Source organism: Ovis aries, chromosome 4 (assembly GCF_016772045.2).
Source record: "Ovis aries strain OAR_USU_Benz2616 breed Rambouillet chromosome 4, ARS-UI_Ramb_v3.0, whole genome shotgun sequence".
NCBI classification, from domain to species: Eukaryota; Metazoa; Chordata; class Mammalia; order Artiodactyla; family Bovidae; genus Ovis; species Ovis aries.
In genome coordinates, this window is record NC_056057.1 from 81,673,262 (window position 1) to 81,795,157 (window position 121,896).

At 42.8% G+C, this 121,896-nt stretch overlaps 1 long non-coding RNA gene across 1 annotated transcript; it reads right to left on the reverse strand.

Moving 5' to 3' along the window:
- Positions 1–39,441: 39,441 nt before the first annotated feature.
- Positions 39,442–115,793, reverse strand: LOC114114534 (uncharacterized). The gene is made up of 5 exons (XR_003589189.3): positions 110,726–115,793; positions 99,184–99,257; positions 83,046–83,165; positions 56,095–56,200; positions 39,442–49,810 (listed from the first exon to the last, which is right to left on the reverse strand). It is a non-coding gene; the product is annotated as an uncharacterized LOC114114534 (long non-coding RNA).
- Positions 115,794–121,896: the final 6,103 nt, after the last annotated feature.

A 121,896-nucleotide genomic window follows, 5' to 3' on the forward strand; every position in this document is an offset into this window, starting at 1 on the left:
CAAATGAGTAGTTAAAGGAAAGAAGCTGGTGAAGATGCAGTAAATCAAAGAAAGTGGAGGCAACTAAAGATAAGCTCAGTGAACACATGGTGTGTAAATAGTTGTCCCTGGAGTGCTTGTCTTTGATGGACATCAAGGAGTACAGAAGTTTCCTAGTTGGGTTTAGGTGGCAAAAGACTCAGTTCTACACAGCAGAGTGCTTGATGGGCACTCAAACTGAACCTGTTTGCCATTTATCTTTGTGGACTATTTATATGGGAAACTTGACAGTGGGGACTTCCCTGGTGATCCAGTGGTTAAGAATCTGCTTTCCAATGCAGGGGACATGGGTTCCATCCCTCGTCCAGGAAGATCCCACATGCCATGGGGCATCTAAGCCCATGAACCAAAACTACTGAGCCCGTGCAGTGTAGAGCTTGTGCTTCGAAACAAGAGAAACCACCCCAGTGAGAAGCCCACATATGCTCCACTCTCTTAACCACAAGATAAAGCCTGCACACAGCAACAAAGACTCGATGCTGTCAAAAATGAATACATAAATTGACTAAATTAAAAAGCTATTAAAAATCAGAGACTTGAGAGTGAAGAGTAAAATAAATTAAAAAAATAACTATTAGAGATAAGAATATTTTCTCCATACAGCATCTTTGAATGTACCTGGAGAAAGACTATGAGATAGAATGTCTCCATGCAGTCACATCTTATAGATGATGACAGAAATAAGAGACATAGAGTTCTAGAATGACTGTACTTTTTCTCAGTGTGTGTTCGTTTCCCCACTGAACAAATGATTTGCACTGTCTGTAAGGTGCTGGGCTCTCTGAGAGTGAGGAGAGATTGGTGGAGTTGTGAGGAAGAAGGACAACAGGAATGCAGAGGGAAGGGTGTGAGCCTTCTGACGTGAGCGTGGAAGACAGCTCCAGAGGGTGCAAAACTGAGCTGCGCTTGAAAACATGGGATTCGTTTACACAGGAAGGAATTGGTAGAGAAATGACAGGGGGGAAAGCAACCAGATAAAAAGGGGCTAGAAATAAAAATTTGAAGGGAGGGGTAATACAAGGAAGATTTTAGAGTGTCCAGAATATGTTCTATGCTGAGTGCATCCTGGGCATTTATTCACTGAATGGTCTCTTAATCACATGTGGTATCAATCAGTAGAAGACTCAGCAGACAGTATGCTCCTATCTTCATACTTTAAGACCTTAAGGAAAAATAAATGACATTTTTAGGAAACAGAGGTTATGAGAGTCATGGCCCAAAAGAGTTTCCTCATTACACATCTATTTGATCCTAGGTAAAAAGCCTGAATCACTGGTTCATCACAAGGCTGTTCTTCCATCCCCGGACAGGAAGAGTAGACCAGACCTCCCAACCTCAAAGGACTGCTGTGATTAATAGAGCAAAATATATGATAAAATTAAGTGCAAAACCTAGGAGCCCAGCCTGTACTCAGAACACAGGAATTGTGGATTGTGGATAGTAAGTGTTAGTCACCCTGTCATGTCCGACTCTTTGTGACCCCATGAACTGTAGCCTGACAAGCTTCTCTGTCCATGGATTTCTCCAGGAGTGGATTGCCACTTCCTTCTCCAGTGGACAGTAAAGGAGTGTTTTGAACTTTGTTGGTGCATCTGGTTTACCTGGAGGCTTCTTAAAACAGGTTGCAGGCCAACATCCAGAGTTTCTGATTGAAGAGGTCTGGAGAGGGCCAGGGCATTGGCATCCTTGGGTGATGCTGCTGGTTCAAGGACCCTCAGTGGACCAATCTGCCTTTCTATGTTATGTGACGTGACACACACACTCTGAGCCTTTTTTTCCTCCTGCCAGGGACCTCTCAGCAACTTCAGACTCAGAGTGATAGACTTGATAAACTCATCCAGGGAAAAGTTTTAGACAAGCTATTAATTTACTACCTGTTCCTTAATATATGAGCTTCCCTGGTGGCTCAGATGGTAGAGAATCTGCCTGCAGTGCAAGAGACCCAAGTTCGATTCCTGGGTTGGGAATATCCCCTGGAGAAGGAAATGGCAACCCACTCCAGTATTCTCGCCTGGAAAATCCCGTAGACAGAGGAGCTTAGCAGGCTCCAGACCTTGGGGTCACAACAGCAGGACTTAGCGACTAAGCGACCGCCACCAGAATTGGACACTTTCACACTTTCTTTCCTTACTATAAATGAGGAAAATCCAATGGAATTTAGAAATTATTTCAGACACTTTAGGTCATGAGGGGGAAAAGATTTGGAGGAAGAAAGGGTTGAAAATGCTTTTGAAATTATACCCCTCCTATAGGTGAGGTGACTTTGGACGTCTGAGGATTTCTTGACTAATAAGATGAAGTTAGACTTCTACATAGCAAAAAGGTCACTGCCGCCAAATGGGCCATGAACAGTGCAGAATTCAAGTTCTTTTTTCATCTGTTCTCCTTTCTCCCTCCCCACCCTATTACCTAAGACAGTGCTTCCCTGAGCACCCAGAAACAGCTTCGACTGACATGTTTGCAATAGACAAAATATCAGATATTATGACATTCAACCCAGGATGGACAAGCTGTCACTCATGGTAGGTCAAACACATTCCTCAAACTCGGAGCCTTCCTCTTGAAGATTTCAAGAACAGAAAACCCTAACCCCAGTCTGCCACTCGAGGATCATGAGATTGCCTAGAGGAGGTTTAAAAAAGAAGCAGAGAGTTTTCTGGGAAACCACTAGTATTCCAGCAAAAGCCACAGCATAGTGAGAATTTCTGAGTAAAACTGGGAAATACCAGTTATGGAAAGAAAAATGACAGTATGTTGACCATGAAAAGTGAAACTGAAAGCTGCTCAGTCGTGTCCAACTCTTTGTGACCCTATCGACTATACAGTCCATGGAATTCTCCAGGCCAGAATAGTGGAGTGGGTAGCAGTTCCCTTCTCCAGAGGATCTTTCCAACCCAGGGATTGAATCCAGGTCTCCAACACGGCAGGCGGATTCTTTACCAGCTGAGCCATCAGGGAAGCCCGTGTGTGCTGACCATATATGTAAACAATTTCCTGCCCCCACCCAACCTTCATTAGTCTTGTAGCTTAGTTGGTAAAGAGTCAGTTCTGTTCCTGGGTGGGGAAAATCTCCTGGAGAACAGACAGGCTCTTCACTCAGTATTCTTGGGCTTTCATGGTGGCTCAGTTGGTAAAGAATCTACCTGCAGTGCGGGACCCCTGGGTTCAATCCCTAGATTTGGAAAATCCCCTGGAGGAGGGCATGACAACCCATTCCAGTATCCTTGCTTGGAGAATCTCCACGGACAGAGGAGCCTGAGGGGACTACAGTCCATAGGATCACAAAGAGTCTGACTGAGTGACTTTTCACTTCACTCCACTTCTTCACCCAAGCTTCATCTCCAGTGGAAAATATGCATATCTGTGTGGGGCAGTGTCTCCTTGTGAACACTGGTCAGGAGCCAAGGCAGTTAGGAGAGCCCCACAGAAACAGTAGAAACACAGCTTCAACACATCGCTGGTTTTAGCATCTGGAGTGAATGATGCACCAATCCTTTCTCTCAAGTAGAACAGTTGCGAGGAACTGTCTGCAAGGTACATGCATGTCGTTGCTTGCTAGCAAGAGACCTTCCACATTTCCTCCACCGTCCTCATTTCCAATGGATCCTGACCTGTGCTCATAGATCTCATTTCCAACGGGTCCTCACTGATGTGTGTTTATGAATATTAGGTAAAGGAACCAGTATTTATTGAGCACATTCTATGTACTAGACTTTGTCTTAGGTACCTTACACATAGTGATTTCTTATTCAATTCTCACTCCAGCCTTGTAAGGAAATGTGTGTCCGATGCTCATACATGAAGAAACAGAGGCTTAACCAAGGTCCAGCCACCTGCTTAACATTAATGATGTCATAGATAGGATTCAGTCCCGGACCTGCTATAGAAAAATGGCATCCAATCATTGCTTTCAGCCAAAGCCTCGATTTTCCACTTGTTTCTTAAAATTGTGATTAAAATACACATAACATAAAATTTACCATCTCTACCATGTTTAAGCGTCCAGTGGTATTAAATACATTCACATGGTTGGCAATCAATCTCCAGAACTATTTCATCTTGCAAAACTACAACTTTCCTCCCATAAACAACTCCCCATTCTCCTTCCTTGACCCCCTGGCATCCACCATTCTACTCTTTATCTCTGTGATTTTTGGCTACTCTAGGAACTTTTTATAAGTGAAATCACATAATCATTGTCTTTTGTGACAGGCTTATTCTACTTAGTATAACGTCCGCAAATTTCATCCACATGTTAACATGTATCAGGATTTCTTTCCTTCTTAATGCTGAATGATGTTCTATCGTATGTACATATTACATTGCATTTATCAATTCATCTATCAATGGGCATTCATGTTTCTTCCTTCTTTTGATTATCATGAATAAAGCTATTGTAAACATTTACACGGGCTTCCCTGGTGCCTCAGAGGTTGAAGCGTTTACAAGCAAAAAGCTCTTCCAGATCCAGATCTAAATGTTTTTGGGATATATACCCAAAAGTGGAATTTCTGGATCATTTGATGATTCTGTCTTTAATTTTTTTAAGGAACTGAAGTACTGTTTCTCATAGAAGCTCCAACATTTCACATTCTCATAATGTGCAGAAGTTTCCAGTTTACCCATGTCTTTGACAATGCTTGCTATTTTCTAATGGCATGAGGTGTTGTCTTGTTGTGGTTTTGATTTGCATTTCCCTAATAAGTAGTGATGCTAAACGTCTTTTCACATTCTTTGTATTATAAATCAGGTTATGTGTTTTTTTGTTGTTTCATTGCAGAAGTTATTTATATTAATATATTCTGGATATCAATCCCTTATCAAATACATGATTTGGAAATATTTTCTCTCATTCCACAGGCTATTTTCACCTGTTGATTGTGTCTTTGGTGCACAGAAATTTTTAATTTTGATGTTTTTACCTATGTAGTCCATTTAACCAATTTTTTCTTCCTATTGTGCTTTTAAAGTTGTATCCAAGAAATCATTGTCAAATCCAATGTCAAACAGCTCTTCCCCTATATTTTATGGCTTTAGGTCTTATGTTTAAGTCTTTGATCCATTTTTCAGTTAATTTTTACATATGGTGTAAAGGGTCCTGCTTCATTCTTTTTCATGTGCCCATCCAATTTTCCCAGCACAAGTTGTTGAAATACCCGTCCTTTCCCTATTGGATGATCTTGGCATTCATATAGAAAGTTATCTGATGTATATGCAAGGGTTTATTTCTAGGGTCTCTATTCTATTCCACTGGTCAACATGTCTATCTTTATTCCAGTACCACACTATTTTGATCACTGTAACTTTGTAATACATTTTGAAGTCAGGAAGTGTGAGACCTCCAATTTTGTTCGAGGTCAAGATTGCTTTGTCTATCAAAAGACCTGTTTTGAAGAGATAATAATAATGACTGTTAAAAGCACAGAAAAGAAACAGAGTTCTTAAACATATAAACTTTTGAGGCTGCTTAGGAACAATGAATATAGATGTCGGAACAGTTTTCCATGCTTTATATGAATTAAAAATTGGGGGAATTCCTCAGAGTTAGGACTCCAAGCTTCCCCTGCAGGGGGCATGGGTTTGAGCCCTCTTTCATAAGTCAGGCCAACTGATTGTGGAATTTGCCCTGTATTGTGCCCTGTCTTATCCCCACCCTCCTAGTCATTAAGGGTCCTGACTGAATCTCCTGTTAGTTGAGCTTCTCTGGATAGAAAGTTATACTATCTTCCCAGCCTCAAAATCAAGAGTCCAAGAGCAGTAGTAGCAAAGGAGAACAGTAGTGGACAGAATGAGATTTATGAAAGCTCCAAAGACGGTTGAAGTCATGCAAAAAAGTGTGTTCCCTCTCAAGTTTTCAGTTTAGTGGCAAAGAGTTAAAGTCTGGCAGAACAAAAACACCAAATTCTGTAGGAAATAGCTCTTTCTGTCCAAGGCATTGTGGCTGGATATATCAAGAGGAGATGGAAACCATTTTTCCTTCCTTGAAAAGAAAAATACAGTCAACAAGAAATATGAGAAAAGACAATATTGTTAGTGTATTGGAAGAGAGTGATGAGAGGTCCATGGGAGTCTGGAGACCAGTCGTAATGCCAGAGCTGAGGAAACATGAGCAAAAAGACAAGAACACCAGTGATGAGAATAAAAGAAACCCAGGTGGTGACTACAGAGATGTTTTCAGGGTCCCAAAGCTAGCCCTAAGGACTGTCGTGAGGCACCAGCAGGCTTCCGGAGGCAGTCTGAGGCGAATGGTGGGGGAGGAACAGAGTCCTTCTCCCCTCACTGCTCTCTGTAGCTCATATACCCCGTGAAGCTCTCTCCTTCTCTAGTATTTCCTGGTCATCATCACTGTGGTCTCTCCTTCCAAAATGTCCTTGTTTTCTAAATGAGCCTTCTCTGTCCAACCCCAGCTCCCCATATCTCATTCGTATATGCTAAGTCGCTTCAGTCATGTCCGACTCTTTCACTCTTGCAACCTCATGGACTGTAGCCCACCAGGTTCCTCTGTCCATGGGGTTCTCCTGGCAAAAACACTGGAGCGGGTCACCACTTCCTCCTCCAGGGGATCATCTCCCAACCCAGGGATCGAACCGGAGTCTCATGTCTCTTATGTCTCCTGTGTTGGCAGACTGGTTCTTTACCACTAGCACCAGCTGAGAAGCCCTGTACCTCAACCCTTAACAAAGCCTAGAGTGTGTGCAAAACATAACGTATAAACACACACACCACACACACACAGGACCCTCCTCTTTTCCTGCCTTGAGCCTGGGTCTCACAAGCACCTGCCCTACAGCTGTCCCTCACTTAGAGGATGCTGAGAGACTGGCTGTCAACGGCAAACACTCGGTAGAGAGGTGGCCTCATGATGCCTTCACTTGGACAAGCCTGAGAGGTGCTGGAGGCTTTGAATTAGAATAGGAGTCTTTGGCAGAGAAAGAGTTGCCCACAGAGAAGTGAGCAAAACAATAGAAGTAAAACAAAATTAAAAAACATATGCAAAAGAAAGCATGCTTTGTATTTCCCTGGCTCTTCCTTACATGGGCCCCATGTGCTATGTAGGTTAATTCTGATTATCTGCACTGCAAGGCAAATGCTACCATCTTCAGTTTGTTGAGGATGAAACTGAAGAGAAGAGAGAGGAGAGACTCCTATAAGCTCTCTTTTATGGAAACTCTGAAGTTGGGTCTAAGCAGTGGAGATCCGACCTCCCCTGATTAATCTGTTCTCCTTCTGTGGAAAGAACCAGCTTTGGGGGAGCTCAGTCTGGTTAATGTTGCACAGTCACATTGCACAGTGCTCTGCCACTGTTGAGAGAGGCGACTCCTCACCCTCCTCTTTCTGAAACCTTCACTGATCACAGAAGGGGTGGGTCCACACCGAGTGAGTGAAATGTGCCAGCTTGGTCTGTTCAGAGTGGTGTCCTTCATATCCCAGGTTTGAATAGGCATGAGGGTGTACCCTGAGGGGTCCGAGAAAAAAGCCTCACCCAGGCTTCTGGCCAAGATGTCATTTTTGAAGGCTAACTTCTCAGGGTTTGCTGAGACCCTGAAGCATGGTAGAGAGAAAGGAAGAGAAAGGGAAAAGCAACATCCAGGAGGCATCAAAGGGAAGTCTGCAGAGAGTCTCTCTCCAACACACACACACACACACACACACACACACACACACACACACACACACCACACACAGTCCTGCAGCATCCTTCTGCTTGCACTCCAGACCAACAGAAGAGGAGGCAGGGATGGAAGAGGGATGCCTCTCTTTCCTCCTGTCCCAGCAACGGGCAGGCATCCTAGTGACCTGGGCTGTTTAATTCCCAAAGTCTTCTTCCAGCCCTTCCCTGGGCCCCTAGTTCAGGATTTCTCGGGAAGAAAAATGCAAGGATAAGGAGAACTGCCAACCTCCTTTGCAGAGTGTGTGTGTCTTAGGAGATCGTCCTTTTCTTTTCCTGTGTTCTGAGTGACCCGACAACACTCTTTCATAGCAACTGCACTTTTATGTGGATTAAGAATTAAATGTTGAAAACACAACAGAAAAAGGAATCTTACTGCAGTTTCCAATATCTGGCCTGCCAAGAACCAGCAGCTTCAGGGAAGCTAAATCGATTACTTAAGAAGTTTCCATCTTTTCAGCTTTTCTCAAGAAAAGTTGGAGAGAGACTCCAACCTACCTTTCCAAAAATAAAAAAAGTGCACACACGGCAGTGAACTGATAACGAAGGCATTTCCACCAATTACGCGTTGGATGGGAGGGCCTGGCTAGGGATTTGCCAAGAACACTGAAGCTGACTCCAGAAAGTTTCCTGGGATTGCAGTAGAAATAGCCAATTTGATTAGTGAACTTTTCCAGGTTGGTTGGAGTTTGCACAGTTCTCCTGTCAGTAAACTCAATTTTCTGGACTTCAACACTTTGAAGCAACAACAACAAAAAAAGACCTAAGGTTGTGGACTTCATTTTCTTCTTTCTAGAATCTTATTGAAAATGTGTACTGTGTCATTTTTATTTACTTACATTTTTCTTTGCCTGTGCTGGATGTCCATTGCAGCACAGGTTTCTCTAGTTGTGACACGTGGGCTTAGTTGCCCCGAGGCATATGGTATTTTAGTTCCCGGACCAGGGTTTGAACCCACTTCCCCTGCATTGGAAGGCAGATTCTTAACCACTGGGCCACCAGGGAAGTCCCTGTATAGCGTCATTTTTAAAAAGCTTTGTTCAACTTAATGCAATTCACCTAATGTTTATTGAATGTCAAAGTGTTCCTGGTTTGTTGGCTGCCTGATGTGAAAATTCAGAAATTCAGTGCAGATTCAGGAGCTTGCAATTGAGAGGGGAAAACAAGCTTCAAATAGAGACCTGTGGATGTATGAAATTCATGCTTCAAGGAAGGGGTTATCTATGTGGGAAAAAATGAGTCTGCTTCTGAGGGTCAGGATTGACTGGAGAAGAAGGATAAAGATGAAAGCCCATGGCTGGCAAGAAGAAGGCTCTTAGCAAAAAGACTTCCTTTGTGCTCCCAGTTTTACATACTTCACTTCAATTCATCCATATATTTACTGGTGGGCTTCAGGTCTTGCAGAATGAGTCTTCCTATATTACGAGTGAGGAAACTGAGGCAACAAGAGTCAAAGTTACTTGTCCAATATGACAAAATGGTAAACCATGGCTTGGTCAGGCACCCAAATCACAGTCTGTGATTTAGATCCAAATGGAGGCCAATGGGCTTTGGTCAGGGTTGAGAGTAATGACTGCCAAAGAACTGATGCTTTTGAACTGTGGTGTTGGAGAAGACTCTTGGGAGTCCCTTGGACTGCAAGGAGATCAAATCAGTCAATCCTAAAGGAAATCAGTCCTGAATATTCATTAGAAGGACTGATGCTGAAGCTGAAACTCCAATACTTTGGCCACCTGATGTGAAGAGCTGACTCATTAGAAAAGCTCCTGATGCTGGGAAAGATTGAAGGTGGGAGGATAAGGGGATGACAGAGGATGAGATAGTTGGATGGCATCATTGACTCGATGGACATGAGTGTGAGCAACCTCTGGGAGTTGGTGATGGATAGGGAGGCCTGGCATGCTACAGTCCACGGGGATGCAAAGAGTCGGACACAGCAGCAATTGAACGGAAGTGGGAACAATGAATTATGCTCTGAATGTGTCAAGCTCTAGGTACATGCGGGAGTAGATTAGCCAGAAATAAGCTCTGGGATTAGAAGAGAGGTAGGGATAAAAACTGGGGGCCTGGGAACATTGGTGACAGTTGGGGTATGTGCAGGGCAGGCATGTGGTGAGAAAAGCAGCTGAAGATAGAACTCTAGGGTAACAGGAAGAGTCAGAGGATGGACAGGGAAAGTGGGGGAGCGGCTGAAACAGTCAAAAGAGAGGCAAAGCCATGGACACCAAGACAAAGGAGAGTCTTAAGGAATGAGCAGGGCCAGTAAATGCCATGAATGCTGCTGAGAGCTTACACCAGAGAAGAGCAGCCATTCAACCTGGCAACTGCAAGTTTGTCGGCTACTTAATTTTTTAAATAAGTTTTAAAAAATGTTTCTTTATTATTTATTTCTTTATTTGACTGTGTCAGGTCTTAGCTGTGGCCTGTGTGATCTAGTTCTCTGACCAGGGATTGAACCTGCATCCCCTGCATTGCGAGTATGGTGTCTTAGGCACTGGACCACCAGGGAAATCCCAAAGACTTTAGAGGCAGGACTTTCAGTAGATTACCAAGGGAAGGAAGATGACAGGTGAGGGCCTGGCAAGAAGGAAAGTGGGGACAAGAAAGCAGCACTCATCCAGAAAGCCAACTGTGAAAGCAGGGAGAGAGTTACCGGTCCTTGAACTTTTAAGGGATCCAAGAAAGGAAGGCTCTGGTTTATCTGTGAGTCTGTTTCAAAGGAGAGGATTTGTAAGAAAGTTGGCATGCAGAAGGGAGGATATCAGCAAAGAAAAGGTTCTGGGATAAGGTAGAGGCAGAAGGTTTGAGAAGGAACAGAACCCCAAAGAGAATGCCATAGAAGTCAGACTTAGATATGAGATGATGCAAGCAACTGCAAAGGGGCACTCGGGGGCATGGGAGCAGCCCTGCTTTTTGTCCTTAACTTCCTCTGTGAAGCAGGTGTTGGGAGTCTGTAAAGAGTCTTATAGGATCCACGAGGCATGAAGCTACAGAACAAGATGGAAAACCAGCAGAAGGGGATTTACAGGAGTGAAGAAATGTAGGAGGCTGTCAGAGGTAGAGGGACCTAGGAAGAATAACATCTGTTGTCCTGATAGCAGTGGGGAAGACAGCGGATGCCAACACAGAGAAGTCAGTTCAGTATGGGATGTGCCGGTCAGTATGGGATGCTCCCAATGAAAATATCAAGTAATTAAGTATATTTTACATTATACCTAGTGTCCTCTGTGGATGAAGACAGGACTATACATGCTAAGAAAAGAAAACATTTAAGTAGACAATTTTTTCAAACACTTTCTATGTGCCCCAAACCATGCTAGTAGTTATGCATGTACATATATGTACTCAGTTGTGAGCACAGTCGTGTCTAACTCTGAGACCCTAAGGACTATAGCCCACCAGGCTTCTCTGTCCATGGGAATTCTCCAGGCAAGAATACTGGAGTCAGTTGCCATGCCCTACTCCAGGGTATCTTCCCGACCTAGGGATTGAACCCTCATCTCCTGTATCTCCTGCGTTGGAGGCAAATTTTTACCTGCTGAGCCCTCAGGGAAACCCATCTATGTATATATGGGCTATTTTCATTTTCTCAGTATGAATTGTTGTTGGTGTTACCTCCAATTTACAAATGAAGAAACTGAGGATTAGTTAAGAAACTTGTCTAAGATCATCAAACTAGTTTGTCAGAACCAGATTTAGAATGCAGGTCTGTCTGTCTTATTACAGCATCCTCTTAAATATGTTTTTCCTGGTGTAGAGAGATTTCTGACATAAATTGTCCCCAAAGCTTTGATATTTATGAAAACTTTCTAGAAAGGGGCCTTGCTGTGATTACCCTTCTGCTGAGATGGACAGGAGCTCTTCCTCCATCACTTGTCCATTCATCCACTCACTCATTCATCCACTCATTCCACAGACATGAATTTTTTTGAGCATTACAATGAGCCTGGCAGCAGGCAAGTCAGCAAAGATCCCCGTGTGAAGGAGACCTGACTCCTCCCTAAAGGATCTTTTAGCCCCAGAACAAACAGGCACTGACAAGACCTGTACTACTCTGTGCAAGGCAGTGCAAGGGAACAACATGCAGACACCCAGGGGCACCAAGGGCCAAGGTTTGCTCTTCCTGATGGTCATAAAAGATTCGAAAAGGAAGGAGCTGGATCTAGGAGGTGAATGGGAATTGTGTGGGCTCCCCATGGGGCTGGGGCCGAGAGCAGGGCAGGTGGGGCAGACCTGGAGGCAAGGCTCAAGGCCATGAGCAGTGCAGCATGTGGAACTACAAAAAGCCCAGGTGGCTAGAGTGAGTTCTGGAGTATCAAGAGGTTGCCTCCTTCCTGATTTTTAATATACCAGGATGCACCTGCACAATTATTTGAGGGATATATTTATCTATACCAACTATTTAAAAATCATCTAGCTTCCAATTTAAAAATCCACAAAATTGCTGTTTTGATCAGTGGTTATTTTTTCCTGAGACATGAAAATAAAAAATATCCATTGGTATATCTTACAAATCATCTGTCATATGCATAACAAAGTGTGAACCCCCTTTGAGAGCATAGAAGTGAGAGTCCAGATTGGGGAGTCTTAAACTCTCAGGGCTCAGACAGCATTTGGAGAAGAATGGGAACTAGGGAACTTCTCTAGGTAGCCCTGTGGGCACTGGCTTACATCCTCACTTGTGGTATTTTATGTGTTATCTAAAAAAAGAGGCAGGGGTACGAAGCACTTCCCAGACCTCTCAGTGGTTAAGACTGCCTTCCAATGGGGAGTGCTGGTTCAGTCCCTGATTGGGGAACTAAGATCCCACGTGCCTTACAGCCAAGAAACCAAAACATAAAACAGAAGCAATATTGTAACAAATTCAGTAGAGAATTTAAAAAATGGTCCACATCAGAAAAAAAAAAAAAATTAAAAACAAAAAGAAAGGAGAGGGCAGAGGTTCCTGGATGAGAGGACAGGGTGCCCTGCTATAGGTGTAGTCGGGATGCAATGTGAATGATCTTGTTCAATCGTAACAGAATAAAGGTGAATCCACCTGCTATTTGTCTTATTTGAATCCCAGGAGGCCATCTGGTTGCACTCAGAGGTATCATTTCAGAAATCTTGTCATCTTAGCTACAGGAAAACAGCAGCCATAAAGGTCCAGGCCAAATGCAAAATCAACCTTGGCCTGTGTCTATGAGGACTTCAGCCCTCTGCTGGCTGAAGCAAAGACTGAGTCAACCCAGCAGGGAGCTAGTGGCGAAAAAAAAAAGAAGCAAGTCACCAAGGTGCAGAGACAGGGCCACTGCCCCTAGGCAGAAGCCGGGAGGCAGGGACTTAGCTGGCCAGAGATGAGAGGTCGGGAGGGGGCTGCTGCCACTATCAACCAGGAGCAGAGCCCTGCTATTCAGACTCCCAGCTCCGCTGCTGAGCCTAGAGCCTCATTAAGTGATGCCTTCAGCATCCCCAGAGAGAGAGCCAGACAACAAGTGATATTTGTCTTCCACTGGCAGAACAAGTCCATTCACGGGCCACTCTGCCCCCCTTAAAAGGCAGGAAGAAGGACAGATGGAAGGAAGGAGGAAGAAAGAAAAGCAGCATAGAAGCATGGACGGACAGGCAGAAGAATGTGGCTGCTGCTTTAAATGTGGCACTCTTGAAGTTCCAAACATGGTAACCAAGAGCCCCTGCTACATGCGGAGTGAATGGAAAAGGTCAGCGAGTCCAGGGGCCCAATTACCCTCCTCCTGGTGCACAGGAAGGCCCAATTAATCCTCATTAGCTCAAATTCGGCGGGGCTCTAAGCACTCCTTCTGGCCAGCTCCACCTCAGGTTGTGGTCCTGGGTCCAAACGCCCCACTGTGAACCTTGTTTTCTCACAAAGTACACATTTGGCTTTAAAACTCTTGCTGGTTTGACCCCCAAAAAAAAAAAAAAGAGCCCATAGCCCAGAGGTAATGAACTTTTCTTTCTAAATCTGTCTCATTTCTCTCTAAAATAAGAATTCTCTCAACTGCACAGATGTGGCATGAATTGAGTTACGCCACACTCCCCTCTCCCTTGCATACGTTTACATACTCAGTCTCCTGAGTACAAATAATCTAACTGTGAGCGAGAAGTTTGACCAAGTCAACGTAGCTGAATTTAAATGCTTTAAGCAAAATGAATAGTATCACTAAATTGCCTACGCCTCCTGTGTTCTATTGGTTTAACACCTACAGTAAGAAGTTGGCAGTTATTAAGCCAAGCAAACAATTTAGTACTAACATCCTTTTGCTGGAAGGGACAAGGAAAGCATTGACAGGTCCAGACCTCTGTGGAGATGGACTTGTCTTGTGACAACTTCATCCTTTCATTTGGGATCATTCCCTGTCCTCCTGCCAGTTTTCTGTTGCCTTATCTCTTATCGCCAAACCCCACTTTCACCCCTACCCAATCTGTTTTGTCTTCCTCAAATCTTGTTCTCAGGTGGGGAGCAGCTCACCCACACAGGCCCACCTTACGCCCATCATAAGTCACAGTTTCCTCAGGTGTGATCCAGGACCATCTGCCACTGAAACACGCTATGCTCCTTAACAGTTCAAATCCTGGGTTCCACCCACTGAATAGTAATTTCCAGGAGGGGGAAATTGAAATAAGTATTTTAAATATTCCCCAGGTTATTTCTATAGCATATACACACAGACACACAGGCATACACTCACAATCACTAAGATATAGTATTTGGCCTCCCAGGGCTACAGAAGTTTGTAAACCATTGAAGACGTGGATGTTCAAGGACAACACTCTCAGAGTTGATCTCAGCTGGGAGACATGTCTGGATAATATAAACATACCTGGATAATAGAGATCCTGCTGTGTACATGAGCTTCTCACGTCCGGTTTTCCACAAAAGACCAACAGAGGAGTGAAGAAGTTCAAGTGGCCATACGTCATCACACAAAGGCCAGAAAAGGCAGCTTGTGTGCTAAGGGTGGGAGGTGGAAGGGACACTGGCAAGGGAGATGTCACAGGAAGGGTGGGGGTGGGGGGGAGGTTTGTCCTTGTTGATCTGATTTCCTACCATTCCTGAACATGTAGTAATAAGATGTCCCCACAGTGGTGGGACTAATGGAGCCTGAAGGTTGAGCATTGGAATGTCCAAACCTTTGGACCCTCCTACTTTCCTTTGCCCCTTGTGCAATAAACCATGTAAAATAGGAACTCAAACCTAGGGCTTCCTCCTTTCCCCACCTCCATTCAGATACATTCACTCCAGGAGCCTGGAGATGAAGGCCTGAGTCATTTAGAAATTAGGTTCTTCATGAAACAAATCAGTCTTCTGTGGCTTAACCAGATTCTTTTCTTCGTTCGATGATACAGCTGCAGGTAGGCACTGCCACATTTTCAAAGTCCAAGGCTCCTTGTCTTTCCGACCTGCCTTCTTTAGACTGCAGCACCTTCTTTATGGTGATCACACCCTCACCTCCCCTCTGTTTTCCAGGCAAAAAGAGGAAAGTGGATGACTTACGGAGGAAAAGTGACACTTGCATCAGGAAAACTGCACTTTCCCTGAATCCCTGGGAATTTCTGCTTCTTACTGATGAGAACTGCCTGCAATTGCTATCTCGGTTGCAAGGGAATGTGATAAAGTTAGCTTTTATTTTAAAAATCTGGAATGCTGTCTCCTTGAACAACATTGGGATGCTTTCATAAGGAAGGGTAGGTAAGCAGCAGTGTGTCCCTCGGGCCTAGAGACGTGGCTTATCTAGGGAAAATGATTCTCCTGGGATGTGTACTTACTTGTCCTCATGGCTGTGACCTGAGTGGCAGGGTATTAAACTCCTTTCCTCTTTACTTAGTCTTCCAGCTTTTAACAGGTGCCTCAGTCTTCTCTAGTCTAATCTTAGGTTCACTGAGTTTGTTCTTTTGTTGGAAACCTACTTGGTATCAGGCTTAAGGCCTCATCCTGTGGGCATGATGGACTGAAGCTGACTTCCGTTCTCATGGAGCTTACATTGCAACAGAGGGAGGGAGACACAAGGTCAGGAGTGAACACAGAGAGAGTGGCACCATGGCAAGGGAAGTAAGTGATGCGGTGAGTACACACTACATCTCAGGGCATCCAGCCCGTGGGAGTGAGGGAGCTGCTCAGAGAGTAGTATAGAGGGTGATGGAGACAAGAGGCTGGATTATCCTAGGTGGGCTAGCCAGCATCTTCTAAAGGATGTGGGGGGGTGAATATTGGCCTTCTGGGAAATTTTTAAGTTCAGAACATCTGAAATAGAGCCTGTAAAAACAAGGGCAGGCAATCAGGGGAGAGGTAGTTAAGGATCAGATCATGATGACCTTGTCAGGGCAGCCCAGGGATCTGATGAAGGGCTTGAAGCAGAAGTCGCAGATGGTCACAGAAGGTCACACTGAAATCACTCTCAATTCTGATAGCCAGTCTGGGGAGGACTGCTATCATTGCCTTTAATCAGTCAGTTCAGATAACTCCATTCTAAATGGTTTTCCTCTTATTTAGTAAAGCAACTGGGTAGAGAACAGCCTACTTTATTTTTCAGTCTTTTATGGAAGGTCCATGTAGACACAGCTTCTAAAATTTGTGAATCAGACAGACTAGGTCACACTGCTAGTGTGCCCACTGGCCTGTGACATCTAAGGCCACATCACTGAGCCATCAAGACTTAGCATAAACTGTTGGCATAGAACCTACTATTGCACTAAGCAGCCTCTCCTGCAAGACATCTCTACAGCACTCTCCCACTCCTCCTTCCTGTCCCCTCACCCCCAACTCCCAAGCCCCTCCCTCAAATCAATAAGCAACTAGCTACTTCAGGCCAATGAAGACTTACCTTGGAATTAACCCAGCTTCTCTTTTCATCATAAATGCAGGGCCCAAACAGAAAAGCTGGTGTGATACTCAGAAGTTATAATGTGTAATTTATCTAGGGTGGAAATTGGGGTGGCATTGAAAACCCTCAGGTACTGAATGAAAATTCAAGCAGAAGAGCATCTGGAAACCTACTTTTCTGAATTTCTCAGCAGGAGAAAAAATGAAGGGAGAGAAAAACAAATATTGTATATTAACACTTATATGTGGAATCTGTACAAAATGGTACAGGTGAACCTATGTGCAAAAAGGAAACAGAGACACAGACGTAGAGACAAACGTATGGAAACCCCGGGGGGAAGGGAAGGCAGGACGAACTGGGAGATCGGGACTGACATACATATGTTACTAACACTCCTTCTCAGGAGCGTCAATAAGTCCTGCAGAATCTGGAGGTAAGCTCTCCCCTCTGACTTGGGGCTCTTCTGACTAACACATGACTGGAAAGTCTCAAGGAGACATGATCCCATTGTCTGCGCAAACACGTAGCACTATCCTCCTAAGTATAACATTTTGAGTGAGGTGACTCATGCTCACGTCAGAGTCTTCAGATGACTGGCTTTTCAGGTCATCACACAGCATGTAGGCCGGCTGGCTGAGGAGTCCTCACGAGGGCTCCCAAGTCTCTGGGGACACCGGGGGAGGAGAGGAGGAGGAAAAGCTGATGGAACCAGGCTGCAAACAGTCAGAAAAGTGAACTCTTTGATCCATCATCTGAGAGACATGCCAAAAAAATGTGATTTGTGATGTCACTGCATCCTCTAAACATAGCTCTTCTCTGGGGACATATTAAACAGAATACAGGCTAACCCTACTGAGGACTGAACATTCAGCACTTCAATTAGTCCACAAGACAGGCATGAGTGATAACCCAATTTTATAGGTGAGGAGATCTGGGCGTACAGGAGGTGAAGCCATATTCCTAAAACACCTACCTGGGCTCAGAAAGGTGAAGAACATCTCCAAGTTTCCAACCTGGGCTCAGAGAAGTGAAGGGACAGGTCTGAGGTGCCCACCTGGACTCCCAGAAGTGAAGGGACAGTCTCCAGCACCAGCCAGAGCCTGCTGTAGGTGCTTGTCTCCAGAGTTGGAGTTCAACTGAGTGGACTAGATACACTGATTTTCAAATTAGTAACCCAGAGTGGCTAGGGATGACTAATTCTCCAAGGGGTCATTTAGTGTTCAGTGGAAATAGGAAATCCTAATGCTTTTCTTTTCCTGGAGGCCTGTCCCAGACCTCCTCTGCCTCCTTCACTGCATGCTAGTTCCCGCCACACATCCAGACTCTCAGCCTCAGAAGAACTAAAGCATATCTCCTTTCTCTTGGCTTCTAGATCCACTGAAACGTGGGCACCCCCACAATGAATCTAAGGACAGGAGGTAGGGTTCGGGCACTGGAGGCCCCACCTGACCACCTTGCAGCCTGTGCTTGTAACCATCCACCAAAGGCTTCCTGAGTGTGGGATTCTACACTAAGCATTTTTCATACAGGATCCTGTCTAATCCCAAAAGCCTTAAGATGAAGAGCCCAACATTACTCCCATTTTGCAGCTGTGCAAAGTGAGGCTTACAGAGGTGAATTGCCTTGCATGGGGCAGGAGTTGTGGCAGCACTGAGACGACAGCTGCTCTGTTCCAGACTCTTGAGCTGTGCCTGATATGATGCTATCTATCTACTCAGCATAAGCAGACCAAGGAGGAATTACAGTCTTTCGTATCACAGACTCTCTGTCATCTTCAAGCGTGCATGCTAAGTCACTTCAGTCATGTCCAACTCTTTGTTACCCTATGGACTATAGCCCACCAGGCTCCTCTGTCCATGGGGGTACTTCAGGCCAGAATACTGGAGTGGGTTGCCATGCCCTCCTCCAGGGGATCTTCCCAACCCAGGGACCGAACCCAGGTCTCCCGCATTGCAGGCAGATTGTTTACCAAATGAGCTCCCAGGGAAGCCCCTGTGGTCTTCACGTGGCATTAAAAAAAAATCAAATATGTCCCTGTTATGTCTATTTTCTTCTACTGTTTTCCCAGTAAAGCTTGAGTCTTCACCACTGGAGACAACTGGTTTATATTCCCCAGGAGCCTAGTGACATGTCATGAGTGAGTGTGCTATTGCCTCCTAACCACAGAGCACAGTATGTATAAAATGCACGGACAAACTTCCTGTATATTTGTCCCCTCCATTCCAGGCATGCTTCTTATGCCACAGAATGTTATGCATATCCAGGAATTAACGAGTCTACAGAAGGGAATTCCCCCTCCCCCAGTATAATATAAGCTTCAAACCTAGTCAACCACAAGGCACGGTTAACATTTTTCTGCTCACAAACATGACGGAGCCACCAGGAACAGGAGCAACCACAGCGCTGGGCCCATCCTCAGCCCTGCCTTGGGAGAGGTCTTCCTTCCAGAACTGGTTCCTCCACTCATGGAGCTGAGAGCTATCCTTTCCTCCTTTCCCTGGGATTCTTGCCTTAAAACTCCCTGAGAAGTCTATGGAACTTAGGTAACAGCTCAGTATGAGGCCTGGAGATTTTAGGACCCAGCCTTTAAGGTCCTAGGTGGAGGGCCTGAACTTCTTTTTCCAGAACTGCCATTCCAAAAGTAGATGTCTCCGTTAATTATCTGTCTGGGTTTTAGAAATACTATTGATCTTTTATTTTTAAACACATTTTTTAAGTATATAACCTAAGAATCAGATAATTAGTATCTGTGAAAGCCAGCATTAGGCAGGTGACTTTGACATGGATATGTAAGACTCTCTGCCGTGTACAACCAGACTGTGTTTACCTAAATACACCCCAAATGATCACTTCTGAAGTAACATACATTCATTTCTTATTCCACTTTTCCTTTATATTCTTGTCATTAGTTTCACTGACAATAAATAGAATTTGTATGTCAAAATCAAGTTGAATGTGACCTTTGGCATCAGACACTAAAGTTTCCCAGAGTTCCTTGGCTGAAGGGCAACTCCACTTTGGACATTTTTTAGTGCTGCAGAGATGGATCCACAAGACCAAAGCTGTAAACCCGAGGCAGCCAGGGCAGATGCCTGCAGAGGCCTGGCAAGTAATATAAATGGGAGATACCATGTGCACGTTGGGAGCAGTGCTGACCAGGAGAGATACGAAGGTCTTTCAACAAGGGCTGACGCCACTGTCGGTGCCACAAGCAGGACCGGCTACATGATATGGAGGGCCCAGGGGCTGATGAAAAGGCAAGGCCTTTGTCAAGGAAGCACCAATGGAGCATGAAACCAAGCACGGGGTCCTTCTGAGTGTGCAACAGTGTATGGCCATGTGCGTCCCGGGGCCCATGAAACCAGCCCCGGGCAGGAGAGGATGTCAGGCCAAGTTGACAATAGCAGCTTAGAGACCGGAGCGTGCTCACTTCTTGAGGCCTTTAAACGAGAGCAAGGCCCAGCAGGGATGTTGTGGGAGGTGGCTTGTCCTGCTGAGGGGTCAAGGTTCAAGGACCTCACTTTCTGCTTCCTTTCCTGGGGTCCACCCCTCCACCGTCTCCACCTGCTTCCAGACTTACAGATTCAAACCTGTTCAGAGCTCCTGAGCTCAGCTGCACCTGAGTCCCTGATAACCTGGCCCAGAGCTTTTCCAAAAGCTGCAAGCACATAGATCGACTCATGGTAGACACCTAACACATCTTCGTTTCTCACCCTTGCATTCTTTTTTTTAATATAATTTATTTATTTTAATTGGAGGCTAATTACAAGAAACAGAATGGATGTCTTCCATCTCCAACTATATTATTAAATTTTGTCACCTTCTTTTATAACTAATTTTATTTAATTTTTTCTTTATGTTATAATTTATTACTTATTTTTCATTTTTAACTTTTTGTATCCTGATTCTATTTTAAACATGCAAAATAATTAATTACATTTCAAGTAGATTGTACAGACATCCAAGTATACCTAAGATTTAATGAATATTAGCATTTAACTTTGGCTTCCCCACTGGTTCAGCAGTGAAGAATCTACCTGCAATGCAGGAGCTGCAGGAGACATGGTTTTGACTCCTGGGTGTAGAAGATCCCCTGGAGCAGGGCATGGCAACCCATTCCAGTATTCTTACCTGGAGAATCTCATGGACAGAGGAGCCTGGTGGGTTATGGTCCATCGCGTCGAAAAGCGTCAGACACGACTGAAGCAATTTAGCAAACACACACGCAGTATTTAACATATTCCTTTCAGATCCTTTTTTCATTTACAGAAAGAAATCTGGCAGATATGTTTGAAATGCTGCATATACTTCTTTCTCTTTCACACAGAATTCACCAGTCTTGAAGTTTTTATAACTTCCTGATCCATTATTTCATGCTGTGACACTTAAGTAAATATGTAGTATTATTTGTTTTTTCTTTTAAATTTACCAAAATTATGTAATACACTTGCAACTTGTCTTTTTATTCCCTCAACATAGATCTATGTTGATATCATTGATCAAGGAATATTCACTTTAACTGCTGTTTAGTAAGCTACTTCTTCCCTGGTGGCTCAACGGTAAAGCGTCTGTCTACAATGCGGGAGACCCAGGTTCGATCCCTGGGTTGGGAAGATCCCCTGGAGAAGGAAATGGCAATCCACTCCAGTACTATTGCCTGGAAAATCCCATGGACAGAAGAGCCTGGTAGGCTACAGCCCATGGGGTTGCAAAGAGTCGGACATGACTGAGCGACTTCACTTCATATTAAATTTAGTTAGAAAAAATAAATAAATAAATAAATTTAGTTAGGAGCTTCCCCAGTGGTTCTGCCTGCAATGCAGGAGATGCAGGAGATACAGGTTTGATCTCTGGGTCAGGAAGATCCCCTGGAGGCAAAGGCAACCCACTCCAGTTTTCTTGCCAGGAAAATCCCATGGACAGAAGAGCCGGGCCAGCTACAGTCCATGGGGTTACAAGAATCAGACAAGACTGAGCAACTAAGCCAGCATGCACACAAGCCCCTATAAGAAGGATAATTTGTTCATGCCTCATGTATGAGTCTTTCTGTTTCTCTCTGATCTTCTGTTGTTGTAAACAGGGTGAAGCGAAGGTCTTGCTCTCTGGGTCCTGTGGAAGCAAGTACATTTCTCAAGGATCTGTACCTGGTTATAGAGTCTGAGAGTGTGCAAGTTGGGATCAGCTTGGTGATATCCAACCCGGGGCTGTTCCAATTTACACCCCTCAGTAGATCTGAGAGTCCCCAAACCCCACATCCTCATCTGCACTGATTATGATGAGACTATTTTTGCCCAACTGGTGGGTGTGAAGAAACCTTTCATTGCTGACTGAATCTCCATTTCCCTGTCACTGTTGGGACCAATGTGTATTTCCATATGTTTATTGGTCACTAGGGTTTTCTCCTCTGGTCACCACTTATTTATATCCTTAGACATTTTCTTAAAAAGTACATTGATTTTTTTTTCTTTTATTACTGTGAGGAAGTAATATTCTGAATATGGATTCTTTGTTGGTTGCAAATATCTTTTCCTGGACTGTGATTTGCTTTTTCACTTTGAATTGCCTTGTGTTATACAAAAGATTTTAATTTTAATGTCACTAAATTTATCGTTCTTTGTTTTTACCATTTGTGGTTTATGTGTCTTGTTTAAGGAATTCTTTTCTAATTCAAATTTATAAAGATAAAGAATATTTATAAAGAATATAATGTATTCCTTTTTAAAACTTAACTTTATAATTTTATATGGATTATTAAGTCTTTATCTATAAGCATGTATTTTCTCAAAACGTGTGGTAAAGTACACACAATAGAAAATTTAACATCTCTCCAATATATTCTTTGAAATATTAAAAAATTTTGCTCTCCATATTTGTATCTTTAAAAATCCTTCTGGAATGTAATTTTCTGTATTGCAGAAATAGATAATACTTCTACTTGGTAAGATGTAGTATTTCTGAGGTCCTATTTTTAACATTTATTTTTCAAAATGGAGTTATCTCAGGATTATCTATTTAACAGCACATTCTGTCTTCACTTACTTGTAAGGCTACTTCATACATCAAGTGCACACCTCTGTATGTTGTCTTTCATTGGTCAACTTGTGTTTCTTCACTAATACCTTGTTGTTTTAATTGTCATAACTTGATCATAATTATTGATAGCAAATAAGGCAAGTCCATCTTTGTATTGTTAGGATACTTTGGGCTGCACTGACACTGGCCAAAGAAATGGAGTTTTATAAAATACCATATAATAATGGGGCTTTCCTGATAGCTCAGTTAATAAAGAATCTGCCTGCACAATGATGACCCTGTATGCAAGACAGCAAAAGAGACACAAATGTGTATAGCGGACTTTTGGACTCAGAGGGAGAGGGAGAGGGTGGGATGATTTGGGAGAATGGCATTGAAGCATGTATACTATCATGTAAGAATCGAATCGCCAGTCTATGTCCGATGCAGGATACAGCATGCTTGGGGCTGGTGCATGGGGATGACCCAGAGAGATGTTATGGGGAGGGAGGTGGGAGGGGAATTCATGTTTGGGAAGGCATATACACCCGCGGTGGATTCATGTCAATGTACGGCGAAACCAATACAGTATTGTAAAGTAAAATAAAGTGAAAAAAAAAAAAAAAAGAATCTGCCTGCAATGCAGGAGACCCCAGTTTGATTCCTGAGTCAGGAAAATCCGCTGGAGAAGGGATAGGCTACCCACCAGTATTCTTGGGCTTCCCTTGTGGCTCAGCTGGTAAAGAATCCACCTGCAATGTGGGAGACCTGGATTCAATCCCTGGGTTGGGAAGATTCCCTGGAGAAGGGAATGGCTACCCAGTCCAGTATTCTGGCTTGGAGAATTCCATGGACTGTATAGTCCATGGAGTCACAAAGAGTCAGACACGACTGAGCAAGTTTCATTTGAGGAGATTTCTCAGGTGGCTCAGTGGTAAAGAATCCACCTGCCAACCAGGAAATGTGGGTTTGATCCCTGGGTCAGGAAGATCCCCTGGAGAAGGAAATGGCAACTCACTCCAGTATTCTTGCCTGGGAAATCCCATGGACAGAGCAGCCTAGTGAACTAGAGTCCACGGGATCACAAAGAGTCAGAAACAACTTAGTGGCTAAACAAGAGCAACAAATATAATTAATGCACCTGAAGTCTAGTGCTACTTCCAGCCATGACTTTCTCATGAAGTCCTGTTCAAAGACAGGGTAGGGGGTGGAGGCTTAAAAGGCATCCCTTGATTTTCATTAGAAAAAAAAAATTATCCTTTCCCAGGAGCCCTAATAAGGATTGGTTTTTACATGCCATTGCTCAGCTCTAGGTGATGCTGAGAGTCATCCACCATTGCCTGGCAAAGGGAAATAGGACTGCAAGAATTGGCATATTACTGTGGACTTGTCCATCTCTCCTTGTAATTCTGTTGCCCTTTTTGACTGCATATATCTTGAGACTATGCCATTAGATGTTTAAAGATTCAGGATGGTTATCTTCCTGGCAGATTTTTCCTTTTAGTGTGATACAACAATATATTTTACATTTTCTCTTAATGTTTTTCCCTTAATAATTCATTGTTGTCTTAAGGAATATTTTACCTAACATTAATACTAATATGCTGGTTTCTTTTGATTAATGTTTTCCTATATCTCTTTTCTCATCTCCCTACTTTCAGCTCTTCTACTTTACATTTCATATATTTCTCTCATATATATCAGAGAGGATGGGCTATGTCATACTGCGATAATAAATAGTTCTAACATTTCAATAGCTTAAAACAAGGAAGATTTCTCTCTCTCTTTCAAGCTGCAAGTCTCTCAAGGCAGCTTGGGGAGCTCTGTTCCAGTTTGTCCTTACCCTGTGGTTTAGAGCAATCACTCTCTGCAGCAGAAGGGGGAAAGTTGATAGATCTTGCCCTGAATGTGAAGGTTTCCAACCCTGTGTGGCACGCATTACTCCAGCTTATGAGTTACCAGTCATAACCAACGGCTACCTCTCATTCTTAGGGGGCAGGCAGGTGAAGTCCACTTTAGATTTACATTATATCTGGAATTCTGGAATCAATCTCTCTATATTTACATATGTATGTACATAATGTATATGTTTCTATTGGGTTGGCCAAAAACTTCATTTGGGTGTTTCCATAAGATGTTATGGAAAAATTAGAATGAACTTTATGGCCAATCCAATGTAAATCAATAAAAAATAAATATAAAAAAGAAATATTTAGTGAACAGCATTAATAAGTATCATAACTAGTATTAGAATCGTTAAAATAAAATTCAATGTGAGAGGCTGTATGCATTGATAAGTTTATTTATATTGATACTATGAATGCTAGTATATGGGCTAATTTGTGTTTTCTATTTATTTCCCTTGCCTTTATATTTTTCTTGTACATTTCCTTTCCTCTCATCTATTGGAATAAAAAAAACTGCATATTCTATTTCATTTTCACAAATTCATCTTAAAATTTTAGTAAGTATATTTAATGCAGCAAATTCATATTTTTACTTTTGTCCCAAACATTATAAGGAACTCAAAATACAGTAGTTGTATGGAGCATCTCCCATTCTCTATGGTGTTATTTTCTAGCATTTTAGTTCTATCTGGCTTTCAAATCTCTCTCAAAATAGTTTAAAAAATATTTTTAATAGTCAATACTCTTCGATTTTCCTCTTGTATTAACAATCATTGCTCACCACAGCTTTTTGTATCTACTCCTCCTTCTAAGGTTAACTTTCTTCTAATTTGACCACACACTTAGGTAGTTACCTCATCAAACATGTTAAAGAAATAACTCCCACTCACTGTTTGTCTGAAAATGTCATTTTTGTTTATTAGGGTATATTTGCTTTACAATACTGTTTTAGTTTCACAGAAACCATAAACAAGACAAAAGACAAGCCTCAGAATGGGAGAAAATATTTGGGAATGAAGCAACTGACAAGGGATTAACCTCCAAAATATGCTAATAGCTCATGTAGTGCTATATATATATATAAAGTAAAACTCAATCAAAAAAAGAAAAAATGGGTGGAAGACCTAAACAGTCATTTCTCCAAGAAAGACATACAGAGAGGCAAGAGGTACATTAAAAGATGCTCAACATCACCAGCTATTAGAGAAATAAAAATATCTTTGCTTTGCCTTTTCTCTTGAACAGAAGTTTAGCTACTTGTAGAATCCCATCCTGACAGCTGTTTGCAACAAAAAGTGATCCAGGACTTTGAAGATATTATCCCATGGTCTTCAGATCTTTATTTTTGGTAAGAAGAAGTTCATTTTCAGTTGAATTATCATTTTTTTATTTAAAATATCTTTTTTTATTTCCTAGATAATATTAATAACACCTTGATGCTTTGGAACTGTGGTGTTGGAGAAGACTCTTGAGAGTCCCTTGGACTGCAAGGAGATCCAACCAGTCCATTCTCAAGGAGATCAGCCCTGGGATTTCTTTGGAAGGAATGATGCTAAAGCTGAAACTCCAGTACTTTGGGCACCTCATGCGAAGAGTTGACTCATTGGAGAAGACTCTGATGCTGGGAGGGATTGGGGGCAGGAGGAGAAAGGGATGACAGAGGATGAGATGGCTGGATGGCATCACTGACTCGATGGACGTGAGTCTGAGTGAACTCTGGGAGTTGGTGATGGACAGGGAGGCCTGGCGTGCTGCGATTCATGGGGTTGCAAAGAGTCGGACACGACTGAGCGACTGAACTGAACTGCACTCCACTGTCATGTCTCTAAGTGAGGATTCTGTTTTAATCTATGGGCTTCCCTGTTAGCTCAGATGGTAAAGAACATTCCTGCAATAAGGGAGACCTGGGTTCAATCCCTGGGTAGGCAAGATACCCTAGGGAAGGGAACTGCAACCCATGCCACTATTCTTGCCTGAAGAATCCCATGCACAGAGGAGCCCAGCAGGCTACCCTGTCCATGGGGTCTTACCATGTCCATGGGGTCTCAAAGAGTTGAACACAACTAAGTGACTAATATATACGAAGGATCAGTGGGATTCCTACCTCTGAGAATTGACATGCATAACCAATTCTGGAAAATTCTCTGCCATTATGCTTTTAACATTGCCTCTTTTCACTCTACTTTTCCTTTCTGAAATTTTACTCTGATGCATTTTAGACTGCCTAAATCTATCGTGCTTCTTGATTAAATTCTCTTTTACCTTTCAGGTAATTCCAGGTGCTACACTGCAGGTAATTTCCCAGATGTTATATTTTTGTTTATTGATTCTCCCTTCTACCATGCTTCAGTTCACTTCAGTTCAATCGCTCAGTCGTGTCCGACTCTTTGCGACCCCATGAGTTGCAGCACACCAGGCCTCCCTGTCCATCACCAGTTCCCGGAGTTCACTCAAACTCACATCCATCGAGTCAGTGATGCCATCCAGCCATCTCATCCTCTGTCAGCCCCTTCTCCTCCTGTCCCCAATCCCTCCCAGCATCAGAGTCTTTTCCAATGAGTCAACTCTTCGCATGAGTTGCTTAGTGTGATCTTTATCCTTTGAATTTTTAATTACAATTTTTTAATTTGTAAAAAGAAACTAAGTTTAGGTATTTTGTTTAATTAAATTATTCTATTACACAGCATCACATCTTCCATCATGTTTTATATTTCTTTTAAGTAAAATACCTAATGATCATGGATAATCTTGCTTTCTAGCATCTTTCAGATTGCTCTATCACTTCTAGTTCTTGGAGGGAATGGAGACATTGATGTACATTATTAACTGTGCCTGTTGACTTTCCTGTGGTGAATAATTATTTATCATATGTACAATGCTTTTCTTGCAAGAACATCTTAACATTTTTCAGGTTGGCTTTTTTTTTTTTTTTTTTTTTTTTGCCAAATGGTGATTTCTCACATAGAAGGTTACTCATTGTTCAATTCTAGTTATATGTAAACCAAAACTATCACAGACTCATCGTCAACTACAAACAAATGAACATGTTGGATAAACTATAACAACAGCACAGTTTTAAAAACCTATCTGAAAGGAAAGAAAAAAGGGTCTCTCTTTTATTCTCTGTAAGTCCCTTTAGCTCTGAATCCTTAATGGTTTTGTTTTTCCAAAATACCCAAGCATTTTACCTGTGTGAGAGCTGTGTTCGTGTTAATTTCTGAGCTGAGATTCTGCACTAACTAGAAGTGTTAATTTGACTGTCACTGCCCATGTGGCAGGCTGGAGGCTTATTTGTTTCTTTTTCTGCTCTTCCCTGAGCCCTGGGCAGAGCAAGCGTAGTGCCACTTTTCAAGTTGGTCCTGGTGGCTTATCTATGAAAGTCTTTCACAGAGTGAGTAACCTTCTATGGTTCAATGCTAGTCTCAGTTCAAGCACCATGCCTCATGGGGTCAAACTCCACATTTCCTCTCTACATGTGAGCATCAGTACTTCTCCCCAAGAATTGTAGGAAACCTTCCTAAATCTAATTACCACCCTCAGATCAGGCTGCCTCTATGGTAACTCTAGGACTTCTCTTTTCAGTTTTGGCAGCTAGAGATTCCTTTTATTTATTTATTCCCTTTGGTAGGTTTTAGAAACTGCTATGTTGTTATAAATAGTAATAGTGTTAGTCGCTCAGTTGTGTCTGACTCTTTGCAACCCCATGGACTGTAGCCCACCAGGCTCCTCTATCCATGGAATTCTCCAGGCAAGAATACTGGAGTGGGTGGCCATTCCCTTCTCCAGGGGATCTTCCTGACCCAGGGATCCTGGGTTGAGTCTCCTGCATTGCAGGCAGATTCTTTATCCTCTGAGCCACCAGGATTATCTGGAAGTCTTATGTTGCGGCAAAAGGTGCACTAGTTAAGTGCTCCACATTACTAGAACCACCTGGTGTTCTATTTTCTATGTAAGAAATCACCATTCAGGAAAAAAAAAAATCAACCTATCTTTACATTTATAGAAGTTTATTAAAACATTAGATTTTTGTAATGAGTAAAACCTGGAATACATATGTGAGTGTGTCAGGTGGCATCCTCCCCTCTAGGTAAGAGAAGTGCTCTCCAGCACATCAATCACTGTTTACTTTTTTGTGTGTCTTAGTCCATGGCCACATTGTTTTAAATCTGTGTTTCGATAACGAAACTCTTCAAAATTAACATATGGAACCACACTTTTGCTAAACTATTTACTTCTCATTTCTTGTTTCCAGGTTTAGTTTAATATTATCCTTCACTTCAGCTACCATACTTTGTAGAAAACGCGTTCTCTTGCAGAGCCAAAGAAATGTAAAACAAAAATGACACACACACATGTCCCAAAAGTATCCATCTGTTCATTCACCCTTCTGGAATTTAGGAATTTTTTCATATACTAGTATGGAGACTTTTCCCCTTTAAGACTCATATCTTTGATATCATGTGGGACCTGGTAAATCCATAATATATCCTGAGATAAGTTCCAGGGAGTAAGATAACATTTGCTATTTACAATTCATTCAATCCCCTTGACAATTGAGTGTTATTTTCCCTCTAAGAGAAACGTAACATGAATGAGGATGAAAATTAAGTGCTGGGAGTTGGCAAAATAGGACCTTTACGTTGGTGAATATTGAACACAGGGAGAGCGACAAGTGACAGCCAGCTAGGAATTATATTTCATGGGAAGGTACTTTATAGCCAAATATAGACAGAGGGGATTGCTGCTCATTGAAATCCTATTTTCAAATATTTCTTAAGATGGTTAAGAGATGTGTTTGTTTTCCTATAGCCAAAGACCTCCCAAACCCCATAGCACTTGTATTCCTTGCACAGTTCAAGACCAGAACATTTCCCAACTATACCCCCTCAGCCAGAAGCTGAGGCTGTGAGGTCACATCTTTCTCAGAAGAAAAATATGACAGAATAGCACTGAAAGGTGTACATTACCATACATAAAATAGATGACCAGTGCAAGTTTGATGCACGAAGTGGGGCATCCAAAGCCAGGGCTCTGGGACAAGGGAGGTGGGTTCAAGATTAGGGGGACACATATATTCCTGTGGTCAATTCATGTTGATGTATACGGCAAAAACCAACACAATGTTGTAATTATCCTCCAATCAAAATAAATAAATTCATCTTTAAAAAATTTAAAGAAAGAAAAGTATGAGACTAGAAATTTTGATCTGCTGAATTTGTTTCCCCACCCTAAGTATAGGTGATTTATCCAAGATGTACAAATAATGGTGCATTTTTGGTTCTCTATCGTAATCCTAAGAACTACAAAAACAACATTAAGGCAGCTTCTAATATATGAACAGGTTGTATTTCTAAAATGCGTTCATAAATATAGAAGCGAGAATGAAGGAAAATGCCAGCTCAAAAACTAGGTAACAATTTAGTCCTTTGACAGTCACATGATAAATCAGCCCACAAAGGATCAGTCAGCAGAGCAAAGTCACCTTAAGATGGCAGAACTTGGAACTTCCCTGGTGGCCCAATAGCTAAGACTGCATGCTCCCAGTGCAGAGGGCCTAAGTTCAATCCCTGGTCAAGGAAGTAGATCCCACATGCCACAACTAACAGATCCTGCATGCTGCAACCAACTAGTAATAAAAACTTTTTAAAGATGGCAAAACTTGAAGGTTCTAATGTTCTATGACAAGTGTATGCATGAATGAAATGTAAATTATTATGATTTGGCAATTTATTGATTGTTTTCATCATAATCTAAGCCTTGATCCAGCAGCCTTATAAGTTGTTCTAAATAGATTCTTAACTTACACAAAGGGATCATATCAGTGTTGCTTATAGAGAAAAGTAAGAAGTAACCAATGTTTTGAGGTTTTTTGTTTGTTTGTTTGTTTTTTTAATGGCCATGCAGTGAGGCATGCAGGATCTTAGTTCCTTGACCAGGGATTGAACCCACAACCTCTGCATTGGAAGCACAGAGTCTTAACCACTGAATAACCAGGGAAGTTCACCAAAATAACCAAAATTCTTCAGTTACTGAATTGTTAATACTTGCTAACAATTATTTGTAATTGTTAATAATTTCAAAATCATGTTATGATATAGTTCACACAATCCAGGGAAATTCATCAGTTAGCATCTTTGTTTTTTACCACTTCTTTCAACTTTATCAGGCAGGGTGAATTCTCCAGATGGAAACTTAGGGAGCCCCATGTTTTGCTTTGCTTTAACCATTTTAGCAGGCTTCCCAGGTGGCACTAACGGTAAAGAACCCACCTGCAAACGCGGGAGGCATATAAGAGATGCCTCAATCCCTAGGTTCAATCCCTAGGTTGAGAAAGTCCCCCGGAGGAGGGTGTGGTAACCCTCTCCAGTATTCTTGCTTGGGGAATCTCACGGACAGAGGAGCCTGGCAGGCTACAGTCCATGGGGTTGTGAAGAGTCAGACACGACTGAAGCGACTTAGCACACAAGCACACATTCATTTTAGCACTTAATTCTCAAATCTTAGAACCCGGTTTTAAGATAAAGCTTCTCTAACTCAGACCCTTCGCAGGCACAGTGTCTGGAAGGGTTACTGATTCCTCCTCGTTCTCTACTCTGTTCCCTCACTGTTCCCCCATTGTCCTGCCTTGTGAACTGTGGTTTCTGACCTGATCAGGCTTCTTGGGGGTGAGGTAGAAGGCAGCGGGGCAGGAAAATTTTGACTGGTTTTGTAATGAGAGGAGCCTTGATCTTGAAGTTTGTTTGGAGGCCGAAGCTCTCTTTCTCTGGCTAGCCCTCTGCTGACCTCTCCCAAGCCCCCTACTTCACTGGCCTCATTTGAATGCATCTCCCAAGACTTTGTCGTGTATTCCTGCCAACCAGTCACCCTCCTCACAGCAGCCCATCAGACAGGGACTCTGTAAGTCCCCGGGCCCCCAGGAAATCCTCTCAGGCTGCATTTAAGATGGTCTGACCAGCTCTCCCTAACTGTGAGCCACCTCTGGTCCATAAGAAATATGTGCCTTCCTCTGCTCTGAGGGCAGGCAGTCTCAGCCTAGGGCACCTAGCCCAGCTCCACTTTGAAGTTTTATAAGCACAAGTCAGACATCAGCCTATTGTATCTCTCTGACGGAGGAGAACACATAGCACATCAATTCTGAGTGGTCCTTGAAGCTTTGCTCTTCTAACCAAGCACTTGATGTGGAATGGAAAGCACCCAGTCCCCATACTGAGATGGGAATTCTCACTGCTCTGCTCAGTAAAGTCTTTCTTTCGTTTTTTAATCTTTACTGATTTCTTTGGCTGCATCCGTCTTGGTTGTGGCACATGTGATCTTCATTGCAGCTTGCAGGATCTCTCGGTGCCGCTCACGGGCTTCTCTAGCTGAGGCATGTGGACTCAGGATTCTAGCTGTCACTCTCAGGCTTAGTTGCCCTGCAGTGCGTGGCCTCCTAGTTCCCTGACCAGGGATCGAATCCTGGTCCCCTGCATTGGAAGGTGGATTCTTAACCACTGGACCCCCAGGGAAGTCCCAGCGAAGTTTTTCTAAAGTTTTTCTGTCTTAATTCTTGTCTTTTTATGATGTGAGGGAGGGGCCTAAGAACTATGAGACTCAGTTTTTTAGCATTTCCTTTGGAATCCCCACCATGTGGAATGTCTTAGTTTCCCTTCCCTGACTTCGCCATGCACTGCATCTCTGTATCTCAGTGGAAATTTCACGCCACACCTGGGGATGTGAATGGTCCTTATCCAATAACTCCAGCCCTCTCGATAATGTCTGTATAGAAGTTTTGGGGAAGACTATAGAAAAGGAATTCCCAAAGTTAAGTTTGTGAGCAAATTCTTTAGACAACTGAATGCTTTGTTGGGGGATGGTGAGGTGGGGAGTGAAGAATATGATTTCTGCTTGTGAGAGGGAGAAAGCAAACACAGATTGGAAATAGGGGAGAAAGTGCATGGCTGACTAACATAGCTTAAAGACCAAGATCTCTAAGGAAAAATACGTCTAATATTCAAGTGTAATGGCCTTCACATCCTGAACTTGAAGTCGGCTACGCATCAAAAACTCCTTGTTTGGATGATTTGTTGTTACTATCCAATCAAGGAAAGAGCCTTATTTCCACATTTGGATCTATGGCCAAAGCAAAATAAAGGAACAGCTGTAAGCTGAAGAGTAGAGAATGGAATTCAGAAGAAGCAGGAAGTTAGAGTCACAGGTGATCATTAGAATGTGAGATCCTGGGAAGTTGCCAAAATCCCAAGAAAAGCAATGAAATGAAGGACCAAGGCATCTTATCTAGATAATAAAGAGCAGAGAGACCCAGTTGACATCTGGCTTATGCATGCAAGTATACATATTAAAATGTCTGGAAGATGTTAACCGTGGTTATTACAGAATGGTGGGATTATAAAAGATCATTATTTTCTTCTTCATTTTCCCCCACTAATATATGTTTTTTAGATTCTTCTACCATGTTTTTGTAATTAGAAAAAAAGCAAATTGGAGTTTAAAGGGCAAAGCAAAGAAAAGAAAAAATATGAATCAGAACCAGGTGAGTCAAGGCGACAGGAATCCATGGGCCCTACACTGGCGAGTCCATCCTCAATGTAATGACCTGTAGGCCATTACACTTTTAAATGGAAAACAGTATATTTCTATTTTGTTTGATATGTGCATTCCTTTCTGAGATTAGGTAACCGGCATCCACCCTGATCAAATAATAAAAAATGAAAACAATAATTTTCAAAAATGTATTTCCCTTAAGAGCCAAGAAAGCTAAGGAACAAACATCAAACTGTAGTGACTTCAGTAAGGAAAATGTTCCCTTATGGGGCCACTGGATAGCAAAACACCACCTTTCCTAAGACATATCTTGGTGGGTATTGGGAAGGTGGGAATATTTTGGCCCCTAAGAACAACACTAGGCATCGTGATGGGGCTTATCCTCAGGTTCCATCCTGTTAACTGTTCTTTGATTTTCACAGAATCTTCCTCAAATGTCTAGCATTTCCTCAGTGGTACAGTGGCAGTGGGGGAGGGTGATTGCTTAGAAGGCAGGTCTTCCGATGATCATTGCAGCTGGTAGCCAAGGCTGTAGGTGCTAATGGATGGAGTTGTTTGCAAAGCTACTGTCACTTGTCAATGAGAGTGATTACCAAGAAACCACACTTGGAGAGAAGAGGTACATCTTGCCCAGTGTGAGGAAAGCCCATACCCTCCACCTCTATCAGAAATATAGATTTTGGAGGGGACATACCAGTGCCCTGACTCCTTCCAGAAAAGAGTTGTGGGTCAGACAAGTAGGGCATGCTAATAGATGGAGAGAAAAAGAAAGGGAAGAGAGAGAGAGGGCAGGAGGAGAACAGTGAAGAGCTGTCACCAGTTCAGTCTAATAATTTAAAAAAAAAAAAAAGTGGATAGAAGTGACACCAGATAACACAGTGGTACAAGCTTGGGCTCTATAGCCTGATTGTTTGAATCTAAGTCATGACCTCACAACTTACTGACCAAGAACATGTTTCTTAATCATCCTTATATGTGAAGTAAGGATCACTGGGAGCCTGTCTCAGAGGTTATTGTGAACATTAAATAAACTTTCTTGGGTAAAGTGCTTACCACACAATAAATGATTGATAGATGTCAGCTCTAAGGGCAGGTATTAAGGCTTGTGGCTGGGCTGTCAAGGCCCCCACCCCTTTATCCTAATTCCTAACTGACTTTCCTTCCTAGGGCCCCCCTTATTAACAACCAGGCACCAGTCTTCCTACCTCTTGTCTGAGATTGGAGTTCTTGATTTAATGAAAGTCATCAGAATTTGCCTGTTTCATCAACACTAAGCTGCCAGATCACCCAGACATTTTGCCCTGGTCTTCACCAGCCAAGAAGAAGGATAATTATGTAGGCTAAGTTTGTCCTTTAATCCACCCAATAAGCTCCCCAAACACGGTTTAGTATTAGCCTATGACTGGAAAAAGACAGCTTCTTTTCCCTTCTTTCTGAATGTGTGAAAGAAGCCAAAGATTATTTAACATCACTTTTGAACATAACATTATCTAAATGCAGTTAAAGAGTCACTAGTTCCATAAGAGGGTAGTGCATAAGAGATAACACAGGGAAAAGGCAAAATGAAAACAAAGCAAATTTTCAGGTCAAAACAGTTTGAGAAATGTTGGATTAAACCAGACGAGATAAATCTATTTATCATGGGAGTTCTCAGACTTTTCTACGGGCCTATGTAGATATGGAGGATTGTATTATGGAATACTGTATTTTCCAAATTAATCTGGGAGAACTTTTCAATAAGAAATCTTTTTTTAATGAGAAATATTTCTGTATTAATATTATTCTGAAGTTCTACTCTACTAACTTTAGGTGAAATTTTTAAATATATTTGATAAACTCTGTACAAAACATTTTGAGATGACATGGAAAAGGGGCAAAATATGATGAAAATAAGTCTCTTTGTAAGTTATTGTTAATAACAGAGTTTGTGATAGGAAAAGTCTAAAAGTAGTGATCCCAGTGAAGACCAGGTAAGAGGTTTCCTGAATCGTGTGTGTGTGTGTACACAAGTGTGTCCAAGGATGTATCTGTGTGTTTTAAAACAGAAATATTAGAGCTTTTAATTTTTTACATTATTTATTGTTTTGGTCCATGGTCTTAGAGGAGCATGAAGCATGGTATTAAGAATTGTTCTTGAGAAATGACCACCTGGAGGTTAGGAAAGGCAGAAGGAACAGGTATAAGTTAAATAAATGAGTTTAATGGAGAGACCAGAGTAATCATTTCTCAGTAGACAAAGTGGTTTTTCATGGCTCTGGCAGGAAAACAGCTATAGTAGGATTTCAGGGCACTTCACTTATAAAAAATTTTAACCTTTCAAAAAGTTTGAAACAGTTTTAGTTTTATAGAAAAGTTGTGAAAGTGGTACAGAGAGTCCCCACGTGCCCCAAGCCCAGATTCCACTATTATTATCATCTTGCACTACTATGACACACTTTTCACAACTAATGAACAAGTATTGATACCTTGTTATTCATCAGAGTCCCTAGTGTACTCAAATTCCCTTCCTTTCTATTTAAAACCCTTTTCCCTTTCCCAGGACACCACATTATATTTACTTACAGGTTTTTTTGGGCTCCTCTGGGTCGTGACAGTTCCTCAGACTTTGTGTCTGATGACTGACTCTGGCAGCTTTGAGGAGTGTCCTCAGGCATTCTGTAGACTATTCCTCAGTGGGGATTGGTGTGATGTTTTTCTCATGAGTAGCTGGGGCTTATGGGTGTGGGGGAGGGAAACCACACAGATAAATATATTCTCATCACATCATATTTTCAAAGCTGTCAAAGAGATGGTGGCAAAGACTGTGTGTTCACCAAAGCCTGTTTCTACTTTTACCTAAGGATATAGCTAGCCCACATTTAATAGTCTCCCTTGCAGTTAGTGAGGCCATTAACCTGAGTTCTAGCTCACAAAATTCCTATTCTGTAACCACAACAAACCTCCCTTGGATTTTCCATATTATTTCCTCATTCCTCACATGCTGGCCTAATGCAAAGACTTGAGTGGAGTAGTCTGAGACCCTGGAAAGTGGCAAAACAACAAGAAGGAAGGATGCTGGGTCTTTGAGTAACCCTGCAGAACACAAACCCAAGTGGGCTCCAGTACATTGAGATGGGTGGGAAGAAAAAGTTAACCTTGTCAAACCATTCAGGTTTGGGGCTTATAAGGAATAGAAGTTAACCCTCCCTGAATGAGAAGGAGACAATCAAGATAAAACTCTCTGCTGATCACAAGACTGAGAAGAATCCATTTTTGAGTAAAGCCCTTTTCCCTTTGTCATTCAGGCCAGGCAGGGTGTTTTCATAAAGAACCAATTTTACGAGCACCCATTCCTTTTAACAACAAGCGCTCCTGGTCTGGAGGACTCCCTAAGACACCAGATCTTTGAAGCCAATCTAACTGGATGCAGACATCGGGCAGAGGAGGGGGTCTTTCCTGAGGACATCCCTCCTGGCACACCCCAACCCCTACTGCCACACAGAGCCTGGGGACCTTTTGTGCCAAGGAAGGAAGCAGGAAAGAGATTTAGGGGGATATGTGTAAACGGATTCTTGAGTTAAAATAGACAAATCTGGTAACAAAGTCTCTGTGACTATGTTTCCCACACGGTGGAGAGTTCACACCAGGTCTGCTGTTGTCTCCGGAGTTCATTGTCTGGAAGGCTCCATCAGGAACTGCCCATGGACAGTCTTGTTACCTCAGCGTGGTTGAATAGAAATGGCTAAATGCCAGTGTCACCTGAAGGATGGGAAACTGAAACATCCATTCATTCCTACCTAGTTCTCCAAAGCTGAGTGATATAAAGAATCACCTGGGGAGAACTTAAAAATCTAGAATTTAGGGCTCTGCTTTCAAAGATTCTGACTCATGAGGTCTGGAGTCAGGCCTGGGAATCTACACTTTAAAAAACACTACAGGCTCTAATGATCAGCAAAGTTTGAAAGTGTCTGGTCACAACCATTTCCAGCAATCTACACTAATTTATTTCACTGCGTCAATCGCTTAAAATCAGCATGTACACCTGCACACACACAGACACACACACACAGACACACACACACACACACACACACACAAGTGTGTACACGCCATCGACCCATGCAAACTAAAAACCCTCCATTCACGCCACTATCAATTAATCGGTCTTCTTTCTGAGACAAGAGCCTATTATTTGAACTCCATCTCGAATTTATAGTCCATCTTTTCACTCCTGACTCCTTCAATGACCATCAGACTGTTGCGGAGAAAAAGTCTTCTCAATGTTTAGGATCCATAGCAGTATCTCCTGCCTGTAATTCTCTCTCCTTCAATTAAAAGGCTCTGCCTGCAATGATACCTTTTTGTTTTTTAAAGCAACAATTCTGGGAATTCCCTGACAGTCCAGTGGTTAGGACTCCATGCTTCTACTGCAGCTGGCCCTGGTTCAACCCCTGGTCGGGCAACAAAGATCCTGCAAACCGTGAGGCCAAAAATGAAAACAATTTTTTTTAATTTTATAAAAGCACAATTCTTAGGTATGTTATTGGGAAATGAATAGATTTCCAGTACACTCCATACAGTGACTAATTGTATATTATACATTTTCATTTGCTTTCCCAATTTCTCCCACCTGCTCTATGGGTCCTGTGAATTCTGTGTCAGACCTCTAATGCATTATGTCTGCCACCTTCCTCCAACTACCAGTAAAATCAATCTAATAAACCAGAAAGGGAATTCAGAAAGGTGAGGAACAGTTTTCTTAGGGAGGCTGTGTGGCTGTGCAACTCTGCCTTATTTCCTTTTCCCTTGTTGAAAAAATCATCTCTTCAGTCATTGGTTCAAACTGATTCCTGGGATGAAGGCCAACTTTGGTAGCTTTTCTCTTCAGAGATCATCGGCTCCAGCCTGGCAGTCACATCTCCAAGTCCTTTCAGTAGCCTGGAAGAACCTGGAACCCACCCTGAGAGGTGGGGATTCTTTTCCAGTCTTCAGATCCATTTTACTAACACATTTAATGGTTTTCCCGTATGGACCTCACATGAGTTAATCGAAAAGTAAAATGTCCTTTCTCACTTCTTAAATTTGACATGAGACTGAGGGGGTGGCAATGAATGAATTAATAAAAATATCTAAATTTGATGTTTCTTTTTTGTTTTCAAGTAGCTACCATACATGATGATCAAACTTTTATTGAGTCACCAGAAGTTCCACCAGAATGTTTACCATTCCAAATCAATCCATTCACCACATCCTCCACCCCACCCCAACACACACACACAAATGTACTCATATTTACCACTTAAGATTTTTTTAAAATAATTAGATTCACATGCAGTTGGAAAAATTCATAGAGCAATCCCATGTACCCTTCATGCAGTTTGCCTCAGTGTCTTCATTTTATGTAACTCAATTTCACTATTAAAACCAGGAAACTGAATTAGCACAATGTTATTATGCACAGTTTAAAAAAAAAAAAAATCTGCTTCTCTAGGCCAAGCCTCCTTCTCAGAAGCCACTGACTTTCACCAAACCAACATCAAGTCACACCAGCCCTCCTGTGTAAGCCCAGGTTAGTGGATTCAGTCAGATGTCTTGGTTTGTCTTTGAGTTGATTTAAAATTTGGTTCCACATATTTTACAGATCAGCGATTTGGATATGGTTTGAGGGGACAATTTATCACTGCCCATCTGGATCACTCCATCTCAACTATGGGGTCTCAAACCTGGCTGTACTTGGCTCAGGTGAGGGGAGCATGAGGGTGGGGTGTGGGGTCTTCTGAAAGCTCCCTTGACCCCACGCAAGTTCACAGCCTCAGCCAAGAAGACTCAGAGAACTGGGAGCTGGACCCCTGAGCTTCTCAGGCACAACTCCCTCTATGATGTGCTCTCTCCTCAGGTTGCCTCCATCATGGCTGCTTCAGGGAAGGTATACTTCTTACCTATCAGCTCAGAGCTCCCAACACATGTGGGAGAGACCAAGAGAGAGAGAGACACTACAGCCTCTTTATGGCCGAGCCTCAGAAGGCACGTAGCCTCAAGTCCACAATATTTTATTTATCAGGGTAGTTACCAAAGGCACAGTTTCAAAGACAGCGGATTTAAACCCCACCTTTTGTGGAAAAGTTGCAAAGTTTGGGAAGAATGTGTGAGACAAGAAATACTGCGGTGAAGATTAGGAAGATAAACCAGTGGATAAAAACTGAAGGAATGGTTCTCTTTTTTTCAAAACTGCTAAAATACATCATGATCAAAATTTTATTAAGTAGCTCTTTAAAATGTTTGCCCTCCTGCATTAGCACACCACCACAGCCACACACACACACACACACACACACACACACTCGTGAAGTCACACATCTACACATGTGTACAGACAGACAAAGTCCAATGATTTCAGAGCAGATGGAGACCAAGAAGCCATGGCAGTGAGTGTGCTCAGTCCAGACAAATGATATTTATATACACATCCAAATTTGAAGAAAAAATTCATTTCTTTAAGTTTCAAACACTGTGATAGATATAAAGCAAAAATAAAAACTTTGATCACCTAGAAGGTTGAGATGGGAGTGGGAGGGAGGTTCAAGAGGGAGGAGACATGTGTATCCTTACAGCTGACTCATGCTGTTGTACAACAGAAACAAACACAATATTGTAAAGCAATTATACTACAATGAAAAATAAATTACAAAAATAAAAACTTGTCTCAAAGTTCTAAAATAATACATGCATATGTACACCTATGCACACATAGACATCACCTTTTTCTTTATAAATTACTGTATTTTTATCTCTGTCCTCAGCCAAAGCATCCTCTCAGAAGTCAAAGTTGAGTAACTGTCCGTGAATCCAGCATAGAGACACTATCATCCCCTGATGGAAGCCCAGACTGGTAGGTTCAGCCAAATTGTTTTTGGTTTGTCTATGAACAGGATTGTGGATCCCAAGAGGAGGAACTGAAATCATCAAACTAATTTCACATCATGTACTAAGAAGAACACAGTACCACATGAAGGAGCTGAGTGATTAGTTTACCAAGCCGTCCGGCCCTATGTAAATGACCTGTGATAAATGGCTGGTCAGCCAAAGGAGCAGAAATCATGCAGTATTTCCGCAGTTTGAAGTGAAATGCCATTTGTGTTTATCATTGTTCTAAAACAGCACAGTCGATTGCGTGGGACAAAACTTTCTGCAATCACAGAAGTGACTTTTAGTTAAAATAAAAATCTCAGTATAAGATTTTATCAGACATTCTTTACTTGGACTACTGATGCTGGCTTGCAGATGGCCTTAGTGTGCTGGCAGCCACGCAATTCATACAGATATATACAAGCTTTCTGAATGTGGAAATACTTAAACAAGGTCAAGTTCTTTTGCCTTTTATTTAGAATTTTTGTCATAGATCCTGAGAGTCCAAAAGTACACCTATAGCTTAATCAGGATATGTTTCCTGATTTTGAATACTTTTGCCTTATTTCATTTTTATTTTAATTTCTCTGGGTATAAGATTAGCGTAATTGAATAGACAATCTTCTTACCTAAAACCTGCATAAATCTCAGCATAACCCTGCCTAGAGAGAATCGAAGTAATCGCAATGTAAATGAGGCATTTGGATAGACTCATGCTTCTTACAAGTAATGATTATCTAATGAATTTATCATCAAAGTCCCTGGATTGATGTCATTTATCATTTTTTAAGTACTTGCTACGTGCAGGTACCATGCTGAGAACATTAGGTTACATGGCCTCTTTGATAATGACAAATTTCAAATAATAACAGCAGCTGTGCATATATTATTATTCCCATTCACAGGTAAGGGATTTGCAGCTCCTGAAGACTGACGAGCTTGACCAGGGCCACAGAGTCATGGAACAGTGTCAAACTGCTGCCCTAAGTCAGGCTAATGCCCTCCCCTTTACAGAGACAGAAAGGCAATAAGGAACTTTTGAGGTGATGGGAAGAAACACACTGGAGTGTGAGCTCAGCAAGTCTGGACCCTCAAGAGGAGTGTAAGTAAACACTTACGAGTGAGGGAAAGTTCACTGGAGCTAACGCGGGAGGGTCCCTAGGCCCTGGAAAGAGGCTGGTTCCGGGAAATTTCCACACTTGAGAAGCTGGGGAATCATTATTTTTCCAGCTGAATGGCAAATAACTACGGTTCTAACTGTCTTGATTTGGCCTCGCCGGTTATTGGTTGACCTGGGGCTGCACTCAAGAAAGAGACCAGAGTGAAGTATGAAGGAAAACAGGGAAAGAACATAAAATATAATTGATGAAAGGAGCTGGGTGTAATGTAGGGAAGAGACAGTAGCTCTGAAGTCACATTGTAAAGAACAAAACTAGCTGATCTGAGGTTGGAAAGAGCAGAAATTCTCCCACCGATGCAATTCCCAGCGACTTGTGTTTGTGTACACAAGCGTACATCTGTGAGTCCGAGTCTCCGTGGTTGGATATATGTGGGTGGGTCTGGAGCAGTTCCCGTAACCTGTCCAAGTTTAATTGGGACAGGGAGGCGGTGGTGGGACCACTTACTTTGCTTCCTGTCCCACAGGATTACAATTCACTCACTTTCCTCACCTCTCATTTTATCTTATCTAGCTTGCTCCAGATCCTCTAACACAGTGCTTTTCAAACTTTAACATGCTTATGAATCACATGGGGAAGATTGTGAAAGCGCAGATTCTTCCTTAGTAACCCCGGGGTGAGGTCTAAGTCTCCATATTTCTCACAAGGCCCTGGGGGTTGTGGGTGCCCCCACGGGGGAACCACACTTTGAGTCATGGGGTTCTAAACCATAAAGTTGTCTTAGCACAGGAAAACAAGGATGGTAACCGTCTCAAGAAAACAGCCTTCTCTCTGTCTTCCCATTCTTGTTGGGTCATTACACACTGTTTTCTGTAGGTTCTAATTTGTGGCGAAGGCAGAGGAAAGGATGGATAGTAGGTACCACAGTCCTAGGCTCTTCCTGAGGCTGCTTTCTCTCCATCCTCCTCTCTCTGTCTGAGCCCATCTGGATGGCTGGCTTTCCTTAATCTCCAGAGGGAATTCCTCCCCAACAGCTGCTTCCTCCTCCTGCATCTCAACCAGTGCTCTTACAGAACAGTTAGACTCTAGAGCTTGGAATGGAGCATGAGAAATCAGCTGAGCCCAACCTTCCACCCTCAGCTGGGGGATGTCTAAACCATCCAAAGAAAGAGAGATGCCTATTTTTCACCCCCAAACCACCATCTTTTTTCTTTTTCCTCTTCTTCTTATCCATTCATATTTTCAAACATCAGCATGCACCTGGTTCATTTGGAGACTCAGTCATCAAGATCACATTTGGATTAATTTGGTTCCAGGTCAAACATTCCAACTTCGCACTTTTATCCCATGATTTCCTAATGCTCTTGAATGACACATCGTTTTATTTTTCCCTTTGTTTTTCTCTTTCAACTAATTTATTTAATGGGTCCAAAATGGGTGATTAGACCATAAAAACATGTGGTATCCTAATTGGATTTTGAAAATGTGTAAACATGGCCCTCCAGTGGCCTTCTATTACCATCTGGACTAAATAGAAACTTCTGACCATTGATTTCAACTCCCCTCCACCTGCCCCACCTCAGTGCCCCTCTCACGTGTTCTTTCTCTCCAGGGTTTCTCTGCTCCAGTGAAGCTGGGCTTCTGATTTTTCAGAACCCATTTCTCAATTTCTGCCTCAAGGCCTCTGTCTGAACATAGATGAGGAGAGAGTTTCTACTTTCCATTCTTGACACCTTTCAGAAGTATTTTCAGATTTCAGCTCAAGATTGGTACCTCTAGAAATATTTCCAAAATTAACCCCATCCACTCATTAGTCCTCTGTGACCTCCTAGTCCACTTCAGTGCATTCTGATTATTTTAGCAAAATGTGTGTTTTCAGTCAGTTCAGTTGCTCCATTGTGTCCAACTCTTTGCAACCCCATGAACCGCAGCATGCCAGGCCTCCCTGTCCATCACCAACTCCTGGAGTTCACCCAAACTCATGTCCATTGAATTGGTGATGCCATCCAACCATCTCATCCTCTGTTGTCCCCTTCTCCTCCTGCCCTCAATCTTTCCCAGCATCAGGGTCTTTTCAAATGAGTCAGCCAAAGTATTGAAGTTTCAGCTTCAACATCAGTCCTTCTAATGAACACCCAGGACTAATCTCCTTTAGGATGGACTGGTTGGATCTCCATGCAGTTCAAGGGACTCTCAAGAGTCTTCTCCAACACGACAGTTCAAAAGCATCAATTCTTCGGCACTCAGCTTTCTTTATAGTCCATCTCTGACATCCATACATGACTACTGGAAAAACCATAGCCTTGACTAGATGGACCTTTGTTGGCAAAGTAATGTCTCTGCTTTTGAATATGCTGTCTAGGTTGGTCATAACTTTCCTTCCAAGGAGTAAACGTCTTTTAATTTCATGGCTGCAATCGCCATCTGCAGTGATTTTGGAGCCCAGAAAAATAAAGTCAGCCACTGTTTCCACTTTTACTCATGTATATTTACATAGCTTTTTGAGTCAGTAACAAAAGCTAACTGCAGGCTTCTTATATGCTGGGTTCTAATCCAGGTATTGGGATCATAGTGAACAAACAGGCAAGATTCTTAATATCAAAGAATTTACCTTCAGTGCAAAGGTGGACAATGAACTGAAAACAAATAAGTAAACGATAATTTCAGATGGTGAGAAGTCCTTGCTATTAGGTGCTATAAGGAGATCAGACAGGAAGTTAGCTTACTTTTGATTTGAACTCTCTGAACTTAAAAAAAAAAAAGCCTTTCACATACTGAGCAAACACTTGCAGACTCACTTTAGTTAGATATACACATTAAAGTTTGTATGTGAATAAAACATGTTGGACTAGGTCTCAAGGGAGAGTTCTTCATGAGGTTATTCAGGCCTGGGAAATGTCACTAAGAAGACTCACCACTGATTTCATTGGTGAGAATACCATAGTTTTCAGTGTAGCCCAGAGTTTCACAAACTTGAATTTCTCATTAGTTTCCCAAACTTTAATTGGATTTATCTGGGGTACTTGTTAATACTCCAGATGATTCTGCTGCAATTGACCTTCTAGGACCACATAATTAAACACTGTGCTATAACAGTTTAATTGATAACTATCAAGACACTGTCTTGCCTGGAGAATCCCAGGGATGGGGAGCCTGGTGGGCTGCCGTCCTATGGGGTCGCACAGAGTCGGACACGACTGAAGTGACTTAGCAGCAGCAGCAGCAAGATGGACCATCAGCACTGAGATGGACCGATGGATGGGCAGAAGGATGAAGAGTGGATACACAGATGACCCAGAGGTCTTCAGGCTTTAAGTTAGTAGCTGAATTCCCAAAAGGATTCTAAACAAGTGGTGTGCGATACAACATATACTCCATGACTCGATCTTGATCTGTCCCGTGGCTCATTGCCTGTGATCTGGGAAACTGAGCTCAGCTCGGTCTCCTTCCTCTAATTTTCATGAAGAAAATGCTCATTCTTTGAGCCCTACATATAAAAGTTATTTTAAGACTGGTGAAAACGGGCTGTATGAAATATAATCTCTCATTCAATTGTCCCTTACTTACTGCAGAACTTGCATTTTTTTGGAACCGCATTTCCTCTCATAAAAGTAACTTGTAAGTCATGTCCAATTTTGCCAGTATAACAAGATATTTAATACCATTGGAATCAGAGGTATCTTTCTATTTTAACAAGACCCATAAGACGTCATCATACATGAGGACCAGACACTACCCTTTAGGGTGTCTGAGAAGCAGCAAGATGGTCCCGCTGCCATCAAGCACTATCCTACCAGGCCCTCCCTCCCCTGCTAGAGAAGAGAGCTTAGTCAGGGCCATGTGGGAAATTCAGTACCCTGGTACCAGTCTGCTCTCAAGGAGCCGAGAAGAGTGTTTCCTCTTCCAAAACAAAGTGAGGGGGCTCCAGAAGAATCATTTGTAATGACTGGGATACTTGCATTAAAGGGCAGTTGGCATCTCATTCTTTAGTTGGAGGTCTTCTGAACTCCCGAAGCTGTCAGACCCTCCCTAGGACGTTTCCCTAGAGGGGTGAATGCCAGAGTTCTTAGGAGAGCTTGATGCGTGAGCCCTGAGGTGTGGCAAAGCTTGTAGGAATATGCAACCTGTGACCTTCATTCAGTCTAGAAATTTCTGAAGGCATGAGTATCAGCACTTGGAGGGACTATGATAGAAATATCTAGGAAGGGCAGGACGATCTCTAGCCTACCTAGTTTTCTTCCATGCTTGAATGATGTGAAAGAGGACCCTAGCCTTTCACTGGCTCCACCTATGGGAGCCAGATATTAGTGGAGGAGCTGGATGCTGGAGCCAGGGGATTCCTTCAGGAGCCACCAAGTCAGGGTCTGGGATGTGCACGGAGAACTAATGGCAGATGAGGCTGAATTGGGGAGGGTGTGGGAAACTTAAAAATCCCCATAGAACACCTATGGGGAAACACAAGTAGTAGGTGGAATCAGGAAAAATCAGAATAAAGTCCAGCAGTACCTCCCTTCCAGAAACAAGCAGACAGTTAAGGAAGGCTTCTTAAGTCCCCCAGCTCTCCTCCAGGCTCCAAGTAGTGGGGTCTAGAGGAGGAACAGGACAGCATTGATCCAAAGCCAGATCCTGGCCCCGATCCTCTTTCTAAACAGTCAGAGTCACAGCACTAGCTGTAAATTGGATATGCAATTAAGGGTTTAAATTAAGCCACACTAAGTTTTAATTACCAAATGTGACCAGGAAGTTATGGAATACACCCAAGATTTTGTTAAGGGAGGAGAAAATAGTGGCTTCTACATAGCACAATTGAACACAGATTTTAAAAAAAAAATACATACAGCTATTTCAGTTTTCTTTGGCTTTTCAGTTGTAGTTGCTTCAAGACCCCCTTGTCATAGAGTTTTTTATTGAAAGCAATTTTCATGCTCTCTTGGTCAAATAACCCAAGAATGTTAATTTCCCTTTTCTTTTCCTTACTTTTTGCATACTTCTGGGATTGCATAATGTAGTTTCACTCATTGATCACCCCCATATTAAATCTTTCCCTAAAAGTTCAAAGTCAAGTATTTGGCCATTTGCAAGAGAATCTATCTGGCATTGAAGGCTAGGTCTCCAGAGTGAAGGGATTAGATGACATGCCAAAGCATTGCATCTGGTTCTCTGGGTGACGGCCTAAGGCGTGCACACAGCAGGAAGGATGCTTCAGCCAGACTTAAAGCAGCGCAAGAGCCTCCATTCTGAGCACATGCTTGAGTTGACCTCTGTTTATATTTAGTCACTCTTGTATATACTCAGCTTTATTCTGGATTAAGGAGGCCTTCACTTGATGTAAAATACTTTTAGAAAAGCCTTTTTCAATGAGAGCAATCTCTAGTGATCAAACCAGATTGCACAGACGGTAGAATACAGTATGTTATTCTACAAACGGTAGAATAACAGTAAGTCTGGTTAGTGCACAACTCGAGACAGGAGCCTCCCCGCGTTTATTTTTATGTGATGGCTCTTGCACCAAAATCTTTGTTTTATTGTCACCAAAGTTAAAATGGAAAAGTAAATACATTTGAAAATGAAATAATATTTGTTTTTCTGCTCTTTAAGCCTAAATTGGAGAGGGCAGTGGCACCCCCACTCCAGTACTCTTGCCTGGAGAATCCCATGGACAGAGGAGCCCGGTGGGCTGCAGTCCGTGGGGTCACTAGGAGTTGGACACAACTGAGCGATTTCACTTTCACTTTTCACTTTCATGCATTGGAGAAGGAAATGGCAACCCACTCCAGTATTCTTGCCTGGAGAATCCCAGGGATGGAGGAGCCTGGTGGGCCGCCGTCTATGGGATCACACAGAGTCGGACACGACTGAAGCGACTTAGCAGCAGCAAGCCTAAATTATGAATCTCTAAGCCTAATATTTTTCCAGATCAGTAAAATATTTTTTTTCCCAGAAGCTACCTGAGGCCCCTCTTCTTTAAATTTATGGCAACAGTCTAACAAATTCATAAAGACGCAATTTAGAATGGATCCCTTCACCTCAGTGGATGACTATGTAACTTTCAGAAATCATTCCACAATCTTAAAATAGTCATTCTTCAAACAGCCAAGATAATCAATAAATGCCATTCCATGTGATCATTCCTATGACTGCCAAACTATGAAATCTTAATATCTAGGGGAAAAAAAAAAATTAAAGAGCAGGAAAGGTAAATATCCAGGATAAGACCAGAAATTTGGAAGCAGGAGATTTTCAGTAGACTGGTCAGATTCTACATCAGTCAGTTCAGTTCAGCCACTCAGTCATGCCCAACTCTTTGCAACCCCATGAATTACAGCACGCCAGGCCTCCCTGTCCATCACCAACTCCCAGAGTCTACTCAAACTCATGTCCATCGAGTCGGTGATGCCATCCAGCCATCTTATCCTCTGTCGTCCCCTTCTCCTCCTGCCCCGAATCCCTCCCAGCATCACGGTCTTTTCCAATGAGTCAACTCTTCGCATGAGGTGGCCAAAGTATTGGAGTTTCAGCTTCAGCATCAGTCTAAGTCCATTCATATCTAGAAGTCTATTCATTGACTTAAGCCTGGAATCAAAGACCCACTATGATCCCCTTGAGAATCTGAAACCTGAAACAAGCATATTCTTTAAGCACCTTTGTAAAAGTGCTTAATTTTCCATGAGAACTCACTGTCTTGACCTGGCTCCTGGAATTCAAGAAAATGGTGGAAAGTCCAGTCCAATAAGTGAATGACTTTTAGGAACTTCAAACTTTATTGTTTCTGATGGCAACCCAATGCGTTTTCCATTGTAAAAAAAAGTGGGCAGGGTGGAAAGATGAGGTATTTTGCTCTCAAGTAGCTCTTTCTAAGCAGAGAATGAGAGCGTGCAGCCCTCTTTACCCTGGTGAGAGCCTCACATTCTATATCTTGTTGGTTCAGAGCGTCTTTGTTTTGAGTCCAGCCCCTGGTTGAGGGTCAGCTAACGAAAGACAGAATGAGGTTCAAATTCTTTAATTAGTTTTGTCAGTGATTCTCTGTGGTTGGCAATAAAAGAAATACTTTCTGGGAGATCATGTTCTCAAACTGGAACTTTGGATAGGATAAAGCACTTTGAAAGGCCAAGATCATTTTCAGCCCATTGTTCTAGCCGGTCTCTGAACTGGGATTTTTGCTAAAGAGCTTTGGAGCCAAAATTTTTACGTCACCCCCACAATCATGACACCAATAAGAATCTCTCTTTCAGACATTAATGCACAGAGACCTGCCATCTTAGAAGGACTTCGTGATACATTGAGCCAGTTGAGAGAAAAACAGTTTTTTGTTTGGGAATGTTGTGAATGAGCACAGTCTGGGATACAGATTCCCTAAAAGGAATCTGCTCAGAAGTCAAATCCTCCAAAGCAAGAGTGCTCACAGCAAGATGAGATTGGCTCACTGAGGATGCTGATACTCATTTAGAAGTCAATGTTGGAGGAGGAGGAAAAAAGAAAAACTTTCAAAGAAGCATCTTTGGAATGGCCATGCCCTTTCATAGCAGAAATTTCTATTCTCTAAAGTCCATGTAGGTCCTCTACAACTGGCCACATACTTTGATACAAAGGCAATAAATAACCTTAAAACTATGTAACTTCATTGATATGGCCATGTCCTGAGATGGAAATTCTTCATATGGCATAGGATAAAAACAGGATTCCAGTTTTATCTCAAAAATGGGACATTGCAAATTCGGGCAAAACCCACAAAGGAGAAGTGACCATGTCTTTCCGGCTTATGGAGCAGCTGGAGCTTGTCTGAAAGGAACCACACCCGCTGCCTCCTCACTGAGTCATCGCCCGCCTCCCTCCTTAGGGAATACCCGCTTCACTTCCTGACTGGGAGAAGGTTTCATACAGAGGCACCTCTTCTCTGCCCTCTGCTCTGCCCTCTACGTGCAGGCACGGGGCAGGAAAAAGGTGTCCAATTTTAGGGTGATAATTAATTTCATTAATGTCTCTCTTGGGTAGTCTGACTTTCCTCTAGAGATCTCTAGCTAACATTCACATCACACATTCAGTTAAGGGGGAAGTGTTTACTTTCTAAAGGTTACCTCCTTTGAACTTGACTGTCCAGAGGGGAAAAGGTAATTCCTAGACTGGAAAAAAAAAAAAAAAAGGTACCAATGAACTTTGAAAAGAAGTAGAGTCAATAAAGTTACAGATGTGGAAAATAAACTCACAGTTACCAGGGGATATAGAGTGGGAAGAATAAGTTGGGAGAATGGGACAGACATATACACCCTTCAGTATGTAAAATAGATAAATAATAAAAAACTACTGTATAGCACAGGGAACTCTACTCAATACTCTGTAATGGCCTATATGGGAAAAGAATCTAAAAGAATGGCTATGTATACGTGTAACTGATCTACTTTGTGGTACAGCAGAAACTAACACACCATTGTAAATCAACTATACTCCAATAGAAAAAAAGATTTTTTTAAGTAATTCCTTAGGAATATCATTTCTCTGATTTGAGGTGCCAGATGACTCAAAACCATCTTGGGACCATATCATGCTCACCGAATGAGAAATTCAAACATTGAGACAGAAAACAAGATCAGAGAGAACACAGAGAACAAACGCATTTGTTTACCACTTTTGGAGAAAATGTTCATCAATTTCTGTCTCTCCCACTGGAGACATGAGTTTTATGGGGCCATCAAGGCCAAGTCCGCTGATATCACACACATCTTGTCATCTGTAAGTTGTATTCCCAGCTTGCCATATCTTGGGAGCTTTCTTTCCAGTGGAAGACAGCTCAGCCTCTGTACCCTGTTGCCAAATCAAATCCTGGAGACAGAGTTTTGGGTGAAGTAGAAAAGAATTATTATTCGTTTTATTAGTGAAGTGAAGTGAAAGTCACTCATTCGTGTCAGACTCTGCGACTCCACGGACTGTAGCACACCAGGCTCCTCTGCGGAATTTTTCCAGGCAAGAATATTGGAGTGGGTTGCCATTTCCTCCTCCAGGGAACCTTCCAGACCCAGGGATTGAATCCAGGTCTCCTGAATTGCGGGCAGATTCTTTACCATCTGAGCCACCAGGGAACTCCAATAAAATTAACTCTATTTTATTATTAGTTAATATTATTCTTTATAAAAGAATTATTATTATTGCTTTGCCAGGCAAAGAAGGACACAGTAGTCTCCCACTCCCCAAAACTCTTGTCCCAACCCAGTGGAGTCTGGGGAGGAGTTTTATGGCAAGGTTCAAGGTGGGGTTGCTGATAAGACTCGAGTATGTGCAGGGCCTGCCCTCCTTTAATCTCACCTCTGTAACCTTTCATCTTTGGTGGCTCAGAGGATAACGCGTCTGCCTGCAATGCAGGAGACCCAGGTTTGATCCCTGGGTCGGGAAGATCCCCTGGAGAAGGAAATGGCAACCCACTCCAGTACTCTTGCCTGGAGAATCCCATGGACAGAGGAGCCTGGTGGGCTCCAGCCCACAGGGGTCACAAAGAGTTGGACATGATTGAGCGACTTCGCTTGACTTGACTCGCTTGACTCTGTAATCTTCTGGTGAGCTTCTCTGATTCCTCTAGTCTGGCCTCAGGAGTTCTTCTCTGGTGGAGAATGCTGACAGCTTCCATTTGTTCGATTTTTTTCCTTAGTTCCCTAACCAGGGATTGAACCTGTGTCCCCTGCACTGGAAGACAGATTCTTTTTTTTTTTTCCTTCGGCTGAGTCTTCATTGCTTTTTCAAGAGCTTTCTCTAGTTAAGGTGAGCAGGGGCTACCCTTTGTGGTGGTGCTCAGGCTCTAGGCACCCGTATGGGCATCAGGATTTGCAGCTCTCGGGCTTAGTTCCTCTGCAGCATGTGGAATCTTCCTGGACCAGGAACTGAACCCATGTCTCCTGCCTCGGCAGGTGGATTCTTATCCACTGCGCCACTGTGCCACTGGGGAAGTCCCATTTGTTGGGTTTTTAATTCAATAAAAGGGCTTAAAGGTCTTGTTATGAGTAATCCTTGAGGTGGAACCAGGACCCTGCCCCAGGGCTGTACTATTGTTTCTTTGCTACTCCTCCCAGGACTCTGCAGAGTCTTCCCTTCCTGGATTAGCAACTGTTCTAATCCTCCTTTTGGAACTCAGGGAAGGTCATGGAGGCTGAGCAGAAAGGTTCTCCAAGTCCAGGAGCCCCTACTGGGTCCTGCTCAGTTTCAAGATCAAGCACTTGATTTATATTCAGAAGCACATTGAGATGCAAGTGATTTCTTTTCACAAGGGCAATGCACTACACACATAACTTGTGAAATACTCAACTGCGTGGTGACTTTCTGTGTTATTATCTGGCTCTTAATTCAACACAATGGGCAAACATCCCCAGAGGTCAGGGAAGACTAACTTGCAGCTCACTGATGTGCTCTGACAGCTACCCTCTTCCACAGCCTGCCCGCTGGGCATCTCGTTATATCCACAATGGTTACTTTCTGAACCCAGTGGTATTTGTGACTTTGCCCATGATGTCACCCGTTACTGATGTCTGCACATCAGGCCAGCCTCTTGGCTGCAAGAATTACCTCCGTGTGCCCCAGTTCTGCAGCAGGGTTTGAAGTTTTCGCGCTGGGTCTTTTAAATTATTTCTTCTGCCCACCCTGCTTCGGATTGCTCAAAAAAAAAAAAAAAAAAAAAAAAAGAGCAGAGAACAGTAAGCCTGTCTTAAATTTGCCAAAAGACATTGTCTGGGACTTTTCAGAAGCCACATTCAATTTATGAATAAATGAAATGGATCTTCTCGACCAACCATGACAATAAGCACTGGCCTACATATTCAGAGCCTGAAAGAAGTTGAGGCAATGGGCCTAATGAGAAGCAGTCAGCGAATCTAATGAGAATCAGACAGAAGGCCTAATGAGACATTTAACATGCTCTGCCTCTCCCTCCTCTTTTGTTCAGTTTTCATGGGAATCTGTGTTTGGGGAGTTCAGTTGCACTGGCTACAAGCAGATACATATGGTCCTAGTGGGGTGATCCAGGAAACAATAGGAAGGCATGAAGATGGCCAGGGTTGGGGGAGGATGAACTTGGAAAATGTACCCACAGACCATGATAATGTGGCAGGCTGGGAGTTTTCTGGGTTAAAAATTTTTTTTTTTTTTTTACTTATATTTTAATTGTATGTATACCTTTTTCCAGAACATCATAGAGTCATTGAGCTATTGGTGATGATACAGTAAACATGCAGAGATTTCAATCTTATTACATCACTGTTTGGAGGGAAATAGAGATAAGAAAAGCATGCAGGGCTGTTTCTGTGGCTGGCTGTCGCCATTCAGAGAGAAATGACTGGAATGCAGGTACTGCACAAAGGAAGATGCCCAGAATAATCTGCTGATGAGGCAACACTCCTTGGAACACTAGATGTTTTCATTTGTTGACCTTGGAAGGAATTGGCAGCTCCAGAGATGGCTATCAAATGAGAGGCTGGGCGGGACTGAAGGTGGGGGCAGGAGTGCAGGACTTCCTGAGTTACAACTCTGCGGGTCAGTTACCCGTGCTGGCGGCATGTAAAGGAAATAAGGACGCATCCATGCCACTGTTTGAAATGTTGTCTGACCTGTGAATTAAACAGTTTTGGAGTGTAGCTTGGCTTTGAAAGAATAGGCAAGATTTCTGTCTCATTATTTAGCTTGCAAGCCCAAGAAATTTGCATTGGCCCTGTTGCCTGTCTATCCCATAACAGTTTCTGTGGATACACACACTCTGTTTTATTTGCTGGCCCAAATATATGCAACTCCATCCCTCTATCTATCTATTCCTTTACTTACAACAACACTTCTTTTGGTTATCAAGGTAACCACCTGCATCTGGGCCCACCTGCACCTGAAGGTAAGTCAAAGACTTGTTCTTTGGTGGCGCCACCTGGTGACCTCCCATGGAGACACAGTCTCAGCAATCAAACGACAGAATTTAGTATTCTTGCCTGGAGAATCCCAGGGACAGGGGAGCCTGGTAGGGTCGCACAGAGTCGGACACGACTGAAGCGACTTAGCAGCAGCAGCTGCAGCAGAATCAGATTAGTCGGGGTGGGAGGGAGCAGAGCAGCTGGGCACCAGCATTTATATATTTAGGCTCAGAATTCACATATTTCAGCTTTTTAAAAACTACCAAAATTCTATGGAATAGATCATATTCGCTAATGCTGGTTTTCCTATGGGCAGGGGACTGTGCTAGCTGCTTTATACACCATGCCCCGTTTTTCCTGGTAACAGCTTCATGATGTGTGAATTATGTGGTCTTTGGAGTCTAATTCCTTGGATCTGTAATGGACTCCAGCCCCTACTTGCTGTGTGACTTTGAACAATTTACTTAACCTCTCTGTGCCTATAGTAATAGTACATACATCGTAAAGGAAGCACTTGTAAAGTGTTTTTAAAAAGTGTCTGACACATATTAAGCATTCAATATATATCAACTAGTACTATTATTAATAGTAGCAGCCACAGCTACTATTTCAGTGCAACTAAACATTGCTAGACAAAACTCCAGCATCATGACTAATCTCATATATTTCACGTCGATAAATCAGATGGACACTCAGTAGAGCCAGGCCACCTTACATGCATTTCTTTTTCATGTTCATTTTTAAATTTGCCCGAACGACTCCTTCCTACCCGTCTATCCTCATACGTTGACATCATGACCACGCCCACCCTTGGATGATGAACTTGCCTCATTATTGAAAAAGCAATTAGCCAGGAGCTTTTTCATCCCTTCCCAACTGTATCTGCTGACCTACCTATTCTCCACCCTCTGTCTCTGATAAGGGTGAAGACCCCTTTCCCATTAAATGGCAATTGTTCAGATTATACACTTGAATCTCCTGCCCTCTAGTCTCTTCAAAGATTTGGTTCCAGTCTTGCTAAATCGTCACAATTTCCCTTTCTCCTGGATCAGTGCCATCAGCATACAAACTCCCCTCCAGTTAACACCCATTCTCTGCTCCCCATTGTTCTAGGTAGAATGAAGACAGAAACAGCTCATCCTAGTAAGAGCTCTATTTCCACCACAGTCTTCAGCCTGCCTTGGTCAAGGTCACCCAAATGAGGCTAGGCAGCCTCTCTCTCTCCTGGCTTTACTTCTCTGCAGGTTTGAGGCATTTTCCCTGAGTTGCTGGGACACCATGCCTGCTATCTTGCTTCAACTTTCCTTCTACCTGCCTCTCTTGAGGAAACTTTACATGTGAGTGGGCTCACCTGAGAGCTCCGTCTTGGCCTACTTCTACTATCTATAACTTTAACTTAGAAAATTCATTCAGATCCATCACCTTAAATATCATCTGCATACAAGTTTAAAAGAGACCTCCCTGGACTTTTCCTGAAACTCCAGATTCGTGTATCTCCTCTTGACCTGTCGTTCCCATATGGGAATATACTGGGACCTCAAATTGCCACCACAATAATTTTGATACCATTCTCAAATATGGTTCTTGTCCAGTTTTTTTTGTTTTTTTTAATCTGTGTTTTGGTCTTTTTTATTGGTAGGTAGCATAACTGTTGACCAGTTTGTCATGTCAAAAGCATAGGAACCTCTAGGAGGAATTTGGATACCTCTTTTCCTTTCTCAGTCTTGAAAATCTGCTCTGCCTCCATCCTTAGCTCTCTGCATGGACATTTCCCACTGATGATTGCACAACCCCATCATTCCTCATGTGGCCACCAAAATGTGTCTCCTAAACTTTCCTAATCTCACCGCACACGTCTACAATCCACTGGCCGCACAGCAGCTGCAGGCGTGCATGAAAATGTAACTCAGAGCACTTTCACTACTTCCCTCCCCAAATCCATCCAATGGCTTCCTTTCACATTTTAACTTAGCCCAGTTTGCTCACCCTGGCTTTTGAAATACCACGTAGCATAACATCTTTTAAAAAATGATATGAAGTTTTTCCTTAGTTCTGAGAATTCTCCAGTAACTTTCCAATAAACTGCTTTTTTTAAACCTAAGTTAAGCAGAGTTTAAGGTAGTTGCTTACAGTCAAAGGACCATAATTATAATAGCATAGGACTAGAATGGCATTTACTGTCTGGATCTTCATAGGAAAATGTTTGGGATGTGGATAAGTTAAGGACCTATCAACCAGATTGCAAACTCCTTCCATCAGAGACCAGTCATGTGTGTATGTGTGAAGTATAATCAGAAATTCATAGGCACACACAGACATAATGATACTTAAGAATTTGAGCTGCTTTGAATTTGACTTATAATTTCTCCATGAAATCTGCCCTCTCCCAAAATTCAAAAACAAAACAAAACACTCCCATATTGTCCTAGAGAGGAAAAGAACTGTCAAAGTAAAGGCCTTTACTATGAGACCAGAGGACAAGTTCAACTTATCTACAAGGCACAGTGCTTAGGGCTCTTGATACTTTTAGGAGCCACAAAAGTGTTTTACATTTTTTTTTAATCAGAAGAAAAACATAATATAATAATAATGAATACAACTTGTATTATATCCATCTTTATACAAAAGCTTCCCTGACAGCTTCCCTGATGGCTCAGCTGGTAAATAATCCGCCTGCAATGTGGGAGACCTGGGTTCGATCCCTGGGTTGGGAAGATCCCCTGGAGAAGGGAATGGCTACCCACTGCAGTATTCTGGCCTGGAGAACTCCATGGACTGTACAGTTGATGGTGGTCACAAAGAGTCAGACACAACTGAGCAACTTTCACTTCACTTATACGAAAGCAGTCATAAACTGTAATTTTTATCATTTTCTGTGGAGGAAGGGGTCACTGAAAACAAAAATGCTGAAAAGGCCCCCATAAAGGTCTTACTACAGCCCTGGTCCTGGAAGCCTTGCTCTCTGCAGGAAAGACTGGAAAAGGAGGCTTTGGGATTTCTGGTCCCACTTGAATTTCACTGATTGGGGAAGGAAGGCCAAATGAAACCCAAATGGAGTGACATAGGGAAGCAAAAATAGCAGCTTTCCACTACATTTATTTTGCTCTGTTTAACAGACATTTATCTAAAGCTCACTGGATTCAAAGCACTATTCTAATTGCTCTGCAATCACTAAGTCATGCAATCTGCTGTCTCCTGGGTGAATACCAAGTATCAAACACCTTCACTTACCCTCTGCTAGGCTACTTCCTTCTCAGGGTGGATGTTCTTCTAGGACCCAAGGGAATGCAGCACAGAATTCTGAACTTGTAACTGCAACTTAGCAGGCTTGAAGTAGCTGAAAAACAGCAAGGAGAAAAATTTTTAAGTTTAAGCTATAGTGCCAAGGGTTGATATACATGATGTTCATCTTGCTTCAGATAAATGAAAGAAGGCAAGGGAGAAAGCGAGGAAGAAGGAGAAAGAGAAAGAAAGAAAGGAGAAAGGAAGGAGGGGGGGAGGGACAAAGGAAGGGTGAGCTGTGAGCCATGACAGAGTGTCCTGTGTCTTTCAGACAGCACCCTCACTCTTAAAGATGTCTTCCAACCTAACTTGATGAAGGCCAATCTCCAGGCTTTCCCCAAATATGCAGTCAAGTTAAAGGGATGTCACTTCAGCGGGTCACAGCACAATAATGCCTGTCACCCTGCATTCTGCGGAGGGATGCACATAACGTGTTATATTTGCTTTGGGTATATAGTTACATGTGCCAGTGCCCATTAGTGCTTAAATTAACTGTTACAAAATATAAATATGATCCTTCCACAGTGTTTTCCTCTCAATAAATTCCTCACATGGTGAAATTTCAAGTTGGAGCATCAGTTGAAGTTGTGCTAAAGAGAGATCGCCTGAACTTTTGTGAAATCCACAACAGACCAGTTTCGCTCTGACTAAAGAACCTGATGGGAAGAAACTCTCTGTAAACCATCCCATCTCAATTGTGGATACTCAGAAACCCAGGGGGCTTTCTAGAAGATTCTACCCAGATGAACTAAATCAGAATCTTCGGAATTGTACCTGGGTATTGGTTTTTTTAAAAGTTCCATAGGTTATGCTGATACGCAGCCAGAATTTAGAAAAATAAAACACGGATTCCTATCTTGTAAATAAGTTCATTTGTACTTGTTTTTTTGTATTCCATATATAAGTGATATCACATGATACTTGTCTTTCTTCCTCTGATTTGCTTCACTCAGTATGGTGATCTCTAAGTCCAACCATATTGCTGCAAATAACATTATTTAATTTTCTGTGGCTAACTAATATTCCCTTGTGTATGTGTGTGCGTATGTATACCGCATCTTCTTTGTCCCTTCATCTGTCAGTGGGCATTTAGGTTGCTTCCATGTCCTGGCTTTTGTAAATAGTGTTGCAATGAATATTGGGGTGCACATATATTTTTGAATTATGACTGTTTTCAAGTATATGCCCCCAAACAGAAATAGAGTCATAGACATAGAAAACAAACCTAAGGTCACCAAGGGGGAAAAGAGGGAAAAAATAAATTAGGAGGTTGCATTGACATACACTGCTATATATAAAACAGATAGCTAATGAGGACCTACTGTATAGCACAGGGCAAAAAACAAGCAAGAATAAAAAAACCCACTGGTTTCATACCAAGTGAGTACTAGGACTACTAACATTTCCAGATTAGAGTCCCAGCCCTTTGAATCTATGGAGCTGTGACCTCTTCCATGTAGCCCTACATTTCTCCATCTTTATTCTGGTATGATTTTTTAATTTAAGGTGATTATATACTCAGCTCACTAGTCCTAGTTTCAAAGTCTTTCGGGAATTAATTCCTCAATGAAAAGCTTTCTTAGAACTGCAGAAAGGCAACTGTGAGGTGAGGGCTGGATCTCAGGGCAACTAGAGGTCCCCTCAGAGTCAGATCACACACCAAACACCAGCGACAGCATCACCAGAAGACAGTCTGCACCCTTGTCAGGGCAGGAAATAAAACAAGTCGTGGGATCAGTCCCAAGAAAATGGGCCTGAGCAGAAAGTGAGGCTAATCATTTCAGCCCAGTAAAGAATTCTCCAGGACCTGCTGTGTTTTAGATGTTGGGCCAGACGTTGTAGGTACCGTCCCACTGTCTAGGAGCTGAGAGTGTAGGAGGAAATGTCATCAAACAATCTCAAAATTACATGGGAAGTTATGAGCAGAGGGAGAAAGGATATTTGGCCCAAGGTGATGCCTGTGAGTAGACTTCTAGAACATGCAACCTTGTGCAATCCCTGAGAAGTAAATGACGGGAAGCAAGTTAGGCATGTTCAGGAAGTGGACAAAGCAAGGATCAAGGCACATCATGATCCAGGAGAGTCAGTAAACCGTAAACTCTCTGGTGTGATCAAAAATTAGAAAGTTGGGCTGAAAAGGGCAAGGCCAGATGCACACAGTAGACCCACAGTGCGACGTGGGGAATGGGGTTGAGTGGGGCTGGGGTCGAGAATGTGATTATAAGCAGGTGAGCACAGAGCATGCAATGGGCCAGGTAAGAGATGGTGAGAGCAGGACTGGACCAGTGCTTTAGCAGTGAAGGTTGGTGTGAATGAACAGTTAAGTCCAGTCAGCAGGACTGGTTGGATGTGTGGGCTGAGGGGAAAAGTGGGAGAGAGTAAATAAGAAGAGTCAGACACTGGGAGAACATTGCCTTCAGGACATGGATTTTGAAATGGGTGGAGATGGACAGTCTAAGATAAAGGCTCTGAACCACATGAGGGTTAGGGGTGCCAGATTTTAATGGGGTACCAGCCTTGCGGCTCAGGCTGGCACAGCCTTGAGTGGTTCCGCTGAATCGGGCATCTGCACTGAGCAAGGCGGAAAGATTGCGCCTGTCTCCTTCACTTTGGTTCTGCAGTTTACTCATCACCTTGACAGTTGGGATTAGTCTTTTCCTAATTCAATTGTTTTTGTAAATCCCCATTCATCTGATGATTGATTACAGGTGGCTATGAACTAAGAAATGATGGAGCATTGCTTGGCCTCCCTTTGCTCCTTCCCTCAGCAAACCAGAGGCCTGGAAAATCTTGAGGTTGCCTCAGGAAACATAACGCACTTTAAAAGAGGAGCTGAAGGAAGGTAGAACATTTAAATTAGCCTCCAGTGGAAACCCCAACCCACTTGTTATGGTCATTCTTGGCACCAGAGGCCTCCTTTTTGGCTCAAATCCAGAAATACAAAAATGGTATAAAGTTGCAGGACAGAAAGTTGGCATGGACCCTGTGGTGATTTCCTTGTCCACTGACTCCCCTGCCTTGGAATTCTGTCTAGACTTGGCTTCGAGGCACATTCCTTCAGCTTTCAGTAGGCAGAGGTGTCTGACTCTTGCAATGTGTATATGATTTAAAAAGAACGAAGGACAGGCTCTCAACAAACCACTGCATTCTAAAGGTCAAATCTCACTGCTCCAAGTGTGACCGGGAAACGCAAATATATTCCAGATCACACAGCCCACAGGTGCAGCCATGTAGCACTGCAAATTTCATGTGCAGACTGGCGGGGTCCTTTCTCTGAGTCTCCAGATGCACAGGGAATGCTTTATGTACAGGAAGACAGAGGCTATATGGGGACAGCTGGGCTTTGGAGAAAAAAAGTATGGACATGTAGTTAACTCTACCACAAATCCCCATGTTCGAGCCACCAACATAGGAGGGAAAAAAGAAGCAGGCAGGGGATTTCATCCACACATTCATTCCAAAAATGTGCCTGTTTACTATATGTCAGACATTTTCCAAAGATACTTTCCTGCCTGTGGCGAAATTGCTTATACTAGAGAAATTTGTTTCTTGCCACTTAGAAATCACTATGTAATTCAGGGAGTTAGAAGAGCAGCATACCATTTGCTTCTGATTTATGCCATCACCAGGAAAGCGATTTTATGACTTTTTCTTGTACCTAACTAACCTAGTCACTTCTAAACGCCCTGGAGAGAAACACACCCTGAAAAGTGGGTGTCGCAAAGGAAGCAGCCTGCCTGAAGGAGGCTGGGAAATGTTCAACTTAAAGCGTAAGTTCCGCTCCCTGTGCCCGATGAATAATCGCCAGGAGGCTTAGCCATGGAGAGCCACAGGTCTTCAAATTTTCCACGAACAGAAAGTGATGCTTACTGCGATGGTGATGATGATGATGGCTGAACAGGCTAAAGAAAATATTGAAGAAGGTAAGAAGAATGAGGAAAAAGCACAAGACTAATCTAAAATGAGAAAGTGAAGGCAGTGTTCATGGACATTGGTACCAGGGTATCATTCATTCAGGGACATTTATTGGGTATCTATTATTTTCAGGCCATGCTAAGTGGAGGGAATATAATAGGAAACAAAGAAAGCAGACTTTCATGAAACTTTCACTATGATGATGAAAAAGAGAAAACTGAAGAAAACAAAATAAAACATAGAATGCTGAGGGCTGTGATGGAGGAGGAGGTAAGAGAAAGGCAATATGTGTATAGGGTGTTAATTTGCTTATTGAGTGTTGAAGAAAGAAACACCAAAAGATAACATTTTGGCAGATTCCAATGGCTAAAGAGAATAATCTTTCTTTGAGCAAACGGAGCTAGTTCTTTGACTTTCTCATCGTTTCTTTTCCCAGCTGACTGGGTGTGCCCTTCACTTTCAGGATACTCAGTTTCATAGGAACATCTTCTGATGGAGGGACCTGGTGGACTGAAGCACAGGAACACTCACAACCAGTGCCTACCTTCTGCGCCCTCCTCTGGGCCCCTCCCTGATCTGCTCAGCATGGCCCACAGTTTCTGAGCTATTTCTGCTTCTTCCTAATACATCAAGAAACCTATACAGGGCTTGTGCACGAATCTCTTCTAAACAAGGGCATAGAGTTTGTTAATTCAAGTCAAGGAGCTGAAAAGAATAATGGTAGGAAGCTGGCAGGTTTCCAGAGTGGGTGTAACTCTTCAGGAGAATTGGGCCGTGAATACTTTCTTTGTTCTTTTCCCTCCTTACATCGGATTTGGGAGGAGGGGGTGTTTTCATTTTAGTATCAATGATAAGGAGGAAATAGGACTCCATTCTCTTATTCGAATGTGCCTTGTTAAAGCAGGTAGATGTCTTTACCTTTAAGCCAAATGCATACTCACACCATTTGGAGTCTGGCCTTGGCTGTCCCTGACTAACAACCCAACCTTGGCAGCAGTAGTAACTACACCATGTGAAAGAGGTAGGCACAGGACAGATTTCCTGAGAGCTTATGCATCTTTCTCTCTGCTTTGTCCTTCCTTGGGTTTACTTAGATCCCGCCTAATAGGATTTTAGAGTCTAGGACATAATTCTATAGCCCGGCAATTGGGTAGCTGAGCTGCCTTAGAACCCTTGTCTCTATAATCCTTTATAATTTCTTTGTTTTTCTAAGTTCTCGCTTATAGTTTTTTCACTTCATAGTGAGGTTGTTAGAAAGCTTATGCTATTTGATAGTCTCTTTTTTATAGATGAAAACTCTGGTCTCAGGAAAGCTAGGTTGCTAGTTCAAGGACATGAACAGGTCATTTGGAAACTCTGTGTGACATTTAGCTCTTCTGACTCCAAATCTGTTGCTCTTCAATTGGATCTCAAATGTGCAGAATCGTGCGATTGGATTCGGGCCACAGGTGAAACTCTTGCCAATGGGAAACAAGTTACCTTCTTACCTGCCCTCTACCGGGGAGTGATTTGATCTCCCTGAACTCATGAAGGAAACTGCAGATGAAGCTGTTTCCTGTGCAGTGAGACGTGAACATCCAATAATGATGAGAAGTGGCGACACCAAGAGCCTTTCATTCCCCACCTCCCCTCGCCAGAAGCCCTCCACCCAGGCCTTGGCCCTGATTCCACCAGTGCTTTCTGATCCAGCTCAGCTCCAGTGGCAAGGGAGTTTCCAATTAAGCTACACAGGATAAGCAGAGGTGACGGGCCATCTCCTTTGCCTATCATGGTTCGTTCAGCTTTGTCCTCTATGCTGTGAGCAAGCAGAGCACATAGAATACTGAACACATCCAGGAGTGCCATGTCATGGGTAGTAAGGAGGGCTTCTAGGCAGTGAAAGTAAGGGTGATGAGATCCAGCTTCATTTGGGACCTAAAACCTGGCTATCCAAGTGGTCCACAAACCAGCAGATCAACATCACCAGGAGGTAGGGGCTAGGAAGGCCAAAACACAGGCCTCATCTGAGAGCCCTGGAATTTGAATCTGCATTTTAACAATATCCCCAGACTCTGACTCCTCTTTCTGTCCCCTGTCTCCCTCACTTTCTCTCTGTCCCCCTGACTCCTCTTTATTCTTGCTATCTGTTTATCTCACAACACCTACATCTTACAACACTCTTGCTTTGGAATACACTTGTGGAATTCTTGCAACTTATGGGTACCGTCTTTCCCCTGTTGTAGGTAGACAGCACTTTTCTATGTAAAACTGCCAATAAGTGTGACTATGCCTGTGCTGCTGGCTCCAGAGCCAAAGCCCTTCCCACGATAACGGGAACTCTTCCATACAAGGCCTCTCTGGCCCACTCTTTCCTGGGATGCCTCTTCAGAACAGACGAAAAGCAGCTGTTGCCCATCCCATCAGCCCATAGGAGGAAGCCTTTCTCCAGCAGGTCAGGGATTTCCCTCCATGATCACAGAATGACTGAGGGAGCTTCACACTTCACCACTTTACTCCCCATCCAAAGAAAGCAAGGCCCTTTTGATATCTGCTTGTCTTGGTATCCATTATTGCTTATCGGCTCAAATTGTTTCATTCCCTTTATTATACTGATCATATGGCTGAAGGTAGAAACACAGACAGATTTAAACCAACTAAGGCTAAGTGGCTCTTTTCATCCAATCTCAGGACTCAAGAAGTGGAAGTAAACCCTCCAACCTCAGTCCATACTCCAAACCAATCAGATACTGAAGGTGAAGTGAGAATGTATATTGAGGAGGAAACTTAAAATCTAAAAAAATTTAAAACTGTGCTAAACACATACTTACGGATAAGGTCACATATCAATTGGAATAAAAATTTCGGTTGTAAAGCAGGATATTCAGCATTCTTCTGCTTTTTAAAACTATCTATCTATAAAATAAGGGCACATAAAATAATGCTAAGAATGATAAACTTACGGGAGATTTTTATTTTATTCTTAAGAAATAGAGAAATTCTTTTATAGAGAAAAACTCAGTCTTTCACTTTTCTCCAAAAAAAGCATGTGGAATATATATTTAAAGCATATTTTTAAACACATATTTATTTCTTTAGCATCATTATTATCCTCAACATTAGTATCTATATTTTTGGACCTATCTAGTTATATCAGTTCAGTTCAATTCAGTCACTCAGTCGTGTCCGACTCTTTGCAACCCCATGAACTGCAGCATGCAGCCCTCCCTGTCCATCACCAACTCCTGGAGTCCACCCAAACCCATGTCCATTGAGTCAGTGATGCCATCCAACCATCTCATCCTCTGTCATCCCCTTCTCCTCCTGCTCTCAATCTCTCCCAGCATCAGGGTCTTTTCAAATGAGTCAGCTCTTTGTGTCAGGTGGCCAAAGTATTGGAGTTTCAGCTTCAACATCAATCCTAACAATAAACACCCAGGACTGATCTCCTTTAGGATGGACTGGTTGAATCTCCTTGTAGTCCAAGGGACTCTCAAGAATCTTATCCAACACCACAGTTCAAAAGCATCAATTCTTCAGCACTCAGCTTTCTTTACAGTCCAGCTCTCACATCCATACATGACCACTGGAAAAACCATAGCCTTAACTAGACGGACCTTTGTTGACAAAGTAATGTCTCTGCTTTTTAATATGCTATCTAGGTCGGTCATAATATTCCTTCCAAGGTGTAAGCGTTTTTAATTTCATGGCTGCAATCACCATCTGCAGTGATTTTTGAGCCCCCAAAAATAAAGCCTGACACTGTTTCCACTGTTTCCCCATCTATTTCCCATGAAGTGATGGGACCAGATGCCATGATCTTCGTTTTCTGAATGTTGAGCTTGAAGCCAACTTTTTCACTCTCTTCTTTCACTTTCATCAAGAGACTCTTTAGTTCTTCTTCACTTTCTGCCATAAAGGTGGTGTCATCTGCATATCTGAGGTGATTGATATTTCTCCTGGCAATCTTAATTCCAGCTTATGCTTCCTCCAGCCCAGGGTTTCTCATGATGTACTCTGCATAAAAGTTAAATAAGCAGTGTGACAATATACAGCCTTGACGTACTCCTTTTCCTATTTGGAACCAGGCTGTTGTTCCATGTCCAATTCTAACTGTTGCTTCCTGACCTGCATACAAGTTTCTCAAGAGGCAAGTCAGGTGGTCTGGTAGTTATATAGTATGGCATAAAATTAGTTTGGGGGTTGCATAATTTTATTTATTATTTCAAGTTTTTAAAAAATTATTTATTGGAATATAATTGACTTACAAAGTTTCAGCTGTTCAGTAAAGTGAATCAGTTATACATACACGTACATGCACCCTTTTTTAGATTCTTTTCTGATATAGAACATTGCAGAGTGGAGTTCCCTGTGCTATACAGTAGGTCTTCAGTAGTTATCTACTTTGTATATAGCAGTGTATTTATGTCAATCCTAATCTCCTAATTTATCCCTCCCACAGTTACCATAAGTTTGTTTTCTACATCTGTGACTCTATATCTGTTTTGAGACATACGTTCAGAGAAAATCATAATTCAAAAAGATACATGCACCACAATGTTCACTGCAGCACAGTTTACCATAGCCAGGAAGCGATCTAAAGGCCCTTCAACAGAGGAATGAGTAAAGAAGATGCAGTACTTATATAAGGGAATATTACACAGTCGCAAAAAAGAACAAAATTCTTGCTGCTAGGTCCATTTGCAGCAATGTGGATGGACCTAGAGAGTCCATCTGAGAGAAGTATGTTAGACAAAGAAAGGCAAATATCACATCACTTACATGTGGAATATGAAAAACAGGGTGCTGTACAAATACAATTAGTTTTGTTGAAATACCTTTTTGTGATATTATTCTCTCAGTAGCTTATTCTCTTCTATAAAAGATCCCCTCAAGGAAAGCACAACTTCTTTTAGCAAAATGAACCCCTAAACCTGATAACCCTAAAAGGAGAGTCTTCTCAAGGGAAATGGTAATGAGGCAGTAAGTCCCCCTTCCTTTCCCTGGGACTTGCTCTCACTCTAAGCCCAACCATGTGATCCATGGTGCTCTTGGGCTTTTAACACTTCTGATCATGTTCAAACTAAACAACTTCATAAGGTTGCCTCTTTGCATAGCTGAAAACATGTTGGAAATTTTACAAATAAAATAATTTACCAATGAATGAGAAATTATAAGAAAATGAACAAACCCAAGGCACCATGATTCTATTACACATACCAGGCTCTTCAGGGAGTGGAGATGGAGCTCACACAAATTAAACCATCTAGAGAAACAGGGCTGCATCCTGCTCCCTGGATCCACCCCAGCTTTCACCAAGCTTCCTTTTCTGTTTTTTAAGTGTATGATTAAGCTTTCAGTTATAAGAATGGCATCCACATAAGCCCAGGTGATCAACAAAAGTTTTCATTCTATTTTTATTGGCATCTCTGTGGGGATAAGAAAATAAAATGTAAAATCATTATTCCTGCTCTAAGAAGCTTACCATTTCCGGTGGAATATCCAACAAATGCCTGGAATTCATATTGGAGTCCCAAGGAAAAGGTGCAGAAATATTCTCCATTTGTCACTGGGGTCACAGTTGGATGGTCTGTCTCCTGGATCACTGCTTCCTCAAATCATACCTGACCCTTACAAATCAGCTGAAATGGCCTTTCTTCCATGAAGCCTTCTCTGATCTCTTCCTCACAAATCATAGAGTTTCTTTTCTTCTGAACCCCACCAACTCCCCCACCCGTTTCATATATGGCATTTGTCTTAGGAGACATTTCATAATTTATTACTGTGATTCCTCACTGGGTGAAGAATAAGGGGAACACACTCTCTGAAGAGCATAAAATTATAGCAATGAGGATAATAAATGCCCTTTGTTGAGAACTTATAGCCTGGGTAATATAATGAGTCTTTTCACAGTATCTCATTTAGTTATAACATCTATGCTTCAAAGTGATTAGGTAACTTATCAAAATCGTGCAGAGAGAGCATCCCCTGTTTAATTCATATCTGTTTGATTTATTCCAAAGGCCCTGCTTTGAATCACCAATGCCCCTGGCTAGTTTCCAAACCCCTCCCAGGCCTCCTCTCCTTCCACCCCACGAACCTGGACTGTGGCCACCACACCATGTTCACACAATCTTGTCAACCAGTAAGTACCAGGGCTTGGTGGCCGGGGGCTCCCTCCTTCTTAGACACTGAGCTGAAACAACACTGAAGACTACTTTTTGATCCTATTCATCTGCCTCATCCCTCCTGCTGGGTCTGTACCCCTGCAGGAAAGAAACTTTTTCATCTGTCTGCCAACTCCCACATACACATCCCCCTGTGGCGTCTAGAATAATGTCTCATTCCTATTATTTCTGTATGAGCTTTTTGAGTAACATTTTTGAGTTAGGGAAAGAACATAGAATAAACAGATTATGTAAGTGAAAATAATGTAAAGTACAAGTGATAACGTTTACCAAGGAAAGAAAGGCTTCCTGGAGGAGGTGATGTTTTTCATTTCTTTTGGCTGGGAGGACCTTGGCTTAGCATAGATGAAGGTGAAAGGCAGTCTAGTTGGGGAAGATTGCATAATGGTCTGATGTAAAACACTTCTCAGTGTTGATGAGAAATGATGGTGCTGATAGATTTCCTGTGACCATAGAACAGATGAGCAAGAACGTTTAATTCTGGGAATTTCTGTTTTCCATCCCAAGGATTATTCCGTGGGCCATTATTGTTTCAGTGGATGAAGGTACTTGCTAAAAATAGGTTACTAATGTTTTCCTTAGAGTTACAGCACACGTCAGAAGAGACTAATGACCCAACGCTGTACTGTTTTCTTTTCATTTCAGTTAGCCTCAAACAAATAAACCCGATAAATATTATCAGAGTCACATATGCTCATTAAGGGTTGTAGTCAGTGGCTATGTTTGTTTTACTGTGTAATAGATGATGAAACCATGGTGATGAGTGGAGTAAGCTGGGATGGTTTTCATATTTTCCCATCTTAACACTGGAGACTAGCTCATTGTTTTTTTCACTGGCTTCTATTAGAAATAGAACAGCTTACTAAAACACTTATTCATTTTGACGTGTCTTAAAGCAGTCTACATCTTCCCATCTCATTCAATGATACATGATAGATGTTTGAAAGTGGTCCTTAAGTATAGCAATGAATGGGAAATAAGTACTTCGAGGAGGTGAATGGCTAGTGTAAAAGTTTCAATTAACAAATAGTATTCTTTCATATCTTATTAATTATCCATAATGGAGGATTCTGTTGCTAATCATTTTATGGGTCAGAGGATAAAATTTGACACATGTTATATGCAATTTATATTCTAAAAAATCAAGATATACTATACTGACCTACTGTCTTTTTTTTTTTTTTAAGATTTCAGACCTGTAGAAGAAAATAAGCACACTTATTTCCTTCTGAAAATGCTACACATTTTCTTATCAGAGCCTTTTGGCTGTTATACTTTAAGAGAAACTATGAAAGACAATGAGTCTTCTCGTTCTTCCATAAACCCTTACCAAATGGTAAAATCATACCTGTAATCTGGCTTTTAAAGTCTCCTAATCCCCATCTTGTTCTCTTTCATTCTGTCAACAGAATGGTCTTTCTAAAATATAGTCAGCAGTGGGGTGGGGGAGGAGGGAGGTCCAAGGGAGTGGATATATGTATATGTATAGCCATGAAATTAAAAGATGCTTGCTCCTTGGAAGAAAAGCTATGACAAACTTAGCATATTAAAAAGCAGAGACATTACTTTGCCAACAAAGGTCCATATGGTCAAAGCTATGGTTTTTCCAGTAGTCATGTATGGACGTGAGAGTTGGACCATAAAGAAGGCTGAGTGCCAAAGAATTGATGCTTTTGACCTGTGTTATTGGGGAAGACTCTTGAGAGTCCCTTGGACAGCAAAGAGATCAAACCAGTCAATTTTAAAGAAAATCAGTCCTGAATATTCATTGGAAGGACTGATACTGAGGCTGAAGCTCCAATACTTTGGCCACCTGATGCTAAGAACAGACTCACTGGAAAAGACCCTGGTGCTGGTAAAAACTGAAGGCAGGAAGAGAAGGGATTGGCAGAGGACCAGACGGTTGTGTGGCATCACCAACTCAATAGACATGAGTTTGAGCAAGCTCTGGCAGATGGTGAAGGACAGAGAAGCCTGGCATGCTGCAGTCCATGGGGTCACAAAGAGTCAGACATGACTGAGTGACTGAACAATGATATAACTGATTCACCCCATTGTACAGTAAAAACTAATACAACATTGTAAAGCAATTACACTCCAATAAAACACAAATACAGTTTAATCATATCCCTCTCTGGGTGAAAATAGTCAATGGTTTCCTATTAACATAATGCAAACCCCTTTGCAGGACCTGTATGACTATTCACATCATGGCCTCTTTTAGCTCCTTTTAAAATTCTCCTTTCATTCTGTTATTACTCCCCTCCTATATAATTCACTCATCCTGTACTTTGTATGTTCTAAAACATGCTGACTTTTGCCCTTCAGCCTACAAATAACCTCTCACTTAATGTTCAGGGTTAAATTGTTTTAATTACAACCTCACTCAAATGCAACTTCTATGATTTTTTTTTTTTAATTTACCCCCAAACATCTAGCAAGTCCCTTCTCTGTATTCCTCTACTATACTCTCTAGGCATTCAAAACATGACATTTATATCAGCCTGGGCTTCCCTGGTGGCTCCAGTGGTAAAGAACCTGCCTGCCAATGCAGGAGACACAAGAGACATGGGTTCAATCCCTGGGTCGGGAAGATCCCCTGGAGGAGGGCATGGCAACCCATTCCAGTATTCTTGCCTGGAGAATCCCCATGGACAGAGGAGCCTGGCGGGCTATGGTCCATAGGGTTGCAAAGCATCAGACACGGCTGAAGCAACTTAACAAGCAACTTCATTATGTTTTAATGTCTACCTGCTCTCACTCACACCTCCACACCCCTTGGTGAGGAGCTTGTTTTGTAAGTAAGAGCTCAATACAGATATAATTTCTAGCCCCAAGCAGGTGCTTCATAAATGTTCATTTACAGCACAATTGAATGAATCACAAACAACCCCTCATGAAAGAGGAACATACCCAAAGTGGATGCCTTTTAATGCCCTGATGCTAGTTGTAATTTCAAATGGGAGCTCCAAACAAAAGTCAGGAATATGGCTCTGAACAGTGGTCAAGGAGCTTTAGTGTCTAGATAAAACCACATATGCCTGAGATAGCTTCAGGAGTGGTTACTTAAATAAGACTCCCCCCTCACTTTGTCCACATGAAAGTGATGTGAACAAATACACTTTCTCCTTTGAAAAAGCCCTTTTGATTCTCTATAAAATAAAAGATGATTAGCATATCTCCAACCCTACAGCAGAGATTGTATGTTCTGCAGCCACTTCCACAAGGATCCAGGTCTGTGGTTAATTTCCAGACAGATTCCAGGGATCTGATTTGGGAGGGGAGGTACAATCATCCGGGGATGGCTACACAAGACCAAAGAACATGGTGTCATACTTGATGCTGGTTTCGCCAACATCATCCTAATCTTTTCTTCAGTTAAACACTCCGTGCCATTGCAAAATGGCAGCCATCAGAATACAGTTATAAAAACATAGAATGACACAGATGGAAGGAACTCTGTTAATACCCTTTATTAGTCAAATGAGGACGTAATAGCTCCTACAGAACAAGTTCTATTTGCATAACCAACTTGGGATACAAAGAAAATTTTCGGGTGAAAATAATACATAGAGGCAGCAGTGTGTTGGAGTGGACAGGCCACCAGTTCTGGGGTCAGACCATTCTAGGTTCATCCCTCATCACCTGTCTGGCCATAAGAAAGTTACTTAGCCTCTTCAAGGCTCGGTTTTTTCAACTGTATAAAGTGCATGCATGCTCCGTCGTGTCCAACTCTTTGTGAGCTCATGGACTGCTGCCTGCCAGGCTTCTCTGCCCAGTGGAATTTTCCAGGCAAGAATACTGAGTGGGTTGCCATTTCCTATTCCCGGGGATCTTCCGGAACCTAGGGATTGAACCCGCCTCTCTGGCGTCTCCTGCATTGGCAGGCAGTCTTTCCCACTGCACCACCTGGGAAAAAGTAAATCTTGCTAGATTCTTTAGAGGGTTGTGGTAAGGACTAGAGATTCTACAACTGAAGCCTCTAGCTCAGTGCCTGAAAAAAACAGATGTCCTCAATAACTGATGGACTGTTGCAGTGGAAATAGGGGAATATGAATCATATTTGGAGTGGACTTTTGTCATAAAGCTACAAAACATCCAAATCTTCTTAGTATTTTGGAGGAACCATGAGGGAGAGGAGGAAGGCTCACCTTCCAGTATGGAGGTTCTAAGGGAGGGTCCCTCCCTGCTGGGGGAAGGGAGGAGTGGACACAGGACACATGATAGAACTCAGTCAATCAGAACCTCTGCCTGAGGCTCTGAATCTGGAAGTGACCAGTTACAGGGACACCACCCAGCACCCGACCAGGCTCCTGCCCTGCCCACTTTCTGCAGAAGGATCGGTTGCCCAGGCCCCTTTGGTTCCTGCATGTGCTCTGAGTTTGATGTTTCTGGGAGCTCTCTGACCTTTTCCAGCAAATCCTTCACTTGTTTAGGTTAAATCAACTTGATTTCTATTTCTAAATAGTAAGACTTTCATTATCACTATAATTCCAATAACAGCAGACCAATTCTTTCCAATCTATTCACCATCCGCCCTTAACACCCTTTGTGTTACCTCGTTTCCTCAATTATAATCACAGTTTAATTTTCTGTGTTTGTGGAGAAAGCTTAGTCTACAAAAATGAGAGGTTGGGATTGACATATACACACTACTATATGTAAAAGAGATAACTAATAAGGACCTACTGTGTAGCACAGGAACAGCCAGTCATCTAGCGCAGGCTTCACTTTGTGCCAGTAACCAGTGATTTTCCAATGTTTTTAAGTTTGAGCGAAATATATGACAGATGTGTTGGCTCCAGAAACAATAAAAACAGCTCCTTAAATCGCCAAAAAGCAGGGGGTGGGGTGGGGGTGAGGTGAGGGAGGGTAAGAAGGTAACACAATACAGGATAAATCAGGAGGGAGTGGGCAGGACTGTCTGTTATGATTGAGGGTAGCGAGGGGATGATGTGGTCAGTAGCAGTAAACAAGCTGGAGGGGGGGAGGAAGTCTTGGACCACAAGCATCAGCCAAAGCAGAAAACTGTCCTGAACCCCACCCTGAAGGAAAAAGATATACAACTAGAGGAACTCAGGAGGGATAAAATGCTAACAGAAACTCAAAAGGATAATAACATTAAAGCACATACAAATAAATTTAATGAAACAAAGGGAGGGAAATAATGACTCAGTATCCTGTGCTGAGTTCCCCGGTGGCAGTGATTCTCAGCATCCAGGGTACATCAGAATGATCTGAAGCTCTAGTTTAAAATGCAGATCCCTGGGCCTCTTGCCCAATTGGAGCTGCTCTGGTGCTTTTTGAGGGGGCCTGGAATATGCATTTTTTTCTTTTAAAAAAATTGTATTGGGGTATAGCTGCTTTACAATGTTGTGTTAGTTTCTACTGTACAGCAAAATGAATCAGCTATACATACATATGTGTGTGTGTGTGTGTGTGTGTGTGTGTGTGTGTGTGTGTGCACACGCAGGGGTGCTCAATCAAGTCAGACTCTGCAACCCAATGAACTGTAACCCTCCAGGCTCCTCTGTCCACCTAGGTTTCCAGGCAAGAACACTGGAGTGGGTTGCTATTTCCTTCTCCAGGGGATCTTCCTGACCCAGGGATCCAACCTGTGTCTCCTGTCTCTTCCACTGGCCAGTGGATTCTTTACCACTGAGCCACCTGGGGAGTCCATATATATATAAATCCCCTCTTTTTTGGATTTCCTTTCCATTTAGGTCATCACAGAGCATTGCGTTGGGTTCCCTAAGCTATATAGTATGTTCTCATTAGTTATGTCTTTTATACGTAGTATCAACAGTGTATGTATGTCAATCCCAATTCTTTATTTCTGTTTGCAAATGTGCTTCTAATACAGGTAGCATTACTTGCTCCGTTGCAGATGAGCCCAATGAGGCTGCTTAATTTCAACAGGTACAGTGTCACACCATATTGTCCTGTGGGGGGCAAGGCTGGCTCTGTGTCAGTTTCAAAGATCAGGATGGCCACCCACCCATGCCCTCACAGACTGCCACGTGAAGGGGGTTACCCTCCTGATCCACGTAGATGCTGCTTCTGCAGTGGGCTGGGGAGTGAAGCACCAAACCAAAGAGGATTATTCTTGAGCTTTAAGATCTGATGGACTGGGCTTGCTGGGTTTTGAACTTGTTTGGGACCCCTTTGTTCATTCTGATTTCTTCCTTTTGAAGTGGGAATGTCTAGCTTTTTCCTGTCCCACCCTGTATTGTGGATGCACAGAGTTCATCTGGTTTCACAGGTTCGCATGGCAGAATTTTGTGTCAATTTGAGTCGTGCCTGGCATCTCCCCTGTATCTGGTTTAACTGACATTTAGATGAGACTTTGGATATAAGACTTGAAGTTGACACTGGAACAAATTAAGGGGGCTATTGACGCAGAAACAATGTATTTTGCAGGTAAAGGGGGCTATTTTGAGGGGCTGGGACAGAATATCACAGACTGAATGTTTGTGTCCCCCTAAAATTCACATGTTAAAACCTTTACTCCAATGTGATGGTGTTTGGAGATAAGGTCTTTGGTAGGCAGTTAGGGTTATATGAGGTCATGAGGGTAAGGCCCTAATGATGGAATTAGTGCCCTTGTAAGAAGAGATGTCACAGCATGTGTTCTCTCTCTTGCTTTCTCTTTCTTGTGAGCACACAAAGAGAAAGCAGCCACCTATAAGCCAGGAAGAAGACCTTCACCAAACCTGTCCACACTGACACCCTGATCTCAGAACTGTGAGAAATACATTGTTGCTGTTTACCATACATTACTATCTATTTTTTCTTTTTATGAATTTTTTCTCTTTAAAAATTTTTATTGGGGTATAGTTGCTTTACAATGCTGTATTAGTTTCTACTGTACAGCAAAATGAATCAGCTATTTTGATAAGGCTGCCCCAGCAGACTAAGGCACATACCTAGGAAATGATAAGGTTGGAATCTGAACCCAGAAGTCTGATTGGAGGATTTTTCCCTTGACCAACTATACTACACGTTCAATAGCCCTTTTTGCCAAAAGATCTCCAGGAAGCAAGCCTGTTCCTTTCTTAAAGTATATTTCTGTCTCCAACTTTTCACTTATACCAAGGGATAGAGAAAAGTATGACTCAATTAAAGGTTCCAGGTGCCAGAATTTATTCTTCCTTCTGTCTCTAAGTGGCTGGACAGAAATCCCCCACCTTTCCCCACATGACACAGTGTAGACAGGACACCAAGGGAAGGAGCAACTGAATCTCTCACTACAGGACTCGACCATGTCACCAACACCTAGGCTGAAATGAGGTTTCACCAGATGCAGCCTGGCCCCCGAGGGGACCACACGGCTGCTGCGAATCCAGGAGGGTCCACTGATGATGCACATTCAAAGCAGCTCATCAGACCACCGTACTCTGACCTTCTATGGTCTGCTAAGTATGGAGCACTTGGAGAAAACACAAACAACATATTTTTCAGTAAGTTAAAGGATCTGCAGCAGCATTCCTGGTCTTTAGATGAACAGGTACAATAGATCAGGTTCTCAGGTATGTGGAGGCCAGATTTGAATCTTGGTAAGAAGTTGGCATATGGGTTACAAGATGGTGTGACTGGAACCACACTTCTTACAACAAGGAAAAAGGGTCCCAAGAATGTTTACAGGTTGAACATGGGAAATGCTGAGGGGGAAACCAAGAAGGTGCCCATGCAGATGTGGAGTTTAGCATTTTGTGGAGACAGGGGTGAAGGACCATTATGGAAAATGCGTGGCAGGGTGAGGGGCACTGAAGGAGAGGTGTGCGCCAACAGTCAAGAGGCAGGTGTTTATCATGGGGCCAAATCAGGCAGGTAGCGCGGCTTCCAGCAACAAGAGATGTCTGTCACACCATCTTCATGAATGTCAAACTGAGTTGCCTCAGTTTCCTGCTTAAAGCCTTTCAATCCTTGCCTCTACATGAAGACTGAGTGGAAAGCCTCTGCCTGCCGGCCACGTCTGTCTTATGTGTGTTTCAATACCCTCATCTCGTGACTTCTCTCCTTCTCTAGCTTCGTTCCTTCCACACCCTCTCCCGTTTGTTCCTGGAGGGTGTCTACCCTGCCTCACAGCCTTGATATATATATATATATATATATATATATATATATATATATATATATATATATATAAAATTTTCTTTTTTCCAGGCTGGACTGCTCCTCCCCTTGACCTGGCTTAGTCATATCCTTCTGGTCTCACTACAAATACCCCAACCCAAGTCTCACTCCTTGCTTCTCTCAGCACTGCAGCCATAAATTCCTCTGCATGGGTGCATGGTAAGACCACATTGCGTGTCACCCACCTAGACTCTGAGGTCCATGAGCACAGGGACCGCATTTGTCCTGGTGTCTCCCTGATGCCCACAGCACCTTACACATGTCTGGCTCTTAGAAGATGTTCATTGAGAATTTGTTAAGTGAATAAATGAGATGAAAATCTCTGTGGCAAGAACTGAGCTATCCCTGTTTATGCCAGGATTCAGCAATCCCCTGATGCCAGAGTCAAAGGAGCCTGGAGAGTGAGCACGGCCTGGCTTGCCCCGTGGGCAACCCCTCTGTGACACTCCTCTGGCTAGAGGCAAACAGAGAGGTGTTGCTGCCAATCAGAGTCCCAGCATGCATCCACATGCAGTGGAGGGATGCACCTGGGGCCGAGGACCAGCCTGCACGCCATGTGCCAGCCGTGTGCCCTGGCTCAACTGCCTCAGTCTGAACAGGGATGCTTTCTAGTTGGTCTGCCAAGAGCTGGGAGCCTTTGGTAATTCATACAAAGACACAGTAGGGGCCATCCAGAACCTTGTCAATAATGCAAAGGGGTGCAGACCAGCAAGCCAAGGGACAGGGGCAAGGACATGAAAGAACTTGACATGGATGGCTGAGGTTTAAAGGTTAAGTGGCCAGCTCATTAGGCCACAGAGGCAGCCTCTGTATCAAAGAAGTGCATCAGCCAACCCTGAAGCCTCCCACAAAGGCGGGAGTCCGTGGCACTTTGTCGAGATGCACTGGTCACTTTAACATGATCTGGCCCTATGTAACTTAGAGGGAAAAGCATACACCAAGGGAACCAGAGAGACAAGACAAAGGAGAATAACCTTTTCCTAGTTTTTGATCAAAAACAGCATCCCCATTGGGAGGAGTGGCCTCTACGTCTGGTCAGAGTAGCACTTTTATAAATTTGGGTCCTCCTCTGCCCTCCCCTTCAACCCTGAGCATCTTGTTACCATAGCATCCCTTGAGAAACACTGATGCCCTCCTTCCCTCGTATTCCTTTTTCTGTGGGCACAGATAGACCTGGGAGAAACGAACACATTCACCTTGTGTTACAAATTTGCAAAGACTCAAAACAACCTTTAAATCATCTACCCTCAAGGAAAACTAAGAAGATGGAAGCCTTAGCAGGGACATTGCCAGTCTCTCTGATAGTAGAGCTCAGCCTGGTCCCTCCAGCCTCAGAGCTTCATCCCCTGGAAGTCAGATCCATGGCTCCCTTCTGCAGATGTTTCTTGCAATTGTTGTTACTAGTGATGCTGTAACCTGTTCTCTCTCCTCTCACTCCCAGCAGCAGCCAAAGCATCAGCCAGTCAGCCCTTGAAAGAGGAAAGCTGTTCCAGGCGTGAGTCTGCAGCAGGTCGTGTGTGCATCCAGGCCCCCACCTCGCACTCACTCCCTCCTAAGAGGGGCAGGAGGTGGAAACATTGCTAGACTGTCTGTTTCTGAGAGGGATCAACCTGCTGCTGAAAGATTTATCGTCGGAGAATGGTGAGGCAGGAGAAGGCCTTTACTTGAACCAAAATTGGTCATTCAGAGTTCATTCTGTAACCTGATCATTTATTTATATGTTATATACCTTCTCCCAAGGAGAAGAGGATGCACGTGGGACCATGACCTCATTGAATGTGGTGTGGTCGACTGACTATCTTACTGGACAGCCTCTTAGAGACTTCTGTGTGTAGCTCCTTGGAAAGTTGCTTTAACCCTTTGGGTTCTGTGTGAGCTCCAGTGAGCTGGGAGACATGAGGTTTTACCTTCTCTATTCACATATGTTACAAACAATGAGACCTGGCTCTCGGTTCCAGCAGATGCCTGCTCTGTACACACACGTATCTCTCCCCAACCATTCCTAAAAGAGGACATGGCTGGTAAGGAGTGTACTGTTCTAGAAATCAGAACACCTTCTCTGTCCACAAAGCTTTAGGCTTGTCAGAGTGTGATTATGCCATTCCTATCCATGGTTATTTCTAGGATACAACTTACTTCACAGGGAAGGTAACACAGGTCTAAGGAATAATTTGCCCAAAGTCATTGGCCAGAGAGAGGAAGTGCACATGTTTTGGGGTGCTAAGACGAGAGCTCTGTTCTTCAAGGTCCCTAAAACCATCTGAGGAGGATAATGACGGCTGACAGGAGGAAATCTTAGAAGAGTCTGCTTGCTATTCCCATTCAGCCCCTCAAGGTTAGGTAGACCTCCTGGCTTCCTGATTCAACATGACCTTCCTTCTCTGAAAATAGTCATCAATTCATTGCATAACTCCTCACCCCCACCAATGAACTGTTCAAACCTGACCCTCAGCCGATTGGCCTACATTGGGAAGGAGGCCTCATCCTGGATTGGCTATTTAGACTGGAACAAGGTGACACAGACTTGGGCTTCCGTGGAGTTTATTTAAGGCTGAGAAGCGAATGCCCAGAATCTTTGGTTGATGACTCTCAAAAGCCACTCCTATTTCCCTATCTCTCAGTCTTGTCTGGGATTCTCTGAAAGCTCCCTCTTCTTGCTTGAGATGGTGTAGAATACAGGGGAGGTTGGCTCAGTCAACACACTTCCTCCACCAAGTCCTTCCTTGCCTGCCTCTCAGCCTGGTGTCTAAGGCGAGCTGTACACTGGAGTTCTGGCCAAGGAGGTGAAAGCACCACTCCCTGGGCTGGATTATGGGATCCAAAATAAAGAGGCAAAGATGTGCTCTTCCAATTTCTCGCTGACTGGAAACCAGATGTTATGCCTGGAGGGGCTGAAACCATCTGGAAAACATTTTTTTTTAAAGCTACGGAGCTAGAAGATCACTGGATTAGGATATCAGCCCTGTACATCCCACTTTAGACTTTGTTACATATAGAGAAAGGAAAATACAACTATTGGTTCACTACCCTGTGAGTTGGGCATTCTGATATTTGCAGACAGAAGAAGCAGCTTCTTGAGCTTAGAACTAATGGGAACTTGACTTCTTTTAAGCCTGTGAAACAGACTTAAATGATCTGAACATCTCAACTTTGGCATGGAGCCCAAGGAAGCCATCTATATACTTTATATTTAAGAAGGATGGTCCTTGAGTTGCTACTTCTAAATTTTCATTCCTTTACAGACTGGAATTCCATAAAAGTATCCCGATCAGCTTCTTTAGGTTATAAACATATAGAAAACCTTGGGTGAAGAAGGTTATTGCAAGCATAGAAGAAACATGGAATGATCTGGAAAACTGACCAGACGTTATAGTCAAGAGTCATTGGAAAAGACCCTGATACTGGGGAAGATTGAGGGCAAGAGGAGAAAGGAGTGACCGGATGAGATGGCAGGATGACTTCACAGACTCAACAGATGTGAGTTTGAGCAAACTCTGGGAAATAGTGAAGGAAAGGTAAGCCTGGCGTGGTACAGTCCATGGGGTCACAAAGAGTCAGACATGACTGGGCAACTGAACAACAGCAACATTCCATTTACTACTCATTCATTCATTTGTGGATTTATTCATCTTGCAACTAATCTTTTTACTGGCCACAAATAGTCATGCCAGGTGCATGGATTCATGGTAAATATGATTTATTTGCTTTCAGAAAACTTTAATGTAGAGATCTCAAGGCAGATGATTCAGCAAGTGCTGCCCATAAAATGTGATGAGCATTTGGATTGTTGGGATCTGCACACGTTTCATAGAAAGATGGAAAAATACCTCAGCACAGCTAGGAATAAAAAATCCAAGCCCACATCCTCAGCTTTTTTTTTTTTTTTTTTTTTTGGTTCTCCTAGCGTTTGTTTTCTCCCAAGAAGCGATCTGAGAAGACTGGTTTGAAACCAGTCAGGGGGAAATGCCAGTCCTGGAAGGTGACTGGACTCCCTCCTGCCCAGTCATGGTGGCTGCTTCTGGAGTGCTTACACAGCTTTGTCTATCTGCTCTAGTTGCCATAACAAAATACCACAGCCTGTGTGGCTTCAACAACGGAAATGTCTTTTCTCACAGTTCTGAATGCTGGAAGTCCAAGATCAAGGTCCTGCAGGTTAGAGCACTGCTGAGAACTTTGTGATGAACGCTTTTCTGCCGTGGCCTCACATGGTGGAGAGAGAAAAGACTGGTATATCCTCTTCTTCTTATGAAGGCACCAACCTTGTCAGATTAGGGCCCTGCTGTTTGAACTCATTTAAACCTCTGCCACCTCCTCTCAGGCCCTGTTTCCAAATCCAGTCACATTGGGAGCTGGGGCTTTCATGCATGAATACTGGGGGGCTGGGAGACATGAACACTGAGACCATAACAATGACTTAATCTTCCTGCCTGCAGGACACTCGTTACAGATATCACAAAATCAGAAGAAAATTAGGGCCAGTCTTCTTCAAACACGGCTCTTTTTAGGTACTACAGATTTTCCTTCAAACGTCCTAGTAGAAAAGGATGTGCTTCCCTGGTAGGCAGCAAAATTAAACCACCTGGAGGGCACAGCACTCAGGGTCTCCCCCTGCAGAGCACCCAGCTTATCCACATCAAGCGGATCCCACATCTGGCCAATGGGTGTTTCAAAGGATACACGTGGGAAAAATGGAGAGCCACTGGTTGGGGTAAGGGTTGTGGATAAAGGAGAGAGGCTCTCGTGGGATATAAAATGTGCCTGGGGATCTACTTGGGTCTCACACAAGTAAGTAAAAGCCAGGGCTTTTCAGGTGGTTCTCTAACTGAGGTCAGCATCAGAGATTTGCATTCTCGTTTAACAGAAGGGTGTGAGCCCTGTCCGACTCTTTGCGACCCCATCGAATGTAGCCCACCAGACTCCTCTGTCCCTGGGATTTTCCAGGCAAGAATACTGGAGGGGTTTGCCATTTCCTCCTCCAGGGGATCTTCCTGATCTAGGCATTGAACCCATGTCTCTTGCACCGCAGGTGGATTCCTTACTGCTGAGGCATTGGGGCATTGTTTAACAGAAGAGGAAACCCAAAAGAAGTGAATAGACCAAAGTCATAGGAAAAGTCTGTGATAAAAGCAGTTTCAGGGACTTTTCTGGTGGACCAGTGGTTAAGTTTTGGACTGCCAATGCAGGGGACACGGGTTCAATCCGTGGCCTGGGAACTAGGATCCCACATGCCGCAGGGCAACTCAGCCCATGTCCCACAGTCACTGAGTCCATGGGCCACAGCTGCTGAGGCCCACGTGCCCTAGCACCCATGCTCCACAACAAGAGAAGCCACTGCAGTGAGAAGCCCCTGAGCTTCAACCAAAAACAGCCCCTACTTGTTGCAACTTGAGAAAGCCCTCACATAGCAATGAAGACAGCACAGCCATGAATGAATGAACAAATCTATTAAAAAATAAAAAACAGAGCTTCCCAAGCCCCGAACCACTGACTCCTGCCACTACCAGATGCCTGCACAAGTCCTAGTCCAGGAGAGGACTTGATCCAAGAACCAGTCTCCCCTCCTGATTTAAATATCTGATGGTTTAGTCTTGCTTTTAACAGTGTTAGCTACTGCTCAAGGGTCCTCTCCCAGAGTTTCCCAATATATGAAAGACAACACACCTGGAAAAAAAGAGAGCCCTGAGGCTTTCAACATCAAAATTCAGATTGGCATAAGCCAAGAGCCCCCAGGGAAGGATAGTAAAAAAGTAAGAACTGCATATTTCCACATCTGGTTTCAATGAGACTTATGTCAAATAATTTTATTATTTGACGAAAGCAATCCAAAGAAGTATTTTGTTTTTTCAGGATACCTTGAAATGTCATTAAAATTCACCTACAAGCACACAGACACAACGTACCACCTGTCTGTAGTGTGAGATCAAATGAGAAAACAAGGACATGGGCCTCCAGAAAAGGAAGAGACATGACCTGCTGTAGGCTGGGAGGGTGGGTGGGGAGGCCAGCGGGAAGGGGAGGCCATGCTGTTACTTATCTTAGCATTCCTGCTCCCACCAACCTGAGGCAAGCGGTCTCTTTTCAGCTTGACACCAATCAGGAAATGGCTCCGCTAAAATACCCTGTTGGCTCAGATGAGACATATCCCCAGAAAAGCAGAGAACACCACCATGGACCTGTGAGCTAACATGAGAAATGTCATTCTTGAGCCAGCAAAGGAACAACAATAGTCATTTTCTAGAAAATAACGGAGAAAGCAAACCTGCAAGAGGAAGTTTCTAGAAGGTCATCTAGTAACAGGTACAGAATGTCTCAGTCAGTCAGTCAGTTCAGTCGCTCAGTTGTGTCCGACTCTTTGCGACCCCATGAATCACAGCACTCCAGGCCTCCCTGTCCATCACCAACTCCTGGAGTTCACTCAGACTCACGTTCATTGAGTCAGTGATGTCTACGGCAGTATAAACTCTTTGGTTGGGTAACTCCATTCCTTTGAATTTATCCTAAAGATATTTTTCCATTCTTTTTTTTTTTTTTTCTTTTTGGCCATATGGCTTGTGAGATCTTAGTTCTCCAACGAAGGATCGAGCCCGGGGCCTTCAGCAGTGAAAGCGCCGTTATAAACACTTTGCTCCAGAGAATTCCCTCCTAAAGATATTTTCAAATGTATAGGAAAGGATGGCTATTGTTCAGAGATAGTCCTTCATGGTTCTCTTGTATTCCTACACACTTTGTTGGATATGCCAAGAATGCAGCATCATATTTCTTTACCCAGGCCATGTCTCAGAATGGTGCTTAAAGCAAGTGTCCTTGAAAGATGAAGTAATGTCTCCTCCTGGGACAGAGAGGGCTTGCCTACTGCTTACACAGCAGAAGTAGATTCCCAAAGCCTGATATTCCTCAGCTGCAATGCCAACCTACCACATTCACGGCATCCATCTGGGTCCATGGAATTGCTTCTTTTCTTAGCATTCCTGGGGGCCAGTGGAACCAGCGGCATGCTGATGCTTCTGCTGTCTCTGGTGATATAGGTAATAAAGGCCCTTGTCTCTGATCCAGGCGTCTTGTGTCTTCTGCCAGCATCCACAACACAGCAATGGGTTTACTTCTGAGCTGGTAAGTGAGTAAAATCAAGTTCCAAACCTGTCACTTAAGACAGCATTGTTTAGTAAAAGCTATGAAGCTAAATGACCTCCAAGTAGAAAATGATTAGACTAATTATGGTATATATGTACCCAAAGAATGCTGCAGGCATTTTAAATGACTTCAGGGTGCATACTGATTGACATGAAAGTAATATAACAGTATATTTTTGAGTGAAAAGAGCACTTGAGAGCATTTGTTGTTGCTGTTCAGTCACTAAGTCGTGTCCATCTCTTTGTGACCCCATGGACTGCAGCACACCAGGTTCCCCTGTCCTTCACTGTCTCCCGGAGTTTGCTCAGATTCATATCCATTGAGTCAGTGATGCCATCCAACCATCTTATTTTCTGCTGCCCCCTTCTCCTTTTGCCTTCAATCTTTCCCAGCAACAGGTTCTTTTCCAATGAGTCGGCTCTTTGCATCAAGTGGCCAAAGTATTGGAGCTTCAGCTTCAGCATCAGTCCTTCTAATGAGCATTCAGGGTTGATTTCCTTGCAGTCCTAGGGACTATCAAGAGTCTTCTCCAGCACCACAATTTGAAAGCATCAATTCCTCAGCGCATTATGCTAAGTGAAATAATCCAGACAGGGAAAAGCAAATGCTGCATGATATCACCTGTATGTGGGTTTTTAAAAAAGTCAGACTCATAGAAACAGACAGGAGAAAAGTGGTTGCAGGGGCTAGGAGTTTGCAAGAAATAGAGATAGGCTGTTAAGATGAGTTATAGATGAATAAGGTCTGAGGATATCTGGTGGATATCACTGTATCATGTTCTCACACAAAAAAGGAAGTGATGGGTGTGTGCATTAACTAGATGAGGGGAGCCCTTGCACAATGTATACATGATTCAAATCCAATGTACACATTAAATATCTTATAATTTTATATGTCAATTGTACCTCAATAAAGCTGAAATTTAAAACAATGATCTAAAAAAAAAAAAAAAGAAAAATAACAAAAAAAAAAAATAAAATAAAACAATGATCTGCCACCACTATAAGTTGTACCATAATTCATCCACAAAGTCTGAGAGTTAGCCTTCAGTCTCACTGACTCATGTCTGCATGAATCCTTTTTAAATCTCTCGGACGCCCCCCCTTCCAGCTTGTCTCCCTGCTTTGGCCTGACCTTGGTCCCCCTCAGCATCTTTCTGGAGATTGCACTCATCTTTAAACTGGTCTCTGTCTCCCTTCCACATCTCTGAACCCATATATAACTCTGTTGCCACATTATTTTTTTCTTAAAAAAAAAAAAGCCCACAAATCAGAGCATGTCATTCTTTTGCTGCAAAAACTTTAGAGCCTCTCAAATACTGACAAAAGGAAGCATCGTCAGCTCCTGCAGTGTCACCAAGCTTCTGTGATGTTGTCCCCCTCAACCAACCTTCCTGATTTGTTCCTCTTGATTCCTTGCCCTTCTTTATGGAATCCACTACCCTAAACCCATCAGGCAAATGCTTATTTCAAGATTCAGCTCCTCCAGGAAGTGTGTCAGAACTGCTTCCTCAGAGTCCAATGCCATCGTAGGCAAATTCATCAAAATACTTACCATCCTGTGCTTTTATCTGAGACTTTCTCCCTTAGTAGCTTGTGAGTTCTCTGAGGGCAGAAACCACATTTTATATTTGTATTATCCACATCTAGTCTACACTGGGCACAAAAAGAATACCTATACATAAAAGAAAAAAAGTACAGTTAAAACTTCAGTGCCTGAGTTCACTCCTACTGTCAAATCTTTTTTTTTTTTAATTTTTTTTTTTTTTACTTTGTTTTACTTTACAATACTGTATTGGTTTTGCCATACATTGACATGAATCCACCATGGATGTACATGCGTTCCCAAACATGAACCCCCCTCCCACCTCCCTCCCCATAACATCTCTCTGGGTCATCACCATGCACCATGTGCCAAATCGTTTTTAAAAATGATTTTTAAAATTTAATTATCTGGGGCTATGCTGGGTTGTCATTGCTGAGTGGGCTTTTCTCTAATCGCAGTGCTATGCCTTGCCATTGAGGTGACTTCTCTTGTTGCAGAGCATGGGCTCTAGGGCACAGGATCTTCAGTAATTGCAACACCCAGGCTCTGGGGCACAGGCTCAATCGTTGTCATCCACAGGCTTAGTTGCTCAGCAGCATGGGGGATCTTCCCAGATCAGGAATTGAACCTGTGTCTCCTGCATTGGCAAGTGGATTCTTTACCACTGAGCCACCAGGGAAGATCCCACTATCAAATCTTAATTCTGAAAATTTCTAAATTAAGAACCCCACCTGACAGACTCAGTGTGTTGCCATCAATACTTTGTTGCCCAGAAAGGAATGAATCAGGTGATTCTTACCTACAAAGGATCGTGCTCCAGAAATACTTGTTTCTGTCTGACACAGAGCAGTACCCTTCTGCCACCATTGGAGGGAGAAAGCCTTTAAGTCCATATCCCTGGGACAAAAGCCATCGGGAATAACTAACCCTGTAACAGCATAACTATGCTTTGTAACATTATCTTAGGAACAGGGCATACTAAAGTGCTTTAAGCCTTTTCAGTAATTTATTAATGAACACAATCAAAGACAGAAATCAGTGTTAACTCAGGCAAATCAAAGCAGATGAAGAAAATAAAGCATACAAAAATCTTTAGGCAGAATGACTGATCCAATAAGATGTGGACCTGAAACTGGGCAACAGGTTTCTAGATTCTACTGAAGATTTATTACTTGGCATTGGATTCTAAAGGGGCTTCCCTGGTGGCTCAGGCAGTAAAGAATTTGTCTGCAATTCAGGAGACCCAGGTTCGATCCTAAGTAGGGAAGATCCCCTGGAGAATGGAATCTTCTAATGGCAACCTACTCCTGTATTCTTGCCTGGAAAATTCCATGGACAGAGGAGCCTGGTGGGCTACTGTCCATGGAGTCCCAAAGAGTTGGACATGACTGAGTGACTAACACTTTGCACTTTCGTTTATCGCTTTGGGATGATCCCTTATCTGAAGCAGGGCGTTGCATAACAGTGTTTCCCAATAGGTTGTTTTGTGTTTTTTAAGGTTTTTTGTTGCTATGTATTTTTAAATTTTTTAAATTGAAGAATAATTGCTTGATAGAATTTTGTTATTTTCTGCTAAATATCTATATGATCAGCCATAGGTATACGTATGTTAAAGCATTGAGACAGATCCTGTGATAAGACTTGATGAACCATTTCTAGCACAAGGATTTCTGCCAAGAAAGGCTCTGCAACAGCCCAGCACCAGCGGCATTTACAGGGCTTTCTCTTAAGTCAGGAGCAGAACAAGCCATCTTGACACTGGCATTGCCCTTAGCTGGCCTCTCAGCTGTTTAGAGCAGGAAGGAAGACACAACGGGGTGCTGCTGGAAGGGACTGGGTCTCTAGGGGTCACTTAGGACCCAGAGGACCACAAGCAGGCCACTGGAGAGGCTCATGAGGAGGGCTTTAAACTCCCTTAGGCCTTTCAGATATTGGCAGCTCTCAAAGTGGGAATCTTCCCACGCACTGCAGCAGGTCTATGGCAAACAGCCCTCCAAGATGGAGTAGCAGCAACCTTCTTGTTACCTGAGCTTTTGCTTCTGAGAACACTTGCTCATCTTGCTTTGTATTCCTTCATCTTGACTTATCAAGCATTGAATCACACATCCTCTTGCTACATTTAGCCAGCCCAGCCTTTGTCTTATGATCAGCACTACTTTATATCTTCATAAGCCCTGGAGGACTTTATTCTGTTACTTGATGTCTCTTTTGGCCTCAGGATCTGCCCGTCACCTCTGAGGTGGTCTCGTCAAGGTTGGAAACTAATAAGTCTTGACTCCACACTGGGTCAGTTCCTCAGCTACCCTGAGCCAGGACCACCAGCCGGATCACACATATGGAAGTAGCATAGTTACCTGATGGTGACTTACTGCCATCCTGCTTTGACCTCAGCCATGACAACAGCAGGAGGCTGACCTTGAAGCACTTCTCAGCAAACTCAGTTTCATTGTTTGATCCAAAGTCATGAGCAGATAAAGAGGATGGATCAGTTCGTGACCTAGTCTATGAGTATTATAAATGGTTTGTTGTAGAAGGATTTATTTCATAAATGTCAGAGATATCTACCTTATCCTATTTCATTCATTCTAGTTTCAGAGAAATAGGTAAATAAGACTCAAAGATATGGACAGAAAGAAGAATTTGTTCCAGCTCTTATCATGTCCATTGTTCACAGAATAGTGTGTGTTTCACTTGGAAATTTCATTAGGCCATGAAAGAGGGAAAAAAAATGGGTAGGCTATATAGAAGTCTACTGAAATTATTAAAACTGCACCCCACAAATTAGAAGTAAGCATCATATTTATTTTTCTTCATTTGATTTCTGTCTTAGCCTCTATATTAGGGAATAAATAGTTGGGGAGTGATATTTTATAGTTACTTGGTGTATTTCTAGTTGAGAAATCACTGTTATTTCCAGCAATGCTCATCATTTGGGAAAGGATAGTTAAAGTTGCAAAGCCAGAATTTATACATGTATATCTTGACTTCATTTTGATTGAGGGTGGGATTGTATTAATATGAGATTGGGAAGTGGGGAAGAGGTGATTTTATTTTAATTGCATGGGTGTGGGCAGATCTGGTTATCAGTTTCTTATGAGATGCACTCTGCACTCAGGGGTTCTGTGCTTGTCTTAGTCATTCAGTGGAGATTCTGCAGTTCTCTCATTTCTTACTCATGAACTTGGTGGCTTACAATAACACTTTGTGATCCAACCTCAACTTGCTCTTTTCCAGCTGTGACAAGGATAACATCCCCACCTCTGGGAGGCCTGGCAGCACATTTTCCCTGCCAATGAGTCTGTGCTCTGACCTGTGCAGAAGCAGTGGTTACAGGGAAAAAGAGCACAGGACTTGGCAGTAACAGGAGAGATTGCCCAGGGCATGTCCTTTCTTACCCCATTTGGGCAACACATAGATTGTCTGAGTCACTCCTAAGTTGTGTGCTATAGACACTGAGCTTGGAGAAGCAAGTTTTTGGTCATGTCCAGGATCATGGGCTAGTAAACATCAAACTTTCCAAAAGATGGCAGAAGGGAAGAGCTACCAGATCTGCTGGATGCACAAGTTCACCTTTCTGGACTATAGATAAGCAGCTACGATAAACATCTCTAGACTGACTGAAACAGTTTCTAGAATGGTTTCATATATTTTCTCTTCATTGTTTCTTTCAGAAACTCTTTCACCAAACCATGGATCTCTTTCCAACATCAGTTCTTTCTAAAGGGTCTAATCCATCTTTAAGAAGTAGAACTGACAAATTCCTGAAATGAATCAAATCACAAAAGTATTTTTGAATTTGTTTTCTGTGTTTTAATGTATCATATATACATATATATGATACTTTAAAAGAAACACCATATGCAATTCAATTCATAATTAATTCAATAACCAATAAATATGATTTACAGTGTTGTTATTAGAAATTGGGCAATAGTCATGTTGAAGTGAAACAATTTTTACTTTGAAAATTGCTGAACACTGTTCTATTTTTTAATCATTATTGATATGCCTCCATCTCTTTCTCAGAGTAATTGATGAGAGTAGGACTAAAACAAATTTGTGATAGAAAAAGAGAAAGAAAAGAAGGAAAGATGACAAAAGGATGTAAATACACAGGCTTTATGTACTCATACAGCTACACACATAAAAATTAGGCTTTAAGTCCCAAGGTAGCCAAAGCAAAAAACAGGAGGTACAGCTTTATCATCCCATAAGAAGAAAGGCTGGATGAATCACAAGGTGGAATCAAGATTGCCAGGATAAATATCAATATCCTTAGATATGCAGATAATCAACTTATGCTTTACTGATTACACCAAAGCCTTTGACTGTGTAGATCACAACAAAGTGTGGAAAATTCTTAAAAGAGATGGAAATACCAGACCATGTTACCTGCCTCCTGAAAAATCTGTATGCAGGTCAAGAAGCAGTTAGAACCGGACATGGAACAACAGACTGGTTCCAAATTGGGAAAGGAGTACATCAAGGCTATATATTGTCACCTTGCTTATTTAACTTATATGCAGAGTACATCATGTGAAATGCCGGGCTGGATGAAGCACAAGCTGGATCAAGATTGCCAGGAGAAATATCAACATATCTCAGATATGCAGATGATACCACCCTTATGGCAGAAAGTGAAGAGGAACTGAGGAACCTCTTTATGAAAGTGAAAGAGGAGAGTGAAAAAGTTGGCTTAAAACTCAACATTCAGAAAACTAAGATCATGGCATCCAGTCCCACGATTTCATGGTAAATATATGGGGAAACAAAGGAAACAGTAAGAGACTTTATTTTCTTGGGCTCCAAAATCACTACAGATGGTGACTGCAGCCATGAAATTAAAAGACGCTTGCTCCTTGGAAGAAAGGGTATGACCAACTCAGACAGCTTATTAAAAAGCAGAGACAGTACTTTGCCGACAAAGGTCTGTCTAGTCAAAGCTATGATTTTTCCAGTAGTCATGCATGGATGTGAGAGTTGGACCATTAAGAAGGCTGAGTGCCAAAGACTTAATGCTTTTGAACTGTGGAGTTGGAGAAGACTCTTGAGAGTCCCTTGGACTGCAAGGAGATCCAACCAGTCAATCCTAAAGAAAATCAGTCCTGAATATTCATTAGAAGGACTGATGTTGAAGCTGAAACTCCAATACTTTGGCCACCTGATGCAAAGAACTGACTCATTAGAAAAGACCCTGATGCTGGGAAAGATTGAAGGCAGGAGGAGAAGGGGATGACAGAGGATGAGAAGGCTGAATGGCATCAGCGACTCAATGGGCATGAGTTTAAGCAAGCTCTGGAAGATGGTGAAGGACAGAGAAGCCTGGCATGATGCAGTCCATGGGGTTGCAAAGGTTGAACATGACTGAGAGGCTGAACAACAAAGAAGAAAGGTACTGGTTCTACAGGGAAGCCAATGTATTTTTCTTGTATTAGTTTCTCAAGGCAATCCTGCTGGTAGGGTCTCTTCTGGGGAACACTGAGTGATAGGAGCTACAGGGAAAGATGCCACACAGAGTCCCCTTAAAAATCAAGGGCACAGCATGAAAACAAAATCTAATTTAGGACATTTTTTAAACTCAAGTGTGAAGCTTTCTGTCTTCCCAGCTTTAGTGGAAGCACAAATGGAATGCTTACTCTTTAGACACTCTTACTGAGACTAGATCACAGGTAGTTTGCTGTAGCCTTTTCAGTGGGGGCCATGGAGGACCAGCAGTGTGATGAAGTAGTTGAAAGCAGATTCCTGTTCTAGACCACAAAAATTTAACCACCTCAACCAAGCTGCGGGTGGGCAGCTGTTCCACTCCTCATCCATGGACTTTCCCACTCCCCATGAAGTTAGGCCCCAGGGGTAAATATGTACACAACTTCTCACTGGAAGTTATTTCTAGTATACAAAGGATTAAGTATGCACCTTCTGCAATCACAGAAGAGTATATTCTTGGGGCCTATGAGTCGGGATCATCTCTGTGGACTTGCAGAGCCTGAGATTGGGATATCTCTGGGGGACAAAGCATGCTCACCCAGTGCTGCTCACTGTTGATGAGGTTTTACAATGTGAGATTTGTCATGCGGGGTGGCTGGGTCCCAAGCAGAGGAAGACTAGTGCCTATGATAACGGGTGACGTTCTCAACCCCTCTCCAGAATCTGTGTCTCAGAGCCTGCCCTCTCCCTGGTCAGCACACTCAACCTAGAAGTCCCTACAAAGATTGGCTATACATCTGATTTTAGGATACAATACAATGTTTAAAATTGTTTAAATTTTAGCAAGTTTCTTTCTGTTTCCCTTCATTCACTATTCTTTTGACCTAAATGGAACTTTCTTTTTACGCTCAAAGACCTTCCCAACCAAGAATAATCCATATTCATTCAAACATAGTGAGTCAAATCTTTTTCAATTTCTCGATGGTTCACCGATAGGAAGCAAACAGGAAATTTAAAAAGACTTTTCAATATCTTCACAATGAGAAATACTACATAGAATATGAAAACCTTGCTTAGAATTCCTAACACTCCTTGTTCAATTTGTCATTCAATGGGCTGGGAGACATCACTTCAAGGTTGCTCTCAACAAGTCCAGGAAATCTCTCCTGGTGCTACCCAAGATAGGTGAGTAAGTCAGTTTCATGTAACTGTGAACTAAATTTATACTTGACATCTCTTCAAAGGGTCAAAATATTGAACACCATAAAATGCTATTGGGTTTGACCTCGCTTATTTTAAACTGCTAACCTGATGATTTGGAATACCTTCTAGATCACCTGGATACATATGTCCTACCAGAATGAAAAGAACCAGTATACACAAAGGGTCACATAGAACCAGAGGAGCTGTACTAGGCTATCAATATATGCAAGTAATACCTCCCCATACTTATCCTGTAGAGTGCCATTTAACATTATTAAATTTTGTATGTAAATACATTTGGAAAGGAGTGTTCCATTTAATTTAACACAGCCCTTCTTAAGGAGAACAACACAAACAATTTTCCCCAGCACAAATTGGCTCCAGGTAGGCATGAAAGTATATCCTGCTGTTCAGGTTTCTGGAGACATATTCCAGAGACATATCCCTAAAAGTGGAGAAAAAAATTGATGTCAAAAAGTTATCTAATTAGAGCCTAATATTGGAGTAGACCATGGATTACTTGCATTTGGAAAAGTAAAAGTCAATGAGGAACATCTCTGTCTCATAAATCAGAAGCTGATTTGAGAAAGGACACATTTGTGCTCAGTGGTCTGAGCAGCCTGGTGACAGCCTGCACTTGGGCAGCCAACAATATATTCATATATATCTGCTAAAAACATCTCTTACTTCTGGGTGCATAAACCAAAATACTTGAAAATGAAACAAGTGTGATCATACATGTGGAAATCATTCAAATAATTAAGAATTAGGTACAATTTGAAATAGTATAATTTAGAATAAGGAACTTGTGGAAAATTCCAGCAAAGGTGCCATGGAGGCTTAAAGTACAACTCCTTTGCTTGGGTCAGCTTCTTCTTGGCCATTATTAGGAGGGGAGGAAGCTGGAAATACACTTATCTCCAGATGATCCCTCTGGAAATCTGCCTAAAAGAGCGACACATAGATTTGAAAATAAACAGACTGAGGCTGATTAGGGTAGAAAACTTTCCAGGAGCTGATCTGTGGCATTTCTATCTAACAAGCACACTGAACTCTGCCATGTCCCTTATCAAAAGTCAACCTGGAGCCATTGTGTGCTCTGCCCAGGAAGGGCCAAGTCATCCACCTATTTCCCATTGAAGAGCATACTGTTTTCATGACACTGATGATGGACTTTTCAACTTGGAACTCCTCAGCAGCCATGCAAGTTGCTGCCACCCAGGCAAAACCTGCTATTTTCTTGAGTTCGTTTGTTAGTGTTGCTGTGTGCCTGTGTATATCTGTATGCGTGCATATGTGTATGATATGTCTTTGAAGGGGTCCACAAAGTACAGGCTGGGAATTCTTGACGAGGAGCCTATTGAACTGGGTGTCACTCAACTTGAAAGATCTGGAGACACCAACTGTCCACTGGAGGAAAGGGGACAGCAAGCCCCCAACTCAGTTCTATCTTAGGTTCGATTGCATTTGAAGCAAATATAGAAGAGCCAGGGCTTTCTGAGGCCCCCACTGCCTCTTCAGCAATAAAAATGTGGAAATGAAGGTTACCATAGCTGAAGACAAGGCCAAGAAAGGGGATGACCTAACAAGGGAGAAAAGCAAGGGACAGATGACAAGGTTCTGCAGGAATAATGGAGTCCTCAGTGAGGGAGTTCATGGTCAATTTGTAGACAAAAAGCTTAGCCTTTGAAAAAAGTCACCTCAGACTTGGTAAACTTTACTCTAGTTTGAAGCCATTTGAAACTTTTCTTTTGTGGGGCTGGTGGGGGGGGCACTCCACATGGCTTGTTGGATCTCAGTTCACCCCAGGGATTGAACACAGGCCACAGCAGTAAAAGCCTGAAATCCTAACCACTAGTCCACCAGGGAACTTCTGCAATTCAAGATTTTTCAAGTATTTCTAAGTGTTTTTTCACTAGGTAATTGAAAGTGACCTGAGTATGGGGGGTGTGAGGAGAATTCATATTCAGTTACAGTAAACCATGAGATTGCTATTTCCTCGTACCATCTGAGTACACAGTATTTTTCCCTTCTTAAGGAAATATCCCAATCTTCCAAGAATAAACATTCAACTTCAAAAATCCTTAGAGTAAGTTAGTACTTTTTAGATCTGCCAGCTCAGATGACTTGTCATATTGCCGTTGATATACGTATGACTGGTGAATACTCACTCAAATACATATATGTGTTTGTGAACTGATGCATTAAAGCTCTGGAGGAGAAACAATGTGCTAGTATGGTAGGATGAATATATATACACACAGAATGAAATGTAATACTGAAAATTTCCTTCATGAAAAAATAAGGAAATTCCTTGGTGGTCCAGTGGTTAGGACTCTATGCTTCCACTGCAGAGGGTACAGGTTTGATCCCTAGACTTGGAACTAAGATCCCGCAGGCCATGAAGCATTGGCCTCCCAAATTAAAACAAAATGAAAAAGAGAAAATATCTAGAGGCATGAGGAAGATTGGAAGAACAAGTGGAAAAAGACACTCCAAATTTCTTCAAGTTGATGCACCATGTATTTGCAATATTTCTCTTAAAAAAAATTTTTTAGTGCCATTAAAATTCAGTCCTCTGAATTTCCAACATCTCTTAGATTCATGGACACTTGAAACGTATTTGCAGTATCTCTAATGCTTGTGCATTGTGCAAGACTTTCTCTGGTTTCAAACATTATTGTCTGGACCTGGAAGCAAAATGGAGCATCCTTTTGATGGCACTAATTGGATCCTCCTTCCAAATACTGATGCCATAATATACAATGACTGCTGCAAGAATAAATTCATACAGGAACAAAAGACTGACATGAACACAAAATCTACATACCTCAAGTCTCAGCTTCCAAAGAAATAGCCAAGGTCACTATGAGAAGCAACCTTTGAAGAAAGGAGTGCAGATGAGGAGCTATGCCCTTTTGTGGGTAGTTGTTTTTTCCTACCTCATGAATCTAATGGCTTAGAACCTAGTGGTCATCACTATCGATTGGGCAATGGAGCATCAAAGGTCTCTGGGGGAGCAGAGTGATTGCCAGATTTGACACCAAATCTGTTTGTGGAGTACATTCCAGTGTGAGTGACATGAATCATAGACTGAGGGAGAAAGTTATCTGCTAAATGTTGCATTAGTGACCCATCTTGCAACTACCTTGGAAGGCGATCATGGGTGGCAATTTTTTTAAAGATATAGCCACCTGGGTAATTTCCTGTGAAGAAGGAATGGCATGACTATAACAAATAGATCAACTATAAAAATTATTTTCTGTTTGGCATTCAGACTTGTGCAATGTCACAGGACCTCCAAGACATCCATGGGGTTGGTTTGTAGAAGCAAACCAGCCTAAGGGTATGTCTGCAGTTTGCCAAACACAGAACATCAAAACATTAGTCATTTCTTTGCAGTCTTCAAAATGGCAATGGAGGCTTCACTGGCTAGAGGACAAGAGGCTGTCCTGCTGCATACTGGTTAGGCTAAAAGTTCACATTCCTGCTGCTATTCTTTATTCCAGCAAGAATCTTCTGTAGAACATGTTGCTCTACATAAGCAAGAAGACATAGCAGTTATAAACACATGTGCACATACAATCAGAGCCTTAGAATACCTAAAACAAAAACTAACATAATGAAAGGGAAGAATATATCACTCCTCAGTAATGGTTGGAGACTTTGATACAACACTTTCAATAATGGTTAAAACAATTGCAAAGAATAATGAGGATATAGAAGATTTCAAAAGCACTAGAAAGTGACTAGATCTAACACACAGCTCTAGATGTCACTCAACATGAGCAGAACACATATTATACTCGAGAGCATAGAAAATTCTGTAGGATAGACCATGTTAGGCAATAAAAGGAGTCACAGAAAATTTAAAAGGATTGAAATCAAATAAAACATAACATCCTATGCAATGAAATAAAATTAGAAATCAGTAATAGAAATGCATTTGAAAAATATATAAATATGTGGACATAAAATAGCAGCATCTTAAACATTCAATGGGGCAAAGAAGACATCACATGGGAAATTAGAAAATACTTCTGAGATAAATGAAAACAAAAATGTAAAAGTTGTCAAGGATGTAGACAACAGTGTTGGACCAGAGAAAATTGTGGATTTACAGAAGACATTTATGGTCCCAAAGAAGAATCTTGACTGGTCAGTGCTCATGTCTAGGAAAAGGGCAGATTGAGGAGCCTTTGGACTTTTTTCTCAAGCTAGAAATTATAACAAACATTTTCTTCTTCTTTGGATTAAGTGCAAGTGGTAAAGAATCTGCTTGGCAGTGCAGGAGACCCAAGAGATGTGGGTTTGAACCCTGGGTCGAGAAGATCCCCAGAGAAGGAAATGGCAACCCACTCCAGTATTTCTTGCCTGGAAGACTCCATGGGGAAAGGAGCCTGGTGGGCTACAGCCCATGGGGTAGCAGAGAGTCAGACCAAACTGAGCACCAAACTGAGCACGCCCATGTTCATTTTGCTGCAAAGTAAACTACCCATTGTTATCAAAAAGTTGCTAACTCTCTCTTTCTTAAGATTTTTTTAAAATTTTAATATAGACCATATTTAAAGTCTTTATTGAATTTGTTATAATATTGCTTCTTTTTTTTATATTTTGGCCACAAGGCATATGGACTCTTATTTCCCCGACCAGGGATCAAACCTACATCCCCTGCATTGGAAAGTGAAGTTTTAACCACTGGGCCACCAGGGAAGTTCCTCAGCCCTTTTCTTTGGACAATATCAGCAGGTTGAAGGCAAGTGGCATCCATTGTTGAACTTTCTAAGGATTCTCATGATCTTCTTGTCTCGTTCACAGTCACCCTTTGTCCTGCCCACGACATGCTTTCCTCACATGTGAGGCCACATCAAAGAAGAAGCATTTGTCACAGCAGGGGATGTGCCGGGTCCAGACACTTATGAATGAAGAGTGACCAAGACTTCGTTCCTTCCCCTGAAAAAAATAGTCTACCAGCTGAGCAAGACACACACATCATTTCAATGCCAAACCATAAGTTGCTGAACCCTGGAATGCCTAGGAGACTGTAGGGTCACATAGAAGGACCTTTAACCCAGGAGAGGAGTCAAGAGAAGGCAATTGAAAACAAAAGTCAAGCACCAGAGAAGGGGCTCCTAGGCTGAGCTGTATAGCACAAGTAGGGGACATCGTAAGAAAAGCTATGGGAGAAGAGGAAGCAGAAACAAAAGCAACTGGCCAGCAAGGTGTGTTCAAGGGAATCAGAGGTGAACAGAAGGCGCAGAGGCGCTGGTAGAGGAACTGAGGGAGACGAAGTCAAAGACTCAAGGAAAGCCAGACTGTGGAGAGGATTCTGGAAGGACAGAATTTTGTGAGTTTGGTCACAAGGAGTCACTGAGAGGTTTTGCGTGAGGAAGTGAGATGGTCAAATAGATCCTTAGAGCAGGGATCTGGAAAATAAATCTGGGGGTTCAGCTGGTGGTCAAGAACACTGGGACAAGGAGACTTGTCAATCAGTTATTACAGTATTTATGGCTAAGAGGGAATGAAAAGTGATTTAAGAACCCCTAGGGGTGGGGTTATTTATGAGGTAAAATGAATAGGACTTTTTAAGTGATTAAATGGAAAATGGAAGAGACTGAGGACACAAAAGGAACTCCTGGGTGTGTGACTGAGTGTATGATGGCCCAAGAAATAACATAGAAAAGGCAGATGGAAGCTGATTTTGAGGGAAATAAGGTTGTGTTGGAATTTCCAAGGGAGCATCCCAGTGGACATGACTGGTAGCACCCCAGTGGACATGACTGGTAGCACAGGGATATGAGTGTGGGGCTTGAAGGGAGGTCACAGTTACAAAAATAAATGTGTGAGTCATCTATACCTAAGAGGGGGATAAATAAGGGCGTGCAATTCGATGACTCACACAGGAATGAGGAGAGGGGAAAGAAAAATCTCTGGAAAGCCTCCTCAGTGAAGTAGATGGCTCTCCATTCCTCTGAAATCAGAGTGCTCAGGGCCACTTTCCTCCCATCACCAGTTTTAGTGGGACTCTTTCATCTATTCAGAACTCTCCAAGCACCAGATCTTTCTGACAATGCAAACATATTTTTGCATCAATGGTGCAAGAGATTAAAAGCATTAACCCTCCTTGTGAAATTTAGACTGTAAGGGACTATAGATTGTCGAGTATTTTAACACCATGGAATGAACCACTAAGAATAAAATGTCAGGTTTAAACAGAGATTTTTGAAGCCAAGATGGGCAGCAAGGGGTACATTCCCTCTCCTCTCCATTCTTGCCCCATCCTTTTATTCCAACCATCTTCTTCCAGGATTCTGGTCTCATTCAGTGGATGCTACCCATTTCACCCTGAAGAATGGCAGCAAGGTCTATCAGTGGGAAGTGTCTCTAACGCACTCAAATTATTCCTGTGCTAATTTGAGTCTCCTCTGATAACCACAGCCTGGTTGCTAAAATAAGCTAATACAGTTTCTATATTTTTCTCCTTCTTACTAAAGATTTCAGGAGAGTGGGGTTATGTGGCAGAGGCTATTATTTTTCATCCAATTTCATTCTCTTCTCTTTAGGCTCATGGTTAAGCAACACTTTCCACTTCCCCGGGCAATGATCATCTGCTACTCTCTCTCCAGTAAAGAGTGCCTGCCACTCCTGCACACAGACCATCTAGGCTATGGACAGGCTTCTTCTGCCCTGCCCCTCCCCCTTACAGGTAGAGCTTGGGCATGGATGCCACTCAGACCCCACCATGAAGATGGAGTCTTATTTCTACTATGTGTATATGTTTTTTCCTTCTTTGATTTCTACATGAACATACTCACTCAGTTCCCAGCAAGAGAAACTAAAATCTTATTTGGAGGTTGAAGTCCACTTCATGTTTGGGGTTATGAGGCGATGGGCATGCCTCACAGCCACACACCCAACATACACAATCCGATAGGGGAGAAAGAACAGAAAACCAGAGTGGGTGGGAAACATCTGTAGTCACTACATCATTGCACATATAAACTTTGGTTTTATTCACTCGTGTAATTTTGTAACATTGGGGCACTATAAGTGACAGTGTTTGTTGAATGAATGGTTAAATAAGTGAATGAATGTGCAGCTGAACAGAAACAGCAAGCAGTAGAATGAGGACTTGCTCAGCTAGCCAAGCTGCCCCTCTTCTTTCTGAGAATCATTCTGACCCTTTGCTTTTGTGGCCACTTCTCTGCTCTTTGATGGAATCTTCCTGATCTATTGTCCTCTGTGGCCATATTTTGGAATGGCATTAATGAAAATGGCCCCATATTAGCCCACTTTTTTGTTGATATTTCTAAGGTCTGAGGGCTTTCTTAGAAACTAAATATTCATAAACAATGGTTCTAGTTCCTCCTTTAGAAATGTTTTATGTTTTATACAAATAGAACTGTGTAGGCTAGTATTCAAAGTCAGAACTCTTATTGGGTCATTCCTTTAAATGGGAATCCTGCAGAAGAATTTCTTTCCCTTTCTTTCTTTCTTTCTTTCTTTCTTTCTTTCTTTCTTTTTTTTTTGTGGCCATACCATGCTGAGATCGAACCCAAGATGCCTGCATCGGAGGCATGGAGTCTTAATCAGTGGATCACCAGGGAAGTTCCCTGCTAGAGAACTTCTGTCTCTCAGGAATTAGGACAGGTATGCTTTCCACCCCTGAAGTCCTCCTTTAGTGAGCATCTTTGCACTGTCCCAGAACAATTTGAAAAAATGACAAGGGAAGAAGGCTCCTCTGGCACCAGATAGCAACCACACAATATGAGTAACCATCCTCTTTGTTGTGTAGGAAGCACATAACAGGAAGAGCTTGGCAATGATATGAAAATAACTTTGCCCCATATTCTAATAATTTCTGATATGGCTTTTCTACCTTTCTGGTTTACTCTGCACTGCATTTTGATCCAGGCAGAGAATAAATTTTACTAACCCCACAAAAATCCAGACTATCCAGTTCTCAACTTCTTTTCACCTTTACTTTATACACTGGAGTATAGTCGATTAACAATGTTGTGTTAGTTTCAGGTGGACAGCAAGGTGATTCAGTTACACATATACATGTGTTGATTCTTTTTCAAGTTCTTTTCCCATTTAGGTTATTATGGAATATTGGGCCAAGCTCCCTGTGCAATACAGTAGGACCTTGCATAGAGTGCACGTTACCTGAAAGCCAAGGAGCATTCTGTTGTGAGGACGAAAGGCCACATTGAAGCATGGTGAATTCAGCTTTTTTTGTATATGCTTAACGGCCCGAGTGTGTAGTCTTTCAGAACCCGGGTTACTGAGTCATGTAGTAACAAAGCAATTATATTTTCAGTTTGGAAATTTTTCAGAACAATTCTTCCCAATTGGCCATCTTGACAGTAAAATCTACAAGCGTGGCCCCATCCAGCATGGGAAACTGCGCTGTATCATCCATGATAGATAGAGTTACTTAGTCCTTGTCTCTTGAACATCGGAGATTGTCAACCAAAACACAATTTTCATTTTAGTTTATCTGCTATTAAGCTGCTCTTTTTGATTCTAGCTAAGTCAACAGTTTCAGCTGCTGAAGTTTTCCCACAGAATAATGTTATAATTAGTTGGATAATTGGAAGTTGTGTTCCTGACCAAGGACTCATCAGCAAATAAATCATAGATATGACCAACAATATGTCATATGAGCAAGATACAACAACCAGAAACCTTCAGAATCATTTGAATTAGTAAAATTATGACCTCAGACCCATAAAATGGGCAGGAATTTACAAATAACATAAAATACAGGCCTAATGTGTCATAAATTTGGCCAATCTGAAACTAATAGAAAGATAGCTATTGTAAACATTGAATTAAGACTTTTGTAGGATAATGTGTATGGCCTGGGTCTTCTAGGAAACAAAAGCAATCTGTCACAGCAAGTTTAACTGATGCATTCTTTATTCCTCAGTAAATTCTGCTGCTGTAAATATGTCAGATAAAAGCCAATATTGTTTCTTGAAATGCAAGACCTTGGAGAAGACTGTTTAGGACAAAACACCAACAGATCTTAAATTTAAATTGTTGATACGTCCATCTATCTCCATATAAGATTAGCTGACTCCTGCAGTGCATGAGTGTGTGCATGTGCGTGTGCACCCTCCCCACAGCATCACACACACACACACACACACACACACACACACCCTCCCTCCTCCATAATTCCTTTAGTGTCCATCTCTAAACACTGAAATGTGAGAAGCAACATCAAGAAAGCTCATTTTCATGGTTCCTTTACGCTAGCAGTTCTTAGTTAACATGAATTCTCTTGATGTTGACTGTATCTGGACACATTTTTGGTTGGCAAAACTGGATGGTTCTATGGGTGTCTAGTTGGTAGAGACCAGGGACACTACCAAATATCCCACCACATAAGGGCAGTCCCGTACAACAGGGACTTATCTGGCTCTAAATGTCAGTATAGGCAAAGTTGAAAAACCCTGCTTTACAAATATCCATATTGTAGAAAACAGGTAGATTCAGCCAGTCAGCTTACTTGGATAATTCATGACCTTCTATCTTATTGCTCAGCAGAAAGTGCCACTCATCAGTAGCCTTCTCACAGTAAACCTGCAAAGAAAGCAGGAAACTTGATTATCTTATTCATCTTAGTGATCTCAGCTTGGCACATTAAGGTGGTTTAATGAATATTTGTTAAGTAAAGGAGTAAATGGACAGAGAAGAAAGGAAGAATGGGGAAAAAAGGAAGTGGATGGTGTTAGGGCCAAAGTTGGCTTGATCTTGGTAAATTTGCTTCTTTTTCCTTTACTGTTTTCCAGAAAATCAGTAGGCACAAGTTAATCTAATATTTATTGTTTACTAATTACTGCAATTAGTGGCTTATCATATTTAACCGATTGTGTTAATAGTCATAAAAGATCTGTTATTGACAATCACTATACACTGGTTTTTATTGTTGTTGTTTAGTTGTTAAGTCATGTCTGACTCTTTGCAATCCCATGGACTGTAGCCCGCCAGTCCTCTCTGTCCATGGGATTTCTCAGGCAAGAATACTGGAGTGGATTGCCATTTCCTTCTCCAGGGGATCTTCCTGAACCAGGGATCAAATCCGTGTCCAGTACTGGCAGGCAGATTCTTTACCGCTGAGCCACCAGGAACCCACTGGTTCTTGTAGCAACTCACAAATCAGATTTTTAAATATTGACATTGACTTTCAACAGTCTTCAAAACTTAGATTATTTTCAAAAGAGCAATAAAAAACCTAGGACTTCGTTCAAGTTCATAGCAGGTTGCTTTGCATTGTTTTCCTTTGTTTGTTGGTTGTCTTCTTCAAGCTTCTGGTCTCTCCCCAGCCCTAGGCAATATCTTAGGGCAAAAGCGTTACTCTGGCTACTTTGCTGGATGTCTACAGGAAAAATGGAAAGTTATGCCTGCCAGCCATGGTCACAGGGAAGGGGCTGGAAAGGGCAGGGAGGCACAATGATATATATTAATAAAGCTCGGGCTTATTTTAACACCTATTACCATAATTTTTTCTTTCTGCTTTCCCTAAATCAAAATCCTGTGTCAGCGTGGTCTCTATTACAAGAAAACAACCAAAGGCTAATAAACAAAAGCCTATAAGTTTCTCTGTAAAGGCATTTTGACTTTGTTCAGGGTCTACCACAGTTGCTATGTGTTAAAGTCAATCATAAAATAAAGGCTAAAGTGGTGAATGTACTTTGTGTGCCATCTGCTCTACTGGGTACTGGACCCAGAAAGATAAAGGATCCTTCTTGTGAAGGGGAACATGGATTACCATAAATAATGAAGCACTGAGCCACAGTTGGACGAGCAAATGAGCAAAATCACAAGGTGATAGATACAGCACAGGCTGATCAGATTGGTCAAATTCACCAAAAGAATGCCATTCGTCAGACAGAACACTAAAATTCTTGATCAATATTAGGCACACAGATAGGCATTCTTACTTCCAATCCCTTCTAAATGCCCTTATATCCCCTCTTAGTTTGCATTCCAACACTTTAAAAACATGAATCAACTGTCAAGTTCATATCTCATTATAAAAATGGTCCCTATTTTTACAGGCATCTATAAGCAGGCAACTCAATGTTAAGCCCAACACATGATAAGTTAACTCTTTTTCCGTAGATAGACAACACCAACCTAAGTTTACAATTCTTGCTATCCTCCCGTAAAAGTTCATTCTTCTCAGACTGGGCACTTTGCCATCTTTCTCATATTTTGACCTAACATCCATCATCCGTGGTCTTAATCTTCTGTCTACAGCTTGAGATATATATTTCTGGTTAAGCCTATGATTACTTCCTGTCTCAGACACTTCATCTACTCAATGGGCCCTTCACAGGCCTTGGAAGAGCATATTCCATGTTGACTATACACAAAACCCCTGAAACAACAACCAACAAAAATCAAAACACCTTAAATCCAGGCTAATGCAGGAGCAGACAGAATAGGTTGAAACTTTCCAACTCTGGAGGCTCCCCCTCTTGTCATCAATTTCCAACAGGGAAACCGAAAAGTGAGTTAGGCTTTTGAAACCTGACTTAAAGAGGCAGTTGGTAACATGAGCATGTCCCCAGAAGACATTCTGGGGTGGACCCCGTCTAACCAGGTTGCTGTTTTTAGACTCAGACACGTTGGCTCTAAAAGCCGCCACTCCACTCCGTAGGAATTTCATACAGATGAAGTTGCTCTTCTGAAAACCTCCCTGATAAAGGTACTAGATGAGTCCAAACTACCTCATAACCTTGGAGCCAGCCTGTCTGGAAGGTGCCAAAATAACCAGACAAGTGGGCTCATCAAAATCTTTCATGAAATATCTGGAAGCAGGTAAAAAGGAGAAAACAGAATTCCAGATGAAGTTATGCAGAAAGTCAAGCCAGGCAAAGGCAACCGTGTGCCAGAGGACTGGATGCTTCAGGATAACTCTCCCTCCCGCACTCCCTTCCCTGGGATATGGTGGCAGAGATCAGCAGCTCACACCTCTGCCGTCTTCATGTTTCATTGCACCTAGTGACCGGCTCTGACTGTCATAAAATAAAACAACACTCAGCGAGTGCACATTGGCCCATGGCCCATGAGCAGAAGCTGAGTGAGCCTGGGGTGATACACAGCTGCCCTGCGGGGTAGTAAGTCAGAGAGGCAGGTGGAGGGACGCCCTGTTTGTCCAAGTCACACTTGGAAACCAAGCCGAGTGTCCAGTGGCCTTTCTCCCAAGTGATCTATGGCTTTCCAGACCTCAGCCCACCCTTGGCAGAGCTCTGGCCCAGGTGACCCAAGGAGGAACTGTTGATTTTGGAAAAGGCTGAGGCTATATTTCTGCCACAACAAAAGATTGGGTCTCCACTCTCTTTTACTTAATAAAAATTTTATTACTCTGCTTGCAGTATATGTTCATTTTAGAAAAAGCAGCGAGAATAAAGAAAAATTAAAAACAAGTGACCACCTGGAGATAGTTTTTGGGTATTTTAGGCTATCTCATTCCAAAGATTTTCTTCTGCATATGATATACCAGTGTTTATTCTCCAAAAGTGGAACCATACTATCCAGGGTCATTTTTTTTAAAGGAAATTAGTACTGGGTATTCATTGGCAGGACTGATGTTGAAGCTGAAACTCTGGTACTTTGCCCACCTGATGAGAAGAGCTGACTCATTTGAAAAGACCCTGATGCTGGGAAAGATTGAGGGCAGGAGGAGAAGGGGACGACAGAGGATGAGATGGTTGGATGGCATCACCGACTCAATGGACATGGGTTTGGGTGGACTCCAGGAGTTGGTGACGGACTGGGAGGCCTGGCGTGCTACAGTTCATGGGGCCACAAAAAGTCGGACATAACTGAGCGACTGAACTGAAATAGAACATATCTACAGAAAAGTGTACTCCTCAATAAAATCAGTATTATCTTGTAAATTCTCCCTTCCTTAGTAACTCGTTGTTTCTGCAGCTACAAAGAATTCACTGGGTTTTAACAGTCACTTGGTATTTAATTGTTAAGGATCCTCTAACATTTACCTAACCAACTTCTGGTCCATATTTTTAAAATGACTTTCCCATTTTTCTATTAGATTGAGGCTGAGTGTGATTTTTTTTTTCTTATTGATTTATATATGTACCTTACCAAAAAAAAAAAAGTTACTTTTGAGCATTTTGAAAATATAAAGTAATGAAACTAGACTTCTATTTACTAGTGTTAGGAATTAAAAGTAAGAATTGACTCTCCCTCCTAAGATAAATCAATTAGCGAACTTTCCTTGCTTTACTCTTTCACTTGTGGTAAGGATAATGCTAGACTTTTGTCTCAGATTATAGCTATAAAATGCAGAGTGTCTCAGGTATTGTCCACACACCCTCTCATCTCTACATAATTCAGAGTCAAAGATCCCATCCAGAAATAACACTGTGGTGAAGTGAATGGGCTGTGATGTTAAACAAATCTGAACTCAAGCTCTTTGGGCAACCATTTGTGACACTGGTGATATAATGTGCTTCATCTCAGTCTCAGTTGTTTCAGCTGTGAAATGGGAAGAGTAATAACGCCAACTTCACAGGGTCTTTTGCAAGCATTAGATGAGGCAACACACATAAAAATAATAAAAGCTACATGACAGCTTCATTTAGGCACTGTTTTACAGGCATAACTCCTGACACGGAATGACAGCTTAATAAGTGGTGGCTATATTACATTAGGATTATTACACCTGTTCTTCACAGGCTGTAACAACTAGAATGAGAAATTCTGAGCCCAGGGAGGTAAGAGAGAGATTTTAAGCACTACCTGCTATAGAACTTTGCCTCAGTGATGTTGATTTCTGCAACACAGAACACACTGCAGAGATTGCAGTTCTGAGCTGAGAAAGAATCTAATCATCAGGGTTCTCAGGAAGGAGCACAGAAGCGAGGAAAATTCACGGTCACACATCAGAAAAACAAGTCCCCCTCTCACAAGTCTACACTCACACACACACACACACACACACACACACACACACGCACACCCACACTTAGGTCAAATATTTCTCCTGATGAATAAATCCTTACTTCCAACAAAAAGAATATTTAATAATTGTATTCCTGTTAGAAGTTCCTTTTATAACTGAACTTCTGAATTTACCATTTTAAAGGACTGAAGTTGAAAATGATGAAATTATCACACAGAAAAGGACTCTGATCTATGATTTGAAGCACAGAATGCTCAGTGAAATAAGTTAGGCAGAGAAAAACAAATACTGTATGATCTCATTTCTATGTGGAATATATATATTTTTTAATCTCATAGAAAATTAGTAGATTGCCAGGGGCTGGGGCATAGGGAGAATGGGGAGAGGTTGGTAAAAGGACAAAAACTTCCAGTTATAAGACAAATAAGATTTGGGGATCTGATATCTAGCAAGGTGACTACAGTTAATAATATTTGTATCATATGCTTGGAAGTTGCTAAGAGAGTAGATCTTAAATGTTCTCACCATAGGAAAAAAAAATTGTAATTACATGAACTGATGGATGTGCTAGCTAAACTTACTATGACAATCATTTCACAATTTATATGTGCAACAAATCAAGTTTACACCTTAAACTTATATGTCCATTATATCTTAATAAAGCTGGAAAACACCAAAATAAAGCTAACTCATACAGACCTAAAACTTATTTCTACCCTTTTTCTTCCTTTCTGTTATGTTGAGCTTTATTTTTAACACATGGTAGGAAGTTATGTTTAATTAATTTTATTTGGAAATTTTTGTTCTTAGATAGCAATCCATGGGCAGAAAGGACTCCCTTAAAACAAACAAAAAAAAAGCAAAAGCAAAGTCTCATTTTTGCTTTCAAATGAGTAAACTTAGACTGAAACTTACCCCTTTCTTGCTAGAAGCCAAAATTTAAAAAAAAAAAAAATGCCAACAAACCATAGCATCTAAATATCTGGCTGAGTTCCTAAGAGGAAATATCTGAGCACTTATCTGGCTTTGGAATACAGCATGTAAAATTGTTTTTATTTATAGTCAAAATGTTTAGTACTTCTAAATATGTATAATTTTGTTTTCATCTTTCTTTTTTGAATAAGATCACTGGAAAAAATCTTAAAAACATTTAAATTTAGTGATTCTACTTTTATTCCATTTTATATTAAACAGTTATCTATCTACCTATATCATTTAACATTGCTCAGTTCTACTTAATTACATTTATTTTATTATAAATTTTAAAACAAAGTTAAAATTTAGTTATGGGGTTTTTTTGTTTAATAATAACCATTATTATGCTGCTGCTGCTAAGTCACTTCAGTCGTGTCCGACTCTGTGCCACCCCATAGATGGCAGCCCACCAGGCTCCTCCGTCCATGGGATTTTCCAAGCAGAATTACTGGAGTGGGGTGCCATTACCTTCTCCAGAACCATTATTATGGGCTTCCGTTAATACCAGTGGCTCAGCTGGTAGAGAAACCGCCTGCAATGTGGGAGATCTGGGTTCGATACCTGGCTTGGGAAGATCCCCTGGAGAAAGGAAAGGCTACCATGGTCTGGAGAATTCCATGGACTGTATGGTCCATGGGGTTGCAAAGAGTCAGACACAACTGAGCAACTTTCACTTTCAAGCATTATTAAAGGTTGAAATATAAAATAAAAATACCATCTTCCATTGTTACTCAGGCAAATCTGGCTGAAATGATAAACCTAAAATATTTTAATACCTTATATTAATCAAAAGATTAGTATATTAAATAATAAGCATTTAAAAATGCTTATTACTAAACAAAAATAATAATCATAACTAAATTTTTGAAATCAACCTTGAATATTCATTGGAAAGACTAATGCTGAAGCTGAAGCTCCAATACTTTGGCCACCTGACACAAAGAGCAGACTTACTAGAAAAGACCCTGATGCTGGGAAAGATTGAAGGCAGGAGGAAAAGGGGATGACAGAGGATGAGATGGTTGGATGGCATCCCCGACCCAATGGACAAGAGTGTGAGCAAACTCTGGGAGATGGTGAAGGATAGGGAAGACAGGCATGCTGCAGTCCACGGGTTTGCAAAGAGTCGGACATGACTGAGTGACAGAATAACAATACTAACCCTGGATATCAGTGTTATCCAAGACTAGAATAGGAAGCTAAATATTTGTTTTAAGAAAGGGATCACAATATATATATATTTTTTCTTCCAATCCGAAATATCTATCCTGTACCTGAAGACAATAATATATGTCTTTAGCTTCCAAATAATTTTTTATTGTGGTGGAATACACATGAAACTGATCATTTTCACTTTTTTTTTCCTGGCCATGCCATGCAGCATGTGGAATCTTATTAACAGTTCCCCAATAAGGAATCTTCCATAAGCCTTTTATCCTTATCCATCAGAGGGCAGACAGAATGAAAACCACAATCACAGAAAACTAATCAAACTGATCGCAGGGACCACAGCCTTGTCTAACTCCATGAAACCATGAGCTATGCCATGTAGTACCACCCAAGATGGATAGGTCATGATGGAGAGGTCTGACAAAACATGGTCCACTGGAGAAGGGAATGGCGAACCACTTCAGTATTCCTGCCTTGAGAACCCAATGAACAGTATAAAAGGCAAAAAGATAGGATACTGAAAGGGGAATTCCCCAGGTCGGCAGGTGTCCAATATGCTACTGGAGAAGAGTAGAGCAATAACTCCAGAAAGAATAAAGAGACAGAACCAAAGCAAAAACAACACCCAGTTGTGGATGTGATGGGTGATGGAAGTAAAGTCCAATACTGTAAAGAACAATGTCGCATAGGAACCTGGAATGTTAGGTCCATGAATCAAGGCAAATTGAAAGTGGTCAAACAGGAGATGGCAAGAGTGAACATCAACATTTTAGGAATCAGTGAACTAAAATGGACTAGAATGGGTGAATTTAACTCAGATGACCATTATATCTACGACTGTGAGCAAGAATCCCTTAGAAGAAATGGAGTATCCCTGATAGTCAACAAAAGTCCACAATGAAGTACTCGGATGCAATTGCAAAAATGACAGAATGTTCTCTGTTGGTTTCCAAGGCAAATCATTCAATGCCACAGTAATCCAAGTCTCTGCCATGACCAGGAAAGCTGAAGAAACTGAAATTGAATGGTTCTATGAAGACCTATAAGACCTTCTAGAACTAACACCCAAAAGAAGATGTTTTTTTCATTATAGGGGACTGGAATGCAAAAGTAGGAAGTCAAGAGATATCTGGAGTAATACGCAAATTTGGCCGTGGGGCATAAAATGAAGCAGGAAAAAGGCTAATAGAGTATTGCCAAGGGAACACACTGGTCGTAGCAAACACCCTCTTCTAACAACACAAGAGAAGACTCCGCACATGGACATCACCAGATGGTCAACACCGAAATCAAATTGATTATATTTTTTGCAGCCAAAGATGGAGAAGCTCTATACGGTCAGCAAAAACTAGACTGGGAGCTGACTGTGGCTCAGATCATGAACTCCTTATTGCCAAATTCAGACTTAAATTGGAGAAACTGAGGAAAACCACTAGATCATTTAGGGTATGACCTAAATCAAATCCTTTATGATTAACCAGTAGAAGTAACACATAGATTCAAGGGATTAGATCTGATAGACAGAATGCCTGAGGAACTATGGACAGAGGTTTGTGACATTGTACAGGAGGCAGTGATCAAGATCATCCCCAAGAAAAAGAAATGCAAGAGGGCAAAATGATTGTCTGAGGAGGTCTTACAAATAGATGAGAAAAGAAGAGAAGTGAAAGGCAAAGAAGAAAAGGAAAGATATACCCATTTCAATGCAGAGTTCCAAAGAATAGCAAGAATAGAAAGCCTTCCTCAGTGATCAATGCAAAGAAATAGAGGAAAACAATAGAAAGGAAAAGACTAGAGATCTCTTCAAGAAAATTAGAGATACCAAGGGAACATTTCATGCAAAGATGGGCTTGATAAAGGACAGAAATGGCATGGACCTAACAGAAGCAGAAGATATTAAGAAGAGGTGGCAAGAATACACGGAACTGTACAAAAAAAAATCTTCATGACCCAGATAATCACGATGGTGTGATCACTCACGTAGAGCCAGACATCCTGGTATGTGAATTTAAGCGGGCCTTAGGAAGCATCACTATGAACAAGGCTAGCTAGCGGAGGTGATGGAATTCCAGTTGAGCTATTTCAAATCCTGAAAGATGATGCTGTGAAAGTGCTGCACTCAATATGCCAGCAAATGTGGAAAACTCAACAGTGGCCACAGGACTGGAAAAAGTCAGTTTTCATTCCAATCCCAAAGAAAGGCAATGCCAAAGAATGCTCAAACTACCACACAATTGCACTCACCTCACATGCTAGTAAAGTAATGGTCAAAATTCTCCAAGCCAGGCTTCAGCGATACATGAACTGTGAACTTCCAGATGTTTAAGCTGGTTTTAGAAAAGGCAGAGGAATCAGAGATCAATTGCCAGCATTCACTGGATCATCGAAAAAGCAAGAGAGTTCCAAAAAAACATCTATTTCTGCTTTATTGACTATGCCAAAGCCTTTGACTTGTGGATTACAATTTTAAAAAAGGAAATCAATCCTGAATATTTATTGGAAGGACCGATGCTGAAGCTGAAACTCCAATACTATGGCCACCTCATGCGAAGAACTGACTCATTGGAAAAGACCCTGATGCTGGGAAAGATTGAAAGCAGGAGAAGGGGATAACAGAGGATGAGATGGTTGGATGGCATCACCGACCTAAAGGGCATGAGTTTGAGTAAGCTCTGGGAGTTGGTGATAGACAGAGAAGCCTGGCATGTGCAGTCCATGGGGTCACAAAGAGTTGGACACGATTGAGTTACTGAACTGAACTGAATCAGGAATTAAACACATGCCCCTTGTGTTGGAAGCACAGTCTTAACTACTGAACTATGAGGGAAATCCCATCATTTAAACCATTTTTAAGTTTAGCAGTATTCACAGTGTCATGCAACCATCACCACCATATCAAACTTTTTTTATCTTTTCAAACTGAAACACTGTACCCTTTAAACAGTAACTCCCCATTCATCCTTCCCCTTTATCCTGGCAAACACCATCTACTTCCTGTTTCTATGAATTTGACTATTGTATGTACCTTGTTCAAGTGGAATCATACAATAGCAAACGATGTTTTAAGGTGCAGTTAATCAAGCAAATTCTTTGCTTTAAACTATAGGATCAACCCATCTTTGGTATATATACAAAGACCTCACGGTTTGGCAATGGAGTCTAAGCCTTGCTCTGATGGGGACCTGCCTTCATCAGGCAAACACAAAGCCCCTTTATTTACCCTATTTAGTTGAACCCTAAGCAGTCTGACTGGCGTTCTGGGTTCTGCCTATATACTTTGTGTTTCTGATGTGCAAACTCAGTCGTAAAAAATATCTACAGTACTTGCTTTAAAAGTACTTGCTGCCACTTAACTGTAAACAGACTTGTAATTTGGCTGTAAAAATTCACGACTTGCTGAAAGGAGCTATAATAAAGTCATAATGATTGCTGGTGCAAGCACCCTCAGAGAGGCCCTGGATGGTTGGCTGGCCAAGAAGCAAGATATGCCTGCTGGAAGCTGGGTGAATTGTGGGTGACAGACACCCAGTATTGCCCTTAGAGAGGTTCACCTTTCCCGTGATCTTCAATGTCCAAACACATCAAGTGATGAAGAGTTGATGGTCATTGGCCAGATGGGTCAACATCACCAGCCCTGTTGGATGGGCAGAGGCTCCCTTCAAGACCCTCAGGTCCTTTGAACAATGCTGATCTTTCTCTTTTTGACAAAAGGAAGAGGAGCAACATCTGGAAATGAAGAGATGGAGGCCTTTTCATGCCCCAAAACAGCTCTGGTTGGAAGTCTAGATATCATCCTTCACTTTGTGTCTGATGAAAGAGCACTTTTCCCTTCTCTGGGGACTGATAGAGGAAGGTTTAGCCAAGAAAGGAGGTTATTTATATTCACTCTGAGGTGGGGGGTTAGGTATGGGTTGTGTCGGAAGAGACTTGAGGACCAGAGTGACCTGGTCACAGTGGGCCTGTATCTGCCATGGGGAACTGATGTCCAAGAAAGTTCTCATATGGAACATCTGGCCCAACAGACCAAAGTCTGATCAGAGCTACAGTCTCACCAAGACCACCCACCTCTCTTCCTTCCCTGAGAACTCTCTCTCTCTCACTTTCTGTGCGTCTTTATCCAGGGGACAGTGTGGACTTGAGGTCCCCTGCATGGGGAGCTGTTCTTCAGGTGACCTCGTTCTGACTGAGGCCTAGATAGACTTACTTCTCACTCCAGATACAGCTGCACAGCACTTCAAAGGAGGAGATTTGACCAGAGAAAGAAGCTGCCTCACCTTGGCTTTGCCAGCGAGTGGTCCAGGCCCCAGGATGAGAGAAACGGCCTTGATTTAGAGTCAGGAGCTCTGAACTTTGGAAAATAATTTTACCTATCTAGGCTTGGCTCTGCCTTGGTAATACGAGCGGATTACATGCATTTTTCTGAGGTCTTTTCTAGGTCTTATAGTTTATTTTTGAGCCAGAGAAGATCTCTTGGAGCCACTGTTTTGCTACCATTTCAGGAAGATGAGGCCAGAGAAGAATAGGACACAGGAATTGGAAGCCCCATTCAGCAAGTCCTAAACTTCCAGGACACGTCAGGGATGACTTCTAAACGGACGCACACCAACTGTTCTGTCTAGGATTCTAAAGCAATTTTAATTCTAAACAGTGTGGATTGTGGAGATTCATGGAATTAAAGGGTTACACTAACTTGAGACAGTGATTCAGGGGCTAGGCTTATGGAGAACCACCAATAAGAAGAAACAAACAGGAAGGGGAGCTTTGCTGGCCAGAGGGGACCAGAGGATCTTGGCGAGGAAGCAGGAGACTCAGAATGAGCCAAGACATCACCTTCTCCCTCACTAGCCATTTCTCACTTGTGACCTTCCCAGTCATTGGTCACTAAGGTCTCTCAGTGACTTTCCCAATTCTTTGTAACCTAGTTTTGCTTAAATTTATGTCAGAGCTGGAAGTCATTTGGAATACCTACTCTATAATGTACTTCAATCTTCCCAAGGCCAAACAGAGTATGAATCACAAGATGAAACACCTAAAACAGGAAGGTCAGAGTTAGACACCCTCTTCAATCCAACACACACATGCACAAACACATACACACACCCTGCCAAATGCATTTATTTCTTTATGCCCAATGGGCCAAATATAATCTCTGGACTTATTACTATATGTATATTTGCTCTCATTTACCTTATATGTTGAATTGCATGTGTTTTTGTAAACCGCCTAAAATTCTTTGAGAAAAAATCATGCACAGATCAATCACTTCAGAAATGAATGTCAATGAGGTGCCATTTTTATGAAGCCCACCCTCACCCCTCTCAGTGTTTCTCACCTTGTTCTGAGTTCTTTCAGCTCCCTCTAGAAGCACAGCTTCTCTGTTGCCCGTTGTTTCAAGCACACAGGTAGTTTCCTGAGAGGACTTCTGCTTATCCTGGGTGAAACTCTTTGTATGTTTTTATTCCGTTTTGCTCAGTGTCCATTGGCACACATCCAGCCCAAGCCTGGGCCAGGAATATTTCTTTCATACCAAACAAGGGCTGTTGTTTTAGCCACCTAGCTTTGTAGACTGACCTCTGGAGATCAATAGCAGCAAAGATTAGATTTTTCTCACATCTACTAGGCTCATGGTCATGGTGGAAGTAATAGTCATTGAGAGACTAAGTGAGTATCTTTGAAGAAGGTGGTGATGAGTGACAGACACTGCACCAGTTTAGGCAGCCTGCTTCACAAAGGCCACCTTCCCCCCAGAGAAAACAGTGTTCTTTGCAAGGTCCTTGGCCACCAAGGGACTCATTAAGTATGGGAATTCCCAGCTTCTCTCAGGGCCTGATGCAGAAGGCCCTTGCTGGGTTCAGCAGTCTGCAGGGTTTGCAAGCCACCTGCCTTATTCTAAGCCAGGTTTTCCCAGCAACACTGGTGAAGGATAAAGAGAAGCCTGGACCATCCTACCCTCCCAGGAAGATGACATCTCCACCCCATGCCCGATGCCCTCAGAGCTGAGTAGGAGGCAGGCGCTCTAACCAACTCCATGACCAATGCCCAGATGAGCTTGGGTGCCTCACTTCCTCTTCACAGTTTTTAGATGAACAAAACAGCTGTCTACACTCATCCCCAGCAGGGCACACATATAACCAGACATGGAGAACAACTTACTAAATGATTTCTTCATAAAACCCCCAATCTCTCCTTTACTGTGAAAACACATACTGACACCTGGGAAAGATGAAAATACAAACTAGCATTACTTGCTCTAATTTCAGATAAGATGCTAACCAAATGCACGCTCAATAGCCCTGTACACCTGATGTTTGCAGGATCCAAATTCCGTCTGCAAATCACTAAGAGTGGGTAGCAGAGGCTAAGCTTTGGCAACTGATGGATATGGGGTGAACAGAGACTACCCTTGTCCTTACTGCAGGAATCTTGACAAGTCCACCTCTCAGGAGCCTTGATTTTCTCACCTGCCAAGTGGGAAAAATAAAGGGAATTCTCTTGGCAGGAGACAGGAGATACAATCCCAGTATAAGAAAGAGAGGTGATGGGTACCAGGAAAGAAATGCAAATATGTGATGAGCTTTCCCATAGGCTGGGGGCCTGTGAAATCCGGGCCCCTGACTATTGTGTGTGTTTCTGTCCTCAGGTGCTTGAACGGATGCCTGGCAAGGAGGGCACTCAGGCAGATGACACTGGCTTAGAGCCTCTCATGGGCCACACCCCAGGCTCAGTGTTTCATGGGTACAATCTCACTCATCACACAACTAGCTCACCTCAACAGATGAGAAGTGAAGTATGTCCTGCCATATCAGTAAACAAGGCTATCACAATCATCAGCAATTGTAGCCACTGAGCTGGTGAGCCCTGAGGGCACTCAGGAGGGAAAAAATACCTGCTGTCTAGCAGCCATCAGACTGCAGCCACTCCCCATGGTGAGCCCTGAGGAAACTCAGGATGTGAGAACACAGGATGCTAGCCGCAGCTAACCAAAATACATATCAAAGGAAGATTTCAGTGAGCCCAGACTCTTGTTATCTTCCCATACACAGAAAAGTGCTAAATTCTTTTACTTGGGATACTTTACTTGGGATACTTTTCTTTAATTAACAATAATCTTTCGAAGTTCAGACTACATCCCCTACTAAATTTCTAAATAACCTCCTACTCCCCTCGTCTCCTTAGAGCAGTTCTCTCAGTGTTACTTGAGATATTGCCCCCTGGGCTCAAAGTCCTAAAAATTACATAACTCTCAACTTTTTCATTGTGAATATTTTTTAAGTCTACATAGACAAGGACACATAAAGAAGCCTAGTGATTTGTCCAACCTGGTGGATCGTGGCCGTGAACTCAGAATTCAAGGTGTAAACTACTGGTTTGCACATGGGCAGAGAGGGGCCTGAAAAAAAGAAAAAGGCTGGGATCTTGGAGATGGCTTCACAGAGACCATGGTGCATGCCCCGGGCCTTGTAGAACAGAAAGATTTGAGATGGGCAGAAAAAGTGCAAGAGATTTAAGGAGATGCACAAGCCAAGTTCGCAGACCTAGAAAGCACAGACTGTCCTGTGTGGGCTCTTTCCTCCTCGTGGAAGCCGAGCAGTGGCTCCCACGTGACAGAGGCTGTGGTCCTCAGGCTACCTGTATCCCCAGCCCTGGAGGGCAGCTTCAGGCCCTGCCCTGCTGTGATGGAAGTTCCTCCTTGACTCTCTGCTCTTTGTCTTCAGAATCAAGCTTCATTTCTGCTTTGGGGCAGAGCAATGTTTAATGAAGGTGCACACAGCCAGGCTCAGGGACGGGGTGGCAGGTTAAAGACTCAATTTCCTGGCTTCTCCACTTTGCGTCACCCTGTTTAATGACATTTCAACATTGAGAGGGTTTCTGTTTTGGGTTTTTTTCCCCCCTCCCTCTTTAAATTAAATGTACAGTAGGTGTTTTGTGTTTAATTTCCTTAAGAAAAAAGTGTATTGTGGGGGTGAAATGTTAAAAAAAAAAAGGAGCAGGGAATTGTGGAAGTTTATAAAAACTATGTTCTGTGCTCCAGGGACTGAGGTTACCTCTTTGGAGCCTGCTCATTCTCTCGGGAACACTCAGAATGGAGTCTTAAAGAGTTTTGTTTGTTGTTGCATTTTTTGCCTTCATTTATTTCTCTCCTTTTCGGTCTGTGCGTGAGTTACCTCCCGAGTCGCTTGTCTTTTTATGTGCTTCTCCGAGGTGTGCTGTGACACAATAGCCCCGAGCCAGCAGGCTTTGGAGCCACTTCTGTTCCATCACGTCATTACCTTCACACGGTGTATTTATAGCAGCCAAGGTGCCAAAACAGGGGTGGAGGGGCTGGAGGGCCTGCCTCCAGGACTGGTAGGGAGGGGCCCCACACAGAACCCCTATCCTGTCCATCAGGCTGGGAGGGTACCAGTCTGTCTGCAGAGGGGAGGACAATGGGGTACAACATCCGGTTCTCCTGCCCAGCCCCTTGGGGCCTGGGGTGGTGTCAGAGTAACTGGGACGTCGCTGCTGGGGAAGAGCAGAGGGAAACCAAGTGGAGGGGCAGGGCCCAGCAAAGCCACTCCACTTTTACTGATTCTTTGTGGGAGTTCTGAATATGAGTTTGAAGAACGCTCTTTTTTTTCTTTTAAATTGGGGTATAGTAGCTTTACAATGTTGTTTTAGCTTCTGCTGTGCAACAATGTGGATCAGCCATATGTATACATATGTCTCCTCCCTCTTGTTTCTCCCTCCCATCCCACCCATCTTAGTCATCACAGAGCACCAAGCTGAGCTCCTTGCGCTATATAGCAGCTTCCTGTTAGCTATCTATTTTACACATGGCAGCATGGCAGTACACATGTGTCTTCTTCATTTACCTAAAAAGTTTGTCCCTAATCTATGGGAACTCTCCTCTCATAACACATGAACCATCTTGGGGTCTCTTAGGGCCAAGTTTGCTCTCTGGCCCTTCCCATACTTGAACTCCTCCAGGCTTTGTCCCTTACTGAAGGCTCTTGGTGACCCACTGCAATGTTGCACATGGGATTTCTGTTTCTAGGACACACAAGGCACTCTCACCAGTGACTGGAGTGATCATTGGACAACCTAACTTTGATCTAAACTGGGTAAAGCATTTCTGTGGCTCACTCACTTCCTAGAAGGTCAAGACCAATCAGATTCAACACAGACCCAAGGGCCTGCACTCTCTGAGTTGCTCACCTCTCCGGTAACTCTCCTGCCTCCCCATCACCCCTCATATGGCAACCTTTATTGACTCAGTGATTGATAAGTATGTACTGAGCAATTCTCCTGACATGCCAAGCATACCGTCTATGCTTAATGAGAAATGCAAAAATGCCTGCCCTCATGGAACTGGGCTTCCACAGGACAGAAAGGGTAGAAATGCAACCACACAAATTATATGGTTGGCAGGTATTTCACAGAAGGCAAGCTCAGGGAGAAAAGTGGGGCCACTTTGCACAGGCTGTGAGAATAGGACTCTGGGCAGGTAACCTGGGAGCAGAGACCTGACAGGTGAGCAGCTAGGACAGGGTCTGAGGAGGTGGTGTTCTGGGGGCCCAGAAGCAAGAGATGAAGCCAGAGAGGTAGGCAGGGTCAGAGCCAGGATGACAGTTAGGATTTTGTCTGACTGTAAAAGGAAACTATGGGAGATTTTACGTTCGAACTGTGGTGCTGGAGAAGATGCTTGAGAATCCCTTGGACAGCAAGGAGATCAACCCAGTCAATCCTAAAGGAAATCAACCCTGAATATTCATTGGAAGGACTGATGCTGAAGCTGGAGCTCCAATACTTTGGCCATCTGATGCAGAGAGCTGACTCATTGGAAAAGACCCTGATGCTGGGCAAGAGTAAGGGCAAGAGGAGAAGGGGGCAGCAGAGGATGAGATGGTTGGATGGCATCATCGACTTAATGAACATTAATTTGAGCAAACTGGGAGATAGTGAAGGACAGGGAAGCCTGGCATGCCACAGGCCATGGGGTGGCAAAAAGTTAGACACAACTTAGTGACTGAACAATGATGAGAGGTTTGGAAACAAGTGGAGAGTATGACCTAATTGTCATTTTTTAGAGATACCTTCCTCCCCGCACCAAGATGCAGTGTGGATTGCGGTGATGGAGGAGGATGGGGGAGGGGCTTTCTAGTCCCAGTTCCAGGTCTGTGTGCCCAGGGGAAGGACCTGCCATCTCCCAGGAGGTGACATGGGAAGGTCCTGCAGAGCCCACCTTTCTTCCTACCTCTGCCCACTGGTGATTTCGGATGAGAGGAGGTTGGGCTCAGAAATGAATGGGAACTAAGAATGAGAAGACAGACCTTCTCTGAAGTTTTGCTGAGAAAAGGCCCAGTGAACTAAGATGATGGCCAGCAGGCAAACACAGAGTCAAAGGAGGTCCATTCACTTATTTCATGGTTGCAGGAGATGTTGGTGATGGTGGGATTTACCATGTGACATGTGGGCTTCCACAGCGAAGGGTCTGAATCTATGAGCACAGAGTTCACTCCCCACCCCCAGGGAGTGTGAGGAGGGGGACGTGAGGCCTGGCCATCACTCTGTTTCTGCTTCTGCGGACAGTGAAGGCTCATAGTCAGACAGTGTGAGGACCCCTGGGGGACCCCTTTGTTGGGATGAGGGTGTTTAGAGATGAGACATGAGGCATGAACACTCCACGGCCCGTTTCCCAACCCACTCCCCTCAGTGGCCCCACAGAAGACACAGACTTCAAGTCTGAAACTAGCCGTCCTCCCAGGGAGCCCTGTAGACCATGTGCTTCCAGACCACCAAGCCCAGCCAGAAGCCACAGGTCGCTGTCCCCTGCTTTCCAGAAGTCCCCCTGGCAGACATGGCTGGCAGTCAACCCACCTATAGGTCAGGCAGGGCCCACATCCTCGCCCACGAGGCTCTGTTACTGGCAGCCAGGCCTGTGGACCTGCCTCAGGGCACAGCTTAACTCCTGATTCCCCCCCCCCCCCCCCCCCCCCCCACCTCCCCCTGGCTCCACAGTCAAGCTCCAGCGCGTCTGCGTTTTCCTGGAGCCTTTGTGCCAAAATAAAATCAGTCAAATAAAACACAATCATGCAGCATCAGGCCACAGGCTGTTTGTCTCAGCCTAACTGACTCTGACAGCTCTGGGAGGAAAGCAGCAGAGCGTCCCTCAGAGCAACACTGAGGCTCAGGGTCTAGGAGCAGAGGGCCACCACCCTGCCCCAGCTGGACACACACACAGGCTGTCTACCCAGGCTCTGCTCCAGCTTCCTCCAGGTACCTCTCCTGACCTCAACCTCCCCGACCCCGGCAGCGAGCAGGCCCGGTGGTGCTGGCTGTACCTTCTCCCCTCCGAGGTCTGAGAATGCACAGGTCATCCCATCCATCCATCCATCCATCGAGTCCCTGCTTGGATGTCTCTGGCTGCCATCCTCAAAGGGGACCTGGCCTTCAACATTCTGTGATCGGCTTTTCAAAAAACCTATCCCTGCTTTAAAGCACAAGGCTGAGAATGTCATTCATTATTGCTTCCTATGAAAATCAAGCTTTTCTGGATCGTCCAAAAACACTGCTGCAACCCTCGCATTGGGCCTCTCTCTGCTTTGCAGTTCAGTCTTCATGGAAAGCCATGTCCGTCTCCTCCTGGAGTTTCTCAGTCCACACTGGGGGCAGAGTAGGGGAGGATGGCTGCCATGGGCCAGTTAACGTGGGTTTAGGAGAGGGGAAGCCCCAGGTTCAAGTCCAGCTCTGCCACGTCAGGGATCAAATAAGATGTTTGGCACCAAATGCTTAGTGCCATGCTTGCCACAGTGAGCCTTTAGGGCAGCTGGCCCAGGGAGCTGACCTATCATGTGGCCCCTCCCACTTCTGGGTACCACACTCTGCTGCTTCTCATCAAAACTCTCTGCCTACTTCTTTTCAGTGTCCTTTGCCTCCTCCTCTGAAACACAAAAATATTGGAGGTCCTTGGAGTTAGTCCTGTCACTTTTCTCTCCCTGTGGAAGCTCAGCCTTCCTACTTTTGCGTCTCCAGCCCACAGGCTCACGAGACACCAAAAGGTCGTGGATAAACAAATGCCGCCTTGAAACTCTGTTGGAATGTCTCAAAAACAGAACTCATGATTCTCCTGCCAAAGCAGATCCTCAGGCCTGTATACTCCACTTCAGTCAGTTATAATCCTCACAGCCTGATGGCTACAGCTGGAAACTTAACAGATTGTCTTAACTCACTGTTTTCACTACTCTTCTAATCCATTACTGAACTCTGTGGTTCTATACCTAAAATAAATTTGAATCTAGACTCCACATCCTGCCCCTATCACCCCACCCCAACACCCCTCACAGCAATTGAGCTGATCACCACCTCTAGTTCCAACCATCACAGTACCTTCCCAGCAGGTTTCTAGCTTCTGGTTCTGTTTCCACCCCAGTCATCTTCCAAATACATGGGGTCTTTCCAACGCAAAACTCAGATCATGTCGTTCAGTCCCCTGATCACTTCCTCATTTTGCATGGAATTCATTTCAAATTACTCTCCAGGACTCGTGATACTCGATAGCATCCAAACTTTTCCTTGCCCTTGAACTTCACCCCTAAACCACTCTTCCCACCACTTGATTATGCCTGATCTCCCGTGGTCCTTTTCCCTACCTCAAGGTCACAATTCAAGCCTACCTCTGCTCAAAGCTATCACATACTGTCTTAGCTGTTGCATTATTTTGCCTCATTTACAAGCATGCCTGTCTCTCCCGTGTCCTTTGAGACTCATCTTCACATATCTAGGTTCCAAGGCATATGAAACACTGACACTTTTTGGACAGTGCACTGTTAATAGGGTGGTTTCTTATTGTGCTTCCATAAAGTCTTTTAAAAGGAAAAAAAAGAAAAGGTGATGGTCCTTCCACACCAGTATTAACATTTTGTGGTAATGAGAAAAAGTTGGGAAGTTGATATCTAAATGTTCCCAACGCCGACATTAGTTTAAGTTCTCATCCACACCCTTGGCTGAGGTGCGCCACACCAAGACTAGTCAGCCTGCCCTTTGGAGCCCATTCATTAGAGAAGGGAAGTGTTTATGTAGCCTCGTCGCGGGAATGATATAATGATTGCCTTCCCTCCCAGAAGCTCTCACCCTGTCTCAGGAAGACGTCAGGGGTCAGCACCAGGCCAGGCTCTGGGCTGATGAGTCACCCTGGGAGAAGGCCAATCATCACAGGAGGAAGGCTGGCTCCAGGGGATTGAAGAAAGGAAATGGTACCTTTCCCTTGGAGGACTGAGGTTGAATCTGACCTCAGTGTGATGGCATGGAAAACCACCTGGCCTTGTCTGGCTGGGGATCCAGGAAGGGAAATAGGAATCCCCAGAGAGGAAGACTCAAAGACAAGTGTTTAGACAGGGTTCTTAGGAAACCTTCACTGCCGTCTCCAAGGAGCTCAGGTGAGACAGGTGTGGGAATATTGATCCTTATTTTTTTGCCATGTGTAGGTATGGTTCCATGAAAAAAAGGAGACAGAAGTGGTGGAAAAGCATACTTTGGAGAAGACTGTAGAGGAGTGAGTCCAGCAAACTTTGGTTCTTCTCCAAGCCAGTATATCTGCTACGGCACCCTTGAGGCACCATTGAATCATGTGGTGAAAAATCTAGAGCTTACATTACTGCCTCTTCTTCCACTATCACCATCACCACCACCACCTCCAACACCACCAGTACCACCATCACTACCACTAGCTACCCTATGTTGTTGTGTGCTGTGGATTCAGTCCCTTCAGTTGTGTCTGACTCTTTGTGATCCCGTGGACTATAGTCCACCAGGCTCCTCTGTCTATGGGATTTTCTAGGAGGGTTGCCAAGCCCTCCTCTAGGAGATCTTCCTGACCTAGGGATTGAACCCGAGTCTCCTACATTGCAGGAGGATTCTTTACCACTGAGCCACCAGGGAAGCCCAGCTACCCTATAATGCCACTGAATGCTTTGGCTGCTGGACACTCAGTTTGATTTCCTAGTGTGATTTGGACAAACATCATGTCTCTCCACTTGCCTTTCTGACTTACTACCCCACAGGTTGGCTGTGTGTCACCTGGTTTGTTTTTTTTTTTTTTTTTCACTAGAGTTACAAGAGAGATGAAGTGAAAGAAAACCCAGTCTGATTTGATGAGCCATAATCATAGTATTCCTCTTTCTGGAACACAGAACTTTTCTGTAACTGAAGCTCCTGGAAACTGAACAGATTGGAGACCATGTCTGTGGTTGCGTGTGTGTCCTGCTGCCCCAGTAGGGTGCCGGATCAGTAGGACCCTCCCTGGAGTAGGCAAGCAAGGTTTGTCCATACCTTCAGGTCTGAGGATGAGCTATTGATATATCAACTGCTTTATAGGAAAACATACAGGAAATTAAGTCGTACTTTGTGTTACGATCCCCTGGTGGCTCAGATGGTAAAGCATCTGCCCGCAATACAGGAGACCTAGGTTCAATCACTGGGTCAGGAAGATCCTCTGGAGAAGGGAATGGCTACCCACTCCAGTATTCTTGCCTGGAGAATCCCATGGACAGAGGAGCCTGGCAGGCTACAGTCCATGGGGTCTCACAGTTGGATACAACTATGTAACTAACACTTTCACTTTTCAAGCATTTTGAAGTACTGAAACAAGTAAAGTACATCGGGGAAGCCCCATCCTTAACTTCTAGAAGGTCAATCTTAGACTATTTATAATAATTATTGTAATTAATTTTTAAGAATACCTTACTCTGTCCTAAGCATTTACACCATTATCTCACTTAAACCTCATGACAATCCTATGAGGTAAACAGACATATTATTTCTCTTTTATAGACAAAACTGACACAGAGCTGTTAAGAAACTTTTCTAAGATCACACAGAATATATGTCAGAACAAAGATGTGCCCTTAAGGCAGCAGGACTTCAGGGCTTACATGATTAACTTCCATGTGAATGTTACCTACAGGCTTCCTAGGTAGCTCAGTGGTAAAGAATCTGTCTGCCAAAGCAGGGGACACAGGTTTAGTCCTTGTGTTGGAAAGATCCACTGGAAAAGGAAACGGCTACCCACTCCAGTATTCTTACCTGGAAAATCCCATGGGCAGAGGAGCCTGGTGGGCTACAGTCCATGGGGTCGCAAAGAGTCAGACGTGAACAAACGACTAAACAACAATGTTACCTATGGATCAAATAAAAGAAACTGATTCAGTGGAATGGCTGCTCCCATATCCTCAAGGTCCTCAAGTCACACATGAGGTTGATTCGAGGAATAAAAAGCAGCTGAGTGATTGGGCCCAAAGTCCCAAACCACCAAGGCACACTGCTTTGATTCCAAATACACATGGGAAAGGTCTTCACCTCTTGCATCTCACGAGCTGGATGGACACCTAATTAACAAGCCTGTGCTATTAACGAGCAAACATACAAAGGGTAGTGAACTGACCACACAAACTCCAGTTGGGGACGCCAAGTTCTGATTGCCTTGGTGTAATCTCTTGCTTGCAGTTAGACAGGACAGCTGAGCCATGAGGAGGAGACTTGGAGAGTGAACCGTGAAGATAATTTTCAACGGGCACTCTGTTGTCAGAGCTAAGGGCTAGGCAGTAAAAAATCTCTGCAAAGCAAGAGAAAATCAAATGATCCACATAACCTAGGAGAGTGGAAAACAGCCAGGGACACGCAGCCCTAAATGGTGGGGAATCTTTCTAAGAAATAGACGAGGGCAAATGAGTGCTTCTAGGATAAATGAAATAAGATGAAACTGGTTTTACTTGCTAAAATACTAATTCTGATAACTCCTTTTTCTCTTTGTTAAAATTAGACCAAGAAATCAGTGATTTTATTGTTCTGTTTATGCAGCTAACTGGATACAACTTTCAAAAAGGTCAATGTTCCCTTGTAACATCTTTATTATCTTTAAATTAATGTTAACCCAAATTCATCAGGAAGCAGATTTTGGTGTGACCATCCCTCTAAGAGCGTTATTGCTTGTTCTAATACTGAGCACATCTATGTTCTTCTTCTGTTAATGGCCCTGGAGATCTTGAGAGCTCACACACACAACACACACACACACACACATCCTTGATGTGTGCTACAAATAGTAGACATTCTACATAGATCACTGGGTATTGCCTTCCATAGGGAAAAAGAGGAGCAGTTTGA